This window comes from Phascolarctos cinereus, unplaced genomic scaffold (genome assembly GCF_003287225.1).
Source record: "Phascolarctos cinereus isolate Bilbo 61053 unplaced genomic scaffold, phaCin_HiC Scaffold_726;HRSCAF=1367, whole genome shotgun sequence".
Taxonomy (NCBI): domain Eukaryota; kingdom Metazoa; phylum Chordata; class Mammalia; order Diprotodontia; family Phascolarctidae; genus Phascolarctos; species Phascolarctos cinereus.
Window position 1 is genome coordinate 233,992,538 of NW_027556098.1, and position 144,179 is coordinate 234,136,716.

General features: G+C 37.4%; 2 protein-coding genes across 2 annotated transcripts; one reads left to right on the top strand and one right to left on the bottom strand.

The window, feature by feature from the left end:
• The first annotated feature begins 16,434 nt into the window (after positions 1 to 16,434).
• On the top strand, positions 16,435 to 23,868 carry ERMN (ermin). The gene is made up of 3 exons (XM_021004966.2): positions 16,435 to 16,936; positions 17,331 to 17,423; positions 20,241 to 23,868. The coding sequence occupies exons 1-3, from the start codon at positions 16,693 to 16,695 to the stop codon at positions 20,780 to 20,782; spliced, it is 879 nt and encodes a 292-aa protein (XP_020860625.1). The 5' UTR covers positions 16,435 to 16,692; the 3' UTR covers positions 20,783 to 23,868.
• A 1,830-nt stretch (positions 23,869 to 25,698) lies between these two features.
• On the bottom strand, positions 25,699 to 107,541 carry GALNT5 (polypeptide N-acetylgalactosaminyltransferase 5). Its single transcript, XM_021004964.2, has 10 exons — positions 105,640 to 107,541; positions 68,193 to 68,359; positions 64,730 to 64,849; positions 62,294 to 62,429; positions 60,197 to 60,316; positions 52,917 to 53,034; positions 51,847 to 52,170; positions 43,062 to 43,142; positions 40,882 to 41,043; positions 25,699 to 33,078 (listed from the first exon to the last, which is right to left on the bottom strand). Exons 1-10 carry the CDS (start codon positions 107,112 to 107,114, stop codon positions 32,938 to 32,940), a joined length of 2,844 nt encoding a protein of 947 aa, XP_020860623.1. The 5' UTR covers positions 107,115 to 107,541; the 3' UTR covers positions 25,699 to 32,937.
• Between the last annotated feature and the right edge of the window lie 36,638 nt (positions 107,542 to 144,179).

Here is a 144,179-nt window from a genome sequence, read left to right on the forward strand (position 1 = left end):
AGCCTTCATATTATCCCACAAACAGAATACAGAGAACATATCAGTGACCTACAATGACTACTTTCAATTCCTTCTCTCCTTCCCAGAATCCTATACAATTCTATGAGTTCTCTCACTCTTAGTATTATCCCATAATTTGAATCTAGAAGGAAAACAAACTTGTGGGGTGCCAGAGAGGTAACACTCTTTTCTTCACTTCCTCTACCTTCCCAAAGAAAATTCTCTGAGGGTTGCTAGACAGGCAATTCCCTTCTCACCATAAATTTTTGAATAACTCATAGTAATACTGGAAGGTAAAATCCATGTTTTTGCAGCCCCACATTGTAGCTTATTCTCTTGCTATTCTTTTAGCTCCAGGGGTCAAGACACTGATATGGTCCAGAAATTCCTTATTCTCTCTCTCCTGAAAGACTGAGTTCTCTCTCTAAGAGGCTTGTTTGATTGTTGTTCAGTCATATTCGATTCTTCATGATCCCATTTAGGGTTTTCTCAGTAAAGATACTAGAGTGGCTTGCCATTTCTTTTTCCAGCTCATTTTATAGATGAAGAAAATGAAGCAAACAGGGTTGAGTGATTTGCCCAGGGACACACAGCTAGTAAGTGTCTGAGGACAGACTTGAACTTGGATCTTCTTGCTCTAGGCCCAGCACTTTATCCACTGTGCCACCTAGCTGCCATCTCCAAAAGGCTAGCACTGTTCATATCAGTTAGTAAACAAGCACATATTTAATCACTTACTCAATGCTGGGCACTGTACTAAGCGCTAGGAATACAAATATGAACAGAAAGGAAGACAGTCCCTACCATCAAGGACTTACATTCTAATGATGGGAAGACAACATATGTGAAAGGGAGTGGTGAACTGGCTGGAGGTGGGGATTCTGGGAGAAGTCATCTAACCAGGATGAAAGGTGACAGGGGCAAAAGGTGCTTCCAAGGTGTGAATTTCAGGACTGGAATGAGTTTCCTGGATGAAGACATTTCTGGGGGCTGGTAGAAAAGGTCCAGAATGTGCCTATGTATCTCACCTTCTATTCCTAGAAGTGGTTGGGTACCAGAAATTCTCCAGGACCTTGATATTGTCAAGTTGTATGGGGTGTCTGGGATGTTCAGAGAGGACTAGAATCTCTAGTGTGAGGGCTTGCCAAACCCTTTTCAAGGCTGCTCTCTCACCTGTGGCTACCAGAAGCTGTATCATGTGAAGTGGCCACACCCTGGTAAAACCATCTTGGTAGACAGGCTAAGCCAGGTTGAGGGTAACTGACAGGCCTCAAACCCCTCTGTGAGTTAGAGGGATGTCTACAATAAGCATGTGAAGACTTCCCCTGGCGGAATGGGTGGATAACAATTTGTTCCAATGGCCATGAAGATGGCTGAAGAAGGTACTGTGGAGCACACATGCTTAATCAGACCTTAAAATGCCAAGGTCATCTGCAGCATCTTAGGCCATTGCCAGTCATCTTGAATTTGTCTTGCCACTGGAATTTGATGACCCTAGAGAAGAAAATGAGACTGATGACTTTGTGCAACTCTCCCTCATTTAAATCCAATTCATGCCCAAGTCAAGACATCACCCTATGATGCTATCGGTCCTCTTTGAAAAGGAAGGACAAGCAACGACATCATCCAGAGAATCCCCTCTCCTGTCTCCCGGAAGCTGGGCTCCAGGACTCTCAACACTTCTCCAGAACTAGGATTTAGAGTAGAGGAACTGGGGCTTCGGGGACTCTTATTAGTCTACGACTGGAGCTGAGGCGTGAAGGGATGGTTATCCTAAATGTGGGGGAAAAGTCAGCCTCCCCCTCAAGGAAGAAAAATGTATTTATTGTTTATGGGCTACCATGACTTTCCTCTGCGTTTTGTGCATTATGCCTCTGGGTTGAAATGAGACTTTCTTATACTAGAAATACATTATTACTTTGAGAACTTGAATGGGAAGTGAGAACCCTTTTACCTGCAACTATGCAAACAACTATAACTTTCATTCTAATTATGTTTGGAGAGATCTAGAGGAAGCTCTAGGTGAGCACAAAATGAGAAAAAAATCAAATGATCATCTGGAGCCTTCCCTAAGACTGAATCTGATCTACATAAACCCCAAGCTTAGTGCTAGTCAACCAAAGATTACATCGGTGGGGTTGAGGACTCTCATATAGGATTGTTTAATTTTTGAGCAAATCTAAACTACTTCCTTAATATAGTACGAGTCACAAAAGATCATCTAGAATTGGTGATTTTTTTTCTGGAGCTAGATTATGTGTTTAATCAAGGTGGAATCACAAAACTTCATTTATCTGGAAGAAGGCCTTACTACCAAATGGGAACAGAACAAGAACTGGAATGTGCTGATTCTCAAAAACCAACCAACCAAACAAAAAAAAAATTACCCGCTTTTAAGTTTAATCTTAATTATTCACATTTTCTCCATCACTTTCCTAAGTCTAGACAATTAACACAACAATAAATCAAGATCTGATTTTTAGCGTTTGTCAGTTTCTGAAGTATAAATACTGACACTGAAAATTTAATAATTGGCTCTTGAAGGCTGGTCAGAGTTGGCTCCTGCATATTTTTCCAGCTTCAGTGTACCACTGAGGTAAGAAGAAGAGAAGGCTTGATAGTGTTTCTCTAATGCTTTTTATAATTCCTTTTTCTTTTTGGCTAGGCAGTGGGGTTAAGTGACTTGCCTAGGGTCACACAGCTAGTAAGTGTTACGTGTCTAAGGCCGGATTTGAACTCAGGTCCTCCTAAATCCAGGGCCCGTGCTCTATCCACTGTACCACCTAGCTGCCCCTCTCTAATGCTTTTTGCCCCTACTGTGGAATAATTCTGGGAAAATTTCTAAAACAACTTTAGGTATGGTTCATGTCTATGGTCTCCCCCAAATGTAGTTAATACTTCTCCCTTCTAGAAAAAAAGAATCATATATAATAATAGTAGCAATAAAAGAGGTCATGGCCACCAAGAATTATAGAAACGTTATACTCAAAGACACCAGATGTTCATTGATGCACTTTTTACAAGGAAATGGTGAGAACTATAATATAGCACTGCAGGCTGCAAAAATTTAGCATTTATTTCATACCTAGGAAGAGACAATGAAGGGTAAGAACTGCATACCAAAAGCTTGCTAGCCATCATAGACTGATTGTTGCAAAATCTCCATTCTACAAATGCAAACCACAAACTATTCAATAAATTTAACAAATAAATTGTACTGGTCTTGGAGCCTCATCTCTAACCAAACTCCTTCCCATATCTTCCCAGACATAATAATGACCCACAAAAACTAAAGAACAATGCATTTAAGAAATGTCACCGAATAGGACACTGAAGCAAATGTCACTATACCAAATATTTATTACCTCCAAACTATAGTGAATGAAAAGCCTTCTAAACAGAGACCTTGAGAAAGAAGCTATAAGTAGATGGAAAGAGGATGAAGTATTCATCAGCCCTACATGCCTGTCTGCCACTGGAGTTGTCTCAATGATGCATTCAGTGGGCCAACAAAAGATGAACCTATACCAATACTTAAATTCAACTACGCAAAAAAGCCTTCCTTCTGCCTACAAAATAGTCCACCAAAAATTAAATATTAAAGGAATTATTTTCTCCAGTTAGCTGTTGTACCTCCTTTTCCATTTGGCCAAGTCTACATTTTAAGGAGGTGTCTTCTTTAGCAGATTTTGTACATCTTTTTTTTTTTTTCATTTTTTGTGCTTCCTTTCCCAAGCTGCTCTTTTTGCATAGTTCTCTTGAATCACTCTCATTTCTTTCCCAATTTTTGTTTTTCTTCCTTATTTGATTTTTAAAATCCTTTTCAAACTCTTTCAGTATTTTTTTTTGGGGGGCCTGAGATCATTTCACATTTTTATTTGAGGCTTTTCATGTAGGTGTTTTGACATTGCTGTCCTCTTCTGAGTTTGTGCTTTTATCTTCCCTGTTATCATAGTAACTTCCTATGGTCAGGTTTTGTTTTGTTTTATTTTGTTTCATTTTTTTGCTCACTTTTCCCTATTTCATAACTTTTGAAGTTGGTCTCTGCTCTTAGGGTGACGGGGGCACTGTCTCAAGCTTCTTGTGCAGGGGGGCCAGGGGCCTGATCTCTGGCTTGTGCTGGGGTTTGGGGACTCCTGCTGACTTGCTGGAGGGTGGGCTGCTCCTGGCTTGCCCTGATGCTGCCTACACTGAGTTAGACAGACATTTCCTGCTGACCTTCTAAATTGTATGGGCTGGAAAATTGTTTCTCCCCATCTTTTTGTTGATTCTGCTATGCCAGAACCTTTTTAAGGCATGATTTTATAGTTGTTGGGAGGTAAATTTTGGAGAATTCAGGTGAGTTCCTGTCTAATTCCAATTCCTTCCTTATTCTACTATCTTAACTCTGCCTTCCCTTCCCCTGTTAAATATATGTATACGCACATACATATACATATAGATACACACACACACACACACACACACATACACACACATATATATAAAATATTGGGATATCAGGGGCAGCTAGGTGTCCCAGTGGATAGAGCACCGGCCCTGAAGTCAGGAGGACCTGAGTTCAAATCTGGCCTCAGACCAAACACTTAATGCTTACTAGCTGTGTGACCCTGGGCAAGTCATTTAACCCCAATTGCCTAAAAAAAAAATCAGGATAGCAACTTGTCCCTGGATCATTTCTGAACATTATCAAATAAAAGCTGAGAAGATTAAAGAAAAATGTTGATGAAATACCTATTATATGCCAGGCACTGGGCTGGAAATACAAATATAATAACTCCTTACAAGAACCTTATAGTCTAATAGTGAAAGCAATAAGGGCATATTGATGTTTATACAAAATACAGAAAATGAGACTAACATTTATGTGGCACTTTGAAGTGTAAAGGACATGACACACATGATCTCATTTGACCCTTTGGGGGAGGTTTCCTGCTATTTATTTATTTCCATTTTCTAGGTGGAGAAACTAAAGCTCAGAGAGATTAACTGATTTACTCAGGAGGATGTGGCTCATATGTGTCTTAGGTAGGATTCAGATATTCCTGAGTCCATGTCCAAGACTCTTACCAACTCTGTCGCATTGCAACCCTGAGGTGTGTAGTATGTATTATGAGAATGATTATCCTGGTCTCTACATGACAAAACTGAAATAAATTAAAGAACTAATAATGATGGTGCGTTGAGTTGAAAAGGACCTTGTTGATTATTCTGTCCAACAGGCTGCTTGTCTTTTGTTCCTAGAATGGACTATCTCCTCACATCCATGTCTTAGAAACCTTAATTTTACCCACAGGTTAGTTCAAATTTAGGTGCCTCCTGCTACATCATGGATTATTAACCTGTAGTGTAGAGATCCTCAAGGGGTCCAAAGATAGATTTAGGGGGTCCATGAACTTGGATGGGAAAAATTATATCATTTTTATTTTCTCTAACTTTTAACTGAAATTGAACATTTCCTTCAATGGCTTATCAATGTTATTCTAAGAAGGGGTCCCCAGGCTTCACCAGATTGTCAAAAGGGTCCATGACACCAAAAAAGTTAAGAATCCCTGATCCATAAGAAGCTTTTTCTTCTCCCCCTCCTCCAATTATCTTGTATCTCTTTTGTATATAGGTACATGCCAATCCCTAACTAGATTGTAAGCTCCTTGAGGGTAATGACTTATTTGCCCTTGTTTTTGTGTTTAATAAATGCTTGTTAATCAATTGATGAAATGACTTGCCCAAGGTCACTCCTACTATTCAGTTGCAGGGCAGGATTTTGGAACCAAGTCTTGATCTAAGTCCAGGGATCTTTTAACTCTCCCCCAGTGCTTAGGGCCAGACTAATGAGGCTGGAGCACAAAAAGTAGCCAAGTGAGACTTGGCTTACCAATCAGAAAATTAAGCTACCTCTCTGCCGTATTATTTCAAAGGCTTATTTTTTTTCTCAATTGTGAAATTAGGTTTAACTAGAGTAGAGCTCCCCATCTCATTATGGAGAAAATTATTGTCCACTGAAAAGATGATTGCATTTGGGTATATAATATCTTGCTGACCTCTTAATGTGTCCTAGGCAGCAGATTTTTTTTTAACATATTAAATATTATAACTAGCAAAACTGTTTTCTGAAGGTAAAAAGCAATGGATTAGAGAAATCCTTTCTCTGCCCTGGAGGCCACTAGGTTTCAACCAAAGAAATATGAGCCTCAGCCTGTCTCAGCCTGAGGTGTCTCTTTCTCCTTTGACAGTGTTTCCTCGCAACTCAGGTTAGTTTGGGTGAAAACATTGGGGCTAGTGGTGAGACAATGACTCATGTCTGAGTCAGGCATGGGAAGTTGAGTCATAGGCTAGAATCCCATTTGAGCACAGTTGCAAATGGGAATATGAATCCTTTTTGAGAGTTGATAATCCACCCTACATTGTTATCTATGTTACAGGAACTGGCTGTGGTAGTGCTTCACTAAACTTACTGAGGGATGTTGTCATGGTCTGTTATTCACAGCTACTTATTGTGTGCCCATTCTGCCTCTCTGTCTGCAGGTGGCAATCTTCCATTGGGATTCATCTACTTCTCTACCATGCAATGGGAGCAAAGTGCAACTACAACTTAAGTCTGAAGCCTTTGCCATGTGCCTGGGAGGGGAGAGTAGTAACTGAGTTGGGCACATATGTCAAGATGAATCTCATGGCCAAATTCTAACATTTGATAACTGCCTTCTTTACAAACTTCATGTAATCTATCTGAGTCCTACCTTTTTTCCCCCTCAGACAGTATTTCCCTACACAGCTGGCAAGTGCAACACTTGGTACTCCAAACTGAATCTGATTCTTTCCATTCTGCCACATTTTCCTGGGCCACACCAATCCACACTTAAGTTCTTGTAGCACACACAGAATTTAGTACCAGCTTCCGTGAGCTATGTGGCTAAAGATATGTTAAAAATACATCAAAAACCAGTGATTTCCTAAGGGTAGGGATGGGAGCTTCCTCTATTGACACAGAGGGTAACCTATCATTAACTTACAGTCTTAGAGAGTTGCCTGAAGTTCAGAGGGGCTAGGACTTGCCTTCGGTCACGCAAGTGTTCCAAGTAGGAGTTGAACCCAGGTCTTCCTTACCAAGTCTAACAATCCATCCACTATGATGCACTGCTTAGGAGAATAAAGAAAATGTATTTAATTTCTACCTTAATTTGTCTTGGAAGTGAGCAATCTAATTACCAAGTGGAGTTTTATCATCCGTTTGCACAACATTGCCCCCTCCCACTATAAGTCAGAAAAACCTCCATCAGCTGTCAGATATCTTTTTCTCAGGCCAAACACAAGCTCTTTAAGCAGGATCCTAATATGTCTGAAGATTTATTTCACCTACTGAGAGCAACTGAGGTTTCTCTTGCTTAGCCTGTGGTGAATTTTATCTCAACTAAATTATCCTCCTAGGAGACATCACATTTGTTCACATTCATATCACTGTCACCTCCTTGGAGAGGCAGTGACTCACAGCAGGGCTATATTTTTTAAAGAAAAAAATGTGTTTAATTATTTTGCTTGCCTGTATCCTTTGAATAACAACATGTTGTCTTAAACTCCTGGTGACATTCAAAATAGCTTTAGAGGCATGATGACGGCAGTGATATTACTTTAACATAGATACTTTCCTCTAGATGGATTATAAAATGCTTTCAAACTACAAAAAGATATGTATGCATATGTGGTGCCTAATATTATAAATATATACATACATGAACATACTGAGGTACTCTTTCATCCTCTTAACTTGTCTATCAGATATCTGTGAATGCAGAAGTCCCCTTATTCCCCACCCTATTACATAAATCAAGACAAATCCAAATGTTGGAAACAGATTTGTAGTTGCCTGCCAGCAAGCTCCTATAGGGATTAGAACAACAATATCTTCCTGATGAATCCAGGTACATTAAATCTCAGTAATGATGACTAAGACAGTGAAATGGCTTTATTTTCTTCCTTGAGTTTCTCCTTTCTTTATCATTAAAATTGCTCTGGAAAGCTTAAAAAGCATGGAGTCATGTCTCACACATCTAACATCATAAATTAGGTCTCTGAACATAACCATAGGTGAAACGATGTATAATGACGATGATGATGATGATGATGATGATGATGATGATGATGATGATGATGATAAGAATGTAATTGGAGGTCCAAGCCTGGGCATTTGCATAAGACTCTTTGTTGATAAGGAGAAGGATTACTTGATACTCTGTGCCTGCATAGGGGTGGGATTTGAGAGAGGAGAAATGTGGTTACAGACTCTCTGAAGGGAGAAAGACTTTGGAAAGTAATCAATATATAGAGGAATATCATTGCCCCAGCAGAGAGAGGATACCAGGCTAGAGTTATATCTCTCTGCCTTGCTAAATATTGGTAGTATAGGAAAAATGACTTTTAGATTCAAACTGCTTTCTTGGTCTCCATTCCTCTGAAGATTAGTCTCCCTACCAAATGCTAGTTACACAGATCAATCAATTAAGAAACATTTATTAAGTACCTACTATATTCCCAGATACATAAGAGGCAGCTAGATGGCTCAGTGGGCCTTGAGTTGAGAAGACCTGAGTTCAAATCCGACCTCAGAGGCTTACCAGCTGTGTGACCCTGGGCAAGTCACTTAACATGTTTGTCTTAATCCACTAGAGAAGGAAATGGTAAACCACTCCAGTACCTTTGCCAGGAAAACCCCATGGACAGTATAGTCCACAGGGTCACAAAGAGTCAGATACTATTGAATGACTGAATAACACAAGTGACAGGGGCTATGCTAGGTTCTGGGGATGAAGACAATATGAAGAACAATTACTATTCTCAAGAAACTGACACTAATAATCCTTTAAAACTTCAAGAATTTTATTTGCCAAAACTAATGGTCTTTTCTCAATCTTTTTCCTTCTTGGCCTTTCTGCAGCATTTACTTCTGTCAATCACTCTCTCTCTAGCTTTTAGCAATATGATTCTCTCCTGGTTCTTCTCCTACTTGCCTGAAAGTTCTTTCTCAGTTTCTTTTCTGAGACCCATATTTGGGTCACACACACTAGGATGTGTGCACACTACTCTGGCTGTTTCCCATGGGTGCTTTTCTCTTTACTCACTATACATCTCAGTTGGTAAGCTTATCAACTCTTGGAGTCTCAATTATATCTATACAGAAGATTTCCAGATCCATATATCCTGTACTTTTTTCCCTACTGAGTTCTAGTTCCACATCATCAACTCACTTTTGAAAATCTCAAATTGGACATACTATAGGCATTTCATACTAGCTGTTCAGTCATTTTGCAGTTGTGTCTGAAACTTCATAACCCCATTTGGGATTTTCTTTGTAAAGATATTGAATTGGTCTGCCATTTCCTTCTCCAGCTCATTTTACAGTTGAGGAAATTGAGGAAAACAAGGTTAAGTGACTTGTGCAGGGTCACATAGCTAGTATCTGAGGTCAGATTTTAATTCAGGTCTTTCTGACTCCAGGGCCAACACTCTATCCACTTTGCCATTTAGCTGTCCCCATCTCAAACTCAGCATGCCCCAAACAACACTCATTGTCTTCCACTCCCCCCTGCACCTTCCCTCCTTTTCAATTTCCTTATTATCTTCAAAGGTGCTCAAATCTTTCCTAATTACCCAAGTTTCCAACCTTGGTGTTATTCTTAATTCTTCACTTGGACTCACCCTACATACCTAATGTGTTGCTAAGTCTCATTTCTGTCTTTGTAACATCTCCCCTATATATGCCTTTCTTTTTACTTATACCACTTATGCCACTGCCACACTGGTATAGGACCTCATCATCTCATACTTGGGTTATTACAGTATCCTTATGATTGGTCTCCCTGCCTCTAGTTTTACCCCATTCCAATCCAACCTTCACTCAGTTATCAAAGTAATTTTCCTAAAACAGGTCTGACTCTGTTATTCCTTAACTTTTGTGGGTCCTTTTACCTCTAGGAAGAAAAATAAATTTTCCTTTTGGGAAAATGATAAATGTTGGAGGAGATATGGGAAAATTGGAACACTAATGCATTATCAGTGGAGTTGTGAACTGATTCAACTATTCTGGAGAACAATTTGGAACTATGCCCAAAAGGCAATAAATTGTGCATATCCTTTGATCCAGCAATACCTCTACTAGGTCTGTATACCAGAGAGATCATAAAAAAGGGGAAAAGACTCACAAAAATATTTATGACAGTTTTTTGTGGTGGCAAAGAATTGGAAATTGAGGGGATGCCCATCAATTTGGGAATGGCTTAAGAAGCTGCAGCATATGAATGTAATGAAATACCATTGTGTTATAAAAATGATGAACAAGCAGATTTCAGAAAACACTTGGAAAGACTTACATGAACTGATGCTGAGTAAAGTGAGCAGAACCAGGAGAACATTGTATGCAGTAACAGCAACATTGTGCGATGATCAACTTTGATAGACTTAGCTGTTCTCAGCAATTCAATGATCTAAGACAATTCCAAAAGACTCATGATGTAAAATGCCATCTACATCTAGAGAAAGAACTAAGGAGTCTGAATGAAGATCAAATCACATAATTCTCTCTCTCTCTTTCTTTCTCTCTCATAATTTTCCCCTTTTGTTTTGATTCTTCTTTCACAACATGACTAATGTGGAAATAAGTTTAAAAAATAAAAAAAAAATTGTTGGTTTTCAAAATCCTTCACAACATGATCCCATCTTACCTTTCCAATCTTCTCATACTTTATTCCTTTCCACAGACTCTATAATCTAAAACTAGATTTCTTTTCGTTCCTCACAAATGGCCTTCTATCCCCTGATTCTGTGCATTTTCAATAGCCTCCATGCCTGAAATGTTCTCCTTCTTCACCTCTGCCTCCTGTAAGATTTATCTTAAATGCTACCTTTTGCTGTTGGCCTTTTCTCATTCCTCCCTTCTCCAACCCCAGGCCTGCCCTCTGAGATCAACTTCTACTTAGTGTATCTATTTATATATGTATCTATATATTGTATGATTTTACATATTATATCTCCAGTTATAATGTGAGTTTCTTGAAGGCTGGCACCTTGTTTTTGCCTTTCTTTGTATCCTTAGGTCTGGTATACAATAAGCACTTAATAAATGCTTGTTGATTGACTGGCTTCACTGGCATAAGAATTCCTACCACTGATGAAGTTTGCCATCTTTATAAGACTGTCTTCTAGTTTCTGCAACTGGAAAATTCAAAGCCCAGCAATCAACCTGGTGATTAGCTTTTTCAAAAAACATTACACTGGTTCAAGATGGTGGACACAATCTATCTCCAGTTCTTGGCAATAATAATTGCAATTCATTCTTATAGATCCTTTAAGAGGCCTTTTCTCTTATATAAATATTGTATGGTGGGGAGACCAAAAACTATTATCCCTATTTAGATCAGGAAACTGGGACTCAAGAGAATGTGAATGACTTATCCAGGATGGCACAGCTAGTAAATGTCAGAGTCAGGATGCAAACCAAGATCTGCTAGCACTCTTTTTGTGATACTATGTTGTCCCTCTATTATACTTACTCCAAGGATGATTTTATTGTCCTCCCCCAGTCCCTGCATTGGATTATAAGCTTCTTAAGGTAAAGACCACTTGTTTTTCATCTTTATGTCATGTGAACCAAACAAGGCAACTTGTACATGGCAACTATAAAATAAATATTTTTTGTATTGAAATGAATTGAGTTATTGTAAATTTAATGCAGTTGTGTTCAGTGCTCATATTTGGCAGCTAGTGGTGCAGTGGATAGAGTACTGTGCCTGGAGTCAGGGAAACATATCCTTTTGACTTCAAATCTGGTCCCAGACACTTATTAGCTGTGTGACCCTGAGCAAGTCCCTTAATTCTCTTTGTCTCAGTTTCCTCATCTGTAAAATGAGCTGGAGAAGGAAATGGCAAACCATTTCAGGATCTTTGCCAAGAAAACCCTAAATGGGATCATGGAAAGTCAGACATGACTGAAAATGACTGAACAAAAGCAACAAGGGGGTGGAGGCAGCTAGGTGGTGCAGTGGATAGAGCACCGGCCCTGGAATCAGTAGGACCTGAGTTTAAATTAGGACTTAGACATAAAACACTCACTAGTTGTGTGACCCTGGGCAAGTCATTTAACCCCAATTCCCTCACCCAAAAAACAAACAAATGAACAATAATAATAATAACAACAACAACAAAAACACTAACAAGTTCATACTTAATGCCCATCTTATATGTGACCTGATATCTGATTTGGCTTTTCACGAAAATATTGGAATTACAGAGGTACTATAAAAGAACAAGGACTCAATTTAGAGCTACAGCACCTGGGTCCAAAATCACCCTCTGGTGCTTATTACCCATTTGTCCTTTCACAAGGCACTTCATCTCTCTGGGGATCAGTTTTCTTCCCCATAAAATGAGGGGAACTGGTCGACGTGACTTCCAGCCTTCCAATGCTAACTCTATGATCTTTCTATCCTCAACTTGAGCCTTGATTCTAGTTAACTTACAACTGAAAATTAGACATTTAAGGGATTTCATGACCTAGCTACATTTTGGGGGAAACCTTTCCTTTCCTTATTTCTCCTCCCCCAATATAGCTTTAGTTTCACTGCTGACTTGGTTCCAGTGACCTCTTTCCCATTTAAGAGAAATGATTGTGAAAGAAGTCCAATTTTGCATCATTAAGTAATCTTTCTTTGCATTCCTCCCCCACCTCAAATTCCATCACCACATGTGAGATATAATAACATTTGAGTTTAAATAGTCATTTATGCAAAAAGTGGTGCATTTTTTAAGCTACAGGTAGTAACAGGCAATGGATTAGCAAATTACCTTTTTACTGAGAGTGCCAGGTGGTCTCTTTGTTAATTATCTTTTTTTTTTGTCCTTATTGATGCCCTCATATCAATGCAAAATAAAATAAAATAAGCTTTCTGCTACCCCATACTTATCAGAGAAATTTAGAAGTTGTAAATTATTGACCTGGCCCTTACCATTCTATAGGACAGTACGAAAAGTTTCTTGTAGATTTGAGCGCATGCTGAGAAAACAGTTTGAATCTTTTGTCAACCCTGCAAATTAACTTGGAATGTTTAGAAGCCTGGAAAAAATATCAAAATGTGGCATTTTAAGGGAGCAAGTTGCTAAAGTCAATCATATTTTTTTTCTCTATAAGGCTACAAATGCAGAGATAGGGTGAAGGGGTAAAGAAAGGCATGTAATAAATAGCCTTTATATAATAACATCTAGCATCTATCTAGCTATGTATCTTAAAACATTAAGAGGTGCAAAGCATTTTACAAATGCTATTTCATTTTAATCATCATGACAACTTGGCAAGATAAAGGAATATGAGCCTTAAGTTGCTTGTGTACCAAACTGGATTTACCTTTCCCAGAAGAGTTTTATTATAAAAACTGAGGTCAATGAATCCTGGAAAATATGTTTGGCCTAGGAGAGACAGAAAACTTGGATTCAAATTCTGTCTCTGTAACTACCTGTGTGATCTTAGACAAGTTATTTAAACTCTCCTTGGCTTCAGTTTCCTCATCTGTGAAATAAGGAGCTGGAGTAGAAAGTCTCTGAAATCCCTTTCAGTTGTATATCTGTGATCCTGTGAGACATCAAAAACCTGAAAGCCAAGTGTGGGCCTCTTAGAGGAATGACTAAACAAAATGTGTTACACGAATGTAAAAGAATAATTTTGTGCACCAGGTAACTGTGTAAGACTATACGTTCTGGAATAGTTCTCAAATTGCATTGGTATGTACATTTGCTACAGCAATGAAGTCACAGGTATTGGTTATGTGTATATCTATCTATGTGTGTTTGTATTGAGATATATATATATATATATATGGATATATATATATATATATATATATATATATATGTATATACATACAGGTACAGATAGTGCCATAGGGCAGCTAGGTGGTGCAGTGGATATAATGCTGGACTTGAAGACAGGAAGACTCATTCTCCTGAGTTCAAATCTGGTCTCAGACACTTACTAGCTGTGTGGCCTTGGGCAAGTCACTTAATCCTCTTTGTCTCAGTTTCCTCATCTGTAAAATAAGCTGGAGCAGGAAATGACAAACCACTCTAGTATTTTTACCAAGAAAACCCCAAATGGGGTCATGAAGAGTCAAATAAGACATAACAACACACAATACCATAAGAAATGATGAACATGAGAAATTCAGAAAACCAAGGAATACACACACACACACACACACACACACACACACACACACACACACAATAATGTAAAGGAAAACAAAACGTGAGAACTCAGTTAGGTGCTCTGAACCATCTCAGTTCCAGAGGTTTGATGGTTAAGCACACCTCCCTCTATTTGGTAAAGAGGTCCAGTGTGAGGCATGTGCTGCTGGACATGATCATTGTGTTAAATTCATCAACAAACATTTATTAAGCACCTACTATTTACCAGACAGTGTTTTAATTAAATGTGTTTCTTCATTACAAAAGAAGATGTTGCTGTGGGAGTGGTAAGATTATTGAGAGTCGACACAGATCTAAGAAAGCAAAGCATTAACAAAACATTTCATTTTTTTTCTTTAAAGAAAGAACCCTAGTTATAGAGTCTGAGGCCACAGGCTTAAGTTCTGGTTCTGTTACTTACTCTGTATGTGACTTTGAACAGGTCTTTTCCTCCCTGTGGCTTTTAATTTGTTCATCTATAAAAGGAGGTTGCACTGCAGTCACTAGATGACATTTATGGTTTCTTACAGTTTTAACTCTACTACTGACTAACTCCTCTACTATGAGATGCCAAATCAAATGGTGGTTGATTGAAAAGAAAGGCATTAAAGCCATTGAAACTACCTTTCAGTACATGTTGTTATGTTCAGTTAAACTCCTTAGTGAATGAACAAGCATTAAGTGTTTACTCTGTGCCAGGCACTATGCTAGGCACTGGGGATCCAAGTAGAATGAGTGAAACAACAAATGTATTTACAAACACATCATAAACAGAGTTGATAAATATGAGTATGTACAAAATAGCTAAATACAGGGTAGTTTGAGAGAGAGGGCCCCTGCAGTTTGGGTGATTAGGAAAGGCTTCATGCAGAAGATGATTCCTAAGCTGTACCTTAAAGGAAGAGAGGGAATGCAATGTAAGGAGGGATTATATTTTAGCCATGTGGAATGTCCAAGGATGCAAAGATATCTTTTACATCTCCTTATCCCTTGTGGAAGAATGCACCGTGCCATATACAGAGTGACTTATATAGCTGTTGAACAAATAAACAAGTAAATGAATAGATAATGTCAAAATGAACTCTTAGAAAATTTCAGAGAGGCTACTCCATATGCAAGCTTTTAAAAGACCAACAGAATGTCTAGTCCCAAGGACTAGATATAGGACTTAAGGAGTTCAGTTTGTTTCAATTCCGCAAATGTCTATGAAATACTCAATGTGTGCAAAATGCTTTGCTAGGTGCTGGAAAGTTTTACAAAAGGCACAAATATCTGCCCATATAGACCAAACACCTAAAAGGCAAGTAAAATTCACTAAGTGCCTTTTGTACTCTGGGCACTGTGCTAGGCCTGGGGATATAAAGACAAGTCTCTTTCCTTAAAGTGTTTACATTCTATTGGGAGAGTAGATAGATAGATAGATAGATAGATAGATAGATAGATAGATATAAATATATTGATATATATATATATATATATGATATATTATATAATGTTTGTCTATGTGAATATATATGCACACATTTATAATAGATACCAACACCAAATAGACAAAAATAATAATAGGTAACATAGAACTTAAAATTTACAAAGCACTTTACATATATCTTAATGCATTTGATCTGCAAAATTATACTGGTTTTTGGGGGAAAGAACTACCTACCAAAAATGTGACTTGAATTATAGAATCTTTGGTATTAGCCTGTAGCTAAAAGGAATAATGTTAGGGTAAGAATAGAGATCCTTTTCTGAAGCCCCAAATCACAGTGTGTATAGATGGCTGTGTAGGCCACCTATATACAGAAGGCCAACATTGTGTAAGCTGGTTTTATTCTTCAGTGGTCAGGAAAAGAAGCTATTGTCTACTCAAAAGCATCTGAGGTTTACTAGAACAAAACCTGCCTGGAAATATTAAGCTAGTTCCACAGCACTGACATGACTTAAGGTGGTCATTCTTTTTGGATTAGAGCTGTGGAACAATTGTGGGTCCTGTTACAAGGGGAAGAACAAAGGACTATTATAACACGGGGACACAAATCTTGCTTCATTCCAGGGCCGGCCATGTTGGAAAGCACTTTCTGCAGGCTCACACAAAAGCCTGATTGCTTCAGATGTTTACATAAATTAAAATATTGCTGCTTAATTAGGCAAGTGGGAGGCCCAAGCAACAGCGAGGGTGCCGATTGGCTTGTTTGGTGCAAAGAAGAGGTTGTTAAATCTCAGACAAATCCTAGCTTTTTCCTTCTGTATTCTGGTTTGAGGGAGGATACTTTAAGGGAAAAATAAAGAAGTTTGTGAAGCGTTGGAGAAAAATACAGTGATAGGCAGGACAATTTTCAACCTATGCTCCTGGAATTGCTAAGAAGATTCTAGGATTTTAAAGAAGGAATCAAATAACCTACCAAGGGGAGCTATTCCTTTTACTTATCCCCAAGAAGTTCCAGATTAGTTGGTCTTTACTGGAAAATCATGACAGAAGTTCCAAAGGCATCCAGTCTCACTGAGTACAATGGGGACATGTCACCTGAAAAAGAGACCACTGAAATCAGCGATGAGGTTTTCACTCCTGATGACCTCAGCAAATACCATGGCGCAGATGTAAGTCTCGAAGATTCTATCTCCAAAGGAAATCCAGAAGAAAGCAAATATTCTCAAGCAAGCATGATCTGCAGAGATTTGACTTGGTCCTTGGAAGAGAAGAATCATAGAGAAGGTAAAGTATCATTCAAATGACTTTGCTTATTTCAGTTTGAAAACTTGGGGGCACACACGCCACCTTCTTTTACACTTTGTTCGAATAGTAAAGAATGTCGTGTATATGAGAACTCAAGCAACTTTTATAGCCAGGTGATTCAGAATTTGACCACTTTTCTATGTTAACTGTGACAACATGCCTAAGGACGTCAGAGTGAATGTTTCTATAATAAGCAAGGACATTTGAAGTCAGATGAGAACTTAAATAAAATGAATTTATCGAGAAATTATTTGGAAAAGGAAATGTGACCTTTAGTCATAATAACAGAGAGCTACCTTCTTGGCGCTTTTCAGTAACTTTAGTTCCATTTTAACTGTCATAACTCTTGTTTCCTTCTTGTATCTTTCTTAAGAACAAACAGAGGAGGACAACTTTACCGTTCATAAGAGAATAGCAAGTTTCTCCCTCAAGGAAACAAGAGCTGATGAAATGACATCAGAGGAAGGTAATGAGAACTCACACGTTGTACACAATATTCTCTGACTATATTTATGGAACAGCTTTGCATGGGCTATTGGAGGGATATGTGGGTGTATGCGTGGGGGAGAAAAGCAATTTAGGAAATGCATCCAAACTCTTGAGACTGCTGGAGGCAGATAAGTCAGTCATAATTTATCAGTCAGTTCCACCTTAGAAAACATCCCAGGGAGTTCAAGACCCAGATTGCATGGATTAGCACAGCCGAACAAAATGTTCCATACTGGAGGGGTATGATATTTGTCCATTCAACTGACATTTATTTTTCATTCACAGTCTCAAAATCTGTATCATACTTCCAATGGAATGTAAATAGGTCTTTAATTTGGCTTGATCTACAAATCTAGAATTGACATGTAATTTGGAGTAACTGTATACCCATAGAATTCTGTGGAAATTTCAGGGGTTCTTGAGGATCAGCTCAAAATAGTCACATAAATCCTGTCAAATAAAAATCTTAGAATGATCAGCTTCTTTGTGGGTGGGAAGATTAAAAAAATATCACCATACCTCATATTTCAGTGCCAGGTGGGCACTGAATCCTCTAGGAGCCTCTCCTGTTTAAGCAGATATCTATATTCAAGGCATGCTCTCTTTTAAGTGCACAATAAAATCTATTAAGTAGTCTTTCACAGACCCTGACTCCCAGACACCAGCATGTTTATCTCAAAGTTGCAGGAAGCTTTTAGTGCCTAGCCAATTTATCCTAATTAATACTTAGGACCCCACAGGCAAAACACTGAATAGGCCATTTGTTGAGAAATTAGAGCCTCATTTAAAATAGAGATGTGCTAACAAGGACACGGATGTGATAGCATCTAAATGTAGCCTACCACATTTTCAGGGGTGAAGCAGCATATTATGGGCTGTCTGAGATGCTGGGAGGAGTGACATGCACCTGCCATGAACCTGAGTGATGACTGGAGACAGTGATTGTTCTTGGGAGGAGGGAAGAACTTGCACCACACTGTGGCTTAAGGAAGGAGGAGAGGCTGCAGGAAGCAGAAGCAACAGGAAGGCACACTCATCTCAGAGTTAATCTGAAGGTTTTCTATCCCCTCTAAGAGGGAAGATAGCTTGCCATGAAAAGGACTCAAGTACTTGATTATCAAGGCAATGTATCCATAGCAAAACTAATTTCTAAAGACTTTGAACTTCTGTTGAATCCACTCTTCTAGCAGATTACTCATCTTGTAGTTAACATTCTCTTCTTCATCTTCATTCTCCCAAGGTTCCAAATATTCAGGCTACTTGGATGGCAGGGAAGTCATATTTGAGAAGTGTATCTCTTTCTGAAAAGCTTTGATTGGAGAACCTCATTGGAAGCATTATATTGCTATTTATTGACTTTAACATTGGCCTAATAAAATAAGAAAGCAATATTTGGATTTGTAAACTAGGTGTGTTCTTGACATTTCTCAAATTATCTATTTTCTTTTTTAGGGGAATGCTTAGTGGTTTTAAATTCTAGAGGTATAGATTTTTTTCTATCATCTTTTCTGGGGAGAAAAGTCTATATTAGAATAAACCTGCAGAGCAATTATTGCCATAGAATTATAAATAAGAAAATGCTAAAAAATGTTCAGGAAGAATGTAATTTAAAGCCATGGAGAAACTTTCCTCATGAGGGAAAAAATCATGCTCTAGCCATTGTTATGGGAATGGTGATTTCCCCCCCAGGTATTTGGGGAGGGAGTAGGGAAATAAGATAATAAGGAATCACCCTGGAATGGGGATAATATCATAGATTTGGAGCTGATAGGGATCTCCACTTTTATCTAGTCTAACCTCTTTAGCTTTTTGACTGAATTGACCAAATCAATTGGCTGTTTTGGTATTATCTGGATACATCCCAATTATAACAGTGAAATCAGCTAAAATGTGGCTTCCCTACAATATAGTATTACTGTTTCAAGTTGAATTGGGCATTAGATGTGACTTCAGGCTAGCTGTTGTGGATGACTAAAATTATGGACTCTGTAATTTTACTCCATAGACCTTTGTACACCTGTTTCAGACTCTTGTACCCAGTTATTTTGGATTAGACAGGAAGTAATGGGGTACAGGGAGAAGAGGGCCAGCTCTACACATAGAGGATCCAAGTACAAGGTCTGCCTCTAGTACCTTCTAACCTGTGTGATTTGGGACAAGTCACTTAACCTCTCTGGGCTTCAGTTTCCTCATTTAGAAAATGAAGTGAGGGGGTTGGACTATAGATATCCACTAAGCTTCCTTCTAGCCACACCTTTATGATTTTATGATCAGTTATGAGAGGAAGAGCCAAAACTAGGGTTGGGTGAATAGGGCTTATCCATAAGGTGCTCAGTTTAGAGGTTTTTGACAGTATTTTTAGCCCTTCAGCAGATAGAAAGAAAAAAACCAAAACAAAACAAAAAACAGCTTAGCATCTTGTTAGCAAGAATAATTAGTAAAAATAGGAAGCTACCAGATGGCACGTTGGGGTTAGCTCCTTCCCTGCCTCCCTACAGCAGCCCATGGGGTTATTGAAATGTTTGTTTACTTCAAATGAATAGGGTCTTTGTCTCTCCTTCTTGGGACAGTGCTAGAATGACTTGTGGCTTTTGCACAAAATATCCTAGTTATAGCTCAAGTGGGTGTCTCTTGGTCGGGAGTCTCTGGGAATAGAAGTGTGCAAAACCAATTTAAAAATCAGTATATTTCTCCTACCCTTCCACCCCAACTAGACTTTTGAGGTACAACAGATAATAACAACTAGGTATTTTAGAGTATAGCACATCTCATCTCCCAATTGATTTTGCTACAGGACTTCAGTGGGAGAAGATTCCTTCACGTGGAAAATTCCAGGAAACAACAAGACAGAAGGAAAGTGGCACTGAGAATCTTCTAGAAGGAAGAGATGGTAGAATTAGGAAGAACGAGGAATTCCAGGTAGCAGAAACAGAAGCCAACTTGAAGTGGCTGGGATCTCAGCAACCCAGCAAAGATGGAATGATGATGTCCAAACAGGATGAGGAAATAGAGGATGGTGAGCAGGAAATAGATAATGAGAATGAGAATGGTGATGACGATGATGATGATGATGAAGATGAAGTCCGGCTGATAGAATTTAAGAAAGGAAATGGAGGAGCTTCTCACGTCAAGGAGGAAGGCAATGATGGCGAAGACTCTCCTCTGAGCAGCCCCAGTTCACATCCTGTGACACCAGAGGAACTGCCAGCCTTGGGGAAGAAGAATGATATTTCCAGACATACTTATTCAAGATACAACACAATATCCTACCGGAAAATTAAAAAGGGAAACACAAAGCAGAGAATTGATGAATTTGAGTCCATGTTGCATTTATAATTTACTTCCTCAAGACATTTCATTGCCCATGCTACTTGAGTCATCTTTTTTCTCATGTATAATTTCATAATATCTGGTGGAAGCTTAACCTCTCGTCTTTCATTTGAAAATTGGGCACAACTAGCCATAGGAAGAAAACTCCAATTTGGTCATCTTAAATCAAGCAGCATTAGATTTCTTCACTTACATAACAGGATTTATACAGTTTAAAACTTTACTAATGCATTGTCCTGTACACCAAGTGCCACAGGTGAATCTGGTAATGATCTGGCTGCATAATTGGGAAGGGTAGGAAGTGAAGTAACCAAAGGAACAAGATGGCTCTGCAAGGCTATGTCTCTGTCTTGAAGTCTTTCCAGTTGTGAATCTAAAGAGCTTGGGAAGCCCACAACTAAACTTCAGAAATTTATAGCTGTTGGATAGTTCAAATGAAGCACATTGTTTTATAGAATCATTTAAAAAATCTTCAAGGCCTCCTTCTCCTTTCCTCACATTGTCCTCCTGTGATGTGAAACTGTTAGCTTGGACTTTTGAAAAGTGAAAATTCTATATGCCCAGTCCCTTCGTGTTACCATTCATTGTGTCCCTTCACTGGAGGGGCTGAGCAGCTGTCAGCCGGGAGAGTTCCGTTTGGTAAATGTTGGTATTATGTTCACCATTGAATCCGTCTCATTGTAAGGCTGATGTATTGGGACAGGATAGAAGAGAAGTGGGCATCAGACCAAAGAGCTGCATTGAATGTTTTCACTTCTGTGGGTGTGTTTTTGTTTTGTTTATCTAGGAAATCTTTGCTAGTAGTTACATTTCTTTCAAACAAAGATGAAAATATTAGCATGATTAAAAAAAAATAAAACCCGTCTTTAGCATTGTGCCTTCGCTCATTAACATGGCCTTCAGAAATGTTCCAAGTAACTCAACTCAATTTTACTATTTACCATGACAGTGGAAATAATTACCTTAACATGTTTTTAATATGGTACCTGAGTGAATATTTTCAGTGACATTTTTCACTGATAGGTAAAGCTAATAACTGAAAGAATATTTAACTTATTAGTCTTCAGTTGCTCTATTTGCCCTCCTCAAAGTTGTGTGAGGGTGCAAGGTTTCAAATTGATCAGTAAATCAGGTGCGTATGTGTGTGTGTGTGTGTGTGTGAAAGCAGAGACCCAAAGAGCATCTCTATTAATTTGGGGCTATTTCAATCCTGGGTTTAGGGTTTTTTTTTTTTACTTGAGGCTTCAGTAAACATAATCCTGAATTTTCTGCTCCATGTAATGGCATCTCTTTTGGGGCTGCTGCTTAAAGACAGTTCCTTATTGTTTAAATGTAATACAGCTCTCATTGTTCAACAATTCAACAATTTGTTTATCTCCTTTTCAGTTTGGGAAAATCCTAGGGTTTGCTGCATATAGATTCTTGCTTATTTATGTGCAATCAACCCTGATTCATTTTGATTACATTTTTATTGAGTCCTTGTTTTAAAACAAAGATTTATGTAGCATTATGTGCATTTCGAAAAGTGGATTCAGTGACTACACAGACTAAATTGGTGACCACAATCCTCTGTTTATCCTTTAGAAGATGGCATATTCCACAAAACATTCAAATGTCCTCTTATTTCAATAATAAATATTTCCAAAAGCCTTTATTAAGCCTCTGTCAGGGTCAGGCACCCTCCAAGATGTCCCAAGATATAGGTCCTGATTTCAAGGAGATTATGATATAATGGAACTGGTGGTGAAGTCATAGGGTTACAAATTTTGAGCTATAAGGGACCTTAGAAGTTCTGATTTATAGATTTATAGCCTCAAACATAGGACGAGAGTTGGGAGTAATCAGGGAAGGCTCCATAGAGAAAGTAGCAACTGATTTGAACCTTCACAGAAATCAGAGTTCAGGGGGTCCTTTAGGACTGACTTCTGGAAATAGAATAAATAGTTTTTTGCACCTGATTTTGGGATTTCTGGGGAAAAAAAAATAACAGAACCAGACCTCCATTGACAAATCCAAGTGGAGACCTAATTAATTACATGGTAAGCTTAGGTTCTGAATTACTGCATTCAAATTCTGGGGAATAAATGATTCCCACAAATTACTATTTCACTTTTTAGCATGATATAATACTATTCTTCACGTAAAAGGGCAATGTTGCTGACCTATCATCATTAGGATATGAATATGGGCTATTCCAGTAGTAGTGATTGATTTGTATGGAACCATCCTCATATCTATCTTTGTTACCACTAGCACTTATTTGTGAAATGATGAAACTGAGTTTGTGGACATGGAACAAAACAAAACTCATATGGAAGTCTAAGTCATCACCTTGGCTTCTTTAGCTCTGTGCCCTAACCACTGAAGATAACCAGCTACAGACAATTTTATCTATTGATGTCTAAATGCAAGATGTGTGTAACTGGTGAATTTTTAATACTTCTCCAGATTAATGTGGTCTTGTGGGTGCATAGGTCATGCTATTACAAATGCTTTTCTTCTATATCACTACTCATTAAAATAGAGGAACTACTGCTATCTTTGATTAAGTCCATCACTTTTAGTGACAGTAGGTGATCAATAGGTAACTTACATGTGTTTGACTTTCTTTAGTCAGGAAACCATAATCTGGTAAGGAAGGCATCTCACTTTGAAAACCTAGAATGAAGAGAAGAAAATCTCCTCCACTTGGTCCCTTCTAGCACAAACTGCAGGAACTAGGAAGAAAAGCTCTTGGTTTCCATTGGAGAAGGAAAGCTGGCTCACCCTGGGCCTGCTGATATTTCTAATATGATTTAGAAACTGGAGCAAACATGAATTAACCACAAACAATGTTTAATTTTCTGTCAATATAAAATCTGCCTCATCAAATGCTATCATTGAAAAAAAAACAGAAAATATCATTATATTAACGATTCAAATAAAAAAATGCTTTGTTTACTCTGTATTAGATAATGTATGTATGCTTCTGAATCTAGATCTTGGTCTCTTTGCTAGCTTTTTAAGGTGTTCTATAATGAATTATCTTCTCAAACTCATCGATGATTGATAGCTAGAAAGTATTATGTTATCTCATTAAAAAATTCACATCATTTATTTTGAATAGGCTCTTTTATTTCTGTAGAATCATATAAAATTCTGAGGCTTAAAATATGTCTAGTTTATCAAATTGTAGTTTACACACATGACAGAGTCCTATTTTGTAGAAACAGTGAAAAATTATCATAGAAATAAATTTTATTCCTGATTAAAATACTTAACATCTTTCTGCTCATTGAATTAATGGATTTAAACAACATTGAAGTTTTAATACTATTCTCATATGCTCATTTGCAATTTATAATACCTTTGGACTATATTAAAATAGTTTAGTTTTTAAAGTGATGGAAGGAAAAGCATTTCAAATGAGTAATAATAGAAGTGTTTTGGGAAAAGGATAAATTACTCAACTAGCATAAAAAAGAAATATACTTGGCCATATTATTAGAGTAACATATGGGCCCACTCACTGTTCTGGAAAAATCAGATAAAATTAGAAAAGTAACAAGACTAAATAGCGAAAGGGGAACCACTGTTCAAAGAGAGAAGAGTACTGTAATAAAAATAAATATGGCAAAATGTATGTAAATGACTGGGAGAGAGCAATAGATGACTAGTCTATATAACCAATGAAGACAATGAAGATAGCAGTGATAAATATCCAAAGCTAATGCCATAGTGATTTACATGGAAAAATACAAAATCAAACACCTAAGTGTCTGCCTATTGATGGAGTAACTGGTTCATCACAGAAAATGTCTAGAATATTTGGAAATCTTTCACATTTGCGTATGCTGTGATTTATTTATGACTCAAATCACTGGGAACAAGCAAAATTGTTGATTTTGGAAATCCACAGTTCAACTTTAAACTCCCCTTTAGCCAATAGGTTTAAACTGATTACTACCTCCCTAGTCCATTGAAATGTTTACTCATTAACTGAACAAAGTTTACTCATTTGTGTCTTACCTTTTTCCTTCCCACCTTTTAGGGAAAATGAGCTATAAAATACCCTCTGAAATAAGAACATGAAAGTGTGTGTGTATGGGATGTACATTATATGGTTACATAGCTCTCTGTTTGATTCTATTCAAGGAAAGCAGCTTATCAGCTTGAATAGGGACAAGGAAAACGGGGGAGTTGGCGCCATCATCAACAGAGCAGAGTGGGGAGGTGGCTGCTTTTCCCTCCAACACCACAGAAGCTGGTGCAAAACCACCAGCTTTGAATCCATTCATAATGAAAGGAGACCAGGGAGATTTGTGCTGGCTGGAAACGGCTCAGAAGTTAGTGACCTAATAAAGGCAGGAATGTAGAACAGGAAGGTTGATCACCTGGTTTTTTGTTTTTGTCCCAACTCTCATTGGAATATCAGGCAGGGAGCATCCTGGTAGCTGAGGGAAGCCTTGTCATCACAGCTTGTGTGGAGTTTTGCTGGTGTTCCTGAAAAAGGTTTTGGGGATATAGACTAGCAATCAGGAATGGATAGAAGTGAAAAGGAATTTTCCAGTCCAAAATTCCACTGTTGGCTGTAACCAAGGAACTTAAGCATGGACTGCACAGCTATCTAATTTGGGATTAGAAAATTCCTTTGAGGAGCAGCTTGACCTTGCTCCCTCCTTCTGTATTACTATATACCAATTATTGACCAGAGAGAAGAGAAGAGTAGAGCTTATCTATAGCAACCACCTCTGTGCCCCCTCCACACATAGACTCCTACAATTACCACACATGCTTCTTTTTCTGTAGCCAGACACGATGGGGAAAAGGGAATAAAAGCCTTTACCTCTATTCTCTCCCCAAATTCCTTCTCCCACTCATCTCCCATTGCACACATATACCCACCCACCATTTCACACCTGTTGTGTAGTAGATACTGAGAATGAGGTCAGTCAATAATCATTTATTAAGTGCCTACTATGTTCCAGTGTTCCAGGCACTGTGCTATTGCTGGGCCACAAAGAAAAGGCAAAAGATAGTCCCTGCTTTAAGAAGCTCACAGTCTAATGGGGAGACAACATGAAAACAACAGCATCCAAACAAGCTATATACAGGATAAAATGGAAATATTTAATAAAGGGAAGGCACTAGAATTAAGGGGGATTAGAAAAGGCTGCTTGTAAAAGGCAGTATTTTAGCAGAAATTTGAAGGAAGGCAGGGAAGTAAGGAGGGAGAGAGTATTCCAGGCATGGGGAATAGTTAGTGAAAATGCCTGGAGTCTGAGTTTGGAGAGAGTGTGTAAGTTGAGCAACTCAGTTTATAAATGTGTAGGTATGCATGTATATGTGTATAAGAGTGTATATATAAAGGTCTATGATATTGGCCATGCTTTGGGAGTTACCCCTTAAAGTGCAGCTATATGTATGTATATGTATACAGAAATACACACATATATGTTTTATATGTATACACATACACATCTACATATAAACATGTCTATATACAGATATAATATGTATGTATATGTATACATGGGTACATATTTGTGTATACATAAACATATACACACATATATACATAAAACACACACACACACACACACACACACATATACCATTCAGGGAACTGGAAGAGAAATAAGAATTGTTGAAAGAAATAGAGACTCTACCATCTGTTCCACCCTCACTTTAATCTCTTGCATGAGTGCCCTTGGAAATCATTCCAAAATGACCAATAAATGGCATCCTCCTCTGGGTCCCTGTTCATCTCTGAAGCATCATGTTTTTAGAAATCACATTTGACTGGAATAATCAAACACCTATGCAGAAGAATGGAGAGAACTGGTTCCCTAGAATCCCTGGGGTGATGCCAGAAGTAAGACATTTTAATATCTAAGCGAACATTTCCCCAATCCAGTGACGAAACTGACAGTATGATGTGGTCCTGACATATGACTATTTGTGGCCGCCTGGATGACAACTGATTGAATGTCAGCAAGCAGAAATGAAGAGAATTGATACTGGTGAGGAAATAGGACTGCACCAACAGCAGCTGTGTCATCTTTCAGCAAATAGCTATGGGCTAATACTCTGAAAGAAGAGGGGAAATTCAGTCAGACAGCTGGGCTCCGAGCCAGCTGTGAAAATTGCTGAGGTAAGTTACGATTATTCCCACCAGGCTTTAGTCCTCTTGCTCCAGGCAACGTATGTACAAGAGTCTTTTTGAGAAAATCCAAGAATGAATCCATGAGTCAGGTACTGCACTGAAATCTTCCCGGAATAAGTCAGGTTCACTTCATACCTCATCTAGTACATTTGTTTATTCCTGGAAATATACAGAAGGTCTCACTCTAAAACTGTGCTCCGCACAGCCCCCTTAAAAGACAAAGTTATGAGTTATCACAGTCATTTTTTGAAAATCTTCAGGTACTCGTGTAGACTCTGCTACCAGTCCCTGCTGCATTGTATACAGTAGAGGGTAGTGGACCACCTGAACTTGGAAGTTTGGACCTGCAGTGGGTTAAGTCACTTGAGAGTCTGCAGTATCCAGTTTTAATATGGTGAGATTTGGGGAGGAGGAGGGCAGCAGGCTGACTGTGGAGGGGTAAACACATCAGCAACTAAGCAGATCAGAGATCCTACTCAGCCAATAGGGGAAATTGGGTGCATGAGTGGCTGCTATATACTTGTCTACTGAGCAAGATAGAGAGACCCAATCTCAAAAAAACAACACAACACAAAACAAAAACAAACAAAAAGGGAAAAGAAAAGAAAGGGAAAAAAAAGAGAAAAATCTAGAGGTTGTGGAAGCTTAGGTGTCAATGTCACTGGCACCAAGGTTAGGTACACGAAGGTTACTAACCACTGATTTTGTTGCTGTTATTGACCCTCTCTCTGAAACAGATCAACAAGGGCCATGTCTGGGAGGAGCTAAGCTGTAGGACTCTGGGACCATGCAACTTTACCATTATCATTTTTATTCTGGTATCATACCTCCTTTCCCTCCATTTTAATCAAATAAATATTACTGTTGTTTCTGGAAAGACCCTGTCAATTTACTGCCTTGCTATATCACTCAGCCATTCATTTGTCAAGTGTTTATTAATTGCTTAGTCTGTGCCAGGAATTGGAAATATAAAGAAAGGCAACAAACCCTGTCTTCGAGGAACTTTTTTTTTTTGGCTAGGCAATGGGGTTAAGTGACTTGTCCAGGGTCACACAGCTAGTGAATGACAAGTGTCTGAGGCTGGAATTGAACTCAGGTCTTCCTGAATTCAGGGCCAATGCTCTAGCCACTGAGCCATCTAGCTGCTCCAGAACAGACATTCTAATGGAGGAAGCAAACATACAAATAACTAGATGCATAGAGGCTATATATATTCAGAGTAGATAGAAAAGTAATCTTAAAGATGGCACTAGTAGCTGGGAGAACCCAGGCCTTGCATAAAAGGTAGAATTTAAGTTCAGTCTTGAGAGAAGCCAGGGAAAGTAGGAGGTGGAGGTAAGGAGGAAGAGTATCCCGGATGTGGAAGAAAATCCATTCAAAGGACAGAGATAGGAAATGGAGCATTTTATGCAGCAAGCAGGCAAGAATGGCTGGATTATAGTGTGCTGTGGAGAAGAGTAAAGTTGAAAGGTAGGAAGGGGGCAGGTTGTGAAGAACTTTAAAAGCCAAATGGAGAACTATGTTTGAATCTGGAGGTCAAAGAGATCCACTAGACTTTACTGAGTTGGAGGGGTTGACGTCATCAAACCAACCCTTTAGGAAAATCCCATTAGAAACTGAGTAGTGGATAGATTGGAGTGAGGAAAGACATGGGATGGGGAGACTAATTAGAAGCCTATTGCAATAGTCCAAGTGAGAAGTGATAACAAGCACCAGGATGGTTGATTGTGTGAATAGAGAGAAGGGGACCTATGGGAAAGACAATGTGAAAACAGAAATGACAAGATTTAGCAACATATATTCAGGGTGAGGGTGAGTGAGGAGTCAGGATAAACCTGGGTGACTAGGAAAGGATGATGGTATCTTCCACAGTGATAGAAAAGTTGGAAAGAGGGGGAAATTTGAAGACAAAAATCATGAGTTCTGTTTTGGACATGTTGAATTTGAGATGTCTAAAAGGTATGTGGTGATGTGGGACTGGAGATCAGGAGACAGACTAGAGCTGAATATATATTCATCTTCACCTAGGAATCATCTATAAGGACATGATAATGAAATCTTTGACAGTTCATGAGATCACCAAGCAAGGTAGAATAGAGGGAAAAGAGAGGAGGTCCCAGGACAATTTGGTGGATATCCAGAGTTTGTGGGTATGACTTGAATAAAGATCCAGCAAAGGAGACTGAGGGACACTCAGAAAGGAAGGAGGAGAACCAAGAGAAAGCCGTGTCAGAAAAACCTAGAAGGGAAAGAATATTCAAGAGAAGAAGGTGATCAACAATATTAAAGGTTGTAGAGGTCAAGCAGTATGAAAATTGAAAAAAGGCCATTGAATTTAACAATTAAGAAGTCATTAGTAATGTTGGAGATAACAGTCGTTTGTTAAATAATAAGGTTCAGAAACCAAAGCAGAGTATTAAAAAAAGAGAATAAAAGGATAGGAAGTGGAAGCACCTATGTAGATGGATTTCTCAGGAGTTTAGCAGAGAAGAGATATTTGTCAAGAGCTAGCAAGAGTGGTCAGATCAAGGGAAGAGGTGTTTTTTTTTCCCTTTTTAGGATAGAAGAGACATAAGTGTATTTGTAGGCAATAAAAAAGGAACCGGTTGAAAGGAGGAGAGAGGGAGGGTCGGTGGGAATCACAGTTGGAGGAATATGTTGCAGAAGACAGGAGGGGATGGGATCAATGGTGCTTGTGGAGGGGGTGGCCTTGACTACAGAGAGCAGTGCCTCTTCATCTGAAACAAGACTGAAGGAGGAGATAGTTGGGGAAGATATGTGAGTGACGTAAGGCAGGGAGGAGGGAAAGGAAGAACATCTCCATGAAAAGCCTTAATTTTTTTCAGTGAAATATGAGAGGAGTTCCTCAGGAAAGAGGAGGAGATGATACCATAGGAAGTTTGAGGAAACACAAGGTTTGGAGCAGCAGCTATGGAGAGTGGGATAACCAATTGATTAGGGAAAAACAGAACATTTGCCTTAATGCAATGAGAGCCCAGTTGACATTAGTTAAAATAAATTTATAGTGGATCCACTCACCATCTTTATGGATTCTCTTCCTGGCCCCCACTCCCCTTCATGTACTGTCTTCCCTATAATAATATAAGCTCCTTAAGTATAAGGAGTGTCTTGATTTTGCAGTCATATTCCTGATACTTAGCAGAGTACTAAGTCTTTTGTAAGTACTTAAATGTTTTTCATTAACAGAACTACTGAGCAGGATTGGAACAAAAATGTTTTGTTAGACTCTAAAGCATATGAAAGAACAAATACAAGATGTATTTAAAAATCTCTTACAACATACTAATTTGGCTTCAATATATCTTTCTGTAGTAAATATGTTAAGGTAAAGTCAGGAATAAAACTGATTACATGGGAGAAAATTCCTTTGTGCAAAATATGCAGACATCTCAGGCTGGGCTTCCTGCTGGTTGGTTCTATTATCATAATTCAAGTCCTTCTAAGAATGAAGTTGCATTTTCCTTGAGAAGTCTACTTTTGTCTACGAAGTAAAGTCCTTTAGGCTGAAGCAACAATAATAGCTTGAAACATTTCACAGTTGACTTGAGGTGGCCCAAAGATGAGAGGCACCCAGGCAATGTGTTCAGTTTGGTCAGTAACTCAGAGATTCTTTCGGTGACTGGCATGAACTTTCTCCATATGGCTTTGTGTTTGGAGATGAGTTTTCTTATTTTCCACCTCTTGTCTGTGATTTCAGCTACAATGTTGATTATTTGAACAAAGTGTTCTATGAAGTACTGAGGAAAGCTGACTTCTCTGTCCATCCTTGCCTCAGCACTTTTATGCAGCTATTTTAATAAGTGAGTCAGATCTAAAGATGCTAGTTTTACTCTCAACTCAGCATGCATGCAAATCTAAACCCAGAGCCATAACTAGGAATTTTTGTGCCCTGAACAAGTGCTGCAAGAGTGAGCAAGAGGGATAGGCAAAGAAGATGGATAGGTAGAGGGCAGGAGAAGCACACCACAGATTCACTTGGTAGCTTACTATTTCAACAATTCTTGCTGTTAAGGGGAAAAGATCTCTTGTTTCTATGCTGCTAGTAGACTGCAAGCACTGTTCATTCTCTATAAATTCAGTGCTCTGGGAAATAGCCCAAATTGTCCTATCCTAGTTATATCTCTGATCCAAACAATGGCAGAGCATCATCAGTCTAAACGCAGCCTGGTTTCCCCTATACCTCCTAAAAGTTTATGTAACTCTTGCAAAAATTCTGATATGGTAATTTATAGTATAGTATAGTAGCACCTTGTTCTGTAATCCTCCTAGGGAGGCAGTATATACAGAGTACTGGATCTGGCTCTATCCACTAATTCTTTGACAGTGGGCAAGTTCAGTTCCATTTCTGAACCTCAGTTTCATCAGTAAAACAGAAAGGTTGAACTCTGAGTCTTTTTCTGTGATCACATAATGTGGAGGGAATAGGTATGTGGGGACAAAGAGAACACAGAAACACATATCGGGAGGACAAGAAGAATGCAAATATTCTAGCTTTCTGTTTAATAGTGTTAGAAATGTACCATGTGCCACTATGTCCATAGAGGACATAATTTAATACATAATTGTGGTGAGTTGCTCTACAATAGAGTTTTACTCTCTTTAACAGTGTCTATTTAACTGTCTTCAGGCACAGTTGGGTTGTCTATTTTAAGATCTGTATGTTTTACCCTGATTTAAAAACTTTTCTATTCCTGTAAATCAAAAGTATCAAAAGTACAGTAGAACTTTTTTTGTACTCCATACAAAATATAGGAATACCTGAGAAGTCCAGAGGCTCAATTTTGAAAAAAAAATAAGTATTTCATATGTTGTTAGCATTATCAAAATCTCCTGAGCAAGTGTTTTGCTCCTATCACCCATAGACTCATGATTTTTCTTTGTCTGGTTCCTGAGTGATGATTAATCCATTCTCTTCCATCTTATTCCCTTTACTCCACATGCATTATGGATTTTAAAGAGTTGATTACTCCTCACCCTTCTGTGTATTTGTGAGTCATATTGGATTTCCAATTTCGGAGTCATTTTCAAGGTTTTGGGGAGAAGTTTTATCTTTATTTTTGGTAAAATAATCTTTTTGTTTTAGAGTTCTATTTTGTTTCCTTTGTTTCAGGTCTCTCTCCACTGCCTACCTTGGTCCCATACTATATTTTGATTTTATGCCTGAATTTCTTACTTCTAAAATGTGTTGTAACCCAATGTGGAATTGTAGTCCCAGAAGTGGAAGGTTCTTCTAGATTGGCTCTCTTTAATTCTTATTGCGAGATCTTTAGTTCTTTTAAACCCATACTAGCCAAAAGAGGTATGATGCAAACTTTGAAAAGCAAAGAGGAGGAGTAAGGCACTTCAAGCTAGAGGTTGGTTAAACATATGAAGATCTCTTCTTTGCCACTAGTATCAGAGACTCATGGCCTAAGAAAGGATTATGCAAAGCTAACCAGTCCACTTGCTTTCACATAAAACCACCCTTAAAGCATTTCAGATTGATATAAACATCTGAGGTCATATCAGCTTGAGAAACTCAGGTGATAAAGCAATTTTTGTTTAAAGAATGCAGTCAGAAGTAAAGGCCAGGCTATTATTAATAATCTTTGGTTATCATCAAATGCCCTCACAGTACTACCATGCTTACCAAATGATTTTTCATAGTACCGTGGATTTCCTCCTCAGTTAATTCTGGGACTAAATCTAATAATGCACAAATCTTGATAAGTTTGTGGAGGGAGATGATGAAGTTCTAGCACAGTTGAGTAAGAAAGACAAATTCAGTGTTGTCAAATGCTGAAGCAGGGCCCCAGTCCAAAGTTGGGAAACAGTCCCCTGAGTTACATTAAATTAAATGACACCACCTTGATGTAGCTTCAGACTTTCTTTCTCAAGTGCCATTAGTGTTGAAATCATCACTGAATAATGTGACATCATTTGAAATCCTTGTCCCAATGTCTAGTGACCCTCACTAGATGAGAAAATCATGGTTTGGCTCTGATTATCTCCCTTTTCAGGCTACATAGTATTTTTCAAATTTCCATTTCTGATATGGATTCATGGAATCACAGGCAGTTGCCTTTAGAGTCTTTCCAGAAGGGCTTGCCTCCAAGCACCTCAGCTGCTTCCAGTGTTCAAGAATAAGGTGATCCATCTAAAAAGAAAGAGGATATGGGAATGAGTCACCGAATTCAGTTCAGCAGTCAATATTTACATGGAACTGGAACAAGAAATCAAAACAACAAGTCATGAGCTTTATCATTCCTTAATATTTCCCCTATCTACTGTTCACGTGACAAATGCATGGTCTTTAAAAAATATGTATTTGTAAAAGGCTGTGCAGTGTCTCTCTATCTTGGATCTAAGCTAGCTCACCTCTGTCAAGTTACATGAGAAGGAAAAGAACAATTCTTTGGTGGTGTGAATGGTAGTTAGCGTCTTCAAAGAAAATTATTATAAATGAGGTCTCATGTAGAGAATATGGCAAAATCCTTTAGTTGATGGCAACAAAATAAAAGAGAAGCTATTAATTTGTTAATTAAATCCATGCATTAGGATTCTATTTATAAAATGTTAAAAGAGGATGAAGGGAAGCAGCATGGTGTAAGAAGAAAGTGCCATAGCTTTAGAATGAGAGGACCTGGGTTCAAATCCCACCTCTGGCACTACCTATGTGACCTTGTGCAAATCACTTAACCCCTTTGGGTCTCAGGTTCTGTCTACATCTGTAAAAAAGAGGGGTTTGGACTAAATAGTGTCTGAGGTCTCTTTAAACTCTGTGCTTATGATCCTATAAGTATTTGAACTATTATGTTTCTATTGCAGTCTCTGGCAATCTACATGTTGACATGCTCATTAGGTAAATCTGATAGAACTGAGGTGAACTCTCTCCTCAAATATGGTAGATACTCTATCCAGTCCTTGCCTTTGGGTTTATGCTTTTCAGACTATAACTTCCTCTCAATTATCCATGATAATTGCAAGTGGGATCCAAAGGTGCTCATATTTGGTTTTGAAATGCTCTATAATATTTGATTCTTCTTTACCTTCCTAATTATGTCTTTTAAAGATAATTATTTATGATTAATTTACATTATCTGAGTATACGCTGGCTGGAGGTTGGTGGGAAAGAAGTGGTATAGGAATGTATTCATTGGTGTGTGAGAAAGTTAATCTATGGTATAATGATATAAAACAAAATCCCCATGGACAGTCCAGATCAGATGTCCTACATGTTGATATTCAAGAACTGATTGTCCAAGTATTCCTCACTTTACCAACACTCAACTTATGCCCAATCCATGTATACATTCAGGGTGGGAGCATAGAGTCTTAATGCCCACTCTGGAGACAACTTCAACTTTTCTTCCACTATTCACAACAACCCAATGACCAAGGGAGATGCCTTCTTTATGCTGTCTTAGAGTGGCGCCTTCTCTTACATCATGTAACAGAGTTAATAAGTTAATAGTGCTCAGGATGTTATAGCCCAATAGTACTCTGTGCCTAGATGCCAATGAAAACAATTCCTCTTTGGAACTCAAGGGAAAAAAATTCCTAATGAAACAATTGTGTTTTTGGCAATCCTATTTGGGATTTGGAAAAAATTCTATTAGAAACAAAGTTGTAAATAGTCATTAAATAAAGGTGCAATAGAAATCTACTTTAAGCTAATCTTGTGTTAATATGGCCTTTGTGGGCTGGCCTGGAAATAGAGGCAGTATACTTGAAATAGGGAAGGCTTGGGTTTATATCCTGCCTCAGATACTTCCCAACTGTATGACCCTGGACAAGTCAAGAAAGCTCACTGGGCCTGTTTCCTCATCTGTAAAAAAGAAAGGGTTGGACTCCATGACCTCTATGATCTGCTTCTGTTCTAAAATGATGATTCTATCATCATAATCACCATTTATGGCATTGTTTCTGCAAGAAGGAGTAGTCAGAGATCTAAAAGACTCCCTATAAATACAGTCTTTCAGAACATAATTTGGACACGAGTTGGCGATGGTCCACCTTAGAAAAAAATTTGTTCCCCTTTATTCTTGATTTCTCATGGGGTCAGGGACATTTTTATTATCATTTAGAAAATAAGCCAAGACCTCTCCCAAACTGTCACTTTTTTCTCGGTGAGTCATTGCAGGCAGAGTAAAATTGTAATAGGCCGTTTGCAGGTATATTTTTGAAATACCTAACAGTAACTGTTCATCAAGGGTCAATGACCTTTTAAAAAATAAAGTACCAAGGTTATGACTCCTTTCCTTCTGGTGTGAAAGGGTAGTGGAGGGAGCTGCTGCACATGCTCTGACTTTTAGGATTACATGGCTTACTAAAGGTCATATCACAGGTCACTGGATGCATGCATACTATCATTTTTAGTCTCTGAGTTTTTGGTGGGTTGCTTGCTTTGTCATTTGGCTCAATTTTACTGTATCAGCCACCAAAGCCTCACTGTGTTCTAGTTTCTGGTTTGTTTTGCTGGTATTTGGCCTGGGGTTTTCAGTCTGCAAATTTATGTCCTTGACTCGATCTTCATGTTAGGAAGGGGAAAACTATTAGCTCTTATGTGATCATGATGACCCTTTAGTGTGCTATTATTATAGGTGGATTTTTAAGAAGAAATGGGACTAGAGAAAGGCATTTGCCACATGTAAAGATCACTATAAGAGCTTTAAAAATTTAAATGTCATATTGCCACTATTAAAAAATATTCCACATTTTTCTACAAAAAGAGAGAGAGAGAGAACTTTTGTTCATATGTTCATATGTTAAGATGCCATATTTTATATGTTATCACAGCAATGACTAGAGTAGGGCCAAAGAACTTTGTTTCAGGCTTTTTAAAATTTGAGGATACAAACATTTAACATAGGATTTCTTTAGGAGCTAGAAACAGTCACTTACTAATTAGGAGCTGAGTACCTAGCTGACAAAAAAAACCCAATGAGTTAAAATAGGAAGCTACTAAAATATGCACATTATTAATAGTGTCAACCTCTGAATCATGATAGAAACTAATTGTTGTTTCTGCTACTTCTGTTAATTTTACATAATGAATTGAAAAGATGTCATAAAGGCCATTTAGTGCTGCTTGCCCAAGGCACCAAAATTGATACTTATAGTCCTGATGCATATATTCATCTCATAGCCCTATATCTTAGAGGAAGAGTAATGTTATTTGGAATTCTATTCCAGACCACACAGTTGTGGAGCATATTATATCTTTATTAAAGGTACAAGAGATATAGTGAAGGCCTGGATTCAAATCCTACCTGTGATACTCACAGCCTGTATGACCTTGAGCAAGTCACTTAACCTCCATTTAGATTAGATTGCCTCTGAGTTCCCTTTAAGGTTTAGCTCTTTTATGTTGGCCCCAAATCAGAGGACATGTCAGAAGATAACTTACTTTCTTTTCTTCTCTATCATAAATTCTAAATTGGTAAGATTACTTCCTCTTGAGGTTCCCATCATTTCTACAGCCACAACCAATTTCTCTTTATTTATTAGAATTATTTTCAGAAAAGCACCTCATCTTATCACTCAGGCTACTTTTGAAAGGGCTAAGACAAGAAATAAAACCCCAGGTTCAGCTAGAAGCCTTTCCTGCTCCCCTTAATGCTGATGCTTTCCTGCTAAAATTTTCAATTTGTCCTATCTATATCTTGTTTGTAAATAGGCTTTTTTTTTTGTCTATTGCCTCCCCCAATAGACTGTGAGCCACTTGAGAGTGGGGACTGTTATTTGCCTTTCTTGTATCCTGAGTGCTTAGTGTAGTGCTTGGTGCATAGTAGGCACTTAATAATTGCTTGTAGACTTGAGGAAGGGCATCATACCATTGATATCTGGTCATTTGAAGTCCCCCACTATATCTCTTGTACCTTTAGTAAAGATATAGTATGCTCCACAACTGTGTGGTCTGGAATAGAATTCCAAATAACATTACTCTTCCTCTAAGATATAGGGCTATGAGATGAATATATGCATCAGAACGATAAGTATCAATTTTGGTGCCTTGGGCAAGCAGCACTAAATGGCCTTTATGACATCTTTTCAATTCATTATGTAAAATTAACTGAAATAGCAGGAACAACAATTAGTTTCTTAACTTTCATGCGAGAATTGAATTCTGTTTCCCAAATTCTTCACCTATTTCCTCCTTCCCTTCTGGTGGTCTGTAGTATACTCACATGACAGTATTCCTTCTACTTTTCCCTTCTTTGTTCTTCACACCAATGCTGTCAGCTATATTTACCATACCATTCCTGGATTTGCCCATGTGAATGTATACTTTTAATAAAGATGTAATGAATATCCATGACACCCTTTATCTCTTCTGTTCCTATTGAATGTGGCATACTATTTCATAGCTACGTTCCAATCATGCATCCCGTTCCAACATTCAAATTCCTATGAGGTTGCATTTCTTTCCTTGCATTAAGATCTCCAGTTCACCTTGCCTATAATACAATTAAATTCATCAGCATATAGACATCATAGGTCAGGGGTTTTATTGCTGGCTATAGGTTTTATTACTGACTATCTTCTTTGATATTGTCTCTTGTAAATTATTGGTTCTATCTACTGATATTATTTTTTCCTATATTCTACCTGCTACTCTTTGTGGAAAATATGTGGGCAGTTTTCTCCCTTCCTTTCCATTTCAGTCTAAAGACTTCAGATTTACAAGACCCGAGACAAATTTTTATTTACCCTTCTTAATTATACTTCACCTCTGGTCAAGAATTAAGCATTCTTATATTTTAAGCTTTAATGCAGAAAGGTTCCAGACATCAGCTTACCCAACTTCTCACTTCTCAAATTTACCTTTCTGTTATGAAATCCTTTCTTTTAATTGGAAGCAATGATGAAAATGACATCTATACTTTTAAAATACTAAGTTTCATGCTCAGAATAAATTCTTGGTGCCTTCTGGCATTATCATTCATGCCCACATGAATCACCAGAAGTGGGTAGTGGTTGTCAGTTTTGACAAGTCTTGGGAGGTTCTCAGTCATATTCTGGATACATTGCCCAAATACGGTAGATTTCTCAATATTTTTGTCAGATTAACCAGTATATAATTTTACACTCCTCAGAAGGGAGTCACCAGCCACTACTATCATTGCTTTTTATTTTAAACTATTAAAAGTTTTCCTCTCTCCTTATGGCTTCTGTGAATCCACATCATTCTTTGGAGTATAAGAAGCTGTCTCAGAGGGTATAATTTCTTCCTCTTGGAAAAAAACCTCATATCTATTATTTAGTTCCAAGCATTCAGTAACCTTTCTCCCTGTTTCTTCATATCACATTGTTTCACCCTTAACCTTTTGACATAGATGAAAATTCCTTTCTGCTTCTTCAGCTCCTTTTATCATCTTTACTTTACCTTGAAGCATTTCCTTTATTTTTTCCAGGAGCTTTTCATTTTCTCTGCTTTCTTAAAGGGGGAAAGGCATCATCCTTCCCTTTTACCTCCTTCTCCAGAAGAAAGACTTATCTGCACTTTGTGCAAAATGTCTCTTATGCGTGACAGGTCAAAAGTAAAAATACTACGATGTCTAAAGGTTATTGCAAAATTCCCTTTGCATTTTATGCCTGCTGGAAGCGAGATCATTAGTTTCCTGTAATTCTTGCTGGTAGCTGTCATAGACAGCTCTTATGGCAAACTGATCATTTGCCCTACCTCTTTGCTTTGTTGGGCCTCCTGTGAGGCTTTATATATTTGGAGTGGATTTCCAAATTTTTCTTGCTATATGCTTCTTGACCACAGTTCTTTCTGACCAGTGACTTGTTTAAGGTTACATAGCCAGCAAACTGTAGGGGTAGACATTTATCCTAGGTTCCTGGACTTTTCTTATTCTTTCCATTAAATTAGGGATTCTTAAAACCTCTTTTTGTGTCATGGACCTCTGGCATTCTGATGAAAGTTACGGACTCCTTTTCAGGATAATGTTTTAAATGTAGAAAATAAAATGCTTAAGATTCCAAAGGAAATAACTTGTAGTGAAAACAGAGATGCAATTGTTTTCCATCCAACATCACAGACCTCCTGAAATCCATCCACAGACCATCCTTTAGGGGATTCCAGTGACCACACATTAAGAACTTTTGCATTTAATGTCTCCTTTCTTTCATCAGGGAATTTGGACCAACGATCTGAAGGTATAAAAGTTGTGCTTGTGAAGAAGGAGGCTTTGAAAAGGGTAGGTGCCTTAGTATATCCAGCCCTATTTGAAGGTAGGTATCCTAAGTCATGTGTTTCCTGTTCCCTTGGGCTGCCGAAAGTTCAATCTATTTTCAAATATCTTTTGCCACTATCTTGCCATGGTACCTGAAATCCTTGTCATTTATATAATTTTTACCCTCTTTCTGGAGACATGTACATTTTTTTTATGTAAGTCATGATGCTGCATATATAAACCAAACAATTTCAAGTATCTACTATTTTTCTAACACTCCACTAGCTAAAATCACCCAGCTCACACATTAGCAGGGATAAATTTGTCTGATTAACTCAGTAAAACTTCTTGTCATCCTCACATAGAGTAGGATCTTAAGTAAGGAGAAGATATCTTCCCACCTTCCTTTGGCTCCCCCTGTATGGTATCCCATCAGCCCAGGACAGCATGCTTTATTCCTTTCCCTATTTTAACCCTCATCCTTCACTCCTTCAGTTCTATATCCTATTTCCTTATAGCCCTTGTCAGTTCTAAGTGAGAAGTCTGTGATAATGGACAAACCTCACAAAATAATACCTAATAATGAACTAGCCATACAAAATAATTCCAAATAGTGTGGTAGATGTCATGATATAGTAGAGAGAACACAAGACCGGAAGTCAGAAGACCTAGATTCTAGTTCTAGCTGTGCCAATAACTAGGTGTCTAATTGACTGGCGAGGGCCTCAGTTTCTCTCTGGGCCTCAGTTTCCTCATCTGTAAAATGAGAGGGTTGAATTAGATGATCCTTAAGGACCCATAGATCTCTGAAATTCTATATGATTTTTGAAATGAGGGAAAATCAGGAATAGATTTGCCCAGCTACAGTATGACATCACAGTAGACAGCTGGAAGATTTCGTGAATAGAATGGATATTTGGCAAGGGCATCAAAAGGAGTGGGTGAGTACAAAAGACAAATTTTTCCAACTTGAAAATTTTGTCTAGAGCTGGCCCGGTCTTCTCTGTCTTCAGGAAGGCCTTAAACACAGAGTGAAGACATGGTTGACTACAAACACGATTTTAGGAATATCAAGAAATTTCCTCCTTCACCCCCCCACCTCCTCCCAAGTAAGAGTCTTGACATTCCATCACTAAGAATTATTTCTTTGATTTATAGCTTTGTCCCCTGTTACCATGCAATATTAGAAGAAGTAATATGTGAAACCTGACCAGATATTTGTATTGACACTTAATGTGCATGTGTATATCTGATACTACTCAGTAAAAGAAGAATGGGGAGAGGGCATGAGAGCCCTAGGTACCAGAGGAAGGCTAAATAAGAATAAGAACAACAATGAGTACTAAAGTGGAGGCTGGCCAGCTCCACTCACTTCCTAACTTAGTGTAGAGATGGCCCCTGAGTGTCTTAGATTATCCAAACACTGCCTCTAAGGGTCATCTTAGAAAAAGTGAAGCCTCTGTTCCAACCTATCAGCTCCAGTATTGATGCTGTTATTGACCAAGAGAAACAAAGATGATTGGAAACAAAGATATGACTGATGGAACCTAGCTGCAGCTGGAATAATGGGTTTTCTCTGGAGAACTTAATGGGAAGAGGGGAAAGGACTAAAGCAACCATTAAAAGTGTATATATTTGCCTCTCTCAATGAATCTTTATGGAGCCTCCATTATTATCAAATAAATGTAAACCACATGAGGCTTGCAATAGGGACTCCATGTTTGATTTTATTGAAAGCTGAACAAGTTTTATAAAATAGACATTACCATTCTACTTACCTGTTCGGGATGAAGGACTCCCATCAATTTATGTAGCCATTTCAGCTTTTTGTTGTGGATATCACAAGGGTACAGACTCAGGTTTCTTACAACAGGCACAGGAGCTAAGCACCTGTCTCCCTGTTTAATAAGTTTTAACCAAGTATAGTTGAATTGTTGGGACTGTGGGAATAATGAGTAGATTATCATCAGAAATAATCACCATCACCAGAAAGTTTGTTTTGTTCACCTACCCACTCCTCAATACAACTGGCTCCTATTTGCACATGGGTAACATAAAGGCATGCCCTGTTAAATGTTTATACCATCACATGAAATTTCCCAATGCCTGGATTCTTCCCTAGCCCCACCCTCATTTGTACCAAGTATTCCAGTGACTATGTATCAGGTGTTAGGGAGCAGTACCAGTTTAAAGAAATATCGTCCTGGGATAGAGGTTCATCTTTTCAATTCTGATTATACGTTTTACCTGCCACCTGCCTGTTCAGATTCCTAGGGCTCTGGCTTGTGCTAATTTGCATGGCTAGGAAGGGATGAATTTACATGCTACAGGCTCTGACTCTTCCAGAACTCTTTCCTAGCTCTAGCAGCCTATGACTCTAAAGCAGGCCAGTGACCAGCTGCTGCCAAAGCTTTGGCTTCACTTCTGTATGCCCCAAAGAGCTTCAGTAAGGGAGCTATCTATTTCAGTAGATTGTGTGGTGTGAGCAAGAAGAGGAACTGTCTAGTAAGGCTATAGGTTAGTGGAAAAGGGGGATTGTTTTCAGCCTCATGGACAGAAAGAAAGGGGATTTTGGATGATGTGAATCTAACATATTCTTAGGATTTCCATGATTCATCATGCTCTTGAATTTGTTGTGGCCAGAATATAGCAGTTAGTTCATCAAGGGTCACATTGGGCATAGGTCAATCGTGATGACTTTGCAAAATTTTCCTCTTCTACTTTGATAAGTAAGAGCTGCTTGCAAACTGCTTCCTCTGGTTTCTTATTCCTTTTGTCCATCTCTTAGATCACCCTCCCAAATCATAACCCTCTCCAATTAGAGAAGAGAGATCACAACCCAAGGCCCTTCTTTCCCAGATTCCATGAGGAGCAACCTGAAGTTGGATCATAGTCTTTGTTTTGAGAAATGGGAATAGGTAGAGCCTTACATAGGAATTTTTTCATCCCAGAGCAAGTGCCATAAACCTAGAGCAAATGGCTCAAATTGCACCCTCAGTTGATTGGGGTGGGATGGGGAGGGAAAGGAGTCAGAATTCCTTTGGGATACCTACAAAAGGCTGACACTTGGGAAGCCATCAGAGAGGACCAGAGAGAGACAGGAAAGTAGCTCTCTCTAACCATCTGGTAGCATTCTCTTTTATCTGGTTTATTTTGCTAATTCAGTTCTGAACTCTGTTGTTTCTTTTAAAGGCTAATTGTCAGTTCCTTCTAAATTTGGTGCCCTGGAGAAAAGCCCCAATCATCCTGCCTTAGTCTTTGTTCTGCACATAGTTTATGATCCTGAAATTCTAAACATTTTTAGATTTAAATTTGAGAGGGGGTATATTGAAAATAGAAATAATTTGGTCTGAGAATCTTGCATTGGGAAAATTATTTCATGTTTTTGGAGCCAAAAACTTTCTAAAGACCTGATTTCACACATGTTCCTTCTTCCCATTTCTACCTGTGGATCGAGGGTTATTCCAGTTTATTCCTAGTTAGCTGCTCATTCTGCTTACTTAGCAACATAGAGCAAAATTATTATTAGAGTCACCTAGCTGGCTGTGTTGGGGACAGGGAAAAGAGACTGTTCAAAGTTTCCACCACAATCGAGAGAGTTCTTGACCTTTCTCTAGCCCATATTTCATTTGGCAGAGTTTATAGTAGGGGATCTCCATCATGACTCAGGGTCTGGGATTTTCTTAACATTCCTAAGGCAAGGGCATGGAGGGAATCACAACTGTGTGTCAGTGGTTGGGACATGAGGTTTTCTCGGCTGCTAAGGAGCCCACTTGTGACCCGGTGATGTGATCAAAGTGGCTATGACCTTTGACAGGAGTCACAGGCTTGGTATATGCACACATGGTTCCTATGGTGGATGGAAAGCCAATGATTCATTTCTCTAAATGAGTGAAGGGCCACAGTCTTAACCCCATAAGTCTAAGTAAGCATTATAGAAAACCCTGTTACAACATACCTTGCTACCGACATCACACTCTTCCAGAACAGCTGTGGTGTTCTCAAGAGAAATGCATTTGCCCAAGGCTACGTTAATTATCTGGAAAACAAAACTTAACTGTGAATTTAGAAATATCAGTCCATAGTGGAGTACAGACCTGTGAGTGCCACAAGAAAACACCTGGAGTATAGCCTTGCAATGAGGCTAACAGGTAGCTAAATGAATTGTTTAGCACTATATGTTTTGACTGAGCAGAGATGTAATATAATCTAGCCAAAGTACAGCTGCAATCTGTTAACTTAAGCTTGGTGTGATTCAGCCCCAGAGCCTGCAAACAGAAGCTTTTAATTAACCCTTGCCTGAGACATAGAAGAGAGCATGGGCAAAAGGCAGGATGGAAAATGTATTTTTCCAAATACAATTCCTCCACTGCATACATTAAAGGTCCCCACACAGACTCAGAATGTTAGCCAAACCGAGACTTACAGGTATGAGAACAATGTGCCCTGGTTGATCTCTTTCTACCATTTGACCTGCTTGGATACTGATTCATAATGGAATCAGTTCCTCTCACCTGACAGCGAAAGACAGAGGATTCCAAGTCAGTCTCTTCCTAATGTCTCAAGTAAAGCTAATACAGGAGAAAGCCCTAAGTCACCTCCTTGGCAGGTCTCTAGCTTGAGAATAGATTTAAAGAGCTCAGAGATGAGGCAGGTCATCATTTAATGCAGAAAGACATAGGCCCCTTTGCTCTCTCCCTTGTTACACGTTCCAGGGTAGCAATGGCGGGAAGTTAGGTTGATAGGACAACCTGGACACAGGGCAGTTAGGAGGGACAGTGTACAGTGTTGGATTTGGAGTCAATAAGACCTGAGTTTGGATACTGCCTCAGAAATGTAGTAGCTGTGTGACCCTGAGCGAGTCACAAAAATTCCCAGACTCAGTTTTCTTACCTGTAAAATGAGGGAGATGAGAACACCTACCCTTAAGGAAACAACCACCCACGCTTAACCTAGGTGTTATCCTCGACTCTTCACTATCTCTTACTCCTCATATTGAGTCTGTTGCCAAGGCCTTTCAATTTCACCTTTGAAACATCTCTCTCATATTCTTTTTCTCTCTTTTGACCCTGCCACTACCCTGGTATAGGCCCTCATCTCCTCACACTGAAATATTGAAATAGTCTGCTGGGTGGCCTGCCACAAGCGTCTTCCCACTGCAGGCCAGCCTCCATTCAGCTGCCAAAGTGATTTTCCTTAAGTGGGTTTACCTACTCAGTGAGCTTCACTGGTTCCCTACCACCTCCAGGATCAAACACAAAATCCTCCAACGTTCAAAAACTTTCATAATCTAGCTCTCCCCACACTTCAGTGTTCTAATACTGCATCGCCTTTACATGTCCTCTTTCCCCCATGTCCTGGTCTTTTGGCTGTTCCTCAAACAAACACCATCTGGCTCCGAGCATTTTCAATAGCTGTTCCCCGATGCCTAGAATGCTCTTCCTCCTCATTTGTGCCTCCTGGCTTCCTCCCAGTCCCAGCTAAAATCCTACCTTCCATGAGAAGCCTCTCCCAGCACCTCTTAATTCCAGCGCCTTCTAGTTTGTGCATAGTTGCTTGCAAGCTGTCTCTCCCTTTAGAATATCTGCTCCTCTAAGGCAGGGATTGTCTTTTGACTTTCTTCGCTTCCTCAGTGCTTGGCACCTGCCTGGCACATAGTAGATGCTTAACAAATACTTATTGCCTGCCTACTTCATGGAGTAGGTGTGAGAGTTAATTGAAGCACTTTGCAAACCTTACAACGCTTTACAAATGCTGGTTGTGATGATTCTATCTGAGGGGTGGAGTGGTAATATGGTGAAAAAAGCCCTGGATTTAGAATTGGAAGGCCTAGTTTTGAATCTCAGCAATGCTGTGTGAGCTTGGGCAAGTCAGTTAACCAAATCTGGGCCTTAACTTCCTACCTGTGTTTTTTTCATGCCTAATTTTCCTTGAGACATGTTGTATGTTGTCTTTCACATTAGACTGAGAGCTCCTTGAGATTAGGGACTGTCTTATGACTTCCTTTGTATCCTCAGTGCTTAGCATAGTGCCTGGCACACAGTACGTGCTTAATAAATGTTTATTGACTGACTGAATTTATTTTTACTATATTTCCATTTCTTGATTGTCACCTCCATCCTCTATTCCTTTAATTTTCTGTAATAATGCTGTGTCTGAAACCTTGAGTACTAGAAACTTCTATTCCTTTAGAACCTCACTTTCCTACTGGTGACAACATCGGTGGAGAACCATTCAGATGTGTCTAAGACCCTTGCCCCTAACCATAACCTCCCTATACTCCATAAATTCTTGGACCCAAGATGCTTTATCTGGAGGTTAGTTCTCTTAAATTGACTTAGCATTTTGCAGGTCAGCTTGCAACCTAACATGAACATCCTCTTGTAGACCTAGTAAGGTGCTTAATTTATGGCCCCATGTTGAGGGAAGGTGCACTGCCCAGGCAGAAAAGGTGTCAGATATTAGGAGGAATGGCCAGATACTGATGAGGCTGTGAATGCCAAGGTCGAGGTGCCCCTTCTCTATGGAACTATCAGTGTTCTTCTTTCCATTGTATCCTCGAGACTATTGCATCCCAAACCTTGACCTGATATGTTCTGCTTCCACCAGATTCTGGTTCCTTCTCTTTTCACTATCCATTGTTCACTGCTAGGTGGTGTAGTGGATAGGATGCTGTACACGGAGATGGGAAGACCTAGCTTCAAATCCTGCCTCCCTTCACTAGTTGGGTGAATCAATTGACTTCTTTCAGCCTTAGTTTCTTCATCTGTAAATTGAGAAGGCTAGACTTTGATGGACTCTATGCTCAACTTATTCTCTGGACTGTTCCATCTCCTCATCTGCAGCCTTGACCCCTTTGTGATGACTCTATCCTGGAGCTTGTTCTTTCAATGGGTGAGCCCTCAGTTGGGACAGCAATTTCTTGAGAGAGCCTAGTTATGCTCTTTGGATCACTCATGCAACAACCTCAACCCATTACAGACTGAGCATTTTTTTCTGAGAGATTGAGTGACTTGCCCAAGTCACACAGCCAGTATAGGATTTGATGGGATTTGAACCTGGGTCTCCTGAATATAAGTCCAGCACTATCTAATGTACTTCTTATAGAGAGGAAGTATAGCATAATGTGACATTTTCAAAGTGTGGTTCAGGATCACTGGGAGTCCCTGAGATCCTTTCAGGAACTCTGAAAAGTCAAAACCAATATGTTACTTACCTATTAAAATGCTCCTCCCTTTTCTAACTTCATAACTATGTGAGGGTGGATTTTTTTATATACTGCACTATCATGACAGATTGAATACAGAAGCAAATATGAGAATCCAACTGTCTTCTATTAAGCCAGATATGAAAGAGATTTGCAGAAATATGCAAAATTATACCACTCTTCTCGCTGATTTTTTTTTGGGAAAACATAGTCATTTTTCATTAAAAATGTTATTTATGTTAACATGTAATCGATTTATTATTTTTAAATGAATTAATATATAATTTAAAATTGGATGAGTTTTAATTTCTAATCCAATAGATATTAATAGATAAAACCAACACAAACAAAACCTCTTGGGAAGGTCCCCAATCATTTTTAAGAGCATAAAAGAGTCATAAGACCAAAAAGTTTGAGAACTTCAGGGATAGTGGAAAGGATCCTGCATGAGGAATCTGGAGACCTGGGTGCTAGTCCTGGCTTTGCTAATAAGACATATGAAATTCCTTGGGGAATTAACTTCCCCTTCTCAATGGCCTCATCTGTAAGATGAGATTCAAGGAAATAACATCTCTAGCACTATAATTCTTTGATCATTCTTGTATTTGGCCTTTATGTCTCCCCATAGACTTTTAATCTCTCAACTAATGTAGAGAGATTATTGAGGCCTTTCTGCAAGCTGGTTAGCTAGTGAAATCTGGAGAAGGCATAGTAAGTTGGTTTAAATTGAACCTATTGATTCATCAAAGATTTCTCCTAAGTTAACTGAGTAGGGCAAAGAAAACAAAATTAATTTCCTGGAAATAACTGACATGGAGATCTGATTTTGAACACAGGATGTTGAGGGGTATTTGGATTATGGTCTAGTGAAGTGGAAATTGATAAAGCCAGGCTGGCATAGTTTTGTTTGGCCCTAGGAGTAGATTCTAAGAGAGGGGAAAAGATTCCAGTTAAATTTAAGTCCCCCACCTCTGAATGGGTGTAGTCTTTACTTTGTTTTTCTTATCAGCAATTCTCTTCATTTCTTTGAGCCTCTCTTACCATGTCTCTAAAGTGGGAATAATAAATCACTACCTACCTCAGTGGGCTGTTGTGAAGAAAAGAGCTTTGGAAACTTTTTGAAGCCAGAGAAATGGGAATGATTATTATTGTTATTCTGCATGGTTTCTGCAATTTATTTTCTTGTGTATTTGGGTGGGGGCGGAGGGGACAAAAAGATGGTAACAATTTGTTGCTTCTCTTGCCTTTATCTAAAGCCTTATTTAACCTCAGTATTGCCCAAAGGAATCAACCACTCCTCACTTTTCTGCGGTAGACCTGCAAGTCTCAAGAAAAAAAGAAAATGAATAAACCCATTTCAGGTGGGGACCAATAGGATAGAGCTTCCTTGTAATTCAGCCCACAAAGGAAACTTGGAGGTCACATTGGCTAAACCTCTCAAATTAAAGATGAAACTGAGGCCTACAGGAAGTGACTTCTCCAATGTCACTCACTTAGTTAGTGAAGAGTCAGGAGTACAGGACTAGTAACCAGATCTCCTAGGCAAGTAACCTTTCCATTTGTCAGCAGTTTGAACTGACATAAATACAAAGTTCCAGTCCCTTTTCATTACTCAAAATTGGCCACCAAAACTTAATAATTTACTTCAAGTAAAAAAAAAATTGTATTCTTTAAAAAAAAAAAGCCTTCATTGGTTTTAACATTTTCTTGATGGACAAGAGGAAGACAAATGTGGGAACAGGAAATGACACGTGGAATCTCTTTGCTTGAATTCTTTAGTTTAGTATATCTTAGGTAAAGGTCTAGCTTAGAAAATAGTAGATTAGTATCATACTTAAAGAAGAAAGACAGATGTACCTCCTACTGTACAAGATCTTTACTTAGAGAAGCCAGCACAGTAACAACCAGAAAGGGAGATGTTCCTAGGAGAAATGTATAAGGAGAAGAAAATCTCAGAATCCGCTTTTTGAATGATTGTTTCATTTTTGTTATGTATGGTTTGCATGTTCAGGCACCATTTTCTAATGTTAGGCCTCTTGCCTATAAAAGACAGATCTCTAGTATCCTCTAGTGGTGAATGTCTGGTAATGTTCCTTCAGGGGATGATGGAAACGAATTCTTGAAGATGATCAATATCACAATGCAAGAAAAATGGGAAAGTTAGAGTCATGATCCATGAAGTCCAGGTGGGGGCCCTGTTTCAAAATTATAATATGATTTTTGAGCTGTTTTGCAACATTTTAAGGATGTTTCCTACAAGATGGTGATTGTTTTTTTCTTTTACAAAATAACATCCAGATAAATGACAGAAACCTGCAAGTCCTTAATGATCAGCTGCCTTCTATTTGTTTTGTATATTCTTATGTAGATATTTGTTGTCTTCCAGATTTAGAAAGCGATCTCTTCAAGGACAGGGATTATTTCCTTTTAGCTTTTCCATTTCCAGTGCCTGACACAGGGCTTCGCCCGAAGGAGGCATTTAAATGCTTATTGATTGGTGGGCTTAAAGCAGCTAGGTTTCACAGTGGATAGAGTGCTGAGCCTGTAGTCAAAAAGACTCATCTCCCTGAGCTCAAATCTGGCCTCAGACACTTACTAACTGTTGGACCCTGGACAAGTCACTTAACCCCACTTGCTTCCATTTCGTCATCTGTAAAATGAGCTGGAGAAGGAAAGAGCAAATCACTCCAGTATCTCTGCAAAGAAAACCCCAAATTGGCTCACAGAGAGTCAGACGCAACTGAAATGATAAAACAACTACAAACTTGTTTTATGTACCCTTTTTTATGTGTGAACAAATCATATTATAGACTTTTGGAACAGTTGAATTGTATATATCAGAACAATTCTTTAGATGTTCATCTTTATTCCCTTTCCCCTTTCTTCTCCTGGATTTCTATTACCTACTGTTGGGAAATGCCTAGGCATGATGGTAGTGGTGGAGACTTCGTGGAAACCCAACCTTTGTGGCTAGTCTCTTGGAACTGGGCATGGTCAGTCGTATGGGGTGGGAAGAGAGGCTGCTGAGTTTGTGTATTATGAAAGACTGAGTAAATTCATTCCCAAAGTCATCAGAAGTACTATTTACTTTCCAGGAAAACTCTTTGAAAACTGTGAAACCTTTACAGAATGTGAGCTATGGTTAGAAAGAAAAATACCATTGGCCAGGAGGAATGGCAAAACTTTCATATTCCTGGATACTGGGATGAATCACTGCACTCATTTTCCAACTTTGATAACCTCCTTAAAGAAGTAAATTCTCTAAAAACAAAGCCCAGAAGTAAAAAAAAAAAAACCAAACCAAGCAAATATTTGTAAATAAAAAGGAAATTGGAGATAAAAAAGTAAAAAGAAAAGGTAAACCAGGCTGATGAAGACTCATTTTCTTGTTGATTTGATAATGGATTTAGAGCTCTTAGAAGGGACATTTGAAGCCAGCTCATCTAGCCCCCTAATTTTGCAAATGAAGAAACTTAGGACCAGAAAGCTTAAGTGATTTGTCTGAGGTCAGATAGGTAGGTGGCTGATTGAGGATTTGAACTCAGGACTAGTTCAATATCAGCATGCTTTCTTTTGTATAACACTGCCTCTTGAAGCTTGGCCATATGTTTGTCATTGTTGCTGTTGTTGTTATATTGTTTCAGCTGTGTCTGACCCCATTTGGGGTGTTGTTGGCAAAGGTACTAGAGTGGTTTGCCATTTTTCTAATCCAGTGGATCCATTTTATCAGACAATCATAGATTAAGTGACTTGCTTAGGGTCACACAGATAGGAACTGTCTGTGGCTAGATTTGAACCTAGGACTTCCTGACTCCAGGCTGTGTTCTATCTACTGAGCCATGGGCTGTCTCTGGCCATATGTTTAGTTACTTTAATTTCCTTCTATGGTAAATTTAAAACACAGACTTAGACATACTGTCAAAAGAATCCTAAATCACTGGCAAGTACTAAAGGCCCTCTGCTTATATTTCTTCCTTTATTGTTTATACTTTCCATTATGGATCTACACTCACACCAAGTTGTGCTTGCTCACTTACACCTTTCATCATCATCATCATCATAATCAACATCAGCACCACTAACATTTGCATAGAAGTTTAAGATTTGTGAAGGCCTTTATAGTATGTTGACTCATTTGATCTTCATAATAACCTTATGAGATGGATATTATTATTAATCCCCATTTTATAGATAAGGAAACTGAGGCTGAGGCTGAGGGGTGTTCAGTGTTCCCAGGGTTACAGAGTTTTGTGAGAGGTAAGATTCAACTCGGATTTTCCTAACTCCAAGCCCTGCACTCTATCCATTCTGCCACCTATTTGTTACCTTTGTCATCTATGCCTTGGAAATCATTCCCCTTTCTCTGCCAAACTTCATCTCTCCCCTACTTCCAAAGCCTGCTCAAAATTGACCTCTTTCATGAAGACTTACTGAAGTCTACTTCAGTTTCACTACTTCAACACCAGATGTTCTTTCCGCACTAATTTATATGATTTACAAGATAGTCATTTGCATTTTCTTTTCTGTGCAAATATTGGTGTGTGTTCAGTACGCGTGTATTTTTCATGTCTTTTTGACCTTTCTTTTCAATTGGAGGTAAATTACATCAAGGAAAGCATTTTATCCTTTGATCCTTGATCAAGATATATACATATATATATATATATATATGTATATATATATATATATGTATATATATATATATACACATATATATATACACACATATATGTGTATATATATGTACATATATACACATATATGTGTGTGTAATATATAATGTGTGTATACATATAATATATATATATAGAGAGAGAGAGAGACAGAGAGAGACAGAGAGACAGAGACAGAGACAGAGACAGAGAGAGACAGAGAGAGAGAGAGAGATCCCAAATCACCTACGAAAATCTTTCACTAATGCCTCATCATCATTATCATCATCATAAGTGGCATTTATATAGTTCTTTAAGGACTGGAAATTGCTTTACTTCTATTATGTCGTTTGATGCTCACAATAACCCTAGGAGACAGATGTTATTATTATTCCCATTTTGCAGATGAGGAAATTGAGTCTGAGAGGTTAAATGACTTGCTCAGTGTCACACACCTGAGGCAGAACTTGAACTCAGGCCTTCCTGATTTCAAACCAATGTGCTATGCACTGTACCATCTAGATGCTTTATCATGACCTGCAGGTATCTGAGCCTGAGAGGGCTAAGCCAAGAATAGATAAGCTCTAGAGATCCTACCAAGCTAGAAAGGTTTCTAGTATACTTCTGGTGATAGACTCTATATGGATGCTGTTCAGGACCAAACAAGATAAATTTGGAAAGGCTCATCATATTTTTTGCTTTACTAACAAATGAATATTATCTATTAAGGCATGGCATGAGTATGCTTTAAGTCAGAAGAGGGAGAACCTACATGAAAAAAAATCATTGATAGTATTTTCTGGTGTGTACTCAATACATTTTAGTAATTAGGCCTGGACTATGTTTAAATACCATAATGTGATCTTATTGTAATTCAAACTTACCACCCCATTGGCTCTCACAATGGGAGCTTCTATGTCTGGGAAGACATTCTCTAGGTACCACTTGAAACTTTTGCACCCCAGTTTTTTCCGGAGTTCTCTTTGTTGAGTGAGGTTTCCGACATTCAGACTTTGGTCCAAGAGACGGTAACCGTGGCCATAGAAAAGCTCTTTGTATTCATCTAACCAGACCTCAGCCACTCGAATCAAGTTCCTCTCTATGGTTTTAATTCGATTTTCAGGGAAAGAGTATGGATTATCTTTCCTGAAGATGTGGCCCACACGGGAACAGGGAATGATTTCAATTTCTCCTCCACACATCCACACCTGGGGTAGGATGATGATAAAAATTTATTTAGTGGATAATAGGAAAACAAAATCTTTAATAAATACACACTTATTTATATTCTGAAAGTATGTATGTTTTAATGCATTTTGTATTGCTTCCAAATATTATAGAACAAAGGCCGTGAGCATATAACTGTTTAATAAATATTGTTTGATGATGATATATATTACTTAAAAATGGATAGTTGCTGTAATAAAATCTATAGGTTTAATTTTTAGTGTACAGGTAGCATTGGAACATTATTATAATTCTATCCTTTGGGTTTGTGCTAGGTGGCCATTTTATAGATACACTCAGAATGCTCAACAGTTCAATAACTTAAAATCCTTGATTGGGGTCCAGGTTGGCCAACAATAAACAAATGAACTTGATAGCCTGCAGATATATTCAGTATCCTGAATGGCATTTAGTATCATGCACAGATCTCAAAAAATTTTGTGCATGTTGGCAAAAATCTGTATTTTATTAATTTTCCAAGTTGTAGCCACTGAGACATAAGAAATGGAAGGGCTTTCCTAAAATTGGTTGATGACAGGCAGCATTGCTCCCAATTCCCAATCTACCACATACAAACATTAACCCAGGTCTAGGGCTCCTAATATGGTTTTGAAGTATCTTCTCTGGTAGCCAATACTATTTTCAATAATGTCAACAAAACAGAATCAGGTGAAAATCTGCCAAAATAGAAAACTGAAAATGCAACTTGAGCCAGGCGTGGCAATACCTTGAATGAAAGCTCCATATTTTCACCACCCCAAACGTCAAGGCCAGGATCATATGTTCCAAGTTCAAAAAAATATTTTTTATCAATAGAAAATAATCCACCAGCCATGACTGGACACCTAAAAATGAAAGGACTGGTTTTAGAATTAAATTCTTTGGAATATGAAGAAAACTGCTATTCTAGCAATAGTTGTGCTCAGGATTAAAAATCTTGGGATAAATAAGTACTGAACCTGTTTAAGACACTCTTTTCTGGTGGCAGGTGACTACAATAGGAACCAGGAGGAGGTTCTGCTTCACATATTGTCAAGTTGAAGCACTGATTGTGTCAAGTTAGGGAACCTTTGACCTTGACCTGGCGGGTGTGTGTGTGTGGGGGGGGTCGTCTCAGCAGACACTAACTTGATTGTTGTAGTTGGAAAATAGTGGTACTGATTTTCAAGTGAGATAACAGCAATATCAATAATATTGAGTTCAAATCTATCTTGAGACACTTACCAGCTGTGTGACCATGGCTAAGTCACTTAACCTGTTTGCTTTGATTTCCTCAACTATAAAATGGGAATGATAATACACCTACCTTGTAGAGTTGTTGTGAGGATCAGATGAGATAATATTTCTAAAAAGTGCTTAGCACAATGTCTGACATATAGTAGGCACTTCATAAAGGCTTATTCTCTCCCCTATCCTTTCCTTCCTTAATACCTTTAAAGTTTTTAAAGCAGTTTTATTTTCCTATGGCAGTCATATGGATTTGTGGAAATGAAGGGGTTTAAGATGGCACTTCAGAATCAGGTCTAAAAGGAATTTTTTTTAAGGAACCCCATTATCAAGGTAATAGATAGAAGGAAATGGTGTAGACTGCAAGACACCGCACTATAAGCTTTAAAACTTTAGCACCATCTGCGAGTTAAGATAGTGGAGTACAAGGAACAGTTCAGTTGAACTCTCCCAACATTCCTTTCCAAACAACCGAATCCCTCAAATAAAATTTTGGAGGAGCAGAACCAACAAAAGGTCAGAATGAGACATTTTCTAGCCTAAGACAACTTAGGAGATTGGCAGGAGAGATCTGTGACAGTGGAGTGGGAGCCAGCCCAGAACATTGCAGGAGTATCAGCAGTGTGCCTGGGAGGTGGCTGCAACACCACCAGCAGCAGTTTTGGGAGCTCTCAGCCCAAAGACAGTAAGAGAATTGAAAAACGAGTCAGAAAGAGATTACAGTGGACTGGTGCAGCTGGTGCTGAATGGAAACTCTGTTACTCATACACAATTCTGACCCAGAACAGGACAGAGAGGAGCACTTCTGGTTGGTCACAAGAGAGCAGGGGTCCTTGTAGCAATTCCAAGGCAGAAAGGAGCACTAGTGCTTATAGCTCCAGGGGGACAGGGAATGTGATCATAGTTAGAGGACCAAGAAGATTGCGAGCACTTGCTAGGGGCATGGCCATTTCTAGGTAAGGGAGAGCACAGACTAGTAGAGCAGTGACCACAACTCTTCCAGAATCACACCACCTTGGAAGAGTCAAAAACTTGTAGAACTCCAGAATTAACTGTGAAAATAGAAGCACAAAGAGAGTCTCAGGCTTGAGACAGTGCCTCTCCACCTCCAAATGAGCAGAGCCCAACTTTAACATAAAATTCAAAGACAAGAAATAAGGTAGAAAAAATGAGCAAATAATAGCAGCAAGAACAATAAGAAAAGAACCTGACCATAAAAACTACTACAGTGGCAGGTGGCAGGGAAGACCAAGATGTAAACTCAGAAGAAGACAATAATGTGAAAAAAGCTACAAGGGAAGCCTCAAAGAAGAATGCTAATTGGACCCAAGCTCAACAAAAATCCCTGAAAGAGTTAAAGAGATGAGTCATAGAGGAAAAACTGGGAAAATAAATGAGAGTGATGAAAGAAAATTATGAAAAGAGAATTAACAGCTTGGTAAAAGAGACACAAAAATATTGAAGAAAATAATACCTTAAAACCAAATTTGGATAAATGGTTAAAAAAGGCACAAAAAAGAAAAGAATTCCTTAAAAAGCAGAATTGGCTCAATGGAAAAAGAGGTACAAAATCTCAATGAAAGAAATAATTACTTAAAAATTTTAATTGAGGCAGTGGAAGCTAATGACTCCATGAGACATCAAGAAACAATAAAGCGCATTTAAAATAATGAAAAAATAGAAGAAAATGTGAAATATCTCCTCAGAAAAACAACTGACCTAGGAAATAGATTGAGGAAAAATAATTTAAGAATTATTGAACTACCTGAAAGCCATAATGAAAAAGGCCTACACATCATATTTCAAGAAATTATAAAGCAAAACTGTCCTGATACCTTAAATGGAGAGGGTAAAACCAAAATTGAAAGAATTCACTGATCACCTTCTGAAGGAGATCCCAAAACCTAGAAAGATTTACATGAACTGATGCTGAGTGAAGTGAGCAGAACCAGGAGGACATTGTACACATTAAGAGAAACATTGTGCAATGACCAACTTTGATAGACTTAGCTCTTCTCAGCAATGCAAGGCTCTAAGACCATTCCAAAAGACTCATGATGGAAAATGCTATCCACATCCAGAGAAAGAACTATGGCGTCTGAATGCAGATTGAACCATACTATTCTCTCTCTCTCTCTCTCTCTCTCTCTCTCTCTCTCTCTCTCTCTCTCTCTCTTTTTCGGTTTGTGTTTCTTCTTTCTCGTGGCTTTTCCCTTTGGTTATAATTTTTTACAACATGACTAATGTGGAAATATGTTTAAAATGAATGTATACATATATCCTATATCAGATTGCATGCCATCTTGGGGAAGAGAGGAAGAGGGAGAAAATTTAGAATTCAAAATCTTATAGAAATGAATGTTGAAAACTAAAAATAAATAAATGAACAAACAAACAAATTAAAAAAAGAAAGAAAGAGATCCCAAAATGAAAACTCCCAGGAATATTATAGCCAAATTCCAGAGCTCAAGAAGAAAATATTGCAAGCAGCAAGAGAGAAACAATTCAAATATTGTAAAGGCACAGTCAGGATCACACAAGATTCAGCAATTTCCATGTTAAGGGATCAGAGGGCTTGGAATACAATATACTGGAGGGCAAAAGGGCTAGGATTACAACCAAGAACAAACTACCCAGTGAAACTGAGTGTAATGAAATAGAGGATTTTCCGACATTCCTAATGAAAAGACCAGAGCTGAATAGAAAATGTGACACTCAAACAGAAGATTCAAGAGAAGCATAAAAAGGTAAACATGAAAGAGTAATCATAAAAGTATCAATAAAGTTAAACTGTTTACATTCTTATGTGGGAATATGATACATGTAATTCTAAGAACTTGATCATTATTAGGGCAATCAGAAGTAGTCTACATAGAGGGCATGAGTGTGAGTTGATTATGTCAGGATGATTTCTAAAAATAAAAGTAGGGGTGAGAAAGCAGGATGAATGGAAAGAAGGGGGAAGGGAGAGGTAGAATGTGGAAATTTTTCTCACATACAAGAAGCTTGCAAGGAATAGCTTTATAATGGAGAAGAAAATGGGGAGTTAATGGGCAATGCCTGAACCCCATTCTCATCAGAATTGGTTCAAAGAGGACAGAAGATGTATACATACTCAGTTGGGTATATGAATGTATCTTGCCCAATAGAGAAATAAAAGGGGAGGGGATTCCCCAATTGATAAATGGCCAAAGGATATGAAGAAATTAAATGAAGAAATTAAAGCTATCTATGGTCATATGAAAAAAAAATACTCTAAATCATTATTGATTAGAGAAATGCAAATCAAAACAACTTTGAGGTACCACATCACACTTATCAGATTAGCCAACATGACAAAACAGGAAAATGATAAATGTTGGAGAAGATGTGGGAAAATTGGAATACTGATGCATTGTTGGTGGAGTTGTAAAACAATCCAATCATTTTGGAGAGCACTTTGGAACTATGCCCAAAGGCCTATAAAAATTTGCATAGTCCTCGACCCAGCAATAATACTTCTAGGGCCATATCTCAAAGAGATCATAAAAATGGGAGAAGTACAAAAATATTTTTAGCAGCTCTTTCTGTGGTGGCAAAGAATTGAAAATTGAGAGAATGCCCATCAATTGGGGAATGGCTGAACAAGTTGTGGTATACGAATGTAATGGAATACTATTGTGCTATAAAAATGATGAGCAAGTAGACTTCAAAAAAACCTGGAAGGACTTGTATGGACTGATGCTGAATGAAGTGAGCAGAACCAGGAGAACGTTGTACACAGTAACAGCCATGCTGTGAGATGACTAACTTTGACAGACTTAGCTCTTCTCAGAAATGCAAGGATCTAAGACATCTTCAAAAATCTCATGATGGAAAATGTCCAGAGAAAGAACCATGAAGTTTGAATGCAGATTGAAGCATACTATTTGCTCTTTTTTTCCCCCTCTGTTTTATTTTGTTTCCTCTTTCTTGTGGTTCCTCCTATTGGTTCTAATTCTTCTTTACAACCTAACTAATGTGAACACATGTTTGGTGTGAATTTATATGTAGATCCTATATCAGATTGCATGCTGTCTTGGGGAGGGAGGCACAGAGGGAGTAGAAGAAAAATCAAAAACTCAAAAGCTTATGGAAGTGATTATTGAAAACTAAAATTAAATTAATTAATAAAAAATAAAAAAAATAAAATCTCAGACACTTAATAGATGTTTGATGCTGGGCAAGTTACTTAACCCTCTTTACTTCAGTTTCCTCATCTATAAAATCAGGCTGGAGAAGGACATAGCAAACTACTCCAGTATCTTTGCTAAGAAAACCCTGGTGGGGTCATGAAGAGTGGGACATGACTGAAAATAATAACACCACCATTATACTATAAGAAATGATGAGAGGGGTGGTTTCAGGAAAAAAAAAACATGGTAAGACCTATATGAACTGATGCAAAGTGAAGTAAGAAGAATCAGGAGATCACTGTGCACAGTAACAGTAATGTTATAATTTTGATCAACTGTGAAAGACATTGCTACTCTGATGCAAGTGATCCAAGACAATTCCAAAGGACTGATGATGAAAAAATGCTATCCATCTCCAGAAATAGAACTGATGAAGTGTGAGTGCAAAATGAAATATAATTATCTCACTTTTTAATTTTTTTTGCTTTTTTATGATATGACTAATACAAGAAATATGTTTTGCATGATTTTACATGCATAATTAATTGATAAAAGCTTGTCTTCTCAGTGGATAGGGGAGAAGTAGAAGGGTGGGAGAGAATCTGGAACTCAAAATTTAAAGAGAAAAGCATGTTAAAAATAAATAAGCAATAAATTGAAAAAACAACAACAACAAACTTCTGCACCTTCCAAATGTCTAGCTAGATGTGACCTTGTGGAGAGAATTATACATCAGAACATTCTCATTTTTTGTGGACTGACAGCTGACAAATCTCCATCCAAAAAATACAGTCCTTAAAATTTCCTAGGGAAGTCAACCAAGAAACTGTATTGGCACAAGACCATTGTCACTGACTGAAATAGTCTCTTTCACACCTGGATAGAACATTGATTCATAAAATCTTAAGAACAACTTTTTTCAGAATTGCCACCATTCCAAACACGCATACTTCCCAAGCGCCATGTAAAAAAAAAAAAAAGCTTTCAAAATATAGAATGTCAGAAAAGACTTAGTGGAGTTTTAAGCAATTGAAATTTAAGGGAAAAATGTTTAAAATTTAGAACTGCACTATGAGACACCTCATATTCAAACTTGTTTAAGGAGAGACAAATCATGTTGGAATCTGTTACCTCTATTTGTCAAAATGCTTAGTGCAGTATCTGGCACACGGTAGGTCCTATATAAATGCTTATTTCCTTCCTCTTCCCCTACCAAGGGCTTTCAGTGTGCTCACAGAGGAGAGGGTCACATTCTGACAATGTTACTCAACTACAAACAGCTATGATTTTCATCAACCCGTAGAATAGTGTATAGAATACTGAATACAGAAAAGTAATCACAGGATTAGTAAATAAGAACAGCACAATTCTGCCTGAACTCTATAAAAAAGGTGAGGGTAAGTTAATAATAAAAATAGTGGTGGTTAGCATTTATAGAGAACTTTAAGGTTAGCTAGCAAAAACAGTGTACAGGCATTATCTTATTTACTCCTTTCTACAATCTACTAAGTTTAGGTGCTATTATTATACCCATTTTAACAATGATGAAACTAAAGCTTGGGGAGTTAAAGTGGTTTGCTCAGGATCACACAGCTAGTAGCAACAACAGAATATATAATGTAGCTATTTTCAGTTAAAAAAGCATCTTATGAATACTATCTCATTTGATTCTCAACAACTTTGTGAGGTAGGAAGAGCAGGTGTTATTATCTCCCTTCTACAGATGAAGGTGCTGAGGCTCAGCATGATTAAGTGACTTGCCCAAGGTCATACAACAAAACAAGTGGCAGAGCTGGGGTTCCACCCAGTTTTTCTGAGTCTAGTCCCGGTATGATTCCCATTACCAAGCAATGATGATGCATTGATAACACAGTCAATTAATTACACAGGAAAAATCAAGTGGATAAAGAAGGCCTATTAGCCAGATAGTATACATAGTTGAATGGGCAACTCATGGAATTGGTATACATGCATATATAATGTATGTGCATGCATGTGTGTGTGTGCGTGCGCGCATGTGTATATACACATGTGTGTATGTATATACATACATGCACACATATATGTATATACATATACACACATATTTGCCAGACACTGCATGTGTCTAATGATAGCTGGGCCTTGATTTGAATATAACAATAATAGTTAACATTTCTCTAGTACTCTCTACGTGCCAGACACTTTGCTAAACACTTTGCAATTATTATTTGATTATCACAAAAACTCTAGCAGGTAGATGTTAATATTTTCCTCATTTTAGAGATGAGGAAACTGAGGCAAACAGAGGTAAAGTGACTTGCTCAAAGTCACATACTAGTAAGTATTTGAGACTGGATTCGAACTCAGGTTGTCTTAACTCCAGGCTCAGCGCTCTACCCACTGTACTACCTTGCTGAAGAAGACAAGCAATTCAGAAATTACTTGATCGTGGTGATGTTAATAACAATAGTTTCTGATCTGGGGTTGTTTTTATAATAACTACATTGGTTTACATATTTTCTAGAATCAGTAATTAATTTATGGAAGACTATGGAATAAACTGACACACCTTGTTTCTCCTTAAGATCTATTTCTATGCCTCTGTCCCCACTTTGTTTCCACGATCCTAATTTCCCACTCTTACCTTATTACATCTGTTTCCTTTATCTTATTTTGCTTAATGACCTCCGGAGGAATCTTTTTCCAACTAAAATTCATGGGCCACACAAAGATGCCTCTTTGAAAGTTGTCCACTGTCATGTAGCTAAGAAGAGAAAGCACGCAAAAGCCTTATCAGATATATGACACATTACCTTACATCCTGTATGCTGACTTCTTAGCAATCACTATAACCCGAATGAAAGAACTAACTGCCTAAGAACAAGATGTTGGACAAACATCACCACAAATCTTTCAATGACACATGAATTTATGGAATCTTTGTGCCATAGTGATTATATAGTTGTACTACTCAGTTCTTTCCAGGCTTTGTTCCCTCCCCTAGACTGTTTATGCCTCCATTGTCTCACCTCTTGCTATGCTATGATCTGCATTCTGAATTCCCATGTCATTATTCAGCCGAAATGACTCTCTTTAAAGTTACCAGTGATCTTTAAATGGCCAAATCTAATGATGAACTTTTCTCAGTCCTCATCCTTCTTGACATCCATGCCACATTTGACACAGCTGATCACCCTCTCCCTCTAGATTCTCCTTCCTCCTTAGGTTTTCATGTCACTATTCTCCTCTTACCTCTCTGACAATTCATTTTTAATATGTTTATCGGCCCATTATCCATCTTCACCCACTAGCTGTAGTGTCTCCCAAAGCTCTGTCTTTAGATCTCTGTCTGTCTCTGTCTCTCTCTAGGGTAAGGGCATATCTCTCTGTCTCTGTCTCTCTCTGTGTCTCTAGGTCTCTGCATCCCCCCTGCCTCCTACTCATCTGCTCCCAAGAACTTATAGTTTCTGTGTTGATGACTAATAGATCTATTCTCTTCCCTGAACTTCAATAACCACATACTAGTGTTCTGCCTATTAGACACTTTAAAGTATATGTACTAGAAACATCTCAAACTCAATACATTCAAATGTAACACGTTTCCCCCCAAATTCCTCTTTTTATTAAACTTTCTGTTCAATTTCTGTTGAGGGTTCCACATTGTTATAGTCTTTTAGGCTTGTAATGTTAGCATTATTCTTGTTTCCTTACTCTCCCTCACCCCACATATCTAATCAGTTTCCAAATCTCACTATTTGTACATCTGTGACATCTCTCATATCTGACCCTCTTTCTTTATTCACATAGATACTGCCTTAGGTCAGGTTGTCATTGCCTGCCTGCCTCAACTTTCTCCCCTACTTCAAACCAACCTCCATATGGCTTCCAAAGTAACTTTCCTCAGTTGTAGATCTGACCATGTAATTATTTTGTTCAATAAACTTCAGTGGCTCCTTATTGCCTCAAGAATAACATATAAATATTTATGTTTGGCTTTTAATTCCTTCATAATGTCTTTGCACACCTTCATCTTATTATAGAATCTATTCCTTCCTTCACCCAAATTCTAAGGTGTTCTCTCTTTAACTTGTATTTAATTACTTCAAATTTATTTCATATTTATTCTGCAAGTGTTAATTCCATATGTACAATACAAATAAATACATATGTGTATGTGTGCACATGTGTGCATACATATGTTGTCTTCTGCCATAGAATGTAAGCTCTCTGAGAGCAGAGACTATTTCATTTTTGTCTCTGCAGTATAGTAACTAGCACAGTGCCTGGTGTATAGTAGACACTTAATAAATGCTTGATTGATAGGATTGTAAGTTTCTGAAATTATTTTCCCTTTTCACCTACGATCTGTGCTAGCCTGAATGGGATCTTACAGGCCCTCAGATCCAAATGGCTTAGAGAGAGAGAGAGTACTAGAAAATTCATCTATTAATGAGGATTAGAATTTGCTAAGACATGGATACATATAAAGAGGTTTATAGGATTGGGGCTGGGAACAGGTGTAGTTCAGAAATGAGTTGGATTAGTAAATTATTTAATGAATTTGTCTTTCCTCCAAGATATGCCCTTACTCTAGAGCACTGGCAGGAATTTCTTATTTAACGGGATGGAGACTGTGTTTGTCATATTTGAGAAGATTTCAATATAAGGGGACTAAATAGTATACTTAGTCACTAGTGGTCTGTGCATAAAGGAAACATTCAGTGAAATGTAATGACATTACCTTAAATCCTTGTCATTGATTATTTCAATAACTGGACAGGCCACTTTTTTTCTGTTCAAATAAATTCTTTCTAGGAGAGGTTCCAACCACCCAACATTACATTCCACATGAGAATCTAGGAATGTCAACACATCACCTGGTGGGCAGAACAAAGATACAGTTTAGGTCCAGCCCTCCCTCTGGTTATGAGCCTCTCACCTTATACTCCCCTCCCCTTTCAAGCTATTTTGAATCAACCTCTACTCTTGCTGTTCCCTCATTTGGTAGCCATAGCTCCAGCCTAGCCTCACCATCTTGTCCTGACTCTTTACAACTGTTTTCTTAATTAATAAAATATAGTAACTTGTCCAATAGAACTTTAAATGCCCTATCCTGGGACAATTACCTGCTCTAGTTCTGGCTCTGCGTCCAGCCACCCTTCATATTTGCTTGTTACTGTATTTGTATTGCTTTTTCTCTACATTTTGTTTTCTTCCATTAGAATATAAGTACTTTGAGAAGAGGGACTATTCAATTCTTGTCTTTGTGTTGGTAACATCTAGGATATCACATATCAGATGCTTAAGAAATGTTTGTCAAATGAATGAATACCTTCCTAAATGGACTTCCCATTTTTCAGTCTCTCCATTCTTCAAACCATCCTCCATGTGGCTGCCAGAAGAATCTCCTTAAGCCCAAGTCTGACCATCTTATTTTCTGCTCAAGTGTCAGTGACTCTCTATGGCTTCTAGAATGAAATACAAACTCTTCAACTTGGCATTGGAAGCCTTTCATAGTCTGGCTCCAGTCCCCCTTTCTAAACTGATTTCATGTAACTTCCCTTCAAAAACTCTGCATTCCAGCCAAACCAGCTCTTCCTTGAACTTGACATCCTGCACAGGTTGTCCTGTGTGCCTGGAATTCTCTCTCTGAATCCTTGGTTTCCTTCAAGGATTAACTCAGGCACCATTTCCTATCACAAGACTTTCCTAATTCTTTAGTAGTTAGGTTCTCCTCTTCAAATTTTATATTTACCTACCAATTAACAAATAACAAATGTTTATGAAAGACTATGTGCCAGGAACTGCATGGCTGGTGTGGCTGCATGGAATACAAATACTAAGAATGAAACCACCCTTAGTTTTAGGGAGCTGATAATCAAATTGGGGTGACAACTAGTACATATATAAGAATACATATAAAGAGAAAAATGATAAAGAGGTCGAACACAAGGTAATTAGGGAGAGAAAGCACTAAAACATTTGGACAATTCAGAAAAGAAAGGGTTCATGTAGGAGGTGATGGTTTGTGCTGTATTTTGAAGGAAGAGAGAGATTCTATGAAGCAGAGGGAGAGCATTTCTGGCATAGGAGATGGTCAGTGCCAAGGCAGTGAGACAGGAATGCTGTTTTGTGTATGAGAGAAGGCTGAATTAGCTAAATGACAGATTATAGAAGATGGAGTAACATACAACATAGCTGAAAAGATAGGCTGGGGAAAATTTGGCAACCCATTGGATATATGGAGTGAGGGAGAGTAAAAAGTTGAGGAAAATGCTGAGTTTATGAACGTGGGAGACTAGAACAGTGGTGGTGCCAATAGTAATAGGGAGATTTGGAAGAGAGATGAGTTTGGGAGTTCTGTTCTGCACAAGCAATTTTAAGATGTCTTTGGGACATCCAATTTGAAATTTTGAATAGAAATTTTGTAATGCCTGACCGACACTCTGGAAAGAAACTGGGACTGGATATGTAGAACTGTAAGTAATTGGAGGTAGATAATAATTAAACCACGACAGCTGATGAGGTTACTAAGAGAATGAATTGAGAGAAAAGAGAATAGGACCTAGGATAGAGCTTTGAAGAATGCTCATAATTAGGGGTCATGGATGGTGGCTCAGCAAAGGAGACTGAAGAGCAGTAGCAAATGTAGGGGGCGGCAGTGATTAAAAGTGGTGTTACAATAAAACACAGAGCAAAGAGTATCCAAAAGGAAAGAGTGTTGACAATGTCCAATGAAGCAGAGAGGTCAAGAAGGGTTAGACTAAGAAATGACCTTATGTATATCTGGGACTTATTTGCCAATGAAGTCAGTACTCTTGGCTCTCTTATAGGTTATTCTTATTCTATATTATGAGGCCACCAATAAGAGTCTTAGGTCACAGTAGTACTTGTGCCATAGATTGTGTACCATAATTCTGATCAAGAATTGCTCCTGTAATTGTGGAGAGATAGCAAGGGAGAAGTATGATCAATCTACAGAGTAAACTCATGAGAAAACTATTTGAGAGGAAATTAAATTATGTCATTATAAAGTCTTCAAAGTCTCACGGCAAGGAACATAATTTATCTAAAACAGAGACATCAGAAGGAAGAGATGTTCTGACTCCAGAATCTCTACACTTGACTTCTGGGGAATCCTATCCAGTTGTGAGAACAAGAATCAATAACCTCTCACCTGTTGCGATCTGTGCCCCTGCCAGTCTGGCTCGTATTAAGCCATGCCTCTCTTTGAGATGAAGTACCCGGACTTTGGGAAACTGTGACATGTATTTATCCAATTGGTCTTTCAGGTATTCTAAATCAAAGAGGGAGAAAAGGGAGAAAATATTTATCTCAGCCTGACCTTGGAGCTGTGACAAGCCTAAGAACTCCTGTGACATTTATTGGAATAGTGACATTTTATTCTCTTTTTCAAGGTTTTGGTCACTAATGTCATTTCTTTATCAAGACTTTACCAAGAATCTACCAGGGGTGGGGAACCTGCAGCCTCAAGTCACATGTGGTCCTCTAGGTCCTCAACTGTGGCCTTTGAATCCAAACTTCACAAAACTAATTCCATTAAGAAAAGGATTTGTTCTGTAAAATTTGGACTCAGTCAAAAGGCTGCACCCAAGGACATAGAAGGCCACATGTGGCCTCAAGGCTGCAGGTTCCCTACCCCCTAAATTCTAAACTATTAGATGCTCAGTTTCCTCTCTTCAAAATCCCCTGTGTCAGGGCAAACAAGCAAGTTGAGGTTCATAGTTTCAGGAATTTAGAGCTGATAGGAATCTTAGAATTCATCTAGTACCACTTCAGTCATTTTTATTTTCGAGGAATTTGAGTCCCAGAGAAGTAAAGTAACTTCGAGAGTCTCATAAGAAGTAAATGGTAGAGCTGGGATTCAAGCCCGCAACCCTTGATTTGAGATTTAGCATTTTTTTCAATTGTAATTGAATTCTTCAGGTTCAACTTTTACAGAAGTTGTTGAAGAATTCTCCTTCAGTGAGATTCCCTTCCATTACTTCCTGTGGCAATGGTGATGGAAGGTGGCCCATAGTCAATTGCCAAAGAGCCAAGATGTTAGAGGATATTCCTCCTGTAGTGCATTCAATTCCACCCTTGCAGACTTGTTCATTCCTGTGGATCTTGAAAGCTTTTAAAGATGAATGATTCTGGGAAAGAGAAGCAGGAGGAGGCAGAAGAGAATGAAGAAGAAGCAGAGGAGGAGGAAGCAGAGGACAGATAGGATGATGAGAAGAAATAGGAGAGAGTAGAGAAAGAGGAGGAAGAGAAACAAGAAGAAGAAAGAGGGAATAGAAAAAGAGGAAGAGGAGGAAGATAAAGAAAAAGAAAAGAAGGATGAGAACAGGCAGAAGAAGAGGGAAAAGAGTAAAAAGAGAAGGAAATCCAGGAGGAGAAGAAAAAGAGAAAGGGAAAGAGACAAAAGAGAAAGAGAAGAAAGACTGAGAGGAGGAAGATTAAACTGTGATAGACCCTTTATCATCAAAAAAGGGAGTGTATTGTTTCCCATCAGGAAAGCTTCTGTTTTTGCTCACGTTCACTTTTTGAGGCGTTCAGTCAGTCCACTGTGGTCCAGTTTTCCTCCTCTCAGTCTTTCTCAGTTAATTCGAGTATTTGTAAGAGTCAAAATGATTTAGTGGCTCAAAGTTGTTCTTAAAACCATATTGTTACTGCATATGACATTCTCATGTTTCTTCTCAGTTTGCTCTTCATTATTTTGTGCAAGTCAGTCCATATTTTTTAAGATCATCGATTTTATCATTTCTTTTAGCAGAGTGGTATTCCATCACGATCATATACCACAACTTGTTCAGCCATTCCCCAACTGATGGGCATCCTCACAATTTCCAGTGAAATGCTTGTTTCATTTCTTAAGTTCAGAGTTAAAATAAATAAAATTCAAAAAGAAGAAAAAGCCATGCTGTGTAAGCAGACCTCGGTGGTGTGCTGGTAAATATTTGACAACTCTCCCCCCAAAACAACAACAACAACAACAACAACAATAACATGTAAGCAGAACACATTTTTAAGTTTCTGAATTATTAACATTTACTCCATCACTTTCTTAAGTCTAAGTGACCAATAAAATAATAAATCAAAATCTGTTTTGCCAATTTCTCACTGACTGGGATAATTTAACAATGGGCTCTCCCAAAGGGTGCTGGCTCCAGCAGGTCATTGCAGTGTCACTTATCACTGTGGTTATAGAAAAATGTTAATATGGAAGACAAAAAGAGGACACTATGTTGGGCTCTGCATTTCCATCTATGTTCAACATCAAGTTTGTATTTGCTGCAATTTGGAGTTGTTGGCCAGTGCCTATGGAGATATTAAGAAAGTGATAGGAGTTGTGTTTGTCAATGCTGTGCTTTGAATTCACAGAGGCAGTCCATGTAAGGACAGTACCATTATAGTCATCATCCTTGTGGCTGTAGCACAGAGATTCATAGCACTGGGGAAAGCCATACTCAACAAGCACATATGAATCTGTATTGTGTGATACTTACAAAATTGAGGGTTTGGAATGGATGCATTTCCCCTAGTCTATGTTTTTAGGGGAGGCATGATATCATATCTATAAAGGATTCTGTTCATCTGCAACTCCATCATATTTTGTAGTTTTAGAGTTGCTCAGGGCAGCATGAAGCTAAATAATCTGTCCATGGTCACAGAATTAGGATGTGTCAGAGGCAGGACTTCTCAGGTCTTTCTGATTCCAAAGCAGACCTTCTATTACCTATCCACACAGTCTCTAAATAAGAAGCTTAAGTAGTTACGATATTTTTTGAAATGCATATTGAATCACTTGTTGGTATTCTAGATACAAGAAGGGGAAGGAAATAGACAAATCAGCAAGATTTTAGGCTCTTGGCCCATTGGAAATGGGAGGTTTGGTCACTTAAGGAGGACAATGTGTACTGGAGTCACAGAAGAAATAGGAGGGGCCCTGCCTCTGACTTCCCAAGAGCTGAACTCTTCCTTCAGTTTCTGCCAGCAGCAAAGGTCCTGTCCTGTCAATGATCAATGGCAAGAATGTTCTTTTCTTTGGTTGTTTTACACCAACACAGATGCTTGTACACAACAAACTGTTGCTACAGTTGTGTAGAACATTTCATTTTCTCTGGTATTTTCTCAAATGATTGACTGCAAATAGGCTTGTGTGCCAGTATCATAGAAGGATCATAGAAAGGGACATTGGGGGGTATCTAGGCCAAACACCCAATTTTACAAATGAGGAACCTAAGGCTCAGGAAAATTAGGATTTGCTCGGGGTCATACAAAATGTATATTGTACACAGGTCCTCCTAATCTAAATCCAATATTTTTCCCACTCTACCATGATGCTGAAGTAGAATGATTTAGAAAAGGGATGCCATACCCCAAAGTGGCAAAGGAGGCTCAGTTGAATGGGAAGCTGGCAGTAGAGATGCACTCGATCCAGGGGTACTTATTTTTAGCTGACTGTTTGAAGGCCATACCATGTTGTCACTACAAAGTATCAAGTGAAGGACAGCTTTGGCCGTGTTCCATTTTTTTTTTGGCTTGATTACAAACTAATCTGTCCTCCCTTCCCCATTCCCCTTACCCCAATGACACATTAATTTGTGAGGATGCAGGCTTTGTGCTTTTGTTACCTTTGGTACTGAAGTCATCCACTAGCAGAATCTCTTTAATGAGGTGTGGAGGTGAGCGATTGAGGACACTGTGGACAGAGCGAAGAAGAGTAGACCACACCTCATCCACAAAGCACATGATGACAGAAGTGGTGGGGAGATTGTTGTGAACCAGCTGATTTGCACACCTGGATGGATAGCAAACAAGTAGAGCACAGGTGAGGTAGGATGTTGACATTGCTGACATTACATAGCAGATTAAAAAAAGAGTCATATTAGAACAGGGTAAACTTTGTTGAAGATTGGGCCACCTACTTTTGTAATGTATAAGCCAAGGCATTAAAGACAAAATAAATTCCAGATGATTGTGAATTATTTTTCTTCCTTCTTCCTTCCTTCCTTCCTTCCTTCCTTCCTTCCTTCCTTCCTTCCTTCCTTCCTTCCTTCCTTCCTCTCTTTCATCTTTCTATCTATCCATTTATTTACTTATTTATATATCTATCTATTCATTCATTCATTCATTCATTCATTCATTCATTCATTTATTCATCCATTCATTCATTTCTCTGTCTTTCTGTTTCTATCGCTGCCTCTCCCTCAGGACTGGGCCCAGGCTGAATGGATAGAAGCCACTCATGGGCCTACCCCATTGCTGATCATTCAAAAAGCTTTGCCATGCTCCATTTGTAATCTAGGTGGGTTCACCCCTCCATAATCAGCCTAATTTACCCCTCCCTCAGTTCTGAGGGCTCATCATATTGATGCTAGACAGTACAGACACCCTGGCAGCTTTGGCTTTGGCCCTCGTGTAGCTCAGAATTCCTGAACTTGCCTCCCCACTAGCACAGACTATAGCTGTGTACTACCACATCCAGAAGGGTGGTTGTCAAAAACTGAAGGTTGTAAAATTATAGTACCATTTAAAAAAAGACTAAAATGACAAGTCACATGGCATAGCGGAAATAGTCCTGGACTTGGAATCAGAAATTCTGAATCTAAGACTGAATTCTGTCATTTTTCAGTTACAGTAGGACCTTGAATGACTTAAATCTTTTCTGCATGTCATTATAGTCCCATGTAAAATGAGGATCAAAAGATTTAGAACTAGATAGGGCATCAGAAATGGTTTAACCCAAAGACTTCATTTTATAAAAGAGAATAAAATAGATGCTTAATAAATGTTCATTGCCTTAAATGACTTTCCCGGGGTTACAAAGATAGCAGTAAGACCAGGGGCTTGAACCCGGCTCCTCTGACTCAAGAGTTACTGCCTCTTTTTTTATATACAATAAAGTTCTTTGACCCTAGTTCTGCTTGTGTTACTTACCTCTTGTTGTTGGGGAACAATGGGGTGCAGCAGTACTGGCTTGTTAGAGGAACTGGCTCGCTAATCTCACTAGGCTGACTATTATTTCCATGACCCTGGAAAATTCTTTCAAGACAATGAACAAGCAAGTGTTGGGCTTGGAGTCAAGAGTTCCCATTTTCAAATCCCATCCCCAGTACTTTCTAGTTATGTGATCATGGCAGGTCACTTCCATTCATTTCTTTAGACCTCAATTTCCTCACCATAATACCTGCAATATCTATCTCATAGGATTGAGACTCAAATGGGAAAATCACATGTAAACCACTTTGCCAAGTTTAAAACACTATACAAATAGTTTTCGAATTGTTATAAAAACAAATCTAAACTATAATATGATTATCATGATTATCATTATTATGAAGGTACTATGTATAACCATACACTATTATATATTGTTACACATAATAGTATATTAACATACTACTTATTTTACTATGAATACAAGCCATGAATTCTTCCTGTAAGTAGCCTGTGAACCACAGGATGGCATTATGACCTATTTTAAATATAAAATATTCAATTCAGTCCTTGCTGTTGAATGGGCTATAATTGGCGCTCTCATTGGCAGTTTCACCAGAGTGTCTGCCCTAGGGTATATTCTTTCTCTCTCTTTGCATTCAAGGAAGCATATGTGTACAGCAGTACCCATAATTACCAAATAATTAAGCTGATGTCTCCTTTGCAGCCCATCCTGGGCCATCTCAAAGAGACTACATCTGCTTCACCGTAGCCACCTTGAAATTATCTTGATTGGTCGCTCCCAAGTGAGAACAAGAGAACACAGAGCATGGCGTTAGTATTTGCTCTGGCTGCTGTTGGTTTGGGGGGTTTTCCATGTAGGGTGGTTTATGCCTCTCTGCTGGCACAAGGCCATCTCTCTGCCTATGACATACTCTATGGCCCCATGTCATACCTCCCAGGCGGCCTTCTCCTGTCTGCTTGGCTCTTGCTACTTTACCCATTTGTGCAACATTGTTCAATCCACCAGAAAAACCAACCACTGGTGTTTAGAAGGTGCTTTTATGAGGTCAGAAAACTCAGGCAGTGCAATGTATTCTGTCAAACAATGCACCTATTTTTCATTTGGTTAATAAATCAAAATTGTGTGGGTATAGCAACAACTTTGACCTATAGCCTTGGGCTGAGATTATAGAGTAGCAGGTCTATTATTGAAGGAAGGCAGGGAATGTATGGTGAAAAGCAGAGGCCTGGGAGTCAGGAGACCTGAACTTACTCCTTACTTAACCTCACTATACCTCATTTTCCTCATCCACAGTATTTGTTCTTCCTACTTCTAGAACCCAAAGTAGTGATTTTGGAGTCTGGGCCTCAGACACTCACTAGCTGTGTGACCCGGGGCAAAATCACTTAACCTCAGTTTACCTCAGTTGTTTCAACAGGGAAATGGAGATATAATAGCACTTTCTTCTCAGGGCTGCTGTGAGGACCAAATAAGATAATATCTGCAAAATGATTAGCACTTTGTAAAGTGCCTAGCACACAGTAGGGTGCTTAATAAAATTTATTCATTTCCCTTCCACTGCCCCCTGGGGAAAGCAAGACAAAGCATGCCCTCAAGCAAGCATGAAACATAACCTTAAATAAAGTGTTTTTTAAGCACTCATTACCTTTCAGGTACTATAATATAAATAGATTTAGGGATACAAATAGAGCAAATGAAAGCATATGTCTAAGCTTACTTTTTCTAATGGGAGAGACAAGTACATATATAAGTAGATACAGAAAAAAACCCATAAATACAAAGTAGATAAATACAAGGTAGGGCACTAGCTGGTGGTGGGGTCAAGAAAGCGTTTGTATTGATCCCACTGTCTGCTAGTACCCAAGCCTGCAAGGAGCGCTTCTTGAAGGAAGAGAGGGAGTCCATGAGGCAGAGGAGATAAGGAAGGATGTCGTAGGATGGCATGGGGAACAGCCTGGCTGAAGACTTAGAGATGAGACACTGAGTGTTCTCTGTGAGGAACAGAGAGAAGGCTAGTTTGGCTGGATCATAGAATAAAGGGCGAGGAATAATGTATAATGAGGCTGGAAAGATAAGTTGGGGCAAGGTTGTGAATGTCTTTTTTAATTAATTTATTTTGATTTAGCAACAATCACTTCCATACGATTTTGAGTTGAAAATTTTTCTTCCTCCCTCTCTCCCCACTTCCCTCCCCAAGCAATCTGATATAGGCTATACATACACATTCCTATTAAACATATTTTCACATTAGTGATGTTGTAAGTAGGAATTAGAGCCAATAGGAGGAACTACCAGAAAGAGGAAACAAAGCACAACAGAAGAAAAAAAAATAGCAAATATTATGCTTCAATCTGCATTCAAACTCCACAGCTCTTTCTTTGGTTGTGTATAGCATTTTCCATCATGAGGCCTTTGGAGATGTCTCATATCGTTGCCTTGCCGAGAAGGGTTAAGTCTATCAATACTAGTCATTGCACAACATAGCTGTTACTATGTACAATGTTCTCCTGGTTCTGCTCACTTCACTCAGCATCAGACCATACAAGTCTTTCCAGGTTTTTCTGAAGTCTGCCTGTTCATCATTTCTTATAGTACAATAGTATTCCATTACATTCATATAGCACATCCACAGTTATGATTACTAACTGTGTCTTTCTATCCATCCTTTTTCTACCCTGTTTATGCTTTTCTTTCTCCTTTCTCCTTTTCCCTCCTCACTAATGTTTTGCTTTTGACCACTGCCTCCTTCAGTCCCACCTCCCTTCTATCCCTCCTCCCTTTTCTTTCCCCTTTACCTTCCTATTGCCTACAGGGCATGTTAGATTTCTATGCCTGATTGATTATGTTATTCCCTTCTTGAGCCAAATCTGATGAGAGTAAGGTTCAAACATGCTCCTCTCCCTCCCTTTTCTCTCTGCTGTAATAGGTTTTTGTGCTTTTTCCTGAAACTTAATTTACCCTTGTCTGCCTCCTTTCCTTTTCTCTCACTACATATTCTTAGTTGGATGAGATTAATTCATTTACTTGGATCCATTTAACCCACTTGATTAGATTTTTCTCATCATCATATTAAAGTCAATTTACACCCACTCCCTTTATGTATACCCCTTTAACATGGTGTAATAAAAATATAGTTCTCAGGAGTTAGAAGTGTCATCTTCCCTTGTAGGGATGTAAACCGTTTGCCCTTATTAATAACATGTTGTTTCTTACTGTCATGTTTACCTCTTTATGTCTCTCTTGAGTCTTGTATTGAAGATCAAATTTTCTGTTGAACTCTGGTCTTTTTATCAGGAAGGCATGGAAGTCTCCAATTTCATTGAATACCCATCTCCTCCCCTGAAAGATCATGCTGATTTTTGTTGGGTAGTTGATTCTTGATTGTAATCCAAGCTCCTTTGCCTTACAGAATATCATATTCAATGCCCTACACTCCTTTAAGGTAGAAGGTGCAAGGTCTTGTGTAATCCTGACTGTGGTTCCATGATATTTAAATTGTTTCCTTCTGGCTGTTTGCAGTATTTTCTCTTTGACCTGGTAATTTTGGAATTTGGCTACTATATTCCTTGGAATTTTCAATTTGGAATCTCTTTCAGGAGGTGATCAGTAGATTCTTTCTATGGCTATTTTACCTTCTGATTCTAGGACTTCAGGACAGTTTTACTTTATGATTTCCTGTAAGATACTGTCCAGGCTCTTTTTTTCATCGCGATTTTCAAAGACCAATAATTTTTAAATTGTCTCTCCTGGATCAGTTTTCCAGGTCAGTTGTTTTATCAACACAGTATTTCACATTTTCATCTATTTTTTCATTTTTTGTTTCTGTTTGACTGATTCTTGCTCTCTCATAGAGTCATTAGCTTCCATTTGGCCAATTCTATTTTTTAACAATTTCTTTTGTAAGCTATTATTTGATAAACCCAAAGACCCTGATTCTGGAATAAGAACTCACTCTTTGAAAAAAAAACTGCTGAGAAAACTGGAAAAGAGTGTGGCAGAAACTAGGCATTGATCAAAATCTCACACCATTTACCAAAATAAAGACAAAATGGGTTCATGATTTAGATATAAAGGCTGATACTGTAAGCAAACTGGGAGACCAACGAATAGTTTACCTATCAGATTTATGGAGAACAGAAGAATTTATGACCAAAGAGGAGACAGAGAACATTACAAAAGCAAAATGGATAACTTTTATTATATTAAATTGAAAAGGTTTTGTACAAACAAAGCCAATGCAACTCATAATAGAAGGAAGGTAGAAAATTTAGAAAGAATTTTTATAACCAGTCTCTCTGATAAGGGCCTTATTTCTAAAATACACAGAGAACTAAGTCAAATTTATAAGTATACAAGTCATTCCCCAATTGATAAATGGTCAAAGGATGTGAACAGGCAGTTCTCAGATGAAGAAATTAAAGCTATCTATAGCCAAATGAAAAAAATGCTCTAAATCACTATTGTTTAGAGAAATGCAAATCAAAACAACTCTGAAGTACCACATCACACCTAGCAGATGGGGCCAAGATCACAAAACAAGAAAATGAGAGATGTTGGAGAAGATGTGGGGAAATTGGAACACTAGTGCATTGTTGGTGGAGTTGTGAAATGATCCAACCATTTTGGAGAGCATTTTGGGACTATGCCCAAAGGGCTATAGAAATGTGCATACCCTTTGACCCAGAAATAGCACTTCTAGGGCTATATCCCAGAGAGATCATACAAATAGGAAAAGGACCCAACGTACAAAAATATTTGTAGCAGCTCTTTTTATGGTGGCAAAGAATTGGAAACTGAGAGAATGCCCATCAATTGGGGAAGGATGAACAAGTTATGGCACATGAATGTAATGGAATACTATTGTGCTATAAGAAATGATGTACAGGCTGCCTTCAGCAAAACCTAGAAAGAGTTGTAGGGTCTGATGCTGAGTGAAGTGAGCAGAACGAAGAGAACATTGTACACAAAAATAGTCATGTTGTGTGATGACTAATATTGATAAACTTAACCCTTCCCATCAATGCAAGGATCTAAGACATCTTCAAAGGCCTTGTGATGGAAAATGCTATCCATATACAAAGAAAGAGTTTGAATGCAGATTGAAGCATATTATGTGTTATTTTTTTTCTTCTGTTGAGTTTTGTTTCCTCTTTCTGGTGGTTCCTCCTATTGGTTCTAATTCTTACTCACAGTACCACTAATGTGAAAATATGTTCAATAGGAATGTTTATTTATAACCTGTATCAGATTGTGTGTCATCTTGAGGAGGGTGATGGGGAGGAAGGGTGAGAAAAAATTTTAAACTCAAAAGCATATGGAAGTGATTGTTGATAAATCAAAATAAATTAATAAAAAAAGAAAATAGTTTTCTTCTATTAAATTTTGTACCTCCTTCCCCATTTAGCCAATTATATTTTTTAGGTACTTGTTTTCTTCAGTGTACTTTTTTTCCAATTGGCCAATCATATTTTTTGAGGACTTGTTTTCTACAGTTAATTTTTGTCCTTCCTTTTCCAAGCTATTGACTCTCTCCTGCATACCTCTCATTTCTTTTCCCATTTTTTCTTCTACCTTTATCATTTGACTTTTAAAATCCTTCTTAAGCTCTCCTAAGAAGGCTTTTTGGGCTTCAGACAAGTTCATATTCCCTTTTGAGGTTCCAGATGTGGGTTTGTTGAGAATGCTGTCCTTTTCAGAATTTCTGCCTTGATCTTCACTTTTCCCATAATAAGAATCTATCGTACATTCCTTTTTGCTCGTGGTGTTTGCTTATTTCCTGGCCTTTAAAGAGATGGAGCTCTCCTGCTGGGGAGCAGAGGGCACTGACCCAAGCTTCTTGTGTTGGGAGCCTAGGACCTGGTCACTGGCTTAGTGTGCTGGGGCCTCCAATGTTGGCAGTTGGAGGCTGTAGGGAGGCTTACCTGGTGTTGGGAGGGAAACAACAATACTGGAACTCTAGGGGTAGGATTGGGTAGTGTGGCCCCTTGAGGTTGCCTGCTCACCAAGGCCTTTCCTTCCTTTCACTTTCTTCAGCTCCTTTCAGATGGATGTTGCAGGGTATTTATCCTCTTGAGGCCCCTTGGAGCACTGCTTCCCTTAGTTTTGCTGAGGCACTGGGAGAGCCGATTGCTGTAGAATGCCCAGCCACCTGGTGGTTTTCCAAGCTGGTTTCCACCAGTTCCCCCACCCTCAGTGAGGCACTCGGGGGTCCAGGTGTTGGTGTTTGCCTGCTCCACCCCCTGGGCTTCAGGAACTCCTCTTGATATGCTGAGGTGGGGCTTTTCACTAGCTTGCTGGTATGCCTCCTATTCTGTACTGCTCCCCTTCCCCCAGGGTAAGAGGGGCCTTTCCGCTTAATTCCCCAAGCTAGCTGGGCTACTAGACTGCTGCACTCCATCTTTCATTTGGTTCAGCTGTTCCAGGGTTTTTCTGGGGTTATATTTTCTGGACCTTCAGAGGTAATAAGGAAGCCTAAGAGCGACTCACCTCTTACTCCGCCATCTTGGCTTCAGGTTGTGAATGTCTTTAAAAGAAAAAAAGAGTTTCCATATGTTCCTAGAGGCCCTGGAGTTGATTGTGTAGGAGAGTGACATGGTCATATAAGCTCACACTTGAGGAAAAATTGCTTTGGCAGCTGCATGTAAGATGGGATAAAGTGGGGAAATTTCAAACATAAACATTTGGTTGTGTCAGGTGAGGGAGAGTGGAATTGAGGATAATACTCATGCCATAAGCCTAGGAGTGTGGTGCCTTTAATAGAAATAGGAAGGTTGGAAGAGGGGTAGGCTTAAGGAGAAAGATAACGAGTTCTGTTTTAGTCAAGCTGGGCTTGAGAGGTTTCCAGGAAATCCAGTTGAAATGTCCACTAGGCCAATTGGTGATGTAGAATTAAAGGTCGGGGAAGAGACTAGACTATGCAGGTCTGGCAGTAACTGACATAGAGATGTTAATTATACCCATGAGGGTTGGTGTGGTCAGTAACAGAAAAAAGAGTAGGAAGGCTTTCATTTTTCCCTCTGCCTCACTCCTCCCAAACTTTTCTTCTTTCTCACCAGGACCACCTGTCCCTCCAGCCCTCCTTGTTCTCCCAGCTATTCCCATCACCCTGGCTGGTGTGAGTGTACACACACACACACACACACACACACACACACACACCAGGCACACATCCCTATCTTCCATGCACAGTCTGAATTAAGGTTAAGAAGGATGCAGACAGAGCAAAGACCATTAGTTTGGGCAATTAAGAACTCACTGGCAGTTTTGTACAGAACAGTTTGAGGTTGGTGGCAAGATTGCAAAAGGTTGAGGAATGAATGAAAGGAGAGGAAGTGGTGGCTTGAAATGTAGAAAATATTTTTTTAGGAGTTTGGCTGTGAAAGAAAAGAGAGTGGATGAAAGTTTGAAGAGAGGATAGTAAAATTTTTTGAGGCTGGGAAGATTTACACGTGTTTGAAGGTGGGATTTAAAACATTATGGAGATCTTAGGATTCTTCAAGGTGGGAGAGAAAGACAGAAAACCCTGGGATACTTCAAGGCCTCTGATGGAGAGACCACCATCAGATGTGGGAATAAGGTTGGGCTAGCCTAAGATGAAGTTCACTCAGGGTTTGAAAAGGAGACAGATTCGAGGAAAAGAAGCAAACCATCTGGTAGTTTCTGATGTTAACTAATTAGTCTTGCTAATTAGCTGCTAAGATACATAGTTTTCCCTGGTAAAGGGGGTACAAGTGTTGTCAGCACCCTCTAAATCTACTACAATAGGACAAATCCAGAGTTGCCTGCCCTAGACTCTGCCTACTTCATAATTTTATTATAAGAACCAAAATAAGAAAAGACATGTAAAAAAACTTTGCTGATATTAAAGGGAACCTTCAAACTTTACATAAATGTAAGCTGATTATTTTTGAGCCATCTTGCTTCTAATATGTCTCTGGCTAATATGTTTTAAAAAATCTCCTTGTGAATTAGCAAATATATGGGTGCAAAATTCCTTTAAACTTCAAATTGTAGGATTCAGAGTTAGAAGGGATCATGGAGATCATTTAATCTCCTCCTTTAATCATCTTCATAATTCAGAGGAAGAAAGAGCTGGAGGGTCAGTACTGACTGAGGAGGAATTCAAATCTAGTAGCTTGATTCCTAATTTAGTACTCTTTGCACGAGACCACAATTAAGTCAGTATATTAGGAACTTACTATGCACAAATCCTATGATTAACCTTAGATAATAAGCCCAACCTAAACAGTTTCTATACCGAGGAGAGAATTCGTCCAGTAAGACATGAAAACATTGACTCTGACCTTACTTAATAGGGCAAGGTGTGTATTAATAGTCAAAGCAAGGAAAATACACATGTGAATACAAACTTTTAAACAATATGTTATTTTCTCCAAAGTGTAGATATTCTACTTTCAGAGTAAATTATATGTAATTTCAAGTTTGTAGAATGGGTAATATGAGGAAATCATTTTACAGAAACCAAAGCTTTGAATTCATGGCATTTTCAGATTGGAGTCTGAGCATTTCCAGATATAAGTAACTTGAGAAATTAACTAGTTTAATTCCTGAGTTTTATAGATGAAGAAGCTGAGGAACACAAAGAGATGTAAATTATCCAAAGTAGTTAGCACAAGTCAGTGAGCATCAAAATCAGAATTCAAACCCAAGTCCTTTGATCCTAAATTAACAGCCCCTGTCTTCAATGCTCTTTCTACTACACAGTGCTGTCACAATTTAGGGGTTTTTCTATCTTCTGTAGCTCATGATGCTTGTGATTTTCAATACTGTATGCTAACTATATTAAATACTGAAGAACTAGTGGAGTTTTCAGAAGGAGAAAAAAAACAAAACCTATTCTGATTTCAGTGAAGTCACAAGTAAAATGAAGTTCTTATGAGTAGGTGTGGCATAGTAGTCAATTATAAAAGGATATGCTGAAATTGAGAAAATGTGAAATCCTCAATTAGCATTTATTAGGCTCCTACTATGTGCCAGAAACTGTGTTAAGCACTGAGAATATAAAAACAATAAAATTGTTCTCACCCTCCAGGAGCCTACACTTTAACAGAACCACTACAAAAGCAAAGTGCTTTCAGCAGGAAGGACAATGCTGGTATACTACAATGTTGAACGTGTTGTAAGATATGTTACTGTCTTAGTCCCTTCTTCATTAGAAAATTTTTTACTTTTTTTATTGAGTAATCCTATTTTTCCCCTATGGATAGAAATCTTTAATTTTTATTTTTGAAGTCAATGAGAAGAGAATAATTGCTTTGCATGTCTTTAAGTCATCCTTGCTGAAACAGATCCACACCATAAAGCAAAGTGTACTTCTTATGACTCAGTATATTCAAGATGAATAAATAACACTTCCAGTGAAATGCTCAGTAATCTCTTTCTGATTTTTAGAAAATACCAGGTGACATAGGCAATAACCACAAGGGAAATTGACTAAAACAGGTTTAGGCAGCTGATACTTAAAAGAGAAATGAATTCTAATTTCGTATTTGCCCTGAACTTGCTGTTTGACTTTGGGTAAATCACTTCACTTTGCTAATCATTCCAAGTTATCTCACTTGAAAAATGAGGAGACTGGCCTAGATGATTTCTTGGTTGCTTTGATTCCTTGATTTTTATGATCTCAAAATTTTTTAAAATAATATTGGAATTGGTTCCACACACACAAAAAAAATTCCATGCATCCAAGCAGTCCTGACCTTAGGAGGATCTTCCTATGCAATGGAATTTGAAGGACTCCAGTGAAGTTCTGATGCCCAATTAATTTTGGCCCCCTTCCCCCTAACTCCCAATCAGACATGGTACCTAATGTCATTCACAAAGAATCTTAGAAGTGAAAGAGACTCCAGAAGCCATCTGGTGATGAAGGGTCCACTCTCCCCCGGGACAACGCATTCCATTTTTGTTGTTCATTCATTTTTCAGTCATGTCTGACTCTTTGTGACCCCATTTGAAGTTTTCTTGGCAAAGATACTAGAGTGGCTTGCCATTTCTTACTCTGCTCATTTTATAGATGAGGAAACTGAGGCAAATAGAGTTAAGTGACTTGCCTAGGGTCACACAGCTAGTAAGTGTCTGAGACCAGATTTGAACTCAGGAAGATGAGTTTTCCTGACTTCAGGCCCGGTGCTCTATCTGCTGTGCCCCATAGCTGCCCCTATTGCAATTTTGGATGACTTTAAATGTTAAGAAATGTTTCCTTATCTCAAGTAAGTCTAAATCTGTTTCTGTGCCTTTTGTGCTAACTGATCCTTTTTCTGCCATCTGGGGATGTGCAAAGCAAGTTTAATTCATCTTCTATATGAAGGACCTTAAAAAATTCTAGTCTAGCCACAGTTTCCAATCTTTTACTTGTAAAGTGTAGGACTTTTTACCTTATTTGATTTGGCCCAGGTCTCAAGCTTCTCTTGATCTTTTTAGATCCTGACTCTGTCACCCAACATGTCTGTTATCTTGCCTAGTTTGAAGTCCTTTGGATTTCCCCTCAGTAGAATATGTTACTTGAGGGCAGGGACTCTTTCGTTTTTGTCTTTGTATCCCCAGTATCTAACATAACACCTGACACCCAGCAGTGCCTAATAAATGCTTGAATTTGATGCATTAGTTCAAATCATTGTAAAACTGTCACGCAGCACAGCGCCAAGGATGAAATCCTTAGGTATTCTACAGGAGACCTCCCCTCAAGCTGACATTTCTTCATTAGTCACTAATCATTGGGTCTGGTCACTCAACAAGTTTTGAGTTGAACTAGCTTAACTGTAATCTGGGTTTATATCTCTCCTCTAAAGAGGCTACCATTTTATAGTCATTTATTTGGGTCATGGGAGGCAGCTGGTCGATAGAGTGATGGGCCTGGTGTCAGGAAGAACTGAGTTCAAAACGAGCCTCATTTGTTTGTCTCAGTTCCCTCATCTGTAAAAAGAGCTCAAGAAGAAATGGCAAACTACTCCCAGTATCTTTGCCAAAATAACCCTAAATAGGGTCACAAAAGGCCAGACACAACTGAAAAGTGACTGAATAACAAAAATTTGGGTCTTGAAGACTTCTTAATCTTCTACAGTATCTTTTTAAATGCATTAGTCTTTTCAAAGACTGGCAACGGAAACTAACGTGCCAGTCGTAAGGGGGCTACAGCACATTGCTAGTTATATCATCAAGGAAACTTGGGTGTCTTTTACTATTCTGTTATTCTTTGCTATCCATCAGTCCTGTTACACAATCAATCCACTTTCTTTTCTAATCATATATGTGAAAGAAGTGGCTTAAATAATGTGGTTAAATAAGTGTCTGATTGGAAAAGAAAAGTGGGCTGGTCATATAACAAGACTGAGAGACAACAGAGGAAAGATAGAAGATGTAGACAAAGGATTCTATTACACTGGGTAGACCCTCTGTAGAAGGTTTATGAGAAGGCATAGCCAAGAATTGCACAGGACAAAAAGTTATGGGTGGGCTAAGATCTGCATAGCTTGAGGGGGTGTAGCCTTATCTACGAAATCATTGGTTTATTGACATATCAATCAATGAACGAGTACTTATTAAATGCTTACTGTGTGCCAGGCAATGTACTGGAGGTACAAGTACAAAGAAGAAAACAATCCCTATCCACACAGTGGGATAATCTGAGAACATCATTAGCTAACACTTTACAGGAACTAGTTTAATAGACAACTTAGAGTTCTTAACCTTTTTTGTGTCATGGACCTCTTTCATATTCTAGCAAAGCCTTCACATCCCTTCTTAGGACAATGTTTGTAAATGCATAAAATAAAATGTAGATTACAAAAGAAAACAATTATATTAAAGTGCAATAATCAAAATACTGAAAACATTAAGTTCATAGACCCCAAGTTAAGAACTCCCACCTACAAAGAGCAACATCCCAATGAATACGTTTGTATACCTATACATTTACACATATACACATATAATTTGTATATACATACACATACATACCTCACACTTATCTTGTGCATATACATATATGTATATGTATATCTATGTACCCATATACATAATCAGTTCACTTTCTTTTCCAATCATATATGTGAAAAATCTCTCTCTATATATATAAAATATATATACATGTATACATATATGATACACACATACACACACAAGATAGGTGCACATGGTACGGTGTGGATGGTAGTAGGGCTGATTCAGGGGAATGCCAATTCAAAGGAATGATATGAGTTGTCAAAAACAATTTTTGCCTAGAGATCATTAGTGTCACTGGGGCCCATCTTGCTGCCCTAGATCACTTGGTAACAGAGTTATAACTAGGAATTTTTGTACTCAAGGCAAATACTGCACATTGCACCCAGAGGAAGCCATATAAGTGAGTCCTTCTTTGGTGGGGAGGAGAAGGTAGAACCTTGGTGTAGTGTATCCAGTGTTGAACTTGGAGTGAGGGAGACATGAGTTCAAATCCCACCACAGACATTTACAAGCTGTGTGACCCTTAGCCAGTCAGTTAACTTCTATCTGCTTTGGTTTCCTCATCTGTAAAAATGGGGATAACACAGAGGATAAAATGAGATAATTGTAAAAGGCTTAGTAAACCTGAAAGCACTATATAAATGTTATTAGTACTAATTGCTGCTACAGGATAGCCTACAGTGCCATGGCCCCTTACATTAGACACTGCCAGGGACAAAATGCTGATCTCATGACTGTTTTGATCTGGAGCGTGTCAGTGTCTTGGTTTCTTTCTCCAGTCTTCTTAACTACCTCAATGTACTAGTAATTCAGGTTATTACATAGTTCATTGGATGAAATTCTTGATATCCCCTTGGCAAAGTATGACCTATTTTGAGCTAAGAATGGTCAGTTTGTTCTAAGGCCCAGAGGGCTTAAGAGAATGGATTTCAAAACTTACTGGCTTTCAGACTACTTTTGCACTTGAATCATAGACTTCTGGAGTTGAAATTATTTTAAAAATCATCTAGTTCAATTCTTTCATTTCACAGACAAGGACCTGAGGCCCAGGGAATCTTAGCACATGGCTACAAGCCCCTGGGATTATTCAAGCGGTTTATTCTGCTTGCTGACATTGGCCGTTTATGGTTGCTTCTTCAGTGTCATGGTAATGCAAATCATTGGCAGAGTTTCTGGTGGATATAAGATATATGTCCAGCATTTCTTTTTCTTACTTGTTAGAAAAGGAACCAGACTAATTGTAAATTACTTCTAGGTATTATTGTTTCCTTGAAGGTGGGGACAATAATTTCTTATTCTATAAATTTGGGATTCTTACCCTTTTTGTGTGCATTATGGACCCCTTTGTGAGTCTAGTGAGGCTATGATCCCTCCTTAGAATCATATTTGTAAATGCATGAAGTAAAAAACATAGGATTACAAAGAAAGCTATTTATATTAAAATGTAACTATCAAAATTTTTTTTAAAAGTTCACAGATCCCAGGTTAAGAACCCCTGCTGTAAACTTATAGCATATAATATTGTAGCACATAGTCATATTAAAAATGTTTGTAGATAATAAATGCACTTTATTCTCCTAGTGTCTAGACAACTGTGGTTTGTGAACTGGTGGGGTAAAAACATTCATTCACACATTAATTCATTGCCATTCATGCGTTAATTCAACAAATATTTATTGAATGTTTGAATGTATAAGGTACCGTGCTAGGCCTAAAGATGAAATCAATTGCATTTTTGTGGAAATAGGATAAGATATTTGCTGCCAAAAGTAACATGATTTCCCTCTTAATAGACCTACTATAACTGGACGAGCTGACCCTCTCAATAGTGGTTCCTGAATCGAAAATGATCAAACCCTCATCATTTATCAAAAGACTTTGAAAGCCACACTTCCAGCCCTCCTGGCTTGCCTATGCTGAATGCTAGGCAAGTAATAGCATTTGAATTTCGCCTATCAAATAAAGACGGCTTAAAAATCAGTAGATTTGAGAGAATGATAACATTTTCTCTCACTTCCATGAATTTTTCATTTTATTCTGTAACAGTCAAAATGTGATGTCTGGGTCAGGTCTCTGTCTTCACTTGCTTGAACAAAAGGTCGATGGGAAGATTTTCTCAACTGCTATTTGCAATTCAACTATGGCCTTGATGTAGGGCCTTAAGGGGACCTTCATTCCCAAAGCTCTAGTATCTTCAAGTGAATCTTGGTAGGAGAAAAGAATGTCTTACTGAAGAACTCTACCCAGAATTAAATTCTTTTCTCCAAGACCTTAGAATTATTGGGACTTTCTTCCCCTGCCATTGATAAGAAGAAGGTATAGTTCAATAAAAGAATTTCTTTTATTCTCTTTCACACCATTTGTCTGAACCATACAGCTACTAATTTAGAAAAGTTCAGCCATAACTGAATCCCCAAATTCACTGATCCATCTTTCATAGAAAATAACTCATTAAGAATCGACCAGTGCTATCCGGTTTTAGAAACACTAGCTACCTGCATCAACTTACAGAGTCTCAGTAATGGTCTACAAAGTGCCTGGCAACAGACTAAAATTGGGGGAAGAGATGGCACAATACCACCTTACATTACTAAAGCAGCTTCTGTTTTTAAACCTCTACCATTTTGCTCATTTGATCTTTACAATAACCCAGTGAGATAGAGCAATTATCATCATCCCCATGATGAAGAAACTCTGGCTGTAGCAGACACACACTACTGAACTGAAGAGGTTCTAATCTGGACTTCTGAATTTACTGAAGTTACTACTAGCTGTATGATCCAAGTCACATTAACCTGTCTGAGCATTAATTTTCTTATCTGTAAAATTAAGTCAATAATACACCGCCTACCTTATGAAGTTATAGAGAAAGTACATGCTGACTTTAAAGTCAGTTAGGTAAATGTGTTTAAAGTGTTACGTAAATGTGAATTATTATAATTAATTGGATAGTTCAAAGTCATGCAGTTAGTAATTGACAGAGGCTGAACTAAAACCCATATACTTTGCCTATTAGTAAAATACATTTTTATATATCATACAATGCATATTCTGTACCAAACATACTTACTTTTGCTGATATTTGTCCTTTAACCACAATTACAAGCTTTTTTGGGGGGAAGTGGGAGGAGAGAATTTAATGTGAAGGGTATGGAGTCAGAGTATCTGGGTTAAAATTCTTGGTCTGGTACTTACTGCTTCTGTGATCTTGGGTAAGTCCTTTATCCTCTCTGACCCTCAATTTCCTCATTTGTAAAATGGAGTGGGAATAATTATCTTTAATGTCCCTTCTAACTCATGCCAATGCTTACCTCTGTAGGCTGGAATCCAAAAGTGTAAATATTTCCATGAAATTATGCTTCTTCTTAGTTATGATATTTATATATCATATATGTTTTTGATCTTTCCATAAGGAAGAACTACTTTTCTTTTTCTCAGAGCTAGTACTGACTGTGAAAGCAAGAGAATGTTGTCAGCAATATTTCCCTCTATACTGGGAATCTTGGAGAGCCAAAAAGAGCGAGATATGGCAGTTGTTTGATGTATTTTTCAGTCATTTAACCCAACCATGAGGCATATGTATACATGTACATGTATGTATATATGTATGTATACACATATATGTTTTTATGCATATGTTATGCATATACACACACATATACATCTTTTAGGGGTGAATAAGGACATTTATCAACATGTACAATGCCCTCTAATCCAACCTAACAAATATTTCAGCGCCTATTGTTTATGTGACTATACACACACACACACACACACACATATACACATACACACATACATATATACATCTATACGTGTGTGTCTGTGGCTACATAGACAAAAGAAACATAGTTCCTCTACTCAAAGAAATAGAAGAGGGATAATACATATAAAGAAACGAATATATACATGATCATTTGAGTGGGGGAGAGAAATAAACAACTAGGAAAATCAGAAAAAAACTTTCTCTAAGTGACAGAGGTTATTAATCTGAGATCTGTGAACTTTTTGTGTACTTTGATAATTGTGTTTCAATATAATTGGTTTCCTTAGCAATTCTATGTTTTTAATGTATATCTTTAAAAATGTTATTCGGAGGAATCCATAAACTTCACTAAACTAGCAAAGGGATCCATGACACATAAATGTTAAGAAGCATTGGTACATGGGCTAAGTCTTGAGGAAAGCTAGGGGATTCTAAGAGGTGAGGAGGGAAGGCATTCTAGGCATGGGGAAAAGCTCGTGCAATGGTTTCCTATAGCATGGAAACTAGGTATGGAATGCTGAGTTTCTGTTACAGCAATTGGAACAGTTTGACTTGAATATAGAGCATGTAAAGTTGAGTAATATAAAATAATTTATAATCTCTTATTTCATTTTTGTATGAACCTATATAATCATTTAATTTTTTTCCTTTGTGCTCTTATCTATTTATACATGTCAATGGAAGATAAAATAAGTGATTAAAACATCTACTTATTTTCTTGGACATGGTAGGAAGATTTGCTGTGCTGTGGCAACTGAGCCTGGAATTGCCATTCCCTATAGCAAGGAAGCACAATTAGCAAATCTCTAACTTGAAGAAGTTAGCGATAAAACTAGGTAGAAGGAAATAGGCAGAGAAGGGTTAAGGAGGGAGAGACTTGGCAGATTTTAAGGCAGCCTTAGGCAGAGGTTAAAGCTAACTCTGCTCTTCATTAGGCAGTGTGGGGCTTTTGAGCAGTGTCTTCTCATCCCAAACTCTACACAGCTATATCCCATATCTACCTCCCAATAGTTCTTCACAGCTCAGAATGTCACCAGGAGTTGAGAAGAAGAATAGGCGTGGAAGGAATGAGAAAGATGCAGGGAAGAGGTGAAGAAAGGGTCTAGAAAGGGTCTCACACTTTTAAAGTTTATTGCCTTTAAGAATAAGGACTATACAGTCCTTTCCTGTTCTAAGAAATTGATACTCATATAATGTCACAGAGGGAATAATTTTTAAAAGATTTTGTCAGTATGGAAGAGAAGGAAAAATAATTAGACTTTTAGATTATACATATTGTATGTTGTATTAATGGAATTTTATCTTGTCTACAAGTCTTAGCAAATCAAAATGTATTTGCATTTTATAATTATGCTTGAATTTCTTGCTTTTAGCAGTTTATACCAGGATTCCAGGCTCTAGTCACTGTTGGTAAGATCCATATCTCTAAGGCCTCAACAAAGCTTTCCTGGACTACTGCAAAAGCCTCCTAATTAATTTTTCTGCCTCCACGCTGCTTGATGAGTTTCTGTACAGAGTTTTCTGATCTTTCTTTATATCTACCTTTGTATTATACATAATACGTGTGTACATACATATATGTATATTTTACTGAAGTGAAGTCATTGGTTAAGCAAACTCCTGGTGAGGCCACTGTTCCTGCCCTCCCTTGTTCTTCAACTTGTAGTTTTATTATATTGGAGACCAAGAAGTCTAGAGACTTGCCCAAAGTCACACAGATAGTATGTCTATCAGAGGCAAGGCTTCAACTCTGGTCTTCTTGGTTCTAAGGTGAGCTCTTTATAAGGCAGTCAACAAGCATTTCTTAAGTTATTGCAATGTGTCAGGCACTAAGTGCTAAGTGCCAGGGATGCAAAGAAAATCCAAAACACAGTTCCTGACCACAGGGAGCTCACATTCTAATGAGGTAGAGAACATGTGAATAACTAGATACATACAAGATGTATATGGTATAAACGAAAGGTACCTCAAAGGAAAGCAAAAGTGGTTGTGGGGGGGAGGGAGATAAAGGGGGACCTCAGTTTCTTCATCTACAAATAATAGTTAGCCATGAACATAGCCAACCTTTTAATCCTCATAGCAACCTTAAGAGGTAGGTACTATTATTATCTCTATTTTACAGAGGAAGAAACTGAGTACAAGTGTGGTTAAGTGACTTGCCCAGAGTGACCCAGGAAGCAAGAATGTGAGAAAGAATTTGAACTTAGCTCTTCCTGACTCCAAGTCCAGCACCCTATCTTTCCATTAGGCTAACTAGCTGCCTGTATAAAATGAGAGTTTGGGTGACCATCAAGCTCCCTTCCAGCTCTAAATTCATTATCCTATCATGCTATCTTTCACCTTTTCCTCCTTATGTTCTCCCTGTCCTCCAGTTCTGTGGTAGTAGTGGGCTGCATAAGGTTATCTAATCAACATTATGTAGCATATTGAGCATTTTTTCATTCATTCCTTCATTCATTTTTTCTTTCATTCATTCACTTGCTAGTCTTTGGTAGCATAATGGAGCCTAGATGGAAAGATTCTGATCTCTTATCTTTCCTCTCCATCAGAGAGAGAAAGAAAGTTGTAGACAGACCCTGTAAGTAGCCAGAGGAGAAACTCAGCCTCAGCTAAAGGGATTTTAAGAGTCTCACTGAATTTCAATAACAAATTGAACAAAAAATGTTTTAAGCATCAACTATGTAAAGTGAAATTGGTGTTAGCTATAGTTCCTCTTAGACCAGTGACCTTTTGTAAAACAGAAATCCTTTTGTAATCTCTTAGGGCAGGGGCACTCAACACTGTCAAAGAGCAGGATGCTGGACTGGGGCTGTTCATTTACTTGATACAGATATAGGATCAGTGTCTAGGACTTTTTTGTAGCTGAGGGTAGGGGCATAGGAAAGTGGGCTCCAATGTGGCATAATGAGGTTCTGTGGATGACATGTCCCTGGCTGGATACCTTTTATTAGAGCAGTGAATTCTTCAGAGGAGAGTTATAATAGATGAAGGAACCCCTTGACTACCTTTATTAGCTCTAAGATCACCAGAGTAAATGGTGAATCCTCTAATGCCAAGAGAGGACAGTTGAGGAAACATCACTTGAAAAGCAGGAGAGAGAGAATGGCAGTGATGGATATAAACAGATCACAGTGGAGAACAACTGCTCCCTACAGGCTGCTGTCAAGCAAGCAGACTTCTTCACTGCCTGTATCCTTAGGGCAGCAATATGGTGGACTATCCATGCCTGACTTACAGAGGACCATAGTATGAGAGGCATAGTAGTGTTGGGACTATAAGAGACATTGGGGAATATTTGCTGTGGTATCTTGTGAGACAGTCCTGAATTAGCAGAGAGAGTACCAGATTTAGTGGCAGAATACCAGGGTTCAAAAGCTCTGCTGTTTACTCCATTTTGGGGGCTTGGGCAAATTACTCCCCTATCCTCACACCCCAGCTTCCTCTTGGATAAAAGGAGGGTACTGAACTTGATGAATGCTAAGGTCTTTCTGAGTACTAAATCTATGGTCCAGTGGAAAGATTCTTAGTTCTGGGGTCTAAAGACCCTGGGTTCTATTCTAATTTCAACTATGCTATTTATTGTTGTGTGATGTTAGGAAAGTCACAACTTCCTTGGGTCTCAGTTTCCTTTCTGTAAGATGAAGGATTTGGACTAGACGACTTCTTAAGGTTCTCTCTAGTCTAAATCTATGATATCATTAACTATTATTTGTTGAAAGATGATGTTCACAGTTTTTTCTCTCTTTTTAATAAAACCTCCTTTTGACACATTAGGGGGAGTGTTCTTATAAGTGGGAGTAAGTGCCAACCTCCTTGCCTATCCAGTCTAGGCAGATTTCTCCATTAGGGTCCCTGGCTTCCGAATGGGAGCTCAAAGCAAGAGAAATTTGACATTCTCATAAACTAAGTCAATCAGCCGTCAGCAAACTTTTATTAAATATCTACTGCATGCCAGGAACCATGCCATATGCTGGGAATACAAAGGAAGGCAAAAGACAGTTCTTCCTTCAAGCAGCCGAAAACATAATGGGAGAGACAACAGGCAAACAACTATGTACAAACAAGATAGATATAGGAAAAATAAGAGATCATCTCAGAGGGAGGGCACTAAGATTAAGGAGGACTGGGAAAGACTTCTTGTAGAAGGTGGGGCTTTAGCTGAGGTTTGGCTTGAAAGGAGCCAGGGAAGCCCGAGATACAGAGGAGGAGGAACAGATTTCTAAGAATGAGGAACAGATTTCCAGGAATGAGGAACAGCTAGTGAAAATGCTCTGAGTTGGAAGACAGGAGTGTCATGTGGGAGGAATTTCAAGGAGGCCAGTGTCACTAAACAGTAGAGCATGCAGAGGGGAATAAAATGTAAGATGACTGAAAAGGGAGAAAAGAGTCCGTATATGAAGGGCTTGACAAGCCAGAGCATTTTATATTTGATCCTGGAGGTAATAGGAAGCTACTGGAGTTTATTGGATAAGGGGTCACATGGTCAGACCTGCTCCTTAGGTTGATCGCTTTGACAGCAGAGTGGTGGATGCAGTGGGGAGAGACTCAAGGCAGGCAGACCCACCAGCAGACTATGGCAATAGTCTAGATGCGAGGTGATGAGTTGCTGTACCAGGGTGGTGGAAGTGTCAGAGGAGGGAAATAAGCCAACTCCTTCAAACCAGAAGCATCTGGGACATTAGGGTTAACCTTGAATTTGGCTTCTGTGTTCTCACCACAGTAATTTGACCTTCTGGGACTTGTGCAAAATACTCAGCAATTGAAAACTTTTTCTGAAACAATTCAAATTGGTTTCTCATTGGAGATTAGTATCATTTGGACATTTTTCAAAGTTGCTAATGAAAACCTCACTTTGGCTTCATAAGGAAGAACCAATTATTGCTGTACAGTAGCACAGTCCTCTCTGGCCTACATCTGAAGTTCTGGGCAGAAAGAGTCCTGAGAATGAGCTTAATTGGTTCACTGAGTGGCTTGCCAGAGTTCTTAAACCTTCAGAGCATCAATTTAAGTAATCCTGTTGTGTGATGGCACATGGAAGTGGTAGGAAAGGCATGTGTAATTTTAAAACCTAAACTCTGGCAACAAACATTTATTTAAACCTACTTCCACTAAATGCAAACCTAAGAAAGCACACTCTTAAAATAGGGTCCTTTTCAGGATGACATCTTGACTCCAGCTGTTGGCCAAAAGAATGATTTACTTCCCCCAAAGATGGTATTTCCAAGCAAATTTGCCCTGGTTTTTAGTGGACAAGACTGCCTGTGTTTCACTTCAGCAGGGCTGCTTTTTTCCTGAATACTGAATGCAATGTCTTCCAGTAATGAAGAGAAAAAAAAAAACTATACTCAGCTTCCAAAGGAAAGATTTAGATTCAAAACATTTAGCAGATCCCCAGGAAAGAAGCAGTGTTTTTCAGCTCTAAGGGAAGACTTAGCTGTTTGCATAGGTGTCTTCCAGATTAGACTATGTATTTCTAGCACTCATCATTTAGCGCTGAATCTGGAAAATAAGAGATGCTTAAGAAATGTTTGTTGATTGACTGACTTTCACAGTGTCAATCATCTGCTTAACAACATCTGATCATTTTCCATAATCTACAAGATTAAATCTTTCCAATCATGTCACATAATTCTCCTTTCCTGTACTCTATACTTCAGCCAAATTGGATTAATGATGTCCTTCATACAGACCTTGCACTTTTTGAATCCTGTAATTTGGCTCACCTTTTTATTGTGCCTAGAATCCAATTTCTTATCTCCAATCGGTCCCCCATTCCCACCCAAACCTCATAAAAAGTCCCCTAATCCATGAAGCTGTCTTTGATCCTTGCAATCTGTAATCACCTTTCTTCCCTTGGACCTCATAAAGTACATTGTTTGAACCTATTATATACATGCATAATGTATTATTATTTTCTATTATGGTCTTTTGTACACATCTTATCCTCCTAATTGACTGTAATTTGTCTATATCAGTCAAGTTGTACAGTACTCTGCACACTGAAGGTGCTTAATTTGTTTGTTGATGTGAATTGTTTGTTTAAATTTTAAGTACAAGCTCTTCATCCTGAATTTAAAGGACCTCCATAGTCTCACCACACCCTATCTAATTTATCTCACAATAACCCAATATATGCACTTAATGAGTTATGTAATTAGAGAATAAGTAGGGGTCAACCTCAAAGTTCAAGTAGCCGAACACCCCACTAAAAATGTTTTTTTTCCCTATTTATCCTTTTCTATTTCCTTTGTCACCATTCTAGTCTAGACCCTCTCCACTTGAAACAATCTATTATTGCAGAGGTCTGCAGTAATGGGCCAACTTGGCTCCCTGCCTCCAGGCTTTCCTCATCCAAATCAATCTGCATACTCAGGAGGATTAATCCTATACAACGAATCAGAAATAATTTGTCATAGATTAGAATATTTTCTGCCTAGGAGAGAGCTATTTCCTTTAGTACTTAGGAGGGATTAAATATGATAAATTCTGCTATGATATTTTTTTGAAAGATTGAAATTTATTCTGATGTGCTTGATATATTAGGGAACAATTTGAGTGCAAAATGAATTTCATTTTTGCTTATGCTCAATTTCATCCCTGAGAAATAGGAAAAATGAAGAGAAATGCATTCAGATGAATTGAGCCCTGTACTAATTCACAAAATGTACACACCTCAAACATTTGCTAGCTACTCCACTTAACCTTGTATGTTATCCTACAAGGTTGTATTTTGTTTATTCGTTTTCAACTTTTTCATCCTAAATGGAATGAATCCTAGAGTTGTGCCTTGACATGACTGCCCTTTTGCCCCACAGCCTGACCCATGGTGATGGAGGTGGTGGTGGGACACTCAGCATAGCAGCCCAAAGCTATGGATAATTCCATTATTTATTGTAGTATTTATGTATTTCTTAACCATTTAACACACATAAAACCCTCCTACTGTTTTTGTTAGATTCTTATACTTTTTTTTTATGTGTCACTGATGAAGTTTTTGAGTTGTGCCACTAAATCCATTCCCTCCATAAGCCTTGTGAGACTTGAAAGTAAGGAAGAAGTAAATTATTACCTATAACCCATATCAATCATCCAACAAGTGCTTATTAAATGCCTACTATGTATCAGGCTCTGTGATATGTACTAAAGATACAAATACAAGGATAAAACTGTTCCTTCTCTCTAGTAATTTACAATATAACAGGAGACGTGTACACACATAAGTACACAGAAAATACATACAAAGTAAATACAAGGTAATTTGGGAGCAGGTGTATTTGTAGGGTCAGAGAATAAGGCAAGGCCTCTCACAGAAGGCGGTGCTTGAGCTGAGTTTTAAAGGGAGATCGAATTCTAAGAAGTAGGGGAGGAAGGGAGTACTTTTTCGGCGTGGGAGCACAAGTTGTTAGATTGAATACTAAACAAGAAGGCCAGCAAATAGAACAGTTTGGCTCAGCCATTGAGAGTGTGAGGGAGAGTAATGTGTAATCCAAAAAGATCTTGAATTGTGGTTAGATCTGTGCTTTACAAGCATCACTTTGGCAATTGTGTGGAAAATGGATTGGAGAGGCAAAAAACTGATGGAGGGGTGAAGGGAAATTAGGAGGCTATTGCAATTGTTCAAGTGAGAGCTAATGAAAGCTATGATATATATGAGTGAAGGAAAGGGTACAAATGTGATAGATTTTGTGGAGAATATTCAATATGGGGGTAGAGGGAGGAAGATCAAAGTATAGAGATTGACTTCAAGGTCTTGACCCTAAGTGACTAGAAAATGGTGGTACTTTCCACAGAAATAGGGAATGCAGGAAGGTGGATGGGCTTTGAGGGGAAAACTACAATGTCTGCTCTGAATATGGGTTTGAGATGCCTATGGAAATATGCAATAATCATTTGGTGATTCAGGACCAGAGCTCAGAAGAGAAACTAAAAACTAGAAGTCTTTACAATCTGCCTTTAATTTACCTTTCCAGTTCTATTTTATATGACTCCCTTTTATCTACTCTACAGTCTAGCCAAATAATCTAGACCTGAACTCATCCCCACTCTGTGTAGCCGCTCAAGCTAGTTCTGAAACTTAGCATGGATTCTCTCTGTAGCTTTACCTTTTGAAATTCTTCTTTTTCTACAAGGCTAAACTCAAATGCCAACTCCTTAATTAAGCTTTCTCTGATCCTTCCAGCCTGAAAATGATCTTTAATTCATAAGATCATAGGATTAGAGTTGCAAGGGACCTTTGAGTTTATCTGGTCCAACACTCTCATTTTGTAGATGAGAAACTGAGGCCCAGAAATGTTAAGTGACTTGCTCATGGCCATAAAGACTATAAGTAGCAGAGCCAGGATTTGAACAGACTTTATCTGACTCCTAATTCAACATTCTTTCCACTACTCTATCTCTCAACAAGCATTTATTAAATACCTACTGTGGACTAGGCATTGTGCAAAACACTAGTCTTTTTTAATGCATATTGAATCTCTCCTTTACCTCCTATAATAATGATCATAATAGTAATAGTAATAATAATAGCATTGCCTAATGCTTTAGGGTTTGCAAAGCCCTTTGCAAATATGATCTTACTTTACCCCCACAACAACCCTGAGAGGTAGCTACTACTACTACTACTACTACTAGTATTATTATTCCCATTTTATAGATGAGGAAACTGAGGCGGATAGAGGTTAAGTGATTTGCTCAGGATCACAACCAAGTAAGTATCTGAGGCAGAATTGAGATTCAGGTATTCTTGTCTCCAAGTCCAGTGTCACTAGCTGTCTCATATGCTAGCTAGATGCTATCACATTGTACCTGTAATCATACTGCATATATTCTGTGCATATTGTGTTATATTTCTGTAAATGTATCATGCTAAATATCGTGGTTGAAAAGATTAGTTTTCTTTTTAACAAAGACATATTGTCTTGTTCTCTTTTTTACCCCCAATACATTGTTCCTTGTATTATTCTTCTTTACATGCCCTGAAGACAGGTCTGTTTGTTGTTTCTTGTTTTTTATAATGGTATATATAGTATCTAACATAGTAGGTGCTTTTTAAAAATTATATTTTTTGCAGAAGGAAAGAGGGCTTAGACCAATAATTTTATCAGTGTTGGGGAAGTCCCAATGTGGATATTCTCTCCACTAAGGGAGATCAGACTCACCGGTCACTTAGAATCTTAGAAAGTGTCCTGGACCATGGAGAGATTAAGCAATTTGTTCAGTTTTATGCCTGTATCAGAGGTAGTTCTGAAATAGTGGTTTTAAATCCAAGGCCAGTCCTCTTCCCCACTGGTATAAAACTCAAATAGAAATGGATCCCTGCAGGCACAAATTAACCTTGAAAACCACAACTTAATGTTATCTATGTTGTATTATATTTTAATTTAATTTCTAAACATTTTTCAATTGCATTTTAATCTGATTTGGGCTGAACTCTGAAGTTTTTATGGGCCATTTGCAGCCCATAGACTGGGTCTTTGACTCTACTCAATAAATCAATCTGCCTCTCAGGTGCTTAATAATATTGATTTAATTGAATAGAATTCAACACATCCTTCATGAGTCGAGCTGATAGGTGTGCCATATGAACATAATTTTATATGGATTATTACATAGCTTTGGATAGAGAGCTGGGTTCAAATTCTACCTCTGATGCTGTACTGTCTGTGGGACCTTGGGCAAATTATGCAATATCTCAGTACCTTCAGGCAACACTCTCTCTCTCTCTCTCTCTCTCTCTCTCTCTCTCTCTCTCTCTCTCTCTGTGTGTGTGTGTGTGTGTGTGTGCCTCTCTCCCTCTGTGCCTCTCTCTCTCCCTTTCTATATACTATAAAATTGTATTTTTTTATTTTTAATTTATGGAATAAAACAAGCATTTCCATAGTATAGTATAATAAAAAGATGATTACATATGATACTGCAAATCAATTATGTACAACTTGCTATTCCTTTTAAATATATAATAAGGCTATCATGTAAATTTCTTTTTTCTTCTTTTTTCTTTTTTTTCTTCTCTCTCCACCCTAGAGATGGTTATTATTAGACATAAATAGGTGCACACACATACTCATACACATATATATGTAAAATTTATTCTATACACACTTCTATTTATCAGTTCTTTCTCTGAGAAATGACTGAACAAGCTGTGATATATGATTGTGATGGAATACTACTGTGCTATAAGAAATGATGAGCTCAATGATCTTAGAAAAACAGGAAAGACTTTTATGAAATAATGAAGAGCAAAATGATCAGAACCAAGAGATCATTGTATACAATAAAAGCAATATTGTTTTAAGAATGACTTTGAACAAATTAATCATTTTGACTTTTATAAATATCCAAGTTAATTATAAAGGACATATGAAGAAAGATGCTATTTGCACCCAGACAACTCTCCACAGCTTCAAGTTGTCAAGAAGATGCAGGGCTGCATTTGCAGAGGGAGTTTCTCAGGGGGAGTTTCTTACACTTATTAAGTCACATCTTCCTCCCTGCCTCTCTTCCCCAAAAAAAGAAAAAAGAAAGAAATGAACCTATCATAGATGCCAAAAGCAAAGAAGGTAACTATAGAGTAGCTGCCACAGACTAATTATTACTTTAAGCAACTCATTTTGAAGAGAAATAGAATTCACAAACAGATTCTATATCAGGGATTCTTAACCTTTTTTAAATGTTTGCTATGGATTTCTTTGTGGTCTGGTGAAACCTATGGACCCCTTCACAGAATCATGTTTTCAAATGCATAAAATAAGGGGATTGCAATGGAAAAGTTATATTCAAATATAGTTATCAAAATATTTTTTAAAAGTTCATCTACCTCAGATAAACAACTCCTATTCTTTATTATGAATCAAAATGAGGTTTCCATATGAGGTTCCATTTAAAAACAGAAGTAATGCAATTGATATGATGAAGGGATATTGTATAGTAGAAAGAACAGTGGATTTGGAATCAGAGAAATCAAGTTCAAATCCCAGCTGTACTATTTCTGTTTGGCTCTATAAAAGCACTTCATTTAGGGTAGTGGGGTGGGGAGGTCCAGGTCTCAGTTTTCTTATCCATGAAATGAAGAGGTTGGCTTAGATGATCTCTGATATCCTTCTTTCTTTAAATCCCATGATCTCATCATCCTAGAACTTCAGATATTGATTTTAAGATGAATCTAACAGGTACCACAAAGAAAACCCATTACCAGCAAAGAGGGCAGCTCATGAGACAGAGCTATAAAAATAGATCTCATAAAGTATGGTGAAGCATACACACACACACACACACACACACACACACACACACACACACACAGAGTTGTAAAATGCTTAGCACAGTACCTGGAACATACTAAACTCTATAGAAATGTTGTTGTCCAGTGATTCAGTCACATTTGACTCTTTGTGACCCTGTGGACCCTGCTATTCATGGGGTTTTCTTGTTAAAGATAAAGATAAAGTGGTTTGCCATTCCTGCTGCAGTGGATTAAGGCAAACATAGGTTAAGTGACTTGTCTAGGTCCACGCTAGTAAGCGTAATTCAAAGGTCAAGATTTGAAGGTCAGATCTGAATTCAGAGCTTCCTTGCTTCAGGCCCATTGCTCTGTCCACTGAGCCATTTACCTGCCCCTATAAGGGTTAGCTATTATTGTTATTGTCATTATTATATATAATTATCATATAAAGGTTATATAACAATATCATATATCATAATAATTATATAATATATTATATATAATATATATATCATTATATAGTGATTATATTAAGGGTCACTACTCACGTGTAAGAACCAGAGTCATACAGAAGTATGCAACCACTCTAGGTCTTAGTTTATAAAATATATTTATAAAATAATATAATAATATATAATAAAATAATACACAATAATATTATATATTATATATACTATATTTATATATACTATATAAAATGAATTTATAAAATGAAAGGTTTTAGCTCAAGTTGCCTCCTGACTTTCTGATTCATGCTATGCTTCTCCCCATTTCTTTGGCAATTCTTTGATTATCCATTTGCCACCACTTGAAATGCCTTACCCATTCCACTGTCTCCCCAAATCCAAACCATTCTGTAAGGCCCATACATCTAGACCCATTTCCCAGAACAAGCCTACAAACCTTTACTGATTGTTATCTTTTCCAAACCAGTCCTAGCACTTGCTACCTATATCATGAGGGGAACAAGGGCTTTGTCAGCACAGCCCTCCAAATTCTGCTTTGCTACTCAATTGAATTATTAAAGCACAAGAAAATAGAGTGTCTTGTGTTGTTCTCTAATTGTTTTATCTGAGTAAGTCTTTTCCTAAATATATTGGAATTTCCTTCAGGCAAGGACTGGTACCCACATTTTTTTTTTTGCTTTTTGGTGAGGCAATCAAGGTTGTGACTTGCCTAGGGTCACACAGCTAGTAAGTGTCACATGTCTGAGGCCGGATTTGAACTCAGGTCCTCCTGACTCCAGGGCTGGTGCTCTATCCACTGTGCCACCTAGCTGCCCTGCATATTCTTCTTAATTGTGCAGTAGGCAAAGTTGTCCTTTGCACTCTTTCGTCAATCCTATCCTCTTTCTAGATACCTTTGCCTAACCTTCACTTACTCCTGGGGTCTATGTTTCTTTCAGCTAGTTGTCAACAAACTGTTGATTGACCTTCCCAATGGCCAATTAATTTTGCTAAGGCTCTGTGGAGAAGACCAAAGCCTTCTAGCTCCAATGAAGTGATTACTAATCTATTTTCAATACCATGACAAGTTGGGTGAGGAAATAAGTGCACGTCATCTGGGATTAGGGATAAGGATTAGACTTTTGATTTTATCTGTATAGGGAACTCCCAGGTGAGGAAACTCTACCAACACAGGTTGGCATCTTCTCTGAAACTCACAATCTTAAGGAGTTACCTAGAGCACCGAGAGATTAAGTGCTTTTGCCAGGATCACACTGCCTGCATGCATCCTTTGTTATGGTATTTATTATTCAGAGGCTGACATTTATTGATTGATTGATTGATTGATTGATTATACAGAGACTTGAACCCAAACTTCAAGACTATTTCTCTATCCACTATGCCATGTTGCTTCTTGACTATTTAAGATAATTAAAAGAATGATTTGCCCCTTCCTTATGTAGAGAGATGCCAGGGACTGGAAATGCTTTGGTGATCTTGGCACAAAGCAACCTGTAGAACATTTCCTCCATTCTTTCACCCTTGAAAACTTTTGTCTCATTCCTACAAGAGGAATGGAAAATCATATGGGCAGGATGCTGTAGGGCTGTCTTGCCTAATGGTATGCTTATATTTAACCAAAGCCTCTTATGTAAAGGAGGGTGCTTCACCACACATTGTGACTCATCTTCTTAAACAATCATCTTTATTTCCTCTTAAATTTGGAGGTACCATCCACTGGATAGAAGAAATTTTGACTGCAAGTGTCCAGAGTAGTAATTTTTACCTTCTCTAGACTATGTTTTACTATCTGGCAGAAGTCTCTGAAACCAGAGGACACTTGGGAAACCCTATGAGCATGATGACCTAAATGAATGCCTTTTGGCCTTTACATGATTTGAAAGTCAGTGTCTCCAGTTAACTTCACACCCAAATTATGCCCTTTTCCTGCTGCTTTAGTTAAAGTGAGTAGTCTTAAACTTTAAAAACAAGTTTACTAAAAGTATGGATTTTGGTTTGTGTTTTGTGTTACTAGTCCAGGGCTGAAATTGGATCATATGATCATAGACCTAGATCTGGAAGGGACATTTAGTCTAAACCTTTCATTTCAGTTGAGGTGACTGCGGCTGACTGGAGTACAGTGCTCTGTTCAGAGGCATACATAATGTAACAGAACTAGAGTTAAGTAACTTGCCCAATATAGTCAGTAGCAGATGCAAGATTTGAACTCAGATTCTTTGAGGACAGAGTCAGTGCTCTTTTTCATGTACCACATAAATCAGAAAGCAGCTCATAGGATTTCAGTTTGGAACCACTTTATGGGATGTTTTTTGGGGGTGAACCCAATGGGACTCGTAAGTGCTTCATGCTGGAATCTAGCAAAAAGGATCTTCCCCCCAAATCCTACTGAAGTTCCATAGGAAGAGATTGGCCTGAATTGTGTTTGGGAATATTTAACATGTTTAAAGATCCCTACTTGGTTGCTGCCACAGAAATGATCTTTAACACCAATGTTGTCAAGGTGATGCACCCAGGTTGCAAATTATCAAACACATTGATCTAAAAAGAATAAAAATTGTAAGTGACCCCCCAAAGACAAGTGGAAAAGTACATCAGTGGACTGCAACATGTTAACAATGACTCATGCATACATAACAGTATCAAGGCATCATCAAATCTATGTATCACAGGCAAAGGAAGTGGGTTGGCCATGTTTTGGTGGTGAGACCATGTTTTTGGGTGAGAGATAATACAAGTGGATAGTCTAAGAGTGGCACTGGTACAGGAAGGCCTCTTCCATAGAGGATTTCTCCTCCTCTGTACAGAATGTATGATAGGCCATGGACAAGAATTGCACAAGATGAGAAGGCATGAAAGGGTTATGACATATTAGTGGAGGCAGTGTCCACATTATTGAGATTATGGAATCATTGAAGTATTGGTGTGCACCGAAGTTAAATATATGTCTGCCAACCTCCCAGCAGTGTTGATGAAATAGTCTACAATAACATCTTAGCCACAAAGATGAATTTTCAAAAGCCTTTAGGGCTTAGGTGAACATATATAGTTTTACTGTGAGAGGAAAGAGAGCATAGGACTTAAGATGTAGATTACTAGCTCCGTGACCACGTATAAATCACTTATCCTCTCTGAACTTCAGTTTCCTCATCTGTAAAATGAGGATGATCATGCTTCCATTATTTACTGCAAAAGATTGTTGAGAGAAAAGTGTTTTTAGCATAAATAGCTATATAAATGTGAACTATATTCATTATTATTTTCATATTGCATGCCATAGTTCAAATTCTTGGCATTTTCCATATCTTAATTTCCAGAATTCTATGCTTTCATTCAGGGAAATGAATAATCAAAATTCAGGAGTATACTCAGACCACGTGGCACCATTTCAGCAAGGCAGTTTATTTCCTTGGAAAGAGTGTTTGGAGTTCAAAGGAACTGGATTCTTGTTCCAGTTCTGCCATTAACTATTTCTGTGACCCTTGGGAAAGTCACACAACCTTTTTGGATCTCAGTTTCATCATCACCTCTATGATATCTTATAGCTATGGCCATTAAGCTCAGATCTAGGTGAATACAGGTTATCACTGACTTGCAGCTCAACTTATGAATGACTCATACATATGAACAAGTGAATACTCAGATCCCATGGGAAGCACTCTATCGTTTCCCAAATCAGAACAGGTAGGGGAATCATCTAGAGGGACCCAATAATCTAGATGTATATAGATCCAGAGCTTTAAAATATTATTGGACCCTAGCTGTATACTCTGTTCCTTATCCCTACAAGTAGTCAGGAACCTCTGATCCTCCTCAATTACTGCCATAATTTGCATGGGGAGTAGTTCTCCTAGAGTTCATTTCCCCATAGAAACAATGTTATAGAGGATGGTTAAATGTACTTTCATACTGTTATTGTCACTCAAGGTACATTATGGGTTAAGGAGGTTTTTATGAGCTGATCTGGAAACCAAATAACCATGCATTAAGCTATTTTTATAGGAAAAAAATGTGTTATGGTCTTCTGAGAACCCACTTGCAGAGGTAATTTGCAACCTATCTATATGTGAGATATTATCTGTTTTACCTGATAAAGTTCACAGAGTTATTTTTCCTATCCTACCCAAACATTGCTTTGGTAATCTGTAATCTGCAATAAGTGAAATTTTAAAAAAAATTCATTTAATTTGCTATAATGCTCAATTAAATGCTGAGTTAGAAAAGGGGATATTATATATTAAATAAAAATGGCTAAATATATCCTGTGACTTCAATGACCCAAAACAAGGAATAGGTTATGGCTTGAAAACAATGCCTGATTCTTGAATAAAGTTGAGTCATTGTGAGCATAAAAATGGGATAATACTTATAAATAGCTTTGCAAACCTTAAAGCACTATATACATGTTAGCTATTATTATTATTAAGTATTATTGAATACTTGTAGATTTTCTTCCCTTATAGAACCAGTAAGGTATTGAAGATGCTGAATGTGACCAGCACCAAATAACATACACACACACACACACACACTCAAAGTAGCTATATCTTAACAGATAGGAAATAACTTTTGGAATTAGCTATAACATTTAAATCATTGGTTAGTTAGATAAAAGATTAAATTTATACCAAATTACAAGGAAGAGAAAAAAAAGCTGTAGTGTGAGATTAAAATAACTCTAACTTGAATAATTTATTTTAACATACTATTGACAGATTAATAGTTTTGCAATGAAGTTTAATTGATGTATATCAGTCACCACAATGAGAAACTAAATAAATTTAGAAACTGTTTTGGTAAGAAGTGACCATTTGATCCCCCTGCAACTGGCATACAGATGGTAACCAAAGATGTCACCAGTTTGGAATACAAGTTAATTTGTAAAATCTTATGAAATAAGGCAATGGAAGCTAATGAGTATCTCATAAAAAAGCAATATATAGTAGAGGAAAAATAGGTTTACATAAAGTTTGGCATGAGACCATCCTAAGATCATTAAATGAGGAAATTGGAAGAGTAGCACATAGACAAAAAATGTAATATCTGTGGAGATTTCTATTAAGAAAACAACTTGTTTCTCCATCAAAGACAGTGGAGCTAAAGTGTTTTTATTTATAGACCCCTAATATTAACCATGAAGAGGTAAAAATGGAACTAGTTAAAATAAAGACAAGTTCAGCTGTACAAGAGCAGCTATATACAAAGGAGGTCTGTGCTGCAATTAACACATTTTTGAATGTGTTGAGGGATCGAAGTTCAAGACATATGAAAATAGGAAGAGTACCAAGTGCCTAGCATATATGATTCCTAACAAATAAAGGTAATCAAGAAAATATCAGTAACTATTGACTAATATGTCTACCTTCCCATCTCTACAAAATCATCGTTGTGATAACATACACATGTGTTGAGGGCATCTTTAATGAAGATATGAGAAGGGAACAGCCAGGTTTTGGAAAAAGATAACTCATGATAGGCCACGTCATTACAGTCGTAGAATTGGCTGAAAGGTGCAGAAAGTAGTATAGCTTACTGTGCTTAAGTTTGTTGATTATGAAAAAGCATTAGATCCAATAAAAATGCTTTAAATTCTAAGAGATTAAAAAAAAAGAGCACCAAATATCTGTAGCAATTCTTTTTGTTGTGACAAAGAACTGGAAACCAAGGGGGGTATTTCTTAATTGAGGAACGGCTGAATGAATTATGGCATGTGAATGTAATGGGTATTATGTCATAAGAAGTCATAGGAAAGGGATAATTTCAGAGAAACCTAGACAGACTATGAACTGATATAGAAGGAAATGTGCAGAACCAGGAGAACAATTTATACAATACTAACAATAATCTAAACACAAGTATCTTTGAAAGATTTAAACACTCTAATCAAAACAATGACCAAACACAATTCCAGAAGCAGGACAATGAAACGTGATACACATTTCCTGATAGAGAGGTGAATGGACACAAGATGCAGAACAAGATATATATTTTTTGACATGGCCAATAAAATGATTTTTTTTTACTTAACTATGTATATATACTTTTTTACAATAGTTTTTTTTCTTTTTCCCCTGTGGAGGGGGGAGGTAAAAATAAGAGAAAAATCAATGCTCATTAATTCAAATAGAATATAATGAAATACAGTTTTAAAAATGCTGTCTTAAAGACTCTATTAAGATGTCCTCCAAGTCTATGTTAAAATCATACATAAAAAATACCTTGACAGATGAAATAACAGAGCCATGTTCATTGTATAACTACCTGAGTATTAATATAAATAAGGATAAAACCTGAAGACCTGCTCACCAAAGGTATTTTTCATTAACACTGAACACAGTCCAAATGGAAGAGGGGCTCTCCATAGATGGTGTGGTCCTTCATATAGTCCTGTTTGCAAATTACATTATGCTAATTGTATCAAGCCCTGCCACCTTTCTGACCCTCTTAAATTATATTCATATTCACTTGAAAAATTTGGCTTAACTGATCATATGAGAAAACAGAATCTTATAAAGAAAAATAGCAAAATTCAAAAGGAAGAAATTGGGCTGACTATGTCTGGGAAATCATATAACATGCTCAAAGATCTTGAGATGTCTTCTGCCACAGAAGCCCAACTTTAACACCAATGTTCTCTGAATAATACTCCTCCTAAATAAGATTCATAGTCACTTAAAATTTTAGCTTAACTGGTGACATAGGAAAAACCAAGTGGATGAAGAATATTTATTGCTTACATTGATAGAATATATAATTATATTGACTGTCCACAGAACTGGTTCACACATATATAATCTTGGACAGATACTTGGACGAACAATGATCTGACCCACAATTTAGTTGGAAGAAGTTTGGGCTGGATTGAATCCAGGGAATTATACAGCTCTTTTAATGACTTGAAACTTTTTCCTGAAACAAAACTCTGTGTGTATGTGTGTGTATTTGTTAACACCAGTGTTCTTCTGCTGAGAGTATATGGCTGTAAATCATCAGATGCCACAATCTCTAAAGAATCAGTTTTGCAGATTACTCAAAAGATAATGATGAGTGTAAGTAGGCTGTAGCAGAGTATAAACATACAACTATACTCAAGAACCAGAATAAAAGGTGTCATTGAAGGAATATCTGATCAGCAAAGGAGGTGGGTTAGTCATGTAGCAAGAGCAATGAATAATAGATGGAAAGCCTGCATGGTCCATTAGTAGCTATTCAATGTCAAGAGACCTAAACGGAATCTCTTACCAAAAGGATTCCCTATGGAGAATTTAAAGGCAGATCTAAATAAGAAGTACACAGGGTGGAGTCATGGAAGGACTGGAACAGTAAATGGGACACTTTGATGATTCATGAAGTATCTTTGCTTTTCTGTTAGATTAAATTGTCTTTATTCTATAAGTACTTGAGGACCATGGCTAGGTTAATCAGCTTATCTTTTAATTCTCTCTAAAGTTAATCATCCAGCAATGATTTGAATAATGAATCTCAATATGGCCTGGATTGTCTAGATCGGTGATTTCAAACTCAAATATATCTATATATAAGTATCCCTGCGGACTGCATATAGACCTAGTTTTAAAATGTATCATCATCTATGTTTTATTGTAATTTTAATATTTCACAATTGCATTTTAATCTGGTTCAGGCTGTACTTGAGAGAGTTACAAGCAACATGAAGTCCACAGGTTGTGTCTGTGACACCATCATCTAGGGTCTAGATGATGGACTGGTTATGTGTATCATGAAGATGACCAGAAGTAGATTTATGATGTTTTCATAATGTACTATCTGCTTATCAGTTAATTTAGTCGTCTGCATAGATGGAGCTATTTATTTGACATGTACTTTTAGTGTTTCCTACATTGCATGCATTCTATATATAGATGCTCACTAAATATTTTTGGACTAAGACATTTTCAAGACATTGTTTATTCTGTATAAGCCTAATCTTGATATTCTCCTTTTGCTCCTCCCTCTCCTTCACCCTATTCCAAAAAAAGTCATAGAAAAATTAAGTTTTTAGAAAGAAAAAATTATGTTACAAAAAGAATCAATTTTATGCTTTATTTGTATGCGAGGATGGCTTTATAGGTAGTCATCAAATATGATTTGATTTTTAGGGTATAGGGCATAGCAGTTATTACTGAAAAGAGAATTTATATAATGCCCGAAGGTTTACAAAGCTGTTCACTCAGAATTTGAACACAGGTCTTTTTTGACTCTACTTGCAACATTCTTTCCATTCTGCACTCCCAACTACCTTTTACCAGCCCAGTAATGCCTGAAATTCCAGAATTAGACATTTATTCCTTTGTCTTCTGCATATATCTGGGGATTGTGAAGTTAATAAAAAAGAATAGATAAAAAAATTAAGTCTGATCATTTTTCTTACATCTTAGTATGAATTGAATTTATTAGATCTCTTTTTTGATAAGGGAAAACAATATAGTATAAGTTTATTTATCCCCTGAGGTAAAGAGAGATTAAGGAATCAGTGTAGAAAAAAAAAATTAGGTGTACCTGTTCCATCATTTTGCCTGGAGTCATCCCTACTGGTGTAGAAGATGGCAAACGCTGCCAGTTTACAATGGATAAAAGTACTTTGGTCCTCTAAGCCACCACAGTGGTGTCCTCTCACCCAAGGGAAATATGCTTTGCATAAAATCCTACAAGCTAGGTTGAAGAGAAAGGAAATGGATCTTACCCAGTAGGCCTTGAATCATCAATGGCTCTGTCTAATGGGATCAAATCACTAAGGTAGACATTGAAGTTTCCTTCTTTCCATCTTCTTTGTACTTCTTTCTCCTTTCCAGGGGGAACTACTACAGGGTTTCCAAACTGGCCTGGTGCTTTGGGATTCCTTGGAGAAAGTGTCACATCAATGTTCAATACTGGATGCATTCCAAGGTCTTCAGATAAATGCATTTCGCTCGCAATTTGATTCTGTATCATGGACTGGTTCTTAATAGCTGTGCTGACTTTTGTGAACTCTGAACCTCCGGTCAGGGTTTTGTTGGTTTGGTTGGTTGGAGATACCCCTACTTTCTGTGAAGGGCCTAAAAGGAAAGCTGTCTCACTTCTGTTCTTTGGAATGTGCCTTCCTTCACTTTCATCCAGTGTCTTAGAAAAAACTATTAGATCGTCTTTGGAATTGGGCACCTCTTTAGGCTGCATTTTCATTTCCTCCTCTTTGGTTATAATCACAATGTGGCTTTCAGAGAAATTGAATTTCTTCCCAAGATCCACTTTAGCCTTATCACTCTTTGGCAGGCCTTCTACTCTTGTTTCATTTACAGATTGGGTCTTTAAGTGATCTCTGTTGGCAGCAAATTTGGGCAGGGAAGGATTCCTGTCTAATTGAACCTCATTCCCATTTATTTCTTTGGCACCAGTCTCATTTTTGTTTAATGCTATGGTTTCCCCAGATTTTGACACTGTTGGGTCAGTGTGGAATTTCCTACCTGTTTGCCCTCCAGGTGCCTCTGGTTTGGAGTCATCTGTTTTAGGGTCAGTAGTCCTTTTGGAACCCAATTTTTTTGCCCCTTCAGATGCTGCTGACATAACTGTATTCTTCTTCCATGGCACCCCCAGATTGGCTTGAGAAGGTACTTCATATGCTAATTTCACCCGGGAAATTTCTTTTGTTCCTAGGAGTGGAGTTTGCCGGGATCTGCTGGAAGCCTTTTGTTTTCTTCCCATCAGGACCGATGAGTTACTAACGTTGGAAGTATTCTCCCTGCCTCTCTTCAGCGGGGGAAGGGAAGGTGGTGGGAAGCTCTTCAAGTCTACTGGTCCCCAAACAGGGACTGGGTTTCCCTTTCCAGGAATTTGCTGCGCGGTCCATTCCTGCTGCAGTTTTTCTGCATGGTCCTCAGCCTTCAACAACGTGTTCTCTGTCTTTCTAAAGTTTTCTCTGCCCCATTTCCCTCTTTCGGATCCTTTCATGGGACGCTTGGTTTCCCTTCTGCTGCTGGGGGGCATCTTCTCTGGATCTCGCAAAACTTTGAATTCTTCTCGTCCCCTCCGGATGAGGTCTTCCTTGAGGACCCTCGTGTTAATGTCACTGAATGAGAGGCGGAGAGCTGCCATGTCAAACAGCAGCCAAATGACAGAAGCGACGAATATAAAGACCAGAGCTCTCCTGCTTCCTCGGAAAAACTTCCAGATCTTGTTCATCATCTCAGGGTTTGCCCTGAGGCTTTTGCTCGCTGCCTGGGCTGCTTACCTGGAGCTGAGTAGCAGTGGCGGCGGCGGCAGCAACAGTAGCAACAGCAGCAGGAAAAAAGAAAAAGAAAAAAAAAACCTCAGCTCCCCCCCACCCCACCCCCTCTCCCTGAAAACTCAGCAGGAACAGCAGTCCGGGTGGTGGTGGGGGCTGGGGGAAAGCTCAGCTCCTGCTGCTGCTTGTCAGTCTCTGCCTGCGTGGCATTTCACAGCAGACCATCTATGCGTCCTCAGCCTGCCCTGGTTAAACCCTGGTAAACATTGGCATTAGGCACCAGCAGAGCAGTAAATTCCAGCCCCACGGTAGCTTCCGGTATCGGTTGTCTGGTTGAACTGGTGTCCACGTTCTGACAAGCCCAGTGGAAGGTTGCGGCTCAGCTGTTTCTTCTCCCCTCCCAGTTCTCATTCTTCAAATTGTAACTCAACACCACTTCACATAAGGAAACCATTTCAATCCATTACCCAGAAAACTTTATGCCACTCTCACCTTCCAAACTGTGTAATCTTTCTTTTCTTTTCTCTTCTTTTCTCTTTTGTTCTTTCTTTCTCTCTCTTTCTCTTTCCCTTTCCTTCCTCCCTCTCTCCCTCTTTCCCTTCCTTCCTTCCTTCCTTCCTTCCTTCCTTCCTTCCTTCCTTCCTTCCTTCCTTCCTTCCTTCCTTCCTTCCTTCCTTCCTTCCTTTCTTCCTTCTTTAATCTCTCTCTCCCTCAAGTAAAAAGAGTGTGATCTAACTACATTCATATGCTTATAAACCTCCCTAGCCCTGCCCTACCCTTAACCTTTTTCTCGGGTACAATAACTGATATAACTTAGCAATCAGTTACTGTCTGCAGTGTTTCCAGTTCCTGAAGTAAAAGCATGAAAAAAAGGAATGCATTGCTTTTCAATTGTAAAAAAGAGCTAGTCATCTTTCTGAAGAACATTTCTGTGTAGGGCAGAATAATACTTTGCCTATTAGCTAATAGTTTTGTTTTGGTTTTTAGCAGACATTTACGGAGTAGCTGGGTTTTTTTTTTTTGAAAGAACAAAAATTGAGACAAACTGTGGACTACAAGATATTTTTCTTCAGATGAGGCATAACATCATATACTGTAACTATTGAACTCTCTCTTTACTGCTGAACGTCAAATGTTATTTCAGTCGTTAGACTTAACCCTGAGAGATTGTAAGAACAGCCTACAGCAAATCTGATAACAATACTCCCCAAATCTCTATCCCCATATACACTTTGCCGTCAGAGCTGATTTCCCTTTACTATTGTGCAGTGATGATGCAGCCTCTCTAACAACTGAATGGCTTTCCAGAATGTATCTAGGCACCAGACATTCTGAGAAACAGAAAAAGAGGGAGAGAATTCTTGAAGGGAGTCTATCTGCTTTCTTTAAATAATGGAGGGCTAAAATGATGTAGGGATGAAGGTGAAGGCATATTCACAAGTTCAATTGATTCTTGCCATTTCTATCTTCTGTTGAAAGACAGTGTGGTATAGTGGAAAGATTTGCTAAAATGTTAAAACTCTGGATCACAGATTCAGAGCTGAAAGGAATGTTAAAAATCATCTCGGTTTTTTACACAAGAGAAAACTGAGGCCCTGAGAAGTCATAGGATCAGTAATTTGGAGTTGGAGAGAAACTTAGAGATCCAGTCCCCTCATTTAAAAAATGAGAAAACTGAGGTCTGGTGAAGTGTCTTGTCAAAGGTCGTATAGTGCTCCTGGGCTTTTGTTGTCAGAAGGCCTACACTGGATTCCCAACCCTGCCACTTATCGGCTGTTTGACAGTGGACAAGTCACTAAATCTCTCTGGGAACCAGGTTCTTCATCTGTAAAGTGGGGGCAATAATGCACTACTTAACCTCACTGGAGAGTTATGATGAAAGGGCTTTGTAAACTATAAAGAGCTATATAACATGAATTACCAGTTACTATAGACAATGGAGAGTTGCTTTCCCATACTTCAGTAGATAACAGGCAATAAACAAATGCTTATTGAGCTTCCTATGTCCCCAGAAAAAATAAGCAGGACTTAACTGCCCTCAGAAAGCTTTACAACATGGTTGGAGAGATAAAACAATAGCTAGCATTTATGTAGTGCTTTAAGATTTTCAAGGTGTATTACAAATATCTCATTTTATCCTCACATCATTTCTGGAAGATAGATGTTTTTATTATTCCCATTTTACAGATGAGAAAACTGAAGCAGACAAAGGTTAAATGACTTCCTTGATTCACATAGCTAGTGAAGGCAGATTTGAAATCTGGTCTTTCTGACTGTGGGTCTAGTTCTCTGTGTCATTTAGCTACTCAGTTACAATCCACATAAAACAAGCGAATAGGCCATAATTTGAGGCACTTTTTTTTTTTTTGCTCAGAGTCATCCAGTGAGGTAGATATTGCCTTCACTTTTTGTTTTTACATCCATTTTGTAGATGAAGAACCTGAGGCTTTGAGGAAAAGTGACTTACCTGAGATAATTCAGCTAGAAAAATGGCCAAGCCAGGACTCAAGCATAGGTCTTCCCACATTCTGTATTACACCAAGTAAATTCTCCTCTACCACCCTATAAAAAGTGGAAGGTCTTCCTTACACTCTCTGACATTTGTGCCCTGAACACTTTACACATACTATATGCTGGTCAAAAATCTTTTGAAGACATTAATGCTTTGCCTTGAAAGGCATAAGAAAGCATCCCCAATCAGCTATTTGCAAATCATTTTGTTGAACAACTAATAGCACTCTTCACTTAAATAGGCATTTGTTAGTTGAAATCCTCCAGACTCACATTAGAGCAGCTGATTGTCAGAATCCTTATTGCATCTGACAGTTATAAAGCTTGAGATGGATTCTCACTGTTTTGTGTCCACATGCTCTTCAAACAATGATTTCTTCCTCTCCCTTTAGTTTTCCTGTACTCCTAACAACACAACCTAATTGATGTGTAGCCTGGATTTATGGTTCAATAGAGTGAAAAAGTAAGAAGTTCTGGATCAGACACAGTTTCATCACTAACATTATTGAACTCGAGAAAATGAGACTGTTCTCCAAACTCGATCTCTAGATATACCTGTTTTAATGCTTAGAATAAAAGGGGGAAGTAGGACACAATGTAGCATAGAAATATGGGGGCAAAATAATTTCTATGCCAATTCAGAAAAAATTTGCAGCCCCCTTATAGGGAAAGCTAATGTGTTCACCAAATATTAGCCCATGGGTCATCAGAGACCCATAAAGAATGTCTCATGCGTCTCCCAATTCCCTTTATCACTATACTAGCCATTAATCTGTTTCTTCATTGCCCTACACATCTGATTTGGACTTCGCATCAATGAGCAAGAAGAAATTTAAAGTGACAAACCAAAAAACAATAAACTTACTAAAGTTTAACTTGATATTTTTTTTCCCAAGATTGATTTATCTGTCCTTTGACTTTGGAGATGTTACAGGCTTGCCAGTGCTGATGGAATTACTACCTATGTTGCCACAGAGAAAGCTAATACTGGCATGATTTATCTATACACAGTACTTCATTGTTATTAGCCTGTCTTTCATTTTGAGTATGGTTTTAGTTGAGTGTTTTTCAAAATATGGTCCGGGTATTCCTTTCAGATTGTCTGAGAGGTCAAAACTGTTTTCATAATAATAATAAGATATTTTAATTTCTAATATGATACAGAGAACACAATATATATCACTAGATATAAGACACATAGACAGAAGTTCTTTGGGGGAATCCTCAGTGATTTTTAAGGGTATGAAGAAATCCTAAGATCAAAACATTTAAGAACTGCTCAATTTTAGAGGTTTAATTGCTAGAGGATCTGCAAAAATTGGCCAGAATCAGTTTAAAGATTTTAGGATGGTATAGCAGAAAAAAAGCAGAAAGTCAAACACTGGCTTCCATCCCAACTCTGCCATTTCTATCTGCTTTCTATCACTAAGAAAATGAATTTATCTCCCTTCGCCTTTGTTCTCACTTGTAAAATGGGGATAATAATACAGGTACCTGCCCTATCCACTTAAGGAGGCAGCATGGAAAAATGTGGGGGTTATTAACTGGAGTTCATGAATATGATTAAAAATATTTTGAAAATTGTATTCCAATATAATTGGTTTCCTTGGTAATCTTCTGCATTTTATTTCATTCATTTACAAACATTATTCTGAGGAGTTCCTAGATGTCATCAGATTACCAGAGGTGTCCATAACACAAAATAGGCTAAGGACCCCTGGTGTTGTAGGTAGAATGGCCTGGAATTGGGAATATCTGAGTTTTAATTCTACCTCAGACACTTAGTAATTCTATGGTCCCAAGGCAAATCACTCTCAACCTACATCTCTCCTGACTCCCTATCCAACAGTCTTTCCAATAAATCACACTGTCTCTTAGGAAGACCTACAGCTGCACCAGAAAGTATAATATAATTCTATTCTATTTGTGGAACGTTTTCTTATCTGTGTCTTAAGATTAAGATTTATGTTGATAATTTTGGTAGATTTATATATTTGTATTGAGAAATTTCCTTTAACACACCTATACTTTCAAGTTTTTATTATATATTGTGGTCTCTATCAAAAAAAATCAGGTTTATTCTGATGGGTCAAGTAAGACAAATATCTTATTGTCCATAGCTTAAAGGCCCTAAGAGTTCATAGACTGAAGATCTTCCTGGAGCATCATTAAACATTTTACCTATCACACAGGGTTTGAAAGAGAATAATGACAATACTTGACTTTCAGGTAGAAGTCTTCAGTGAGGTGTGCCAAGATTCTATTCTTCAGCCTCTGCTTTTTTCCCTTTTAAATATTCATTCATTCATTTATTTTTAACATTCATTTAAATTATTTTTAAGTTTCAAATTCCCTCTCTCCCTCCTGCACCTCCCCATGCAAAGTCATGCAAAACTTGTTTCCTATTAGCCATCTTGCACCCCTCCCCCAATAAAAACAAGAAAAAGAAAGTGAAAAAGGTATGTTTCAGTCTCCACTCAGAGTTCATCATATCTCTCCCTGGAGTGGATACCATTTTAAATTATGAGTCCTTTGGAATTGTCTTGGAAAAATGTATTGATTAGCTAAGTCTTTCACAGTTGATAATCATTACAATTTTGCTGTTATTGTGTACATTTTTCTTCTACTTCTGCTTACCTCACTTTGTATCTGTCCATGTAATTCTTTCCAGATTTTTCTGAAGCCATTCTGCTTGTCATTTAATATAGCACAATAGTATTCCATCACAATCATATGTCACAACTTGTTCAGCCATCCTCCAATTAATGAGAATCATCTCAGTTTCCAAATCTCTGCCACAATAAAAAGAGCTGCTATTAATATTTTGTACATATGGGTACTTTTCCTTTTTCTTTGATTTCTTTGGGATATAAATCTAGTAGTGGTATTTCTGGATCAAAAGATGCATGTAGTTTTATAACTCTTTGAGTGTAGTTCCCAATTGTTCTCTAGAATGGTTGGAGTAGATTAGAATTCCACCAAGAAAGCATTTAACATACCTGTTTTTCACATCTCCTCCAGCATTTATCCTTTTCCTTTTCTCTCATGTAAGCCAATCTGATAGGTGTGAGGTGGGTACCTCAGAGTTGTTTTAATTTGCATTTCTCTAATCAATATCGATTTACAGAATTTTTATATGTGACTACTGATGCCTTTGATTTCTTCTAAAAACTGCCTGTTTGTAGCCTTTGATCATTTATAAATTGGGGAATAGCTCTTTTTTTTTTATAAATTTGGCTCAATTCCCTATATATTTGAGAGATGAAGCCTTTATCAGAGAAACTTGCTGTAAAATTTTCCCCAGTTTCTTGCTTTCCTTCTAATTTTGTCTGCATTAGTTTTATTTGTGCAAAAAATTTTAATTTCATGTAATTGAAATTAGCATATTTTTCCCGTGATCCTCTCTATTCTCTTGCTTGGTCATAAACTTCCTTTATCTATCAATCTGACAAGTAAATTTTTTCGTACTCCCCTAATTTTCTTATGATATCACCTTTTATGTCTACATCATGTATCCATTTTGAGCTCATTTTGGTATATGGTATGTAACATTTGCCTATGCCTAATTTCTGCCAAATTGCTTTCTAGTTTTTCTAGCAATTTTTATCAAATGAGTTCTTGCCCCCAAAGCTTGGATCTTTGTATTTATGAAACGGTAAGTTATTATGGTCATTTACTGCTGTGCATTGTCACTGATCCAACATTCTGCTTGTTAACCAGTACCAGATTGTTTTGATGACGATCACTTTGTAATACACTTTAAAATTTTGTACTGCTAGGCTACTTTTTTTCCCTTTTAAAAATATTTACTTACTATTCTTAATCTTTTATTCTTCTGAGTGAATGTTGCTATTGTTTTTATTTTTCTAGCTCTATAAAATAACTCTTTGGTCATTTGATTAGTTTGGTACTGAGGAAACAAATTAACTTAAGAATAATTGTCATTTTTATTATACAGGTTTGAACTGCCCATAAACAATTAATATTTCTCCAATTGTTTAGACCTGACTTTATATATGTAAAAAAAGTGATTTGTAATTGTGTTCATGTAATACCTTTTATGGTGGCAGGGGTGGGGGTAGGTGCCCTCCTAAGTATCTTATGTTGTCTGTAGTTATTTTAAATTGAATTTCTCTATTTCTTATTGCTGGGTTTTATTGGTAATATATAGAAATATTGATGATTTCTGGACATTTATTTTGTACCCTGTGACTCTGATGAAGTTGTTAATTATTTTGGCTAGTTTTTTGGTTGATTCTCTAGGATTCTTTGAGTATACCATAATATCATCTGCAAAGAGTGATTGTTTTGCTTTCTTGTTGCCTATTCCTATACCTTTAATTTTTTTTCTTTTCTTATTGCTATAGTTAGCATTTCTAATGCAATATTGAATAACAGAGATGATAATGAACATCCTTGCTACATCCCTGATCTTATTTGAAAGGCTTATCTTCATTATAGTTAATGTTTGTTCTTAGTTTTAAATAGAAACTACTTAACTTTTTAAAAAAGTCCCCATTGATTCCTATGGTTTCCAGTGTTTTTAATAGGAATGGTATTATATTTTTAAAAAAAGCTTTCCCCACATCTATTGATATAATTATCTGGTATTTGTTGGTTTGTTATTGATCTGATGCTTACAGTTTTCCTAATATTGAACCAGCCCTGAATTACTTGTATAAATCTCACCTGATTGTAGTGTATGATCTTTGTGATATATTGCTGAAATCTTCTTGCTAGCATTTTATTTAAAATTTTCATATTAATATTCCTCAAGAAAATTGACCTATAGTTTTCTTCCTCTGGTTTTGCTTTTCCTGGTTTGGATATCAAAACCACATTTGTGTCATAAAAGGAACTTGATAGGACTCCTTCTTTACTTAGTTGTTTTTCAAATAATTTATATAGGATTGGAATGAATTGCTGTTTAAATGTTTAGTAAGATTGACCTGTAAATCCTTCTGGTTCTGGGGATTTTTTTCTTACGGAGCTCATTTATGGCTCATTCAAATTCTTTTTCTAAGATAGGGTTATCTAAATATTCTATTTCCTCTCCTGTTAACTTAAGCAATATATATATATATATATACATATATATATATATATATATGTATATATATATATATATATCCATTTTATTTATATTGTAAATTTTACTGGCATATAATTGGGCAAATGGCTCCTAAAATTGCTTCAATTTCATCTTCATTGGTGGTACAATCACTCTTTTTATTTTTGATACTGATAATTTGGTTTTCTTTTTTTAAATCAAATTATCCAGAGGTTTAATCTATTTTATTATTTGTTTTTCATAAAAGGAGCTCCTAGTTTTATTAGTTCAATTTTTTAAACTTTCAGTTTTATTAATTATTCTTTTGATTTTGAAGATTTCCATTTTGGAGATTTAAAATTTGTTCTTTTTTCTAGTTTTTTTAGTTGCATGCCCAATTCACTAACTTGATCTTTCTCTCTTTTATGGATTTATTCAGTTAAAAATATAAATTTTCCATAAGTACTACTTTGTACTATTTACACAAATTTTGATGGATTACCTCATTGTAATTATATTTAATGTAAGTATTGATGGCTTCTATGATTTATTCTTAGACATACTTATTCATTAGGATTACATTATTTACTTAAAATAAATTTTTAATCTATGCCTCCAAGACTCTTTAATGAATGCAATTTTATTCACATATAATCATACATAATATGATCCAAAAAAGTACATTTAATGTTATGCTTTTTTGACATTTGATTGTGAGGTTTTTATGCCCTAATACATAGTCAATTTTTGTGAAGGGGGCATGTACAGCTGAGAGAAAGGTATGCTCCTTTCTATTACCATTCAATTTTCTCCTGAGGTCTATCATATCTAACTTTTAAAAATTTATATTCATCTTCTTTACTTCTTTCTTATTTAGTTCATGATTAAATTTATCTGGCTCTCAGAGTGAAAAATTGAGGCCCCACTGGTATAGTTTTATTGACTGTCTCCTTCTGTAACTCATTTTATTTCTCTTTTAAGAATTTGAATACTATGCCATTTGGTGCATATGTATTTAGTATCCATATTACTTCATTGTCTATGGTACTTTTCAACAAAATGTAGTTTCCCTGATTATCTTTTAAAATTAGGTCTATTTTTTTTTCAGACCTCCACCCTCACCTTATTCTTATTCCCTTCCCTCTTACTTCCCTCTTGCATAAGATAGATTTTTACACCCAAATGAGTATGTATGAAAGTGAGGTTCAAGCATTGCCCATGCCCCAGTCCCCAATTCCTCTTTGATTGCAAATGTTCTTCTTTGCATGCTTCTTTCATGTAAGATATTTTCTCCCTCTTCCTCTTCCTTCCACTGTCTTCCCAGTGCATCCCTCTTTTTTCACCTATCAATTTTTTACATCATCCCAACATAATTGACTCATACCCAAATCCTCTGATTATGTAAACTTGTAACTGCGCTAATAATGATAAAATTCTCAGGAGTTACAGGTATCATCTTAACATCTAGGAATAGAAACCATTTGACCTTATTAAGTCCCTTATGATTTTTCTCTCTTGTTTATCTTTTTATACTTCTATTGAGTCCTGTATTTGAAAGTCAGATTTTCTATTCAACTCTAATCTTTTCATCAAGAATGACTGAGGGGGCAGAGCCAAGATGGCGGAGTGAAAGCAGTGACTTGCTGGAGCTCTCCTCCAAACCCCTCCAAATACTCATAAAAAATGGCTCTAAACAAATTCTGAAGCAGAAGAACCCACAAAAAGACAGAGTGAAACAAATTTCCAGCCCAAGACAACCTAGATGATTGATCAGAAAGGTGTATCACGCCAGGCTGGGAGCGCAGCGCAGCATAGGCATGGGTGTGCAGGCCAGAGCAAACCTGGAGCAGCCTCAGAAGACTGAATCTCGGTCAGCTGTGGAGGTTTCCAGACTCCTCAATCCATGAATGCCAAAGACAACTTAGGAGGTCAGTGGGAAAAGTCTGTTTCTGTCAGTGCTCAGAGAGGAAGGCTGGGTTTCAGCTCCATTCCCCAAGAGTGTGGCCCTGAGGGGGGGGCAGCTGCTTCCCAAGCTTCCTGCCCACAGACTGAGGGGGAATCCAGTGGCTGATCAGAGAGGGATTGCAGGGATCTCTTTGCCAATGCTGAGGCAGGAATCTCTTGCTTTGCCTGTGCTTGGATCTGGGTCACAGTTCTTCCTTAAAAATTAGGATAGAACAATTAGAAGCTAGTGACTTTATGAGAAATCAAGACACTGTAAAACAAATCCAAAAGAATGAAAAATTAGAAAACTATTTGAAATATCTCATTGGAAAAACAACTGACCTGGAAAATAGATCCAGGAGAGAGAATTTAAAAATTATTGGACTATCTGAAAGCCATGATCACAAAAAGAGTCTAGACATCATCTTTCAAGAAATTATCAAGGAAAACTGCCCTGATATTTTAGAAGCAGAGGGCAAAATAGAAATTGAAAGAATCCACTGATCTTCTCCTGAAAGAGATCCCCAAAAGTAAACTCCTAGGGATATTGTAGCCAAATTCCAGAGTTCCCAGGTCAAGGAGAAAAAATTACAAGCTGCCAGAAGGAAACAATTCAAGTGCTGTGGAAACACAATTAGGATAATACAAGATTTAGCAGCTTCTACATTAAAGTACTGCAGGGCAAGGAATTTAATATTCCAGAGGGCAAAGGAGATAGGATTACAACCAAGAATCACCTACCCAGCAAAACTGAGTATAATCCTTCAGGGGAAAAAAATGGTCATTCAGTGAAAAGAGGACTTTCAAGCATTTGATGAAAGACCAGAGCTAAACAGAAAATTTGACTTTCAACTACAGGACTCAATTGGAACATGAAGAGGTAAACAGGAAAGAGAAATCATAAGAGACTTATTAAGATTGGACTGTTTACATTCCTGCATGGAAAGATGATATTTGTAACTCATGAGAACTTTGTCAGTATTAGGGTAGTTGAGGGAAAAAAAATTATATGTATGTAAATGTAGATAGATAGATAGAGGGCAAGGGTGAGTTGAAGATTAGGGTCATATGGAGAATAAATTAAGGGATGAGAGAGGATGATATTGGATAGAAAGGAGAGGTAGAATGGGGTAAATTATCTCACAAAATAAAAAAGAAAGAAAAGTCTCTACAGTGGAGGGGAAACAGGGGAAGGTGAGAGGAATGAGGGAATCTTATTCTCATAGGATTTGGCTTAAGGAGGAATAACATACACATTCAATTGGGTATGGAAATCTGTCTTATCCTACAGGAAAGGTGGGAGAAGAGGACAAGAGAGCAGAGGGATGATAGAGAGGAGGGCAGATTGGGAAAGAGGGTAATCAGAAGCAAATAATTCTGAGGAGGGACAGGGTCAAAAGAAAGAATAGAATAAATGGGAGGGCAGGATAGGATTAAGGGAAATAGAGTTAATTTTTCACAACATGTCTACTAAGGAAGTGTTTTGCATAACTGCACATGTACTACCTATATTGAGTTGTTTGCCTTTTCAATGAGGGTGGGTGGGGAGGAAGGAAGGAAGAAAATTTGGAACTCAAAGTTTTAAAAACACATGTTTTTAAAAAAATGTTTTCACATGCAACTGGGAAATAAGAAATACAGGAAATAGGGTGCAGAAGTCTATCCTGCTCTACAGAAAAATAGAAGGGGAAGGGGATAAGAGGAAGGGAGGGGGGAGAGATAGAAGAGAAGGCAGACCAGGGGAAGGGGTATTTAGAATGCATGCCATCTTGGAATGGGGGGAGGGGTGAGAAATTTGGAACTCAAAAACTTGTGGAAGTGAATATTGAAAACTAAAAATAAATAAATTTATATTTAAAGAAAAAAAAAGGAATGAGTGAGAATTCTGTATTTCATGAAATATCCATTTTTCTGCCTGCAGGATTATACTCAGTTTTGCTGGATAGGTTATTCTCAATTGTAATCCAATTCCTTTGCCTTCTCAAATACATTCCAAAGCTCTCTGCTCCTTTAATGTGGTAGCTGCTAAGTCTTGTGTGATCATGACTATGGTTTGATCATATTTCAATAGTCTTTTTTTTTGGCTGCTTTTAGTAATCTCTCTTTGACTTGGGAGCTCTGGAATTTGACTATAACATTGCCAGAAGTTTTTGATTTGAGATCTCTTTCAGGAGGTAATTAGTGGATTCTTTCAATTTCTGTTTTGCTCTCTAATTCTAAGATACTGGGAGCTGTTTTTGTTTATAATTTCATAGGATATGGTATTTAGGCTCTGTTTTTGATCATGACTTTCAGGTAGTCCAATAATTTTTAAATTATCTCTCCTTGATCTATTTTCTAGTTAATTTTTTGATGAATTATTTCACATTTCTTCTATTTTTTTCATTCTTTTGACTTTGATTATTTCTTGATGTCCCATGAAGTCATTAGCTTTCACTTGCCCAATTCTAATTTTTAAGGAATTATTTTCTTCAGTGAGTTTTTGTACCTCTTTTACCATTTGGCCAATTCTAATTTTAAGGGATTATTTCTTTACTTTTTGTGCCTCTTTTACCAAGCTGTTAATTGTCTTTTTTAAATAATATGCACTATTGTTTGGAGGCAATCTAGGTTAAGTTACTTGCCCAAGGTCACACAGTTAGTAAGTGCCTGAGGCTGGATTTTAACTCATGTCCTCCTGACTCTAAGACCATTACCTTATTTATTGCACCACTTAGCTGCCCTGCTAATTGTGTTTTCATAATTTTCTTTCATTACTCTCATTTCTTTTTCTAATTTTTCCTGTACCATTCTTATTTTAATTTAAAAATAACTTTTAACCCTTATAGGAATTCTTGCTGGGCTTGTTCCAATTTTTGTTTTTTCTTTGAAGCTTTGCTTATTGCTGTTTTGACACCATTGTCCTCCTCTGAGTTTGTTTCTTGATCTTCCAGTCACTATAGTAGTTTTTTTTTAAATCAGCCTCTTTTTTTTCTTGCTTTTTGCTCATTTTTCCAGTCTATTTATTTGCTTTGAACTTTATGTTAAATTTAGACTCTGTTCACCTGAGCTGGAGAGGGGTGTGTGGAGTGGTATGAGACTCTCTCAAAAGCTTCAAGAGTTTTTGAATTGCTGTTTTCAAATAGTTCTGGGAGGTTGGAAGTTTTCAGTGCTTCAAAAGTGGTGTGATCCAGGGAGAGATGTTTTTACTGCTCTCTTTGTACCCTAGTTCTTATTCAGGAAAGGTCTCTGATGCTTTGCAGCCACAAGTGCTATTGCTCCTCAGGGTCCCTGCTCCTTTGTGACCAAAAGCTCTTCTTTCTACTCTGGAAATATTATTCACAAATAGATATGGGCAATGGAGCTGTCTAGTAGCACCAAATCTTACATCCAGTGCCAGCACTGGGGTCCCCTGTTTCTTCCTGACTGGGTAACCGATCTTCTTATGATCTCTGGGCTGAGTGCTCCTGCAGCTGTTGCTGATGGTGTTGCTGCCACCCCAAAGCCCACACCACCCATGTGTGCCCTGGGCCAGCCTCCACCCCAGTGTCACAGACTTCTCTTTCCAAACTCCTAAGTTTTCTTGGATGGGAAAAATGTTGCACCCTGATGTTTTGTTGAATCTACCCTTCCGTAATTCAATTTGAGGCATTATTTTGAAGTTATTTTGAGAGGAATGTTGGGATAGCTTGGCTGTCCTCTGCTCTGCTATCTTGTGTTTGCCCTGATCTCTGCTTTTTAACATTTTTTATCAATGATTTGGATGAAGACATATGTATGGCATACATATTGATTTTGTGGATGACACAGAACTAGGATGGGTGACTAGCATATTGGGTTAAAGTGTTTGGATTAAATCTCATAAAATGAAATTTAAAAGGGATCAATGTAACTTATTCTTGTGTTAGAACAAATCATCTTTACAAGTAGAAGAATATAGGAGAACCGTGGTTAGACAGTAGGTCATCTGAAAAAGGTCTGGAGGTTTTAGTGTTCAATATGAATCAACAATGTAATAAGGAAGGACAATGCCTGAAGCATCTGTTGTATTCAATTGTGGTTGCCATGGTTTCTGGAAGGGCATGATAAATTGGTGAATTTCTCTAGGACAGCAATGAGGATGGTGAAGAGACTCGATATTTTATCAAAAGAACTAGTAATAGACTGGAGAAGAGAAGACAGAGTTAGAGATAATAGCCATATTCAAGTATTTGAGAGGCTATCTGAATGATAGGTTAGAATGATTAAAAGTTGTAAAGAGTCAGATTGGGGTTTCAGGTGAGGAAAAACTCCTGATAATTAGAGCTGTCTAAAAATGTAATGGACTGCCTTGGGTAGAATAGAGACCTCCTTAGCAGTTTTTAAGAAAATTCTAAATGACCTCTTGTCAGGTAAGGGATAGAGTAAAATTTTTATTCAAGCATGGGTTAGACTCAAAAGTTTTAGAGGTCCTTCCTACTGCGATTTTATACTTCCATAATTGCTAATGTAGATGGCCAAAGTCATGTTTGAGCCTCAGTATATTTATTTCTGTGATGAACAAAAATTCACTCAGTAATTTCCAGATTCTAGTCCCACTGATAATTTTAGATAGGTGAATAAGATATTACTACCTTGATTCTTACAATCATCCAATTACTCAGTTCGGAACTATCTGTTAGCTTGCCAAATCAGCCATTTCTGAGGTTTCTTTCCAAGTCATGCTTGTCTACCATGGTTGTTAGTTACCCTCCAAATGTTTGTAAAAGCTCAATCCCCAATTGGTTCTTCTGAGAATCAGATTGATAATAAACTATGGCATTATTGCGAAGTACTTTGGAAACTTTATGAGCAAACTCCTGTGTGCACTAGTCACATCCACATAGGTGCTTTGAATTCCATTGGCACTTTTAAAGCCACATAGGTATTAGTTCAGATTCCCTGGATCTGCTCTTCAAGAGTGTGAGATGCTTCCTCTTTGAGGAAGCTAAGTGTTTGAATGATTCTTGAAGGTGTGTACATGTGTGAGCATTTTTTGTGTGATCAGGGCCTGCTGTGTTTGCTTTTATTATGTTTGCTCAACTGTTATCTGGTTCATTATAATGAAGGAGGAAGAAAAGAAAAAGTATTAAAAATTCTCTTTCTCAGAGAATAACAATGACTTAAAGATGAATTATTATTTCTAAAATTAGAATTAGATTTTGGAATTTAGGCACAATCTACACAGGAGGGGAGATTCAAGAGATAAATATGACAAAACCATGCAAAAACCCTGCCCAAACATGCAGATTTATTTTGTTGTCTCTGTATAATAGCTCTTCTGACTCAATCTAATGTGTCCATCTTCTAAGGGAAATTTTTTTTACTTCAAAGTAAAAAAGTCAATACGAATCAACCACAGAAGCCTTCTCAGTCTCCTTTGCCCTGCTAGAATGACAGAATCTTAGACCTGAATAGAACATTAGAGAGTACATTTCCCGCTTGTTGTAAATGTTGAAATAAAGGCTAGAAAGGGGAAGTGACTTGTCTAATATTACACATCTAATTAAGGGTATAGACAATGTTAAAATTCTGGCATTCTAATTCCAAGGATCCAAAACTTTTCGCACTACAACAAAGCTTGGCTATCAGTAACCTCTCTCTACAAGCACAATCCACAAAAATGGGGAGAAGGAGGTTGGAAACCATAACCACCATGCTTAGATCAAACCAATGGATAGCACTAAAACACAGATGGTGTGCTACAGATCTTACCCATTATGACTAATTCTTCCAATAAAAAATGTTACTCAGATGAAAATGGCTGATTACTTTTTTTGGTTGCCTTTTGAAAAGCAATTCATATTTCCTTTACAGTATTTGGCTTCTGATTAAAAGATTGCCTCAGCAATGATTCAGGGAATTTAGAGTATTGTATTCTTTAGTTTCTTCTTCTTCTTCTTCTTCTTCTTCTTCTTCTTCTTCTTCTTCTTCTTCTTCTCAGTAGTAGTAGTAGTAGTGGTAGTGGAGGTACTGGTGGTAGTGGTGGTGGTGGTACTGGTGGTAGTAGTTTTATCCTCATGACACAATCACCCCATGCCCTAGGCATGTTAAGAAATGAAGTCTTTTTTCCATCAATTGTGCCTATTATATCTACCATTTGTGTGTTCTCAGGCCACACTTTGAAATGCAGTCCTTTCTATCAATCATGCCTGTTATAGCTGCCATTTGTGTATCCTCAGACAAGTCACTTGACCTTTTTTAGGCCTCAGTTTATTCATCTGTAAAATGAAAAGCATGATAAGATAGTCTATTAGGTTTTCCAATTCTAAAAATCTTATGTTTCTAATTCTTTTTCCCTATCTTGATCCAACTCCTAGTTTACAGTAGACAGTAGCTTTAAAAAGTATTCCAGATCACATTTTTTGCAACCACAACATTTTTATTAGATTATCTCTATTTAATGTTATAGTATAGGGGAAAAACTCCATACAAACCTGCTGTTTTTCAGAGCAGCATTACTTTAACCCAAAGGAATGACTGATGCTGGGACTTTCAAAGTCCCATACTGAAAGGGGAAATATTTGTGGATGAGCAGGCCTTTCAATACCTATCAAACTCTGTGTTTTAGGACAACCCTCATTTTCTTCCTCCTCTCACCAGAACTCAGATTAACATTGATCACACCTATTATCTGCTACTTTGACCCCCACCCCCACTACTATTCCTCACCCTGGAAAAGAAGAGAAGGAATAAAGATAAAAGAAGAAGAGGAGAGAAGGAAGGTGGGAAAGAAAGCAAAGAATTGTGGGGAGCATTTGGGGGCCACTTCTAAACCATTTCTGAAGTAGAATGAAAACAAAACTTTCCAGGAAAGAAATGGACTGCTGGTCTATCTCTCTTTAACTGAACATAAGCCCAGTTCCTGTCTTGGGCAGAGGAGTCAAAAGAAGTTGCTGAGGGCTAAAATGATGAGGGAGAGCGTGATAAAACTTGTGACTCTTTACTTCTCCATATCCTAGAAATGGCCTTTCTATTAGGGATAGGCAAATATATTGAACAAGGCCATCCAGAATATACTGAATGAAGAGAAAAGTGGTTTTAAATCAGCAGTTTGAACATTTTCCTTGGTACAAAATGTATCCTTTTTTTAACCTCTTAAACTGGGAAGGGAAAAGGAGAAGTGACAAACCAACAGAGAAAAGACAGTAAAAATTTGGGCAGGCTAGAAATGAAATCAAAAGAGAAAAAGAAGAAAAAAAAGGCTCAGATTAATCTATCTGTTTTGCATTGGTATGGAACATAGATTCTGCTTAAATTGTCACGTATTTGCAGAATTTTTCAATTTCTCAGATATAGAATGGCTGAGTTTATTTATTCTTCTTGGAAGCTGAGTGGTGCAATGAGAAGTGCATTGGGCCAAGTAGGCAGACAGTAGGAGTGATTCAAGCTGCCCACCTACAGCTATGCCAAGGAACATAAATCCTACCCCCACAGCACCCAGATTAATTTTGATAAGGAAGGGCAAGCTCCAAGCTCAGGGAACTTTGCTGGTATCCAACTCCTAAACTGGAGTGGTGATAGAAAGGAAAACAAGCCCTTTCATAGATGGTGACTCTGAACCAAATAGAGATATTTTCCTGATGTTTATGTCAATACTGAAGTACAGTAGATATATGGACATGTTCATGCGTTGGATTAGAATTATGCAAAGGAAAAAAAAATCTTTGGTAGGAGAAGGGGAAAAAAGCACATTGGGAAAGTATCCATACACACAGGTGTGTATATTTTATATGCTTATGTATATATTGGATGAATTTTTTTTTAACTGGAGAAGAGAAACACTTAGTAAACATTATAGTTATCTTTGAAAATCTAAAACATTGTCATGTAGGAGATGAGCTATTTTGTTTCTCTTTCTTTATATTTATAACATGAACATATTTTATGTCATTTTATATTATATATATTACATATTTTATATGTGAAAAAAGTAAATATTTATTTATTTATTCTGGAGGTTTCATTGAGTAAGGATAGAACCAATAGGTGATAGGCAGATTTCAGTTCAATGTAGTGTTTTGCTGATAATTTAAGCTGTCTAGCAATTAGGTCTACCTTGAAAAATAGTGAGCTCTCTGACTTCACCTGTATTTAAACAGAGGGGTAGAAAATAACTTCTTAAGTATGTCAGAGAGGGATTAGGATATAGATATACCTGTCTCTAAAATGGTACAAAGTTGCACTAAAAAGCAGAAGGCCCTCCAGAATCTAACAACGAGTTCCTGCTGAGTAACCCAGCGTCAAGAGGCCCAGTGAATATAGGGAGATACCTGGAAATCTGTGGCAAGGAGGAACAAGGTGGGTATACCTAATTAGATACTCAGAAGAACGAATTAGGTGAGGAATTTAGGGACTAGGTCATGAACGTGTTTCGAAGGTATGATTTTGTAATGACAAAGGACTTCAAACATCCAGATTCCTGTTGAGACTGTTTCTATCAAAAGCAGAGTAACTGAGAAATTTGTTCTTTACCTTAATAATCATTTAATCTTTCAAAAGGCAGGAGGAGTGACAAAGGAAGCTGCTATTATAGACCTTATTGTAGTAAATAAGGAGGAGTCCATTGCTTGAGTAGAAATGATGGGAACCTTGGGGCAAGTGATTATTACATTTTGGCATTCATTCTAGAGAAGAAGAAAACTGGACATAGACCAATAAATTAACAAGCATTTATTAAACATCTACTTTATCTGTGAATATAAAGGTTATAGGTATATAGAGAGAAGATTTTAAAAGGTTCAAGGGAAGAATAAGTAGGATCCCTTAGTCCTCTGAACAGGGGGAGTAGTAACAAGAGGGGTGGAAAACTCTCAAGGAGGAAATTCTAAAGGCAGAAGCAGCAATTATAAGGTGAGGGAATTCAATACAATTAAATATGCTTCTTAAGTACCTAATATGTGCAAAGCACTAGGAAAACAAAGATAAAAACAAAATTCTTCAACTTCTCTGGACTGCATTTTGCCCATTGTCAAATGGGGGTGATCTCTGTGGTCCCTGCAAGCTTGAAAAATGCTATTCTTCAAATGTTTGAGATGGCTTTCTGAGAATATTTCACAACTTATTTTGTGTTTTAAGATGGCTGTAATAAGAATAGAAAAAGTGGGGCTTTTCCTGAGCCATGAACAAATTACAAAGTAGCAAATTAGGGCCACAAACATAGGGAAGCTGGCTATGATTGATCTGACTTGGGAGGTGTAGGACCACCAATATTTTGGTCTCTGCCTCCATCAGGTCCAAGGGATTTGGAGATAAGAATCTCTTTTCTTCTTCCCACAGGTCATACTAACATCAATATTTTGAGTGGTTCCCACCAAAGATGAGGCCAGGAGGACATACCTAGGAGCAGTTAGGACACTTGGCTCTAACTAAAATCCTTGGGATGATGTGTCCTCATTTTTATTCCAGCTACATATATGCAATATCTCTCCCCCTTTTCCAACTTTCTCTAAGAACTGTGTTGAAATCACCGTTACTGAGGCTTTTGGAAAACAAGTGTTTTGATGGATTGTTATATTGTTCCACCTCCATCTTTGTGACTTCTCAGATTGTGACTCCTTCCCCTGGCCACGACTCCCTTATATGTGCTGTTTCCCCCATCACAATGTAAGCTCCTTGAGAGCAGGGATTATCTTGCTTTTATATTTCTGTCCCCAGTATTCAGCATTGTGTTTACCACATAGTAAGCACTTAATAATTGCTTTTCATTTGTTCATTTATACTGGAATGAATTTGTATGTTAATAGCTAAGGTACATATCATGTTTTAAGGTTTGTATATTTATATCATAGATTTGTATCTATATATATTTGCATATATAATAAGGTTTACATATATTTGTACATATATAAGGTTTGCATATATATGTGTGTGTGTGTGCGCATGTATATATGTATATTTAATCTCATGTGACCCTTACAACTGCTTTGTGAGGTAGGTTACCAATAACCTCATTTTACATATGAGGAAACTAAGGACCACATATGTTTTTTGTTCAATATATTTTTGTTTCATAAAATATTTCCTAATTAACTGTAAATTTTTAATGTTCATTTAAAAATTTTGAATTCCAAATTGTCTCCCTCCCTTCCATCCCTCCCCTTCTTGAGAAGGCAAACAATTTGATATTGATTATACATGTGAAGTCATGCAAAACATATTTCCATATTAACCATGTTGCAAAAAAAAATTGACAAAAAACCTCAAGAAAAATAAAGTAAAAAAAAAAAGCATGTTTTAAGGGCAGCTAGGTGACACAGTGGATAGAGCACGGGCCCTGGAGTCAGGAAGACCTGAGTTCAAATCCTAACTCAGACATTTAACTTACTAGCTGTGTGACACTGGGCAAGTCGCTTAACTCCATTGCCTAGCTAATAAATAAACAAATAAGCAAACAAGCAAACAAACAAATGAATAGATAAATAAATGAATAAGTAAATAAACAAATAAGTGGACAAATAAATAAGTAGGTAGATAAGTAAATGTGTAAACAAACAAAGAGATAAGCAAACAGACAAATAAACAAATAGATAGATGAATAAAAATAAATAAATGGGCAAACAAATAAATGAATGATTAGACAAACAAACAAACAAATAAATAAGTAGATGAATGAATAGATAAATAAATACATGAATAAATGAAAGCATGCTTCAATCTCTCTTTGGAAGTGGATAGCTATTTTTATTATAGGTCCTTTGGAATTATCTTGGATCACTGACTTGATCAAAGTAGCTAAATCTTTCATAGCTGATCATGCTTACAATATTGATGTTACTGTGTATAATGTTCTCCTGGTTCTGCTCACTTTACTTTACATCAGTTCATATAAGTCTTCCCAGGTTTTTCTGAGGCCATCCTGCTCGACATTTCTTATATAGCACAACAGTATTCAATTACAATCATATACCATAACTTTTGCTATTCCTCAATTTTTTTTAAAATTTTATTAATTCATTTTGATTTATCAATAATCACTTCCATATGCTTTTGAGTTTAAAATTTTTCTCCCCCTTCCTCCCCACTACCATCCCCAAAATGGCACACAATCTGATATAGGCTATACATTTACATTCCTATTAAACACATTTTCACATTAGTGATGTTGTAAGTAAAAATTAAAACCAATAGGGGGAACCATCAGAAAGAGGAAACAAAAATCAACAGAAGACAAAAAAAAATAACAATTCAACTTCCATAGTTGTTTCTTTGGATGTGGATAGCATTTTCCACCATGAGGCCTCTGGAGAAGGCTTAGATCCTTGTATTGCTGGGAAGGGTTAAGTTTATCAATATTAGTCATCGCACAACATGGCTGTTATTGTGTACAACATTCTCTTGGTTCTGTTCACTTCACTCAGCATCAGACCATACAACTCTTTCCAGGTTTTTCTGAAGTCAGCCTGTTCATCATTTCTTATAGCACAATGGCATTCCATTACATTCATGTACCAAAACTTGCTCAGCCACTCTCCAGTTGATGGCCATCCTCTCAATTTCCAATTCTTTGTCACCACAAAAAGAGGTGCTATGAATATTTTTGTACATGTGGGTCCTTTTCCCATTTGTACCATCTCTTTGGGATATATCCCTAGAAGTTTTATTGCTGGATCAAAGGGTATACACAATTTTATAGCCCTTTGGACATAGTTCCAAATTGTTCTCCAAAATGGTTGGATCATTTCACAACTCCACCAACAATGCATTAGTGTTCCAATTTTCCCACATCTTCTCCAACAGTTATCATTTTCCTGTTTTCTCATGTTGGCCAATCTGATAGCTGTGATGTGGTACCTCAGAGTTGTTTTGACTTGCATTTCTCTAATCAGTAATGATTTAGAGCACTTTTGTCATATGACTATAGATGGCTTTAATTTCATCATCTGAGAACTGTCTGTTCATATCCTTTGACCATTTATCAATTGGGGAATGGCTTGTATTCTTATAAATTTGACTCAATTCTCTATGTATTTTAGAAATGAGGTCCTTATCAGAGAGACTGGTTGTAAAAATTCTTTCCCAATTTTCTACCTTCCTTCTAATCTTAGTTGCATTGGCTTTGTTTGTGCAAAAATTTTTCAATTTAATGTAATCAAAATTATCCATTTTGCTTTTTATAATGTTCTGCATCTCTTGTTTGGTCATGAATTCTTCTGTTCTCCATAGGTCTGACAGGTAAACTATTCCTTGCTCTCCCAGTTTGCTTAGTATCAGCCTTTATATCTAAGTCATGAATTTTGACTTTATTTTGGTACATGGTGTGAGATTTTTGTCTATGCCAAGTTTCTGCCATACTCTTTTCCAGTTTTCCCAGCAGTTTTTTTTTAATAGTGGGTTTTTATACCAGAAGTTGCGGTCTTTGGATTTATCAAATAATAGATTACTATAGTCATTGAATACTGTGCCTTCATATTTAACCTATTCCACTGATCCACCACTCTATTTCTTAGACAGTACCAAGCAGTTTTGATGATTACTGCTTTATAATACAATTTAAGATCTGGAATGGCTAGGCCACCTTCCCCTGCATTTCTTTTCATTAGTTCCTTTGATATTCTGGACCTTTTGTTCTTCCAAATGAATCTTGTTATTATTTTTTCTAACTCTATAAAATAATTTTTTGGTAGTTTGATTGGTATGGCACTGAATAAGTAAATTAGCTTAGGCAGAATTACCATTTTTATTATATTAGCTCGGCCTACCTATGAGCAACTGATGTTTTTCCAATTATTTAGGTCTTTGTGTGGAAAGTGTTTTGTAATTGTGTTCATAGAGTTCCTGGGTTTGTTTTGGGAGATAGACTCCTAAATATTTTATAATGTCTACATAAGTTTAAATGGAATTTCTCTTTCTATCTCTTGCTGTTGGGCTTTGTTGGTAATATATAGAAATGCTGATGATTTATGTGGGTTTATTTTATAGCCTGCAACTTTGCTAAAGTTGTTTATTATTTCAAGTAGTTTTTTACTTGATTCTCTAGGATTCTCTAAGTATATCATCATGTCATCTGCAGAGTGATAGATTTCTTTCTTCTTTACCTATTCTAATACCTTCAATTTCTTTTTCTTCTCTTATTGCTAAAGCTAAACCTTCCAATATGATATTGAATAATAGTGGTGATAATGGACTTCCTTGTTTCACCCCCGATCTTATTGGAAATGCTTCTAGCTTGTCCCCATTACATATAATACTTGCTGAAGGTTTTAGATAGATGCTATTTATTATTTTAAGGAAGACTCCATTTATACCTATGCTTTCTAGTGTTTTTAATAGGAATGGGTGTTGTATTTTATCAAAAAATTTTTCTGCTTCTATTGAGATGATCATGTGGTTTCTGTTGGTTTTGGTGTTGATATGCTCAATTATGCTGATAGTTTTCCTAATATTGAACCATCCCAGCATTCCTGGTATAAATCCTACCTGGTCATAGTGTATTATTCTTGTGATAAGTTGCTAATTGATTTGCTAATATTTTGTTTAAAATTTTTACATCTATATTCATTAGAGAAATTGGTCTATAATTTTCTTTCTCTGTTTTGACTTTCCTGGTTTAGGTATCAGCACCATATTTGTATCATAAAAAGAATTTCATAAGACTCCTTCTTCACCTATTTTCCCAAATAGTCTGTATAGTATTGGAATTAATTGTTCTTTAAATGTTTGATAGAATTTGCGTGTAAATCCATGTGGCCCTGGAGATTTTTTCCTATGGAATTCATTGATGGCTTGTTCAATTTCTTTTTCTGAGATGGGGTTATTTAAGTATTTTACTTCCTCTCTGTTAATCTGGATGTTTAATTTATATTTTTATAATATATATATCCATTTCACTTAGATTGTCAAATTTGTTGGCATATAATTGGACAAAATAATTCCTAATTATTGTTTTAATTTCCTCTTCCTTGGTGGTACCTTAGACACTTTTCATTCTTGATACTAGTATTTTGGTTTTCTTCTTTCTTTTTTTTTGATTAAATTAACCAAAGGTTTATCTGTTTTATTGCATTTTTTTTCCCATAAAACCAGCTCTTAGTTTTATTTGTTAGTTATATAGTTTTTTAATTTCAATTTTCTTAATTGTTCCTTTGGTTTTCAATATTTCTAATTTGGTGTTTAAATTGGAATTTTGAATTGTTGGTTTTCTAGATTTTTTAGTTGTATGCCCAATTCATTGATCTCATTTTCTATTTTATTTATGTAAGCATTTAGAGATATAAAACTTCCCCTAAGAACTGCTTTTACTGCATCCCATAAATTTTGGTATGTTGTCTCATTATTGTCATTCTCTTGAATGAAATTATTGATTATTTCTATGATTTGTTATTTGACCCAATCATTTTTTAGGATTAGATTATTTAGTTTCCAACTATTTTTAGTCTATCTATCCATGGCCCTTTATTACATATAATTTTTATTGCATCATGATCTGAAAAGGATGCATTTAATATTTCTGCCTTTCTGCATTGGATTGTGAGGTTTTAATGACCTAGTACATGGTCAATTTTTGTGTATGTGCCATGTACTGCTGAGAAAAAAGTATATTCCTTTCTATTCCCATTCAGTTTTCTCCAGAGGTCTATCATACCTAACTTTTCTAATGTTCTATTCACCTCCTTAACTTTTTTCTTGTTTATTTTGTGGTTAGATTTATCTAGTACAGAGAGGGGGAAGTTGAGGCCCCCACTAGTATAGTTTTGTTGTCTATTTCTTCCTGTAACTCCCTGAACTTCTCCTCAAGAATTTGGATGCTATACCATTTGGTGCATATATGTTTAATAATGATATTACTTCATTGTCTATGGTGCCTTTTAGCAGGATGTAGTTTCCTTCCTTATCTCTTTTGATAAGATCTATTTTTGCTTTTGCTTTATCTGAGATCAGGATTGCTATCCTTCCTTTTTTAAATTCAGCTGAGCATAATGTATTCTGCTCCAGCCTTTTACCTTTACCCAGTATGTGTCACTCTTTTTCAATGTGTTCCCAGTAAACAACATATTGTAGGATTATGGTTTTTAATTCATTCTGCTTTCTGCTTCCATTTTATGGGAGAGTTCATCCCATTCACATTCAAAGTTATGATTACTATCTGTGTCTTTTTCTCCATCCTTTCCACCTCCCCATTCATGCTTTTCTTTCTCCTTTCTCCTTTCCCCCCTCATTAGTGTTTTGCTTTTGACCACTGCCTCCTTCAGTCCCTCCTCCCTTCTGTTAGCCCTTTTCCTTTTCTTCCCCTTTACCCTTTACTTCTTCCCTCCCTTTTATCTCCCTCCTTTTTCTTTCTCTTTTTCCCTCCTACTGCCTATTGGGCAAGTTACATTTCCATATCTAACTGATTATGTTATTCCCTTCTTGAGCCAAATCTGATGAGATTAAGGTTCAAACAATGCTCACCCCCCTCCCTTCTTTCCCTCTGCTGGAATTGGTTTTTGTGTCTTTTCCTGTAATGTAATTTACCCTTGTCTGCATCCTGCTTTCTCAGTACATATTCTTAGATCAGACTGATCCACTTACTTGGATACATTTAACTCACTTGATTAGATTTTTTTTTATCATTACATCAAAGTCAACTTATCTTCATCCCCTTTATGTATACTCCTTTAACATGGTGTAATAACAATACAATTCTCAATAGTTGCAGGTGTTGTCTTTCCTTGTAGGGATGTAAACAGTTTGCCATTATTAACAACATATTGTTTCTTTCTGTCCCATTTACCTTTTTATATCTCTCTTGAATCTTGTGCTTGAAGATCAAATTTGTTGTTGAGCTCTGGTCTTTTTATCAGGAAGTTTTAGAAGACCCCTATTTCATTGAATATCCATCTCCTCTCTTGAAATATCATGCTTATTTTCCCTGAGTAGTTGATTCTTGGTGCAATCCAAGCTCCTTTGCCTTACGCATTCCTCAATTGTTGAGCATCCCTTCAATTTCTAATTCTTTGCCACCACAAAAATATAAATGTTTTCATACAAATAGTTCATTTTCCCTTTATTTTGGTTTCTTTTTTCTTTCTTTCTTTTCTTTTCTTTTTTTTTTTTGGATACAGACCTATTAGTGGTATTGCTGAGTCAAAGAGTATGCACAATTTTATAGCCCCGTGGGTATAGTTCCAAATTGTTCTGTGGAATGATTGGACCAGTTCACAAATTTACCAACAATACATTAGTCTCCCAATTTTTCCACAACCCCTCCAGCTTTTGTCATTTTCCTTTTCTGTCATGTTGGTCAATCTGATAAATTTGAGGTGGTGTCTCAGAGTTGTTTTAATTTGCATTTTCTGATCAGTAATGATTTAGAACATTTTTTTGTGTGACTATTGATAGATTTGATTTTTTCTTCTGAAAACTGCCTGTTCATATCCTTACTTCATATCTTATTTTTGCAAATTTGTCTCAGTTCTCTGCATATTTTAGAAATAATGCCTTTATCAGAGAAACTTGTAGTAAATTCCTCCCTTACCCCAGTCTCCTGTTTTCCTCCTAATTTTGACTGCATTCATTTTGTTTCTAAGACTAAGAAAAGTGTCACACAACTAGTAAGTGTGGTGGTATGAATTGGAACCCAAGTCTTTCTTGACTATGAGTGCAGTGCCCTTTCCATTCTATCATGCTGCATTTCCATATTAGTTGCATAGTCAGGTTCCAATTAGTGCAAATAAGGAACTCCCTAAACTGCTCCTTCATATTAAAATTATCACTGTTAAAAATTATACTTATGTGAGATATGGTGATTGGTTCCATTCCATTGGAAATATGTTGTGTTATTGTTTGTCATTCATTCTAGAAGAGGACCATGACAGCAGGAAAGTGATGCCATGATGAAGGAATGTTTTCTTTATGCTTCAGACTCCTCTTCTGGCCTTTACTTACTCCCTCAGTGATCTCAACCCCAGAGTGGCATTACCACGGTGCTTCTTTCCTGAACACTTCACCACAGTGCCCCCTTAGTGAGCTTTCCTTCCTAATCCCTGTGGGGCAGGTCTGCCTGGAGAAGGGCCACTCTACCTCCTAGTGCTCCTGTGTCAGGGCTATCATCAGCAGAGGTAGGTATATAAGGAGTTCTAGTTTGCCCTCTCCAGAGATGGCCCTAGGAAAATTCTAAATAGGCATGTTCATATTCAGCAACTTTCCAGCTCTCTCAGTGTCTACTGCTCTTATGCTACTCTGACCGGCTATATTCTTTGGCTATGAGGATTCATTGGGTATTCATCATCCTCCATGTACTCTTAGACTTTTTTGTTTCCTCATCCATTTGTCACTGCCACATCTCATTCTAAATTGAGCTCTTTTATGCCTCATTTTTTTAAAGGCCTTAGTGACTAGCTCACTAACGATGGTATAAAATAATTAATGCAAAGGTTGTCATGGGTGCTAAAATCTTCATAGGCTACCCTTGCTATTTTTATTTCAAGAAATCCTCAATGTCTTAACCTAAAGAAATTGTTTTACTACTGGAGACTTCAAACACCACAGCAGTCTGGTGGGGCTAAGATTTTTGAATAGTCTAGCATTTTTGTTTTCTTCACATTACATGTTAAGGAATGATCTTGAATGACACAATGTCAGAGCTAAGAGGAATTTTAATCCACTATAATTCTTTCATTTTACTCCCCTGTTCTGTAAACTCTACTAGTCCTTCCATTTCTTCTTTTCCTCTGTCTGGAATTTAAAATACTACACTACCAGGCCACAACCTACCTCTCCAGGCTTCTTATTACCTTATTCCCCTTTATGTGTGCATTGGTCCAGTAATGTTGGCTTTCTTGATATTCATCACACTAAACACTCAATCTACCTTTGCCTAGACTGTTCCCTATGCCTGGGTCGCATTCCTTCTTCATCTTCACCTCTTAGAATTTCTAATTTTCTGCACAACTTAACTCAAATAGGACTTTCCACATGAGACTTTTCCTGACGATCCCTATAACCTCTACCCTGTATCTTTTTCATATATTCCTTTGTTGATAATTATATATATATATATATATATATATGTATATATATATGTACATATGTATGTACATATGTATGTATATATGTATGTGTGTTTGTATGTATGTATATGTGTTGCTCTTCATTTAGACAGATAGGTGGCACAGTCCATAGAGTATGGGGAATTGAATCAGGAAGCACTAATTTCAAATCCAGTCTCAGACATTTATTAGCTGTTTGATTCTGGACAAAGTTACTTCTATAAGTAAGAGATCCCTTTAAGTTTCCCTCATCCCTCTCTCTCCTATTCTCCTTTATATGATTTAAAGATACTTCCCTATTTTGCTTCTTTCGAGTGTTGACTGATAGGCTCTATCTAGGCACAGGGGGAATTAGAAAACCCTGAAATAAAATGTACCAACCTCCTCTTGTTGTTCTGTGAGAGTATTCCTTCAGCCCTAAATCCTTTGTGAGTTGAAAATGTGACCCTTCATGTTATTTTAATGTCAGAGTGATATGGATTTAATTAATCAATCTGTCCATACAAAGGCAGCTGTCTCTTCAAGTCAAGAAATGCTATTCAAATAACCACGTATATTTGCTGAGCCAGAAACCCTAGTATATAGAACTTGTACAGGGGATGTTTGACCAGGCCAATGGAGGTAATTTTATGGCTCAAACTTGGAGGACAAAGTTTAAAAGCATAAAAATTTGGTGGCAACTTCCTGAAAGCAGCTGTGGATGATAAGCCCTCACAGTGAAATGTGCCAAGTGACTTGTTTCCTTATTTTCAAAGGATCTGGCACTGCCTCAATAGGACATATCTTTTGATAATGGTACTTCTTTTCTGATGTTAAAGTAAAACTTGCAACCAATTTCTATTTGTCCCTTCATAAAGAGTCATCTCTTCTTTGTCATCAAGAAAAAAAGTCTTAGAATTCTTCCATTAGTGTGTGCCCACTAATGTTATTATTTAATCAACATTTTCTCCCTTTGTGCAGAAAGAACTCATTATCTACCAGGTGTAGCAACCTTCAAACCTTCAGGCCATGTATAGGCCATCTGGCTTCTGAGAAAGCATTCTCCACTTCTTGCTAAAATAGTCAAGTCCTAGCTAAAATACTACTTTCCGCAGGAAGCCTTTCCCAATATTCCTTAACTCCAGTGCCTTCTCTCTGTTGATCATCTCCAATTTATCCTGTATGCAGTTTGTATGTAGTTGTTTACTTGTTGTCTCTCCCATTAGACTGTGAGCTTATTGAGAGCAGGGATTATTTTTTGCCTTTTTTGTATCCCTAGGGTTAGCAAAACGCCTGGCACATAATCACTGCTTAATAAATGTTTATGGAATGACTGGAAAAAATTTTGTGAGAAATTTTGTTTCAGTTTTTTTCTCATTTTTTCTTTGTTGGAGTTAGCATTTTTCTTAGGCTTCTCAAGTTCATTCATGCAAAAATTGCTGGGGTAGAATGCTACTCAATTCTTTTGAATATATAAAAGAGCCTCGACAGGTTTACAGACATCTTAAGAGTCATCAAAACAGTGTATTATAGTGATTAAGGAGGAATTCATTCAGTTATTCAATTTTTGATAAGTTTATCCTGTATCACATCACAAAGTATTAGTAAGCTAACATTCAGATTACAGTGTTAGGGTATGTACTAGGCTATTACTTCTCCCTTCCTAAAATAAAACTGAAGTAAGCTGCAATGATTACTAGTTATTGTTTTAATGATTAAAATATCAATATATTGATTATAGAAAGTAAGGGAAATGTAAATGGCACGTTCATGCTGTACAGATATTGTTTTATTTTGTTTGTTAGTGATATTACAGATATAACTTTTTATTTTCAAAATGTACATTAAAGGAATGAAATACAAAAAAATTCTGAACACCTTGTACAAAGTAACTTATTCAGAATAGTTATGCAATAGAATATTTTGATCTATTGTGGCTTTTAGAATGTTTAAACAAATTGTGAGATAGGAATGGAATGGAATACATGCTTTAAGAAATGATGAAGATAATGAATAGAGGGATGCTTGGAAAGATTTATATGAACCAATACCAAGTGAAGTAAGCAAAGCCAGGAAAACAGTATGCATAATGACTACAACAGTATAAATGTAAAAAGGCAATAACCACAAAATAACTGGAACTGAATGTTGTGAAATTATAAAGACCAAGCTTGTCCCTAAAAAATAGATATGAGAAAAAGCCTCCCTTGCTTCTTTGCAGAAGTGAGGTGTTTAAGGGTGTAGAATATTGCATATCATGTCAGATTTTTTTATGTATTGATTAATTTAGCTGAATTTTTTCTCTTTAAAAAATTCTTTGTGGGGCAGAGGAAGGAATGCAGCAGGAAATGTAACTGACTAAAACCAAAATATCGACAAATAAATATTAATTTTTAAGAGGTGGCATTGGTTTCTTCAGTACTTGAATAATCTTCATCAATTCCAAGACCAAGTTTGATCATCTAGGAGATATGGTTAGCATATGTCTTGGAATTTTCTTCTAATATAGCAGGGCTGCTGACACAGGCAGGCCTATCCCTACCAGGATGTCTGGGCTAACTGGTACTTGGCTGGAACACCACAGTGCCCCACCTGACCGTTAAAGAATTGGAGTTACTATGAATGGATCTTACCATATAATTAGCACTTACTAAGTAAGTAACTTACTATTTAAGTAACTGTAAGTAACTGTGGAGTTACTATGAATCACACCAAGATTTCCCCACAGATTTTTGTACCATATTTCACATGCAAATCTCCAGTCTTATTGTGGATATTCCAGCAGTGTAGATTGCAATTCTGCTACTCTTTCTCATCTTGTATTATTCTTGCTCCTGTTCTCTCTACATTCTTTCTTGGGTTCTGCCCAACACATTGGGTGCCTTCCTCAGACCTCTTGGTGTTGCTGGATACTAGTGGAAGATACAATCTGTCTATGAGTTATTCCATTCACTTAATAATAAAAGTTAGCTATATAGGGATAGAATTTGGAACTCAAAGTTTTAAAAATTGATGTTAAAATTGTTTTTACATGTAACTGGTGAAAAATAAAATACTAAAATAAGAAGAAAAGTTTACAAAGCACTTTATTATTTTAAAATTTTTGATCCTTACAACAACTCTCTGAGGTAGGTACTATTGTCACCAGTTTTACAGTGGGAAAGTGAGGCATAGAAATTAAGTCATTTGCCCAGGGTCACACAGCCAGAGTCTAAGGCAGGATTTGAAGTCAGGTCTTCCTATTACACTCTATCCACTGTACCAACAAATTTTTTTTTTCTGTAGTCATGCATCTCCTTGATCATATGCTTTAGGCAGATTATTCTGCATAATTCTTTATTGGTATTATGATATAGCTTACTCATACTTACCATATATATCTCTATTGTCCTTATAATGGAATATTATTAGAAAAAGAATATTGATGTTTAAAAGATAGGTGTTTGTTTCAAGAAGGTCATTAAAACCATGACCTAGTTTGCTGTTCATTTTTCAGTGTTTATCCAAGATGTATGTAATGATGGATCAGCTTTACAACTTGCACAAGATTGAAGTTTGGAAAATAAGTTTCTTTCAATCAGTTGCTTTTTCCTGGGTGATAGTTACTTTTTGCAGGGATAATTATGGATTTTATTTGCAAAATTAAACAATGTATTACTGAAGTAGTCAGCATAATGTTACTGCTACAAATGGGATCATCTGGATGACCTTTCTCTCTCTCTCTCTCTCTCCCTATGTGTGTGTGTGTGTGTGTGTATACATATACATACACATACACATATATATATATTATATGTATATATATATAAAATATATGTGTGTATACATATATATGTATGTATGTGCATACACATACATATATATATGTATGTATGTGTATACACATACACACATACATACACACAGAGTTCTTTTTGATTTTGGACTCTATTCTGAGCATCTTGTATTACATTTGCATATACTTCTGGTAAGTATATTTATTGGTGTTTTATGCCTCATTTAACAATTATAATAATAGGATAACAAAACAAAGTTATCCCTATCATTCAAGGAATATTGTATGATTTTGAAATATGTTTGGAAGGCTATCCTTCTTTTCCATAGTTTTCGATTCTATGACCCCATGCATAAATTTAGACCTAGAAGTGGACTTTAGAGGCTATCTAGACCAACCTCCTTATTTTACAGATGAGGAAAATGAGGCTTAGAGAGATTAAGTGATCTGCTCAGGGTCATGTAGCTAACAAGTCAAGAAATAAGCACCTACTCTGTTCCAAGCATTATGCTAAGTTCTGGTGTTAGATGGGCTTTGGATCCAGTTCTTTTTCACTTCGAATTGGTTACTCAATCTATTATATCTAGCATTGAAATCACTAAGTATTAAAGTATGTGATGATTGAACTTGGTAGGTTTTATTGGATTCTTGATGCAGTTTGTCTACCTTCTTGAGCAATTGTTATTGTCAGAGTAGTTTTTGGCCAAATGTTTACCATGAATACGGCAGGATGATATGACCATGAACCCCAAGCAATATTTCCTATTGCCTTTGGCTACATAATTCTCTGGCATCTTTCATGACCTGTCCTTCCTTTAGCTACAACTGCCTTTTACCACCTGAATTTGTTTTAGGTCAATACTGATATGATTTGGTTAATTCAATAGTATTTTGATATTTGATGATTGTACTAGAATCTCATATTCAGAGTACTAGCAGTAAAATCACTTCTTATAGATGGTCTAAAAAGCATGTAATTCTTAGCATGCTATGCCACCTTTCTCCCTATATTTCTCCCCCATCCCTGCCAGAAACACAAATCATTGTTGGCAATATGCTGGATCCTACTTGTAGCCATCATGAGTATGTCTATTGCCCTTTGGGTTGTCAGAAGTTCTGAGTCTTCAGAATTATGGTGTTCCCTGTTTTACAACCACATGACATCATTTGAAGAATACTGGTGTTAGAATTATTAGAATGATTTTTGTGTGTCAGAAATCAGCTGGGGATCCATAAAGCTTAGCCTGATTCATTGTTTTCAATCCAGTCTTTTCTCTTATTTACTCAATTCTGAAACAATTTTGTAATTAATAGACACCATAGGATCTTGTATGACTTGTAAGGATCTTGTGTAACATCTTCTGTAGAAAATCATCAGTTAAAGAAAAACTGCCTTTTCCATTCTAATACTTTCATCAAAGGTGCCTTCATTATATTGGTAGAGATTTCTCATAAAGACCACATAAATGAGAAAACAGGCATGTAGATTGTTAATAAAAGATGGCCTACAGATTCCCTGTGTCCATGATATTTTCTAATCATTTACTGTCCTCCCTATTTATTTATTTTTTATCAAATCTGTTGATGTTCAGTTGTTTCAGTTGCGTCCAACTCTTTGTGACCACATTTGGAATTTTCTTGGCAAAGATATTGGAGTGGTTTGTCATTCTGCAGATGAGGAAACTGAGGCAAACAGGAGTAAGTAACTTCCAGAGTCACACAGCTACTAAGTATCTGAGGCCAGATTTCATCTCAGGAAGATGAGTCTTACTGACTCCAAGCCCAGTGTTCTATCCACTGTGCCACCTAGCTGCCCTCACATTCAACAGTAGTGAATGTTCATTAAATGCTATGTGTGCAGATATTTCTCCTTTTCAAATATTTTAAGAATCTATCCATTAGTGCTCTCAAAATTGTGTCTGACACTTTCAGCATGGATATTTTCTATGTATATTTAGTCTCATCAAGTTTATCTTCCATATTTTTTTTTAAGTGCCATGTCCTTTTCCTCATTATAGTACACTGGTTATGAAGATGTTCAAATGGAGTGATTCCGTTGCCAGATGTGATGAAAAAGGATGCTCTAGAAATGTCAGCAACCTTGCTCTATGTGCTATCTGTTAGTTGGTAGATGATTACGTTAATACAGAAATTTTGAAGTAGAAACTGAGGTTTACAGGAATTAATTAATTTGGCCACTTGGGATGCTTACATAATTAGAAATAGTAGGTTTTGAACCCAGATCTTTTTTAAAAAAATTATTAATTTATTTCGATTTATCAACAATCACTTCCATGAGCTTTTGTGTTTAAAATTTTTCTCCTCCTCCCTCTCCTTTCCCTCTCCAAGATGGCACAAAATCTGATGTAGGCTTTACATATATGTTCCTATTAATCATATTTTCATATTAGTCATGTTGTAAGGAAGAATTAGAATCAATAGGAGGAACCACAGGAAAGAGGAAACAAAACACAACAGAAGGAAAAAAGAAGAGCAAATAGTGTGCTTCGATCTGTATTCAAACTCCAGTGTTCTTTCATCTTTGTGAAAAGCATTTTCCATCATGAGGCCTTTGGGGATGTCTTAGGTCCTTGTGTTGCTGAGAAGGGTTGTTTGTCAATATTAGTCATCACATAACGTGGCTGTTATTGTGTACAATGTTCTCCTGGTTCTGCTCACTTCATTCAACATCAGTCCATACAAGTCTTTCCAGGTTTTTCTGAAGTCTGCCTGTTCATCATTTCTTATAGCACAATAGTATATCATTACATTCATATACCACAACTTGTTCAGCCATTTCCCAGTTGATGGGCATCCTCTCAATTTCCAATTCTTTGCCACCACAAAAAAGAGCTGCTATAAATATTTTTGTACATGTGGGTCCTTTCCCCATTTTTATTATCTCTTTGGGATATAGCCCTAGAAGTGCTATTCCTGGGTTAAAGGGAATGCACATTTTTATAGTCCTTTGGGCATAGTTCCAGATTTCACATGAACCCAGATCTTTTGATTTTAGATGTAATATGTTTTCCAGTTTAACATGCTACTTCCATGAAGCTAATTTGCTCTGATATAAAGTAGTCCTCTCTAAGAAGGTCCTCTCCAGGACTGACTTACTCAACTTTAGACAGCAAAGGGAGGGAATGGCTTTTCTTTACAAGCCATATATCTGTTTCTGCTGTCCTGACAGATCAACTTTGCTTTTCTGTTTTTTTTTTTTCCGGCTATTTGAATCTTCCATATTCTTTTGTTCCTGGTGGTTGATTGAGCTTATCATTTAACTATCTTTTACCATCAGCATTGACATCCACCCTGTTTTCACAGTCTTCTCAGTTTGAGTTTGATCTTTATTTTCCAATTATTCTGGCTTTCCTAGTACTGGCTTCCCACCATGAACACTAGATCACAGCAGCCACTAGACCTTTGATGTGTAAAATATGATTGATATGGTTGTCCTTTAATTCAGAATCATAGCATGCTAAAGCTAGAGAGGGGATACTTAATAAATTATTTTTCTTAATTGGTTAAATCTGAACTTAACAAACATGTGAAAGTTATTTCCTTATATGAAGAAGTCAAAAAAGGACATAAAACTATGACTCTCCATTTTATACCACTTACTTTTTTAAACAAAATGTGTATAATAAAGCCAATTCAAAACTTGCTTGGCTGTGCTTCCTACTTCCTTCTGTATTCTTTTTGTGGACTTTAAAAAATGCTTCAATGGCACTGATTTTTCTTTTCTTCTTTTTTTTGGGCATCATTTTTACTATCCCCATCTCCTTCTCCCAATTAAAAATAGAACAACAGAGCAAACAAAAAACTCTTGCAACAAATGAACATCATCAAGCAAAACAAATCCACGTAATGACCTTGTCCAGGAAAATGTCTCCTTCTGCACCTTCAGTCCATTACCTGACTTTTGGGAGGTAGGTAATATGGTTCATCACAGGTACTCTGGAAATATGATTGGTCTTTGCTTTGATCGGAGTTTTTGAGTTTTTCAATGTTGCTTTTTTTCTTTAATGTACATTTCAGTATGCATTAGTTCATATTTCTTAGGATTCTTTGGAATCCTCTTCCATAATTGTATATGGTGCAATAATATTCCTCTATATTGATATATCACAGTTTCTTCCGATATTGCCAACTTCCTTTTTCTACTTTCCTTTTCTCTTCTCTTTTGGAATCAGAAAGTTTGTTTTGTTTTTTGGTTATTTCTTCCCATATATTATCCTCCCTTTTATACCCTTTTCTTCCTATTTTCCTACTGAGTTTGATGTATTTCTGCTCCAAACTTTGTGTGTGTGAGAATATCTATGTGTGTGTGTGTCTGTGTGTGTGCATACACACATGTGTATGCATGCACATGAATCTATTTATTAAGTCATTTGTAACCAGATTGCTGACTAAAAGAAGACTTTAATGGTGGGGCAGGAAGAGAGAGACCCATAACTTAAATATTCCCCTAGAACACAGGTATACATAATGGGAAAGGGCATCAAAAGCCAAATTCAGAATATGCACTTTATTCATATCACATTTTAAGCCAAGCTTAATGTTCTTTCACTTTCCCTTAACTTGTGTACCATGGCTAAGTTTTGTAAATCAGATAACATCCAACAACATTTGGCAACATGTACTGGCTGCTCAGTGGAAAGGGGAGGAATAAAGACTAGTGAGGTTATATGTTTTGTAGAACTGTATTTGGCCAAGATCAATAGAAGTATTGAAGGGCAGGACCATCATTTTTCTAGGTGGGCATGCAGTGCTTGTATAAAACCATGATGGCAACACACAGAGTCCTTGACTTTGTCAATCTATCCATCAACTTTATTAGAACCCATTTCCTGATTCCCACCTGGAATGATTCTTCCATGTCTTGACTCTTTTGCTCCAGTGACTAGTCTTGTTTTCTGATTTTATCTCATCAGCAACCCTATATTCAACTTCTTGTCCCACCTTTGGATGGATTTTCTAGTGTTGATAATAGCCTTAGTATACACTACCCACCTCATTGGAAGAGGTAGCACCAGACAAACCCCATGTGATACTTTCACTGGGGCCCAGCCTTTTTGTCTGAAAAGTTTCTTTTTCTTTTAGACATTCTCAGTATTCAAAGGTAAGTTCAAGTGTTACAACACGGATCACTTATCAAAACTCAGTCTGCTCTGATTCTTCATAAAACCTCTACAGTGGGACAAATCCCAATCTAATTGGATCTGAGATAGAACTCTCTCTAATAAGTTTCTTACAATGCTCTAGAGCAGAGTAATTTGTAGGTAATGGACTATAACATGTATTTTAATAGCAGTTTAGCAGTAGAATCCAGCAACAAAGGCAAAAAATATCATGGAGAAAATGAACTTGGCATTCTCCTAACCAATGATTTCCTCTGCCCTTCCCTGTGCCTTTCAGTTCCCCTTTCCTTCTTTCCAAAACAAAAACAACTACCACTGATATAAAGGCCTCCAGCTAGTGATGGCATCATCATTGCCTAGATGAGAATTTTGTTTCTCCTCCTGTTCCTCTTTGCTTTCCTAGTGCCAATATCCCCACATGAGCATCCTCCCTCACCAAGTGTTCCCTGTGGTGAGCCCAAATGTTACAGATCAGGTGGGCATGATTCGATCCACCAAAATATGTCACTGCCAGTAGAATACACCATATGATCTCCTCTCTATCCCTTGTCCAAGTGACACATGTATTTTGTTTTTATTCAGCGTCAAGATTGGCTGGCAACTAGAATCAGCATTCCATAAAAGTCAGCCATTTAAGATCTTCCTTTGGATGTTATTGA

Coding starts and splice junctions, on each gene's coding strand:
- GALNT5 (XM_021004964.2), bottom strand. CDS start 107,114: ATGATGAACAAGATCTGGAAGTTTTTCCGAGGAAGCAGGAGAGCTCTG. Junction 62,430..64,729: donor AGGGGCACAGATCGCAACAG/GTGAGAGGTTAT, acceptor TCTGCCCACCAG/GTGATGTGTTGACATTCCTA. Junction 52,171..52,916: donor ATATGGAGCTTTCATTCAAG/GTATTGCCACGC, acceptor ATCCTACCCCAG/GTGTGGATGTGTGGAGGAGA.
- ERMN (XM_021004966.2), top strand. CDS start 16,693: ATGACAGAAGTTCCAAAGGCATCCAGTCTCACTGAGTACAATGGGGAC. Junction 16,937..17,330: donor AGAGAAGAATCATAGAGAAG/GTAAAGTATCAT, acceptor ATCTTTCTTAAG/AACAAACAGAGGAGGACAAC. Junction 17,424..20,240: donor TGAAATGACATCAGAGGAAG/GTAATGAGAACT, acceptor ATTTTGCTACAG/GACTTCAGTGGGAGAAGATT.